Source organism: Mesocricetus auratus, unplaced genomic scaffold (assembly GCF_017639785.1).
Source record: "Mesocricetus auratus isolate SY011 unplaced genomic scaffold, BCM_Maur_2.0 Super-Scaffold_100027, whole genome shotgun sequence".
Taxonomy (NCBI): domain Eukaryota; kingdom Metazoa; phylum Chordata; class Mammalia; order Rodentia; family Cricetidae; genus Mesocricetus; species Mesocricetus auratus.
This window is the reverse complement of record NW_024429208.1, coordinates 17,547,542-17,691,720: the sequence shown is the minus strand read 5'-3', so window position 1 is coordinate 17,691,720 and position 144,179 is coordinate 17,547,542. Positions and strand designations below refer to the sequence as shown.

The following is a 144,179-nucleotide window of genomic DNA, read 5'->3' as shown; positions in this document are numbered from 1 at the left end:
AGGAAAAGCATAAGCTGCTTTCATCACTGTGATGTCGCAGACATTACCACAAAGAATGGCATAAAAAAGGTATAGATCAAATGAAAGCAGCAAAAATACCCATTCGGGTGGCTGAGAACTTGGCTAGAATGAAAAGCACAAAGGTGACAGCTAAGTTCCAATTCGGGGAAACATAACTTTGCATACCTATTATCAAGACCAAGGTCTTGTGTATCTACCACATGTTAAATACCTAGCCTAGCACCAAGGATACAGATTGAGCGTGTATGGCTTTCTCTAAGACAGTGGTTCTCAACCTATGGGTCATGACCCCTTTGGGGGTTGAACGACACTCTCACAGGGGTTGCCTAAGCCCATCAGAAGTATCAGATATTTATACTACAATTCATAGCAGTAGAAAAATTACAGTTATGAAGTAGCCACAAAAAGTAATTTTATGGTTGGGGTCATCATAACATGAGGAGTTGTATTAAAGGGTCACACCATTAGGAAGGTTGAGCCACTGCTCTAAGAGCACCTGAGGGAAAAAGACAATGAACTGGTGGAAAGTATCAGTGGGAAACAGGTATGTTCAGAGCAGCTGGATGAGCTCAGCCAGAGCAGTACGAATGACACCTCTCGCCAAGTACCCCAGCAGCACTGTGCAGATGTCTTCCTGCTTATGGAAGTGTCCATGTAAGATGAAACTGAGTCCCTGTCTCCTTCCTCCCTCCCTCCCTCCTTCCCTGCCTTGATTCCTCCTTTCCTACCTCCCAACCTCCCTCCCTCCCTCCCTCCCTCCCTCCCTGCCTCCCTCCCTCCCTCCATCCTTCCTTCTGTCCCTTCCTTCCTGCCTTACTCTCTCATCCCATGTTTTACAAATTACCTGCCCACAGTACGAGACTCCTAGGCTATCCAGGTGCATGCCACAGGGCACTGGAGAGATGAGGAATGTGTTATTGCCCAGGACAACAGCCTTAACTGGTAAATCAAGTCTGTTCTTCTCACCCTGATGATTTCCTCTTTAAAATTCATCTTGGAGGAAGTTGTGCAACATTTGTTTTCCATTCTGGCTAGGGTTACTCTGGCTCACTCAGCTCTGAGTAACAAGTGGTCCTCTTGAGGACAGGGAGGCCTTCTGACCGTGGGGGAGGGGCTAGGCAAGAGTGCAGCCTGATGGCTCAGCAGCAGCAGCCAATGAAGTGGCCTTGAAAGGGTGATAGCCATCCCCAGAGGCCCGGGAGTTGTACTGTTATCAGCCTCTCTGAAGAGGGGTGGGCATCTGCTATGGAAGCTGTCACCGTTTAAAGGGCTCCAGGGATAAAGCAGAGACGCAAATGTCTCTTCCCCTGAAACCACGGATAGGAGCGCACTTGCTCTAGTCCAGCGAACAGAAGACAAGCACACAGAGGCATAGGAAAAGGACATTTCTGACTTAGGGCACACATGGGGAGAAGTAAGGGTGGAGTCTCCCAGTCTGGAGCCCCATCTGATGAATGGTTCAGTCAGCACAGGAGACTGGAGGTCCTCTGTGGAGTTTCAGTAGTCTTGTGTGGGAGGTGGGGCACAGTTAGACTGGAAAAGCCTAATAGAGTGGGGAGGCCTGGATGCGGAGAGGAGAGACCACATGCTTCATTTCCAAGGCAAGCAGGCTTTGGGTGCATGCCGTAGACCCAGCTGTGGTGCAGGGTGCTTCAGGGAACCAGCGTGTGACAAGCCCGGAAGGAGGATTAAATGACCCAACTCGCCAGTACCAAGAAGCCATTGGCGTTCCAATGGGATTAGTGAGAGTGATCTCTTCTATTTTCTTTGGGGGACATTGCTGGGGCAGGTGTTCAGTGCATGAGTTGGAGGAGGAAGAAACTGGAGATAGAAAACTAGTTGGGCAACTATTGCAATAGCTGGGTGAGAGCTAATGAAGACCGGATCAGGGCTGTGGCCATGGGTACAGAGAGAGAGAGAGAGAGAGAGAGAGAGAGAGAGAGAGAGAGAGAGAGAGAGAGAGAGAGAGAGAGAGAGAGAGAGAGAGATGATGGGAGAAACACAGGAACACAGGGGTAGGGGGGAGGAACACTGCCAGGGCCTGACAACTATGATGGTATAGAAGGTCAGAGAGAGAATTACAAGACGAAACTCATCTTGTAATGATGAATTCTGTGACGGTTAGAGGGTGAGTGTGCCATAACCAATGTTGAACCACTGGCTTAGGGGAGGAGTTGGGGGAAATTAAGAAAGACTGGATATATATTTGTTTTTATGGACTCTCCATCCTTCAATGTATCTTGAGGAACAAGAGTGTTGTGGTAACGGCATACATGACAGATAGTGACATTCTGGTTTTGAAAGGAAGCCAACAGACCTTGGGAAGGAGGGCTGTGGAGAGTGCTTTAGACACACCGTCATTGTGGAGGCTTGAGAAAAGAGTGTTCCTAGCACTTTCAGTGCTTGCCAAGTCTGTGATCAGAATTCTCTGATTTCACATTAACTCCCAAGCATCCTCACTAAGACCAGAGCCAAAACTTATCAAACCTCTTGTCTCAGGTCCCTGATCTCTGGGAGATGGTAGGTAGCTGGCTATCCATCCTTCCATTAATGTATCCATCCCATCCATCTAAGCCTATCCCATCTATCCATTCAAGCATCCTCCATCCCCTGTCCTTCCCTTAAAGAAGACTTCCAGCATCTCTACCATGGCTATGCACCATGCTAAGCATACTTTAATGCTGACATTATAGCAGGAAGTAAGAAATACAGAAGCTCCACCACCTTGAGACCAACACACCACAGGCAGAAGAAGAACCCGAGTAAAAGAGATGAGCAAAAGTTATGGTGGATAGCAGCATTACAGAGAAAATGGAGGCAAAACGGAGGCAAAGGCTGTCAGGTGTGGACGTTGCTGTTGAAACCCAGTGGGAAGAGTTGCTTCTCTGAGCAAAAGACATCTGAGAAAGAAGAAAGTCATGGGCAAATCCAAGGAAGAATATTCCAGTGTGGGGAAGGGGGATGCTAAGTTGAATCCATGCCAGGAATGTTTGAACAGCAGTAACTCGGCCAGTGGAGATGCAGCAGAAGGAGAGACGTCACAGGGACAGGAAAGCATTGGATGGATAGGTCCTTCCTAGGCGGTGCCTTCTCAACTATCTTCTGGAGACAGTTTCCGAATCCTATAGAGTGGTCCAAAAATGGAAATGTAGATGATGATGGGTTAGCTGATTTACATTTTGGGTGGAGCTTGCTTTGCCAAGAACAGAGTGAATGTCTGGGCCCAGAAAGGGTTTCCTGCTGAGAAGCCCAGAGCACTTTTCCCTTTAGTGGAATCAGTCCCATGGTGGAGCCTCCCCTCCCACCTGTGCGATGGAGGCTGGCAGAAGGCCTGGGTCTTCCTAGCAGCCTTCTCCAGGCTGATTCATAGCAGAATTACTCAACATGTATAGATTCTAAAATAAAAGTAAGTTCTCCTAAATGACTCTAAAAATGCACCGTGTTCTTTGAATGCTTGCATCACTGATCGCATTTGGTTTCTAGCTTCCTTGCTTGCTTTCTTACACCAAACTGCGAGGTGGGACTGGGAGGAGGAGACTCACCCAGGCTGAGGCCCTTCCAGTTCTATACTTAAATTCCATCTCCATGGCAGCCCGACAGCCCCCTGACCATGTGGAATGTGGAAGCGGCACACGTCTTGAAGAACAAACAGCTTCAGATCTTCGGCTCCTGCTTAATTAAGAGTTACTTTCATTTGTGGAGAGTGTATTCTGCCTCCCTCACAGTAATTTACCATCCAGGTGGGGAGGGCTGTATTTCCTTGTCATTTCTTTGAATTGGACAACAGCCTTGCTCTCTCGGCTGGGCTTCTGAGCCTTTGCAATGGCGGACAGATGCAGGGTGGGGAATGGATAGCAAGGAGAGCAGGACTTGCCCCTGGTGGAGTCTACAAAGTTGTAGATCAAATCCTCATTTTAAGAACCCGGTGGTGATGGCCCAAGAAAGAACACAACCACTATTGTCATTAAAAGATAAAAAGCTTTCTGGTAGATCTCCACCCCTCACCCCAAATAACTTGGAGTCCCTTGTACAAGGAAGGTGGAGGCTTTGACTCTGTTTAGACTTATTAATTGCTGACTTACTGAGCGGCAGGCCCATAAAATAGCTCAGACAAGACGAAGTTGACAAAGGGTGTGCTAGCAGCCTACTTTTAGAGAATGACCCAAAACCGTCGTTCTGTTTGTCTTCTATCACTGACTTGTTGGTGAGCAGGCCTTGCCCTGTCCCTTAATACAAATCTGAGAACGTAAGTTCTGAGACAGACTTCTGTCTCCCAAAATCCATAAAACGTCTTGACTACTTGTTTTCCTATTTCCACAAGGTATCAACAGGCACTTACGTTAGGGGAAAGGGCAAGGAGAAAGTCCTTAGTCAAAAGGACTTTGAGAAATTCTATATTTAAACACTATGGAAAAGTGCTTTCCATTCTCTAAGATTCCCCAGGACTTTCAACATTCCTAAATGGTGAAAAGATAACACACTCATGACCCAAAAACTTGGGTCATCCAATCCCTCTTCATCCAGGGAGATCACATGACTTGTCCTGTGTCAGAGCTAGTAGTGAAAAGACTTGTCCTCAAGCTCTTTCCATTTGCCCAGGGAAACACAGAGCAGAAACAAAGTTGAAGGCAGAGTGGTCATGAATCATTACTTCGAAGGAAAAGTAAATGTCAGATTCAAAATGTCAGGAGGTCAGTCTTGAGTCATCCAGGAAGCCTCGGTGGAAGAGGCCCCCGCAGACTGCATAGGGAAAGACCAAGAGCCACAGATTAAGAGGTGGTCGAAACAGTGAAATTATAAGAAGCTAAGCTATGAGTGGCGAGTCTGCTGAGTCGCTACTTTGTTGGACAAATCCTTACCCAGTGTCTGTGAAATACTAGACACCATTGGAAATGGAGAGGAAAACAAAGGTACACAGATGAAAATCTGGTCCTTGGTCTGGTAATTTGGAATTCTATCTTCTAAGTGCTTGGGACATTCCTTTGTCTCCTAGGTAACCCCCACCCCCATGAGGGTTAGATTCTGCAAAGCATAAGTGTGTACCAGCTTGTGAACTCTGACTTGCAAACTCTGATGTGTCCCCTTGTCCTGGCTCAAAAGAAAAGCAATGGTTTGAGTCTTTAAATTTTGCTGTGTGTGGGAAGAATGGGAAAGGAGTTGATGGGGCTTTGGGGTTCAACCTTTTTGGGTTCAGGAGCAGAAGAAGCTGTGTGTGAAATTTTCTAATTTTTAATTGTTGGTGACCATATTTGAACTTAACAATACATGGGACAACATGAGTTAAGTAAGTTTATGACTTTGTGTTGGGCTGTATTTAGAGCTAGCCTGGGCTACACGTGGCCCTCAAACTGCACTCTCATGAATGGGTGTTGAAGACTCAGAATTTTTTTTTTTTTTTGGTTTTACGAGACAGGGTTTCTCTGTTTTGGAGGCTGTCGGTCCAGCCTGGCCTCGAACTCACAGAGATCCGCCTGCCTCTGCCTCCCGAGTGCTGGGATTAAAGGCGTGCGCCACCAACGCCCGGCGAAGACTCAGAATTTGGGGAAGCTTTTGACCCTACTTTCTGGAGTCTCTTTTCCTAGAACTACCCAGGTTTTGTCTTAGACCTACTCTGTTTTGTTTTGTTGGCTTTTTGAGACAGGCTTTCGCTTTGGAGGCTGTTCTGGAACTCACTCTGTAGGCCAGGCTGGTCTTGAGCTCATTAAGTTCCACGTGCCCCTGCTTACCAAGTGCTGGGATTAAAGGTGTGTTCTACCACCACCGGGTTTAGGTCTACTCTGAACCCAAACTAGAAACCAAAAATTTATTTGTACTCAAACTATTTAAAACTACAGACATACACATATCTACTTATATATATTCTGTATATAAAAGGATAAAATGAATCGAGAAAAATTTGATTAAAAAAAAAACAAAACAGACAGAACAGTCATGGTAGTTCATGCCTCTAATCCCAGGACTTGGAAGGTAGAGACAGGAGGATCAGGAGTTCTAGGTCATCTTCAGCTACCTAGTGGGTTCAAATCCAGGGATAGATGAGACCCAGTCTCAAAACAACAAGTACAATACAATTTGGTAAAAAAGAAAGAATCTGGGATAAAAATTGGTAAAGCCACACATGGAAGGAATCCTAATCTAAAATATGGATCTTACAAAGCTGCCTCAGCATTGGCTTATCCACTGACCACCTCATGCTCTCAGCAGAATTATGAAGAGGGAGCAGAGCCCAAGCAAACTCTTGATGTTAACCTGATGAGTGTTCCTTAAGGCCCAACTTGTTCTAAAATTAATTAATAACTGCCATGTAACTAAAAACCTCCGAAGACTTTTATCTGTCTCAAGAGTCATTTATGCATGCCTATTTCATGTGATGTCTGCCTTCTCGGTTTTATCATTTGTTAATAGCTATTCTGACAGTAACTAGCTTTCCCTGCTTTTTCTGGGAAAAAAAAAACAATGAAACCCTCAGTCGGTTCAACAATCGTTTCTAAAATATCCATTATCGAGACTCGGAGTACTTAATTTGAGTACCTACAGAGAGTTTAAAGGGTGCCACAGTAAGTGAACCAGAGGTATTGCAGGGTATCTGGAATTGCGCCTGCTGACGTTTGCCTGTCTGTTATGGGGAGCTCATAGCAGTTAAAGGAAGACTGTGAATCCCGACATACAAAGGGCAAAACCACTTCAGTGTGTGCTCAGTTTTCTTCGGTTTTAATTTGGAAACCCATTCTCCATGCCCACTAGGCTAGTAAGTTCCACTTTAACTAGGGTTTAAAGACATGGTGTTTACTTTAAAAACATCATTGCACAAAAATGGAAGAACAGCAGCTTTGAGAAAGGTTAGCTGCTCTTTGTGTGTGTGTCTGTGTAGGTTTGCAAATTTATGTGAAAGCATAAATTTAGAAGTCAGAGGGCAAGAACAGGCATCGTCCGAAATCGTTTTCCATCTTATTTAATTAAAACTTCTTGTTACATTTATTTATTTGTTTATATGTATGTGTGTGGAGGGTGCAAAAGTGTTACATGGTGGTCAGAGGACAATGTGGGGGGATTACATCCTCCATCTCTTGTGCGCATCTTGGGGATGGAAATCGGGTCCTCAGGCTTGACAAGCTCCTTTACGGAGACCAGCCATCTTGCCAGGCCCACCTTATGTTTTGAGACAAGGTCCCTCACTAAATCAGGAGCTTCCCATGTTGACTATACTGGATGGACCAAGACCTAGGTCCTTAGCCTATTCTCTGCCTCCCCGATACATTACAGCTGTACGCGACTGTAACGCCAAAGTTCACATTTTCAAAAGCATTTCCTCTATGTGTGTGAGTGCTTTACCTACATTTATATATGGGTACTGCATGTGATCCTGGTTACTGCAGGGGTCAGGAGACAATAGCAGAGCCCCTGAAACCGGAGTTCAGATGGTTGGGAGCTGCCATGTGGGTGCTGGGAATGGAATCCAAGTCCTCTACAAGAGCAGCCAGGGCTCTAAGCTGCTTAGGCATCTCTCCAGCACCAGAGCCCAACTTTTTTGTTTGTTGTTGTTTTAGTTTGCTTGAGATAGGGTCCCTCTTTGTAGTTCTGGCTGTCTTGGAACTCACTGTGTAGACCAGGCTGTCCTGGGACTCACTATGTAGACCAGGCAGACCTCCAACTCATGATTTATGTCACCCTCTGCCTTCTGAGTATTGGGGTTGGTCATGCACCACCATACCTGGCCCCATCTTTTCTAAACATAGGTGCTGGCTTTGGAACTCAGGTGAGCACACTTGTTCAGCAGGCACTTCGCTGGCCATAACATCTCTCTAGCCCCTGCTTTATTTTATTCATAACTGTTCATCTGAATCCAGTATCAGTGATGGGTCCAATTTTGACTCACCTAAAAAAACATAACCATGCTGATAAAGATCTTGATAAGAGTGGATACGGCTGTGACATTCTTTCAGTTTTCATGGTTTGAAATGAAAGTGAAAATTGTTTCTAACTTCTGCACACAGTTAGAAAAACACCCTCCACACTCACCCCCCCCCCACACAGCTTCAGTTAGTAAGGGCATCATGTAAAACTGTGGAAGCAGTTTAAGACTAGAAATAACTCAAATTAGAGGCTTCCACTTTTTTTTTTTTTAAGTTCATGAGGTATTTGAAACACGTCCTAGCTGATTTCATAAGCAGATGTGAGTATCACTGCCTCGGTTCTCGTGTGATGCTGTTGACTCGCTCACCCAACTATTGTGGAAGCCTTCTCACGCCAGCTACATAGAAAGGCCGCTGTCAGAAGAGCAGCAGCTTTCAAATAGTGGAAAGTTTCCAGATGTGTCACTCACAGCGCGGATATGAACAAACTGTTGGGATTGCTCCTCTTCGATACTGTGATGGAATTAGTCATCAATTTCTTAAAAGGAAAAAAAAAGAGCTTAAAACCAGCAAAAAAGACAGAGAAAAAATTACAAACCTCTTTATTATTGTCTGTTGAGATATTAATTGTTTGCCATCCTCGGAGCAGAGAAAGGACAGTCATCGAATTGGTCACTTGTCACGCCTGGCAGGATGTCAAGTTCAAGAGCTTTTCCTGTTGGCTCAGGGGTTCTGCTAAAATAGCTTACTAATATAGAGGGAGGGCTTTGAAGAGTGTGGTTAGTGGAAGCTTTCCTATCGGTGAGATAGATATACAGGTTTTGGTCAATTTTTACTAAATTTTCTCTTGTGGTGCTATGGTAGCTTTCAGGGAAAAAATCTTGCTCTCATTTCATTGTTTCTCTGCCTCATGCTAATGGAAATTAAGTTCAAGTGCACAGAACCCAGCTCCTGCAAAGATCTGAAGCCAGGACTGGGTTCTGTGGTGTCACATGGAATGACGGCCTCTCGTCTGAACTGTTTCATCATTGAATCATGGAAACTCCAGCTCTGAACAACAGTAGCTGTTCCCTTAAGTTGAAACTGAAAAAAAAAAAAAGAGCAGACTTGGCCTCTCTTATCTAATGCAGCATCGGAATGAGAAACAAACTTCAACTTTTGGACTGACACTTAATTTGAATAATTTTCTTGCAAACCTCATTAAGGATTTTTGATCTTTCTGGCCAGCTTGGTGATCATTTTGAATGGAGAAAAAAAAGGTTTAAAACCTGTGAAGCACTCTACAGTCAAGAGTGGAAGGAGACACTGTCACTGTCATCCCGTGTGAGGGATCACCCTACACAGATTAAGTAATTTGTTAGCAATAGAGACACCTTCTGAGAAAGGCCTCCTCAGTGAACTTGCTACTTCTTGAATACCATGAGATATGCTTCATAGACTAAGACAGCCAACCATGAACTAAAAGTATTTATTTATTTATTTTTGTTAATTTTGGTTTTTTGAGACAGGGTTTCTCTGTGTATCATTGGCTGTCCTGGAACCCACTCTGCAGACCAGGCTGGCCTCGAACTCATAGAAATCCTTCTGCCTCTGCCTCCCAAGTGCGAGATTAAAGGTGTGCACTGCCACTGCCTGGCTTTGAAAAATCTTTGTGGAGTGCTCCAGGCTTAGACTGTACAAATGCCCACTCCATGTTCACAGGCCCCTGCCTCTTCCCTTTATCTCTATCCATCTCCTAACATTGTCTTCCTCCATGCTCTGCCCATTCCATACTTCTTGGTGCTCATGAACCCAACAACTCAAATTTAGCTTACAACATTTTCTACGCTTTGCTTCATAGACTTTTCACCCCCCCTTTGAGACAGGGTTTCATGTATTCCAGAATGGCTTCACACACTGTTTATCCCCAAATGACCTTAAAATTTTAGTTTTTTTGTCTCCATCTATTGAGTTCTGGGATTACAGGCAAACATCAACTTCAACCTGCCTAGTTTACGTGGTGATGCGGATGGAACCCAGGGTTTTGCTGGTACGTTAGGCAAATGCTACCAAGTAAGCCTCATATTTCACCTCTTTTTCTTAGATTTCCTTTTATTGTTATTATTCTGTTTTTGAGACAGGATCCTTGGCTGGCCTAGAACTCCCTATGCAAACCAGGTTGGCTTTGAACTCACAGAGATCTTCCCACCTCTGCCTCCAGAGTATAGACATCAAAGGTGTGCAATGACACACTTGGTCTTCCTAGATTTCTTAATCCTTTATAATGAGCATTACTGATTTGGTCTTTCTTGTCATCTAAGTTATTGGGGACTTGGAGACATTTCTGTATTTATGCAAAAAGAAAATATTTAGAATTAAAGTATCCTACCAAAACCAAATGTCTTTCAGGGTTGGGGAGATGGCTCAGTAGTTAGGAGTAGAAGACCTGGGTCCAGTTCCCAGCATCCATGTGGTGGTTCACAATCGACTAACTCTTGGTTCGGGGACTCCAATGACCTCTTCTAAACCCCAAGAGCTCCAAGCACATACATACATATGGGCAGAATACTCATACACATAAAACAAATAAAGACAAAAAAGCTTTTAAAAATTCAGCCTTTTCAGCCATGTGTATTGGAAAGCTGGGGACTATGAGCTCAAGGTCTGGCTGGGTTACACAGTGAGACCCTGTTTAAAAAGGAAAAAAAAATAGACCCACCTTGAACTCTTCATTGCAATAGCTTTCTTTAGCTCTTCATTGAGCTTAGGATTATTATCATGCAAATAGTTCTTATGTATTTTATATTTTGTCTGAACAATTGCCCTTTGAAAATGGATTGGTTCCAGGGTCCCTAGAAGATACAAAAAGATCCTTAAGCACTCATATTCATCTCCATACAAGTTGCTTACATGCCCTATATTTAAACCATTCTTAGATCACTGATGACTCGTTAACACTATGTAAATAGTTGTTACACTGTAATGTTCTAGAAAATGATGGTAAGGAGACAAAAAATGACAGGTTCCGAATAGAAGCAATGCTAATTCTGAGCATTCTGTGTCCAAAATGTTTTTAATCAGTGGATGTGGAGCTCATGAATATGGAGGAAAAACTATAAATGTGTGGGGGTCATCATTCCTCTACTTTAAACAAGGGACTTGTCTTTCGTCTGTTACCCTGTGTCCAGAACATTCTCTGTCTAGATTGACTAATAGATGTTAACTTTTGTTGGTCAACTTTTTTTGTTACTATAACAAATGCCTAAGACAATCAGCTTGCAAGGAAAAAAGGTTTATTTAGGTCTTTGATTTTGGAGGTTTCAATACAAGATCAGTTGTCCCTGTTGCTTTGGGCAACAGTTGTCTAGGCAATCCATGTGACAGAGGAACCTGGCCGCCTCATGCCGGCTGGGCAGTAAAAACAGGGAGTGAGCTGGGAGAAGGCTCAGTTAGTAAAGTGTTGTCCCCACCAGCATGGGAACTTGAGTTTCATCTCCAGAAGCCACGCAGAAAACTGGGCACAGTGGCACACACTCTCAACCCCAGTGCTGGGGGAGACAAAGGCAGGAGAATTCCTGGAACTCACTGGCCAGGCAGCCTTGCCTACTCAGAGAGCTCCAAGCAAACTGAGAGACGGAGTAGACAGCAAGCACTGAGGCGCGACACTTAAGTTTGTCCTTTGGCCTTCAAGCACACACATGCATAAGCACCTGAACACACACGTACACCACACACACACACACACACACACACACACACAGAGAGACAGAGAGAGACAGAGAGAGACAGAGAGAGACAGAGAGAGAACAAGGAGAGGACAGAGTTCCACAACCTGCTGTGACATGAGATTTGACGGCCAGACTCCTCACTTCCTCCCAGTAGGCTCCCCTTCCTTAAGGTTCACCCAGCACTCAATGGCAAAACAGAACGGGGACAAAGCCTTTCACTCGTACATCTGGGGAGACACATATGTAAACTACAAGAACATCTAATGCTTCTGAGAGCCCATCATCATCTCCAGAACCTGGCCTCCATGAAGGATCGCTGCTGGGAGACCACAAGGTTTCTTAGGACATCTCTTGAGAGTCCCATCACCTCCATTCTTTGTCAATCCCGAAAGTGTTGCTGACTGACTCTCGTGGTGCCACAGGATGTGATTCTGGGTAAATCATGTCTATTTTTTTTCACATTACACATCATTCAAAGTCCCACTGAGGTCAGAGCGACTGACGTTAGAGACAAAAGAACCAGAAGGGCTCTCGCAGTAAAAGAGAATGGAATAGATTTTCAGGACACACTTCAGGGTGTGGTATAAACATGGCTCCAGAAGAAATAATGAATAATCAAAAACACGTAAACCTGTTTTCCTTAGACATGCGTTAAGAGCTAAGTGACGGTTCAAAAGCATGGATTTTTAATTCCACATATTCTGATTCAAGATAAAGTGCCATGATCCGAAGCAGCCAGAGTCTGCTTTCTTGAGAGTATCTGCTCCTAGAAGTCTAAAGGTTCAGCATGCAAATGGGATCTAGAGTCTGAAAGTGTTAGACAGGAAGGCAGCCTGGGGACCATGTAGTGCTCAGCCCACTCATTTTTACTAATAGAGACTGGAGGATCAGAGCCAAGATGCTTGTGGGTAGTTACTGAGCCAGATCCTGTGGAATAATTTTGGTCTGCCACTCAAGAGTCATCCTTTTCTATCCTGCACCATGAACTTCACACGTCAGCTTCTCTCCCCTCTGGGTGAGAGGCAAAGTCAATGAGTTGGAGGGTGAGAGGAAGGAAGGCTGGGGTGTTTATTCCCAACAACCTCTCTACCTACTGGGCTTCCAGGTGGCAGACTTGCATTTTCTACGTGTGTGTGTGAGTGAGAGAGAGTTTGAATGCACACGTGTGTGTATAGGTATGAGTGTGTGTATAAATGCACATGTGTGTGCAGTTATGAATGCATGTGTGTGTGTGTGTGTGTGTGTGTGTGTGTGTGTGTGTGTGTGTGTGTGTGGTATACAGGCTAAAGGACAATGTTGGGTGCCATTCACATTATTGTGAGCAGGGTCTCTCTTCGGCCCTGAACCTACCAAGCAAGCCTGAGCAGTGAGCTCTGGGGATCAGCCTGTCTCTACTCCTAGCACTGGGGATACAAACAGGGGTCAACTTGTGGAATTATTTTTTTACATGGGTCCTGGGAATCAAACTCAAATCCTCGTGCTTGCGACACAAGCATCTTACTACCTGAGCTGTCTCTCCAGCCCAGGGCTGCATCTTCCACCCAAAGCCTCAGCTCTTGCCAGGTGTCCTTTCAAGTCCTAGCGATCACGTCTCCTTCATTTCTCTTTAGACCTGGACATGGCGAGCCTTCAAGTTATTGCTGGCTCCAGGATCCTTCACGAGATGTTGCTGGCTGTGCTCAACCTGGCCCATGCCCTGGTTTCAAAAACCCTTTGATGATAACCTCTTTAGAATATACCATTTGTTTTCTTTACCTGGACCATGACTACCACCAAGTTTCAATCAAGTCCTCTGGCTCCGGTCCAACCCTCTTTCATTTATATTCCCCAATTCATAAACACGGTTAGAAATTCAAATGGCTCTGGATAAGTTGAGGACATCCAGTGTTTGGCATGGTGATAATAACAATATTGCATTACATACCTGAAATTCGCCAAGAGAGCCAGCCTGAAGCATTCTTATCGTGTATGTACAGGGTAGCTGCGTAAGGTGTCAGATATGATAAGTGTTTGATTGCAGTAGTCATTTCATAATGGATACAAAAACACCAGGACTGTATGTCTTGAATTTCCCCCCAACTGTTTTGTCAGCGATACCACAACAGAGCTGGAAAGACACGAAGAACTGTACTTGATCGAGAGGAAAGAAAGGCCTATGACTATAAATGCTCAGTTTATGTGGAAATGTTTTAAAGTGTTGGAGGAAGAACGATTGAACCGAAGACTGAGTAACGAGCCGCAGGAGGGGAAAGGCTGACTCTCGGGAGGCTCTGCAGGAAATCTTGCAGAGGTGAAGTTTGATGGGGGTGAAAGTGCAGCTGTCTGGGGCCTGGGAGAGTGATGCGGTTCCGGTGCGGTTACAGGAAGTGGGGTTGCAGCCGCGGGAGCTAGCCCACCCTAGGGTGATTAGAAGTTTTCCAAACAGTAAAGCCCCCAAACAGAAGCCAACAGTGCACCGGAGCTCCACAGGAGCAGCGGGCCCCTTAGCTAGAGCTACAGGGGGCACTCGTGCTGTATTCAGCATTGGCCTTTGGTCTCCGGGAAGCAGTCTGGTTTAGTTCTGAGGATACTTCTGGCCCGGCAGAGTTTTCACCTGACATCCTGACCCTGCTGACGGTCACCTTTACCTACCAGCATTTCAATTTTGTTTCGCTCCCGCCTGCTTTTTTCTCTGAGAGAAAATGGAGAAGTGATAAAACAGGAAGTAGGGGAGTTAGCTGAGGCAAGGGACTATGTGCCAGAACTAAATGAAACTGTATTCCAGTCTCAGCTCTGTCACTTTGTGAGACCTCATTCAGGTCTCTGGAACTCCGCTTTCTCAGGGTAAAATGAATGCCTTGGTGAGAATGACCCGGGACATCACTTCCGTTTCTCAGACTCTTAAGATTCCCTGAAGAACTGGACTCACGAGAGTCGTCCATCTTGAACTGCTCCTGGGTAGCGAAGAGCATCACTCAGACCCTTTCCTCCTGGCTTTTGGCATCTGTCAAACAGGAAAAGCAGTGAGGTCCTAATCTCTCTGGCCCCCAGAAACCTCCCACAAACTCTGCAAATAGTGTCAGCTTCAAAGACTCCAAGGTCCTGGAGTCTACAGTCTTATGCTGTAGCATCGTCTCCCGGGAGATCGGAGAATATAAACCAGGGGGAGGAGCAGCCGGCTGTTTGACTACATAGTCAGGAGGACCGGGAGAGTCATTCTGAATGTGGCTGGCGTCGCCGGATCACTTTCCCATTCTGCTTGGCTCCACTTGTTCACATATGTGAAAGAAATCAGTGCAATGCTTTTCCTTTTTGGTTTTTCCAAAGTCATCTAATCCTTTTGGCTGACTTTGCCCCTCATTAACTGGTTATTTGGATGCTGCATTGACTCTTCCATACGGAAAACTCCCTCACGGTATTCTCACGCTGCATGGGTCGGTTTAATCAAGGAGCTTTGATTGTGTGTATGAGTGTGAGTGTGTGTGTGTGTGTGTGAACACACATGTGCCTCAGCGTGTGTGTTGAAGTCAGATGACCTTGGGTGTTGGTCCTTGCAAGCCACCTTGTTTGAGACAGGGTCATACTGTCGTTTTCAACTGTGTACACTAGGCTAGCTGGCCCATGAGTTCCCAGAGATTGTCCTGCCTCCACTTCCCATTTTACCATAAGAACCATGGGATCACAGACATGCACTACTACGGTACTTGGCTCTCTGTGACTTCTGGGGACTCAGACTCAGGACTTTGCAAGGAAAATGCTTTACCCACTGACTCTTAGTTTTCTCCACCCCCAAGAGGGTTTGACTTCTTTTTACCTTGGCAAACTTTGCCTTTAATTTTCAAGGGAATTCACAAGGAACTCCTCCAGGCAATATTTCATATGCCCCTTCCTTGAGTAGAATTCTTGTCCTCTTCCAGGCGTTTCAGACGCTGTGCATCTTTCTCTTGGTGACATTTGTCACTCATGCAGAGTCATCCCTATCTACCCATGGGGGAGCCCCCGGAAGACAAAGACCTAGTTTTTGCACATCTCTGACTAGAATATAGACTCCTACAGGAGGACAGAGACTAGAGACTGGAGAGGGGAGAGAGACATGCCATAGCCTTGCAGATTGCATAGGCACACGGTGAAGATGAGTGACAGATGACATGGAGAATGTGTGAACATCTCTGACCACAAGCAAGAATAAACTATCTGTGGCAAAGCACTGATAAGTGGACCTGTTTTCTGGTGACCCTGCCCCCTTTCCTGGTTCCTCCATAGCTTCAATTTGGGTGTCTGGAGTTGTTCACTGCGAGGTACTGAGATTCTGCGTGAGGGGTGGAGAGGAATTACTGACACCTACAAGAGATGGGTTATATTATTTTGAGAGGATGTTCTCTACACTTCCCCAGAGGTAAAGGCCCAGCAGAATGGCTGCATCCTCAATAGAGTCTTCATTCATGAGTAGGAAGAACAGTCTAGGGACTCTTCCTTGGCTTGGAGATGATGATCTGGTCTGAGAGAAACAAGATGAATTTGGCAGTGGAACATCTAGGACAAACAGAACACTTTTCAATAGCCAGAATACTGTCCCCAACTAGCTGATGGTCAGCAATGCCCTGTGTTAGGTTCATGCTGTCTCCCTAGATCTCAAAATTCTCTCTGTAAGCTCTGCCTTTCTTCTTGGCGGCTAAAGCCACCCTACACACCCACACTTCTAACTTATTTTTTGCAGAATGTAGTGAACTCATTCATATGCTTCTTTAAATGGTGGCATAGCTGGCTAAAGTTTTCCCTGCTGTGACTAAGCTGGTTGGTGGTTTTGGATGATTTGTGGCCTGGGTGGGGGTGGAGTGGGGTGGGGCGGGGTTTATAGCAAATAACAAATATGCATTTGCACTCTTTGTCCACTAGGGGCTTTAAAAAAGTGATCTGGGTGAATCTTGGTGAGGCCATCTTCAAGCTGACAGACCTAAAAGTTAACCATCTTATCTACATTTCAACACAAGATCAAAAATTAAACCCCTGAGAACATTTCCAGGGCTGCCAGACAACTTGACCTAGGTTATATTAACCTAATCGTAGAAAAATATAAAAACAGTTCATAACCTAATCATAGAAAACATAAAAACACAAACACAGTTCATACAAGACACAGTTCAGTAAAAAGTATTTATTAGTACCTATTCTGTGATAAGCATTATTATCCATACTTGGCGGGCACATCAATGAAGAAAATAAATAATTTTGGTTTTCTGGAGGTGGGAGATGCAATAAACAATTTGTACAAGAAATGGTATCTAAAATGATAAAGAATGGTAAGTACTGTGGAGCGAAAACCCAACAAGCATGGTGAGCAGGGTTGTGTCCCACAGCGATGAGAGTTAGGAAGTGTACGGTTTTGATATCAAGTGTCTCACAAAAGGCTTTCGTGTTGTAGGCTTGGCCCAGATGGTGGTACTGTTGAATGATGTGGCTGCTGACTTCATTAAGAGATTCATGCACAAGAGAATTCACAGCTGAATGGATTATTAAGATGTTAGAGGACCTACCTGAGCAACAGGAAGATGGTGTGCCTTTGGGGTGTGCCTTTCCCTGAACACCCCCTTCTCCCACTTCGTGAGGTGAGGTGATCAGCTCTACCACAGCCTTCTGCCGTGATACTCTGACCAATACTGAAACCGAACACTCCAAAGTGATAAGCTAATATAAGCTTGCCTTTCTTTTAAGTTGACTAACACAGGGCGATGGCCACGGGCATTCAGGATGGGTCAAGCTGAGATGGTGGCATCTCGGCAAAGACATGAAGGAGGTTGTGGAAGTTAGCCACGTAGATTCTGGGAGAAGAACATTTTAGAGACAGGAAACAGCAAATTTGAAGCTCCTTGGGTCTTGCTTGGGGACTAAGAAGGGTATGAGTAGAGTTGGAGCTGTGTGAGCATGAAGGTGCCGGAGAAGTCAGTGAGAAGACCACAAGGGTGGGGTTAGCCTGTACTCTGAAGGGTTTGAGCTGTTGCAGAGTTTTGCATTAAGATGTGAAAGTTTTGCATGGTGTTTTTGTGTGTAGAATATGTGCATGTTTGTTTCATGTTATGTGTGTGTGTGTGTATACATGTGAACATGTGTGTATGGAGGCAAGATGTTGGCGCTAATGTTTTCCACTCTTATTTTCCACCATATTTATTGAGGCAGGGTCTCTCACAATTTGGGTAGTTATTGAAAAGCAAGCCCTGGGAACCCAACTGTCTTCAGCCTCCCTGAGCAAGGGTTACAAACCCACATGCCCACTCCAAGATTTTATGTGGGTGCCGGGCCTCTGAACTCAGTTCCTCACACTCGAGCAACAAGAGTTCTTTACCCAAATCAAGCCATCTCTCCAGCACCCAGATATAAGGCTCTTACTCCACTGTCTCTTAACCCAATGGGTAAAGTTAACTCAGAGCATCCAGTGGAGTTTAGTCATACTGCAGACCTAGTCAGAGACCCCCAGAAACTACTCATTTCTGAGGTTGGTAAGATGCATTTTAATAAGAAAGAAAAGCAATCACAACAAAATGGCATGACTGGGGCAGTTTACACAAAGGAAACGGATTTTCTCCTAATTCTGGAGACCATAAGAACTAAGATCAAGGTGTTGGCTGTGTTGATCTCCCCTGAGCCTTTCTCCTGGGCTTACAGATGGCCACTTCCTGAGTGTGTCCCCACAGAGTCTTTCCTCTGTGTGCATGTCTTCCTAGAGGCAGGGTGACAAAATTTCTCCTTCTAAGAAGGACATTAATTACACAGGGTCAGGGTCCCACTTGTGGTTTCATTTCATGTAGTCACTTCTAGTTCCAAACCCATCTACATTCGGAGCAACCACAACTGAAGACCTGGACATGTGAATTCAGCCCCGGACAGCTAGAGTAGCCCTATCCTGCTACATCAGAAGTGACACCTTGGGAGGACTGAGGCCTCTTCACAAGGTAAAGTCATTTGCTATAGAGCTGACTTTCACTGAAAAACAAACAACTGTAGACTTGTTCTAGGCAGGACATGGGTCTGAGTCAGATGTCCAAGAGAACATTACTGTGTGCTGTTTTCATGGAAGCCTCTTAGGAGCAAGTTGAGGCTTTGGAGTGCATTTGCATGGCTCCTCACGCCAGCCTTGGCCTTGATGTGAGGCAAGACCCCATGTTACTCTATAAACAAAGCCAAGTAGGAATAACGTGGCTGAAGGACTGACGGGTCTTTAATGAATCAGCATTAATCTCTCATTTTCTTTCTTTCTTTCTTTTTTTTTTTTTTTTGGTTTTCAAGACAAGGTTTCTCTGTGGCTTTGGAGGCTGTCCTGGAACTAGCTCTTGTAGACCAGGCTAGTCTCGAACTCACAGAGATCCGCCTGCTTCTGCCTCCCAAGTTCTGGGATTAAAGGTGTGTGTCACCGCTGCCCGGCTTATCTCTCATTTTCTATCTACCACTTTCTACCTTTGATGTAAGTAGAAAGTATCTCTTAAGTCACTGAGCCTCCTGTGTGAAGCTACTTAGGACTCTTTTTAGAGACTGGAAGTAATGAAGGTATGTGCTGTCATACTGCACAGAGAAAATGAGTAATTTATCTGGAGCAATACAGATGATCTGGAGAGCTCTCTCCTTATGAACATTGTCTTGGTAGGCCTGCAAGGGCTCACAATTTGGTCCTTAGGCTGTTAGTTGTTGGGACCCTTAATCTATAAAAGCCGAATTTATGAGACCTAGGTAGAGTGAAGAATGTCCCATCATGAGGACTAGGCACTTCTGCCTTCCGGAAAGTCCATTTGGTTTCTGCAACATCCATGGGAAACTATGTTCTAATCAGAAGGTTGCCTGGTGAGTCAGACATCTAAACAAAAGGAGTTACTTATGTGATTCAAGCGTTAGAGGCAGGGATGAAAGACAGGTTTCATTCCATGAGCTCTCTTATTGATTGTTAAGGGCTGTCCAGCATGTTGAGAAATAGGTCATGGTTCGTTTTTGTGGGAAATCAACAGTTGATTAGTGATGTCTGCTGGAGCACAGAATGGACAAAGGGGCAGGAGTGCTATGTTTGAGCCATCCCTAGTGTAAGACTGACCAATAAGCCTGATGAATTCAGGCCCACATAATCATGAGATGGTGAGAGCTGGAGCAGAGGTGTCTGGAACATGCTCGATGGGCATTCTTTTTTAGTACTTCCATGTGAGAAAGAGCATTTGTCTGATGAATTCGTCTTTTTCCCATTCATTTATGCATGTGTGCATGCATGCATATGTGTGTGTATGAGATTATGGATGGATGTTGAGGGACAGCTTGCAGGAGTTGCTTTTCTCTTTCTATCATATTGCTTTCAGGTATTGAATTCAGGCCATCAGGTGTGGTGACTGGTGCCCTTAACTGCTGACTTATCTCTCCAGTCCTGGATCCATCTAGTTTGGTAGACCTGTTTGGTCCAGGCAGGTTAAGTGCTAGAGGGTTGGCTTGCCTGTAAGCTCCAGTTTAGGCTGCCTTTCACTCTGAAGATAATCTTACTTACCAGATTGCCTGGTACTATTACTGAGACCTGGTACTATTGAGACAAGATTATCTTATCTTGGTGTTGCTGACCTTGTTTTATAAATGAAAGCTTACCTGGAACTTCACTGTGTTAAATAAGTGACAAGCAGATTTTTCTGTAAGTTTCAACCATCATTACGTCACAGCTGTTATTTTTTTTCTATGTGAAAATGTCTTAAAACATACTCTAGTGAACTCTAGAAAGCCATGGGATATTATTATCTGAAACCCATTTAGATACTGGGTTTAGAGCTGGATTTCACGGAAAAACTAACAACCATAGGGTTCAAGTCCTTCATTCCAGATGTGAGAGTATCTGGAATTGGTCAACAGGCAGTTTTCTTTGGGTCACACAGGACATTTGAGTCTGTGTTGGGAGAGGCATCCCCAACTCTTCACTCCTTAAGTGGCATTCTCCTCATGAGACCAACACTGTGGATTTGATGATCATCTATCAACTCCCCATAGCCCACCCTCATCTAAACTGTGCGCCCACCAAAGACAACAGGCCGAGGACCCCGCCGAGGAACATGCCTGACTCATCTTCCCCCCATTTCACAAGTGAAACCCATGATTAGAAAAATAATAAAAGGCCATCTCACCTGTGTTCCTTATTTATTACACATTATACAGGTATCTGCTTGCAAAACCTGAACTCCTACTCCTGTCTCTTGGTGAGCATTTGAGGCAGAACACACTGACCTGCCTCATCCGATAACATCACATAGGCATTCAAAGAGCAACTGCTCCCTTCCAAGTGACTTCCACCCTTCCTCCCCATCCCCCTTGGCTACACTCCCAGAGATAGTTCAATATGGGGGGGCACTCTGCTTAGACTGTTTCTAATCCCACCAGGGGAAATACTCAAGGAAATTAAAACAGCACCCCTTTAAAGGGGGGGTGCAAATCTATATCCTTAACAGGGGAGGGGGTCCTGAGAGCGGAGGAATGTGACTAGTTAAGTCAGAGGGGATTCTCTGTGTCTGGTCCCCTTTGTCCCCCCTTTCAGCTAACCTTAAGGACACCTAGGTTATGTGGGGAAACTGCTTTTCCTTATGGGTGGAGGGACAAAGGTGGGGAGATGGGGAGCCAGACAGAAGGAGAGGAGAAGAGGAAAATGCTCAGGATGTAAGGATGTAAGGAGAGGGATACAAAAGGGTATAAAGTAATAACCAGATTTAGCAGTCCCAGGCTGCTCAGCCAAGTGGATGCTTATAGGTGGGAAAACTGGGTCTCAGCCACACCTCCACCATGGATGCTACTTCTCCTTGAATGGGGCCTTTCTCCTCTCTCAACCTCTGTTCCTTCAATATGCCTGGAGAAGAGTATGTGAGAGTCCAGGAACTGTTCTATCCCCACCAACCTACCCTATCTACCCCAGTCTTTGCCCTGGGGCAGCCCTGAGTCTGTGCTGAGGAGACAGGGAAAGGAGAACAGAGCCCTTTGTGGCAGGCTGGGGACAGGCAACTTGAAAGCAATGGGGGTAGAAGAATTGAAGCTTTTTGTTGTTGTTGTTGTGGAGGAAAGCGTAGGCTGCAGGCAGGGAGCCAGAAGCCGCTGACATCACCATAGTACTTGGATCAGGCCTCTGAGAAGTGGGCGGGAGCCTCAGGGGAGTGGGCACAGTTACCTGGTAAAGGGACCAGAGGGCTTGCATCTAATCCAGCAGTGACAGAGACACTCACAGAGCTCACCGGCAGTCGGGGATCGAAGATATGAGGAAAGCCCGTGGAGACTTTAGGAAGCCATTTCTCCACTCAGTTCCTTGATTCGGGTCTCAGGGGAGAGATGGGAGTCAGATGTGTGCCTTTTAGAGGCAAAGTCCCAGTTACCACCGTCTCGGGGCCTGAAGTCAAACACTGGGTGCAGCAGAAGTTGCAACTTCTCCTGCTGCTTTCACAGCCTGCCAGGCAGAGAAAGGAAAAGAGGCAGCCCTCAGAGAGGGACACATCAGCTTCCTTATTCTCAGATGTGGCTGCCATTAAAATGCCAAGGGGCTTATACTGCCACTGTTGATGAGCCCCTTTCAGGGTTAATCACGACCCTTTTCTCACAGACTTCTTTTTGCAAACAATAATTTTTCATCTCTCCCCCGGGATTTGAAAGTACTAACAAGCATCCTGGTACGACTTACCAACTTCTACACTTCCCATGAGCTCAGAGCAGACAGGGCTAATCAATTTTCTGCTCTTTCCTGTTGAGCCTAGATACAATATCTGAACCGCTCTCAATTCAGGACCCTGCCCAGACCTTACCAACTGATTTCGATCAGCTCTGGAGATTGACTCATTCACCCTTAGCTTGGGGTATATGTCACTAGACATTTGCTTTCTGGACAGGAAAGAGGGGGCGGGGTGGGGGCAGCAAGGCTGGGAGAGGCAGAGGCGGTGCTTATTTTTAGTGGCATTTGTTTTTCTTTGTGTTTATGACTTCCAGCTTTCTTCCAGAGCTTTCTTCATCCCCGGATCCTGCCATCCTTTCCCAAGAGTTGTTAGAATGAGTAGGTCAGTCATGAAACACCAACACGGTTAGCAAAGTGGCCAGCTTGTCTCCGGTTGGAATCTCTCTGCTTTGACAAGTTCATCAACCAGCAGTAGTTCAAAATCCTCTTTCCCCACATAGGTCTCCCAAGGAGCTTGAGGATGGCTACTACCAGGGAGGGAAGCTCCCTAAAATCTGTCACCTGTAGGTGAGAGAGCGTACTTTCCCCCACTTCATGGAACAAGGCACTGAGCTTCCTTGTCCTGAGTGACACCCCAGCCCCCCACCACCCAGGGTGTTGGCAACCTCCTACCGACTACTGTTCTCCATGGTGATGTGTGTTTCCTGAACTGAACTGATCACTTGGTCTTGTAATCTAGCAAAGAGCTCTGCTTACTTCTAAGATGCCACCTTGAGCTAAGCATGTGGTTGGCTGTGGCCTTTTGATTTATTTCATAGAATCTACCACCCATCCTGTATCCACGCCACAGGAATTTAACAGCTAATTACTGCTGTTGCTAAACAGGAATGTATGTTGACTGTCCTTCTGTATGGGGTATGTGTTGGCACTGACCACAGTAGTTAAGCCCTTGGAATTAAAATTTGAATCTTATTTTCTCAATATACCCTTACTGTTAGGTCTAATAGTTTACATCTCAGATCACTTGCCTAATGAACATAAAGTCCCGTACGAGCATATTCACTGTGGTATTAATTCAAATTTTAAGAATTTTAATTCTAAAATAAGTGAACTTTGAAGATCTAGAGACCTCCAATAAGCACATGGGGTGCATCACTCATCACCAGGCAAATAAAATTCAGAACCAAAAGAACACACTACTCACACCCATTAGGATGGTTATTTTCAGAAAAATCAAAAATAGCAAATGTTAGTGTGATATGAATTGGAGCATTCATGTAACTCTTGGCATGGAAAACAGCACAGTAGTTCCTAAAAAACTTAAACACACATTTCTAAGCCTAGCTTCTGGGAATATAATTCAAAGTAGGGACTCGAAGAAATATTTAGATGCAGGTTCATAGCAACCATATTCTCCACAGGCAAAAGGTATGAGCAATTGTATGGCCATCAACAGGTGAACGAGTAAACAAAGCTTCCCTATATACACACAACACAGTGGTGTTCAGTCTTACAGCTGAAGGAAATTGGAATCCACGTGACAAGAATGTCCGTGTTTCTGTGGCTAAAATACTTGACCAGAACAACCCAAGGAAGGAAATTTCATGTGGGTCCCTGATTTCAGAGAGTGTAGTACGTGACAGCTTGCACTGCTGAGTTTGAGGAGAACATGAGGATAGTGGGAGTGTGTGCAGAAAGATGGTCATTCACAACCGACAGGAAGTCAAAGGTGAGATGCAGGAAGTGATCAGGGATAATATACCTCCCACAATGTGAGTTCTTAACAAGCACTCATGTGCACTTAAAAACAGTCAAGATTTTATGAGCATTTCCCCCACGTTGACAAAGAACCAAGCAAACAGATACAACATTTGATGCCTGGAGTCAAAAATATCTCCACTGGTTATTTTACTTTTTTTTCCTACAAATTACTATCATTGTACACGTAGTGTGGAGATTTGAAAAACATGCTATCAAACATTACCCACTGTGGGAAATAGTCAGGTATAGCAGCACACACCTAATGGGGTTGAGAGGCAGGAGGATTATGACTTTAAGGTCAGCTGTGGCTACATAGACACCTGTATTCAAAAATAAGTAAGTAAGTAAGCAAATAAGTCTAGTACCATTTAGCTTATTTCTGGTCTGGAGAAAACCAAACCAGTTGTCCCACATGGATTTTGGTGGCCTGCCCTGCCCCCAAACATCCCATCATGAGCTCTCACACCACTCCTCTATCTGTCTTGCTCACACATGGAATACCAGGAGTCTCAGCAATCACTGCATACGACAGAGACTTCTGGCAGGTTCTGTCCCAGTCGAGAAGACCGGCGGCAAATTATGACACCAGCAGATTTGAGACAGCTAGAGACTGCCTCTCGCAAGACGTGTTGAACGATCGGATCGTGGATCATCTAAATTGTGCTCTCTGCAGACTAACACACGCATAATAGGATTTAGAAAGGATTTGCCACGCCAGGAATTAATTAGACTACTGGTTCCCATGGCGCCGTGGAACGTCTCCTGACTTCGTGCTCATTAACTTTAGCTATAATGGGTGGTTGGATGCCTTTGCTTCCCACTAGGATATAACGTGGAAAGTCATCTCAACTGCTGTGTCCCCATTGCTACAACATACCTGGGTCATATAATATTGAGTGCTCAAAAATACTTTTTGGATAAATAAATAGATGCTCATATTTCACACTCAATTCTGCAGTCAGGTAAGGGAAGGCTATATAGAGCAGTATTTATAAGCATCCCTGCTGAGTCAGGCTATTCAGCTTTGTAATGTTGAACAAATTAGCTTCCAGAAGTATTTTCTTCCTCTCCCATCTTTAAAGCATAGATAAAAAGAGTGCTTATCTCAAAGTTAGGGTGATGATCGAGATAATTTTTTAAAAATCAGTATCAACCCCCCCCCAAGAGTATTTAACTCAGTGGAATTGCTTCTCATGTTTAGATATTTGATATAAAGTGAGATGTTTCTTTAAAGTGCATTCAACGTGTTATGAAGATCCTAGATTCCCTCCATTTGAAACCAGCATTGTGTAAGAAGTCATGATAGAGTACTACTTATAAACTCAGGTTTTGATAGACTGCCTAGAGTCAAATCCCAAATTCCTTACTACAGGCTGTGTGACCTTGGGCACCCTGAGTTCCTGTTGGTGGAGATGACAAGAGAAGTACATTGGACTGTAGAAGAGTTGATAGGTGTGTGAGCTGAGATGCTGGGCCAAGTGGATTGAATAAACATTTTTTGTTCCTATTGTTTATCTTTTGCCTTGTTAGTTTTAAGGCAACTGAAGACTTCAATTAATTTGTAAGGCAAAATGATAAATATTATAGTTTTTCTAGGAATATCTAATGTAAGCAGTTTGAAATTGGAAAAACCTGGATGTCATTCATTATTACAACTCATTAATCATGGCCATTCAATAGGGAAATGCATTCAAATCATCATTTAGAAGTATATAGATGTCAACATCCATAATTGTTTATGATCTGAAGAGGGGATAAATGTTAACTCCTTAATATAAAGGCCCTGTCACTTAACAATTACCTTGTGTTAATATGAAGACTATTTAAAGCAGGTATCCATGTAGATATCAAAGATAAAAATGCTAACCTAAATCTATTTTATACCATGACTCTCTTTTACAAATAAGCAATATATTTATTTTGGTGGCAGCCTTACAAATATTTAAGTGTTAGGAGTTCTTAATTAAAGAGATTGAAGGCCATTGATCTGCAGGATGAGCTCAGATCCTTAAAGACAGACTTAGAAACCCAAACTTTTTCTTCAGTTCATCATTGGGCTCCATCTTCAAGCTCCTGCCCTGAACTCTGTCCACTAGCCACATCAAAAACTTTGTATGTCCTTGGTCAGGCTGGAAGGTCTCAGAATGTCATGCCCAGTCTTCCGAATGTAATCTTTTCTGCTAAACTACCAATTACATGCCATGTATTGACAATAGCACCCTTCCTGTGAATGTCCTGAGAGGAACTGGTATTAATCAGAGTGTAGCTATTCATTAGATGCCCGTAACAGTTACAGTGTCTTGCTCTTTTCTTGTTGCTGTCACAAAAGCAACTTAAGGGAGATAGGGTTTATTCTGACTCACAGGTAAAGGTATAGTCTACCTCAGCTGGAAACAGAAAGTGGTAGTAGCTTATAGCAGCTGGTCACATTGTATCTACTACAAAGAGCAACAGATGCTGTCTAATGCTCAGCTGTCTCCATTTCAGTTTAGGACACCCTGCCCAGGGAATACAGGGAATAGTTCTGCTCAGAGTCCACGAGTCTTTCCATACCAGGTACTCAAATACTGATAACCCTTTACATGCATCCCCAGAGGCCTGTCTCTCAGATGATTCTAGATCCTGTCAAGGTGGCACAAACCATCACAAACTGAAATAACAGAAAACCTTGCTACAGTCTCGTTAGAGCCAATTACTATCTGAGTCTTGATTACACATATCCCTGCTGAGGAGGCAACTATTGTGTGACAAAACTTTTCCCTGGTGAGATGCAACATGCACATCTATTCACCCCAAACAGGCGACCCACTACAGACCAAAGTACAGATACCACTGAAGTCCATCTTGGTGAACCAATGAGGTTTTACTGGGGTTACTCCCAGGAGTATGGGAGAGGGGTTACTCCTAGGAGCATGGGAGAGGGGTTACTTACAAGAGCAGAAATTACTCCAAGACAGCTGCAACACCAAAGCCCCGCCCCAGCATGGGGAACAGCTCTTAAAACTGGAATCTGGAGCACATAGCACAGCCTGCAGGCAGCTCAACAGGTTGGGGAGTGTCCTTTCCAGGTGCCTCAGTTGGTCTAAGCCTCTTCCAGGCACCTGAGATGGTTCTGCTCCTCCCACTTTTTTTTTTCGGCTCAGCCTCCCCAGACATCTTTGTAGCTCTGTTATCCCAGTCTCTGAGGAGCTCTCTACTTTTATTGTTGACTCTGGCAAGGAGGGGGGCCTACTGAATCTGGTCCGTTTCAGGGACTTCCTGAAGCTCATTTGAGTTGTTTACCTTCCTGTTTAAGGACCTTCCTGGCAGGATGGAGGAAACTGTTACACAACAGTACCATTGCTATCTGCATTACAAAAATGAGGAATCCAAGCTCGGTGAGCAATATACCAAGTGGCAAAGTCATTGTATATCACGGATACCACAGATGAGTTTAGGCTGTCCTTGACATTTACAGGAACTGAACTCTGGTATGCTTATATGTGTCTTTCTTCTTTGTACTTTGTACTTCATACTATGCCTAAGAAATTTAGCTACCCTTTTCCAGAAACATTTTTGGTTTTACTATGGTGTCCATTATTGCATGCCTTATAATGTATTTACTCTTTGGATGGATTTGAACTGAATGGAGTTGTTTTGGCTATTTTGTTTTCCTTCACAAAAAAAATGTGGCAGCATCTGTTAGTTTAATACCCAAGAATTAACTGCCTGGTCTTATGGTGGGCAAAACTTCAGCTTTGGAAGAAATGACCAAATAGTTTTCTAAAGTGGTTTGGCAAATTCAACCACAAACCTTGGGTAAATGACTGACAGTTGCTGCAGATTTTTACCAATACTTGGTATCTGCGGTTCTTAATCTTACATCTATTCTGGGGAATATAGAGTGGCATTTCACCATGGTTTTAATTACCATTTCTATGATGACTAATGATACTGAAATGTTTCTATGAGTATTTGTAGCACAAATAATAAAAACCCAGAGACAGATATTAGGGAGAAAGCTGAAAGATCAGAGAAGCAAAAGTGGCCCACCGCTAGAATTCTTCCTCTATGAAGGCTCAGACCAACAAGGGACAATCCTGTCTTCAGCGTGACTGCAGACTGAATACACTGTACTCCTGTCTCCACCCACCTTATGTTCCTCTCTAGTACTGGTATTAAAAGTATGCACCACCACCACCATCCAGTTTCTATGGCTGTTGGGATTAAAGGTGTGTGCCATCACTGCCTGGCATGTATGACTGACTAGTGTGGCTAGCTTTGTGCTCTGATCTTCAGGCAAGCTTTATTTGTTAGATCATAAATAAAATACTACCACATGTATTGGCCATAAACATCATTATTTTGTGAAGTATTTGTGAAAGTGTTTTGCCAGGTGAAAGTCAGTCTATTAGGATGGGAAGGATCTCAGCCCATTTGTTGCCTACCACACAACAGTTAGGACCTGAATGTGGGTCCCCAGAACCCACATGAAAACCTGGAGAGACTGCCACATCATGCCTGTAACTCCAGCACTGTGGGGGAAGAGGAGGAGTAGGCATATATAGGTGGATTCCAGAAGCTCATTGTTCAGCCAGTCTAGATGAGTCAAGGAGCCTCATGTTTATTCAGAAAACCTATTTCAAAAATTTTAGCTGGAGAGCAGTCAAGGAATGACACCAGTATCAACTGTGGGCTTTCACATATCCATATACACAGACACATGTACACACATCACACATACATACACTAGGACACAGAGGAAAAAGAAAATCAGTTTATCTGCTAAACATTGATCCATAGAGGGTTATTCGTGCCTCACTATTCAGCCCAGGCTGGTCTTGAACTCACCATCTTCCTGCCTCTGCCTGAGTGCTGAGTTGGCAGGTGTGAGGGGCTCTATTAGGCCTAAACATGGCAAACATGGCTCTGGCAGACCTTTCTCTGAAAATTCTACATCTTGATCTTAAGGCAACAGGAAGTGAACTGAGACACTGGGTGTATCTTGATCATAGAAGACCTCAAAGCCCACCCCCACAGTAACACTTCCTCCAACAAGACCACACCTACTTCAATAAAGTCACACCTCCGAACAGTGCCATTTCCTATGAGCTTTTGGGGGCCAATTACATTTGAGCTACCACACATTCCTAAAGCTAGCCACTAAGGTCTATTCCCTTATTTGGCCACTTCCTCCTCCTAAGGCAGTGGCCCAGCTATCAAGGTCAAAGTAGTGAAGCCCAGCAATCAAAAAACCCCTTTTGGTTACCCTTATTAACATGTCCAATCAAAGCAAACTAACTCATCTTAACACAGGGGACAGGGTCGGTTTTCCCTTTATAAACTGCCATTTGCCTATGTCTGTCTCCTCTCTTACCCAGAGGCAGTCCTTTGTCCCTCCAGGGCAAATATCCCCTCCCCCTCCCCCATGTGCCTTTTCACTTCTCCCTCAGTCCTCTGTGTCCTGTGTCTTTTCTTCTTATTCTGTCCCTTCGGGGCAAATGCATCTCCTTTGTGTTGAGAACTTGGTTTTGGGGTGTCCTGTGCCAATTCTGGTCCTTTCAGTTGCATGCCACTCTGCCCATCTGGTAGTTTTTACAATCATATTTTGTACACAAGCTTTTCATGAGATACCTATGTGACAAACTCCATGGCCTGAGTTTTCATCTTCTTGGTGTGTCTTTTGGTTTACATAAGTTTTACATTTTAATGGAGCCTGACTAATCGATGCTTTCCTCCACATTTAATGTTTTTATGGGCCATGTAGATTTATGGCCACCTCAAGATCACAAAAAGGTTTGCTTATGTTATCTTTATTGGTCTGATGTTCACTGCTATTTCTGTTGATTTTGAATGGACTTTTGTAAATGGGTGCCAGGTAAGATTAAAAGGTTGGATGTTTTTGTTTTGTTTTATTTTGTTGACATATGGCTGGCTAATTATCTAGCAAATACTGATTAAGAGCCATCATTTTCCTGTAATATTTTAGAGGCACCTTTAACACAATTCAAGATGCTGTTCTGTTCCTCTGGTCTGTTTTACTATCTGTGAACCAGTTCTACTTTGATTTTATTTATGTGTCTGTGTGTGTCTGTATAAGTGTCTACCATTTGTGTAGGTGCACTTGGAGATCAGTAGAAGGTTTGAGAGCCCCTGAAGCTAAAAACGGGTGCTGGGAATGGAACATGGGTCCTCTGGAAGAGCAGCAAGTGCTCCTAACCTCTGTACCATCTCTCCAACCCCACCCCACACCCAGAAGACAGCACAGGTTCTCAGTGGGTCCAAACCTCCAACTAGTAGGTCCAACTAATTCTGCAAAGTTACCTTTTAGATTTTTCTTTTAGTCATGTTGACAGTAAACAGTAAATTGAAAACAACTTAATTTTGACTCATTTTCCCAGTTCTACTTCTTCCTTTCATTTGTACGCACAATTTCTAAGTTGAGATTTATGTTATCAGGGCCTTAGGATTTTCCTCTACAGCTGTCTGCCTTCTCTCATCGCAACTGACATGAATTCAAGTCACAATTATAGACATTTGGTAGGTTTACTTTGTTCTAGTTATTCTTGATGTTCAACAGTTTTATTGCATTGACTCTGCTTACCCCAGCTGGTCACATACAGTGTACTCTTTTTTGAGAGACTGTCTCCCATAGCCCAGCTTATTAGAAAATGACTCTTTTTTATCTGTTTGAAAGAAAGTCATTGTGTAAGCACTGTTTGCCATTCACAATGTCTATAACAATGATGTGGGACTCTTCCCCACGGGAGCCATGTCCATTTGTCATATTTGTTTGTGTAGTCAATAGTTTAGGCAACCATACATCAGTGCAATCGATATTAATACAGACTTACAGATGGCTTTTTGCTTTGGCTCATGATCCAATGCTATTTTGTTGTTGTTCAAGTGTCCCATCTTTGGTCTTGGAAGCATCAGCTAATTCTTGTATCCTTTTGATGTATTTCCACTGTTGTTATTTTAGAAGCTATACTCTTGTTTTCTGGCCCTACAACATACTCCAGGCTCATCTTGGGTATCTCCTCCCCCATTTTTGGAAGGACCCCTGCTTGCTTTTGCTATAAGAAACCAAGGGCTGAGTGCCAGCTGTGCTTGGCTCCCTGGTTTTGGCATTAAGGTATCTTGCTAAAAAGCCCCGAGTTTCGCCTCCTTCTACAATTTTGTTTTTTGGTTTTTATGAGACAGGGTTTCTCTGTATTGTTTTGGAGGCTGTCGGTCCAGCCCAGCCTCAAACTGACAGCGATCTGCCTGTCTCTGCCTCCCGAGTGCTGGGATTAAAGGCATGTGCCACCACCGGCTTCCTTCTACAATGTTTCTACATCACCCTGCCCATTCTTTTCTGGACCACATGATAAGTTAGTTGAGGAGAGCCTCAAGCTGCCCATCATGTCTCCTAACTCCCCCAATGGGTTTAGTGTTCCCTTCTCTCCCACTTCCTCCTCGTCTCTTTCCTCTTGCTAGTTTCTTTAGCACCGTGTTCCCATCCAATAATCTCCTGTCTCTAATCCAGTTTTCATTTGATCATACGTTATACTGTTTTCACTAGTATATCTTTTCAAGATTTCTAAGCAAGTTTTTTTTTTTAAATCTTGCTATTGTGAGCTCACTCACAAATTGGCCCACCCCATCAGCTGGTGGCCCCCAAGCCTTGAAGCTGGGGGGGTTATCTTCCTTTAAGCCAGAGCCTCAGACCACTAGTCAGCAATTGTTCTGCTGTTTTTGTTTCCTCCATATTATTTCTATATAAGCTGGCAGTAAAGAACCTGCTTTGGCCCCAGGTAAGGAGAGAGTTGGTCCCCAGACAGACTCCCGTAGCAGACAATTCCCTGTGTTGGCTGAAAACTCCAAAACAGTGTCTATTTGTATGGTTTCACTTTTTCTATTCAAATGACACAGGTTTCAGTTTTTCAGTAACAATATAGTTTTCTTTTAAAATATTTATATATTTATTTTCTCTTTCATATGCGTGTGTGTGTGTGTGTGTGTGTGTGTGTGTGTGTGTGTGTGTGAATGTGTGTGGAGGTTGGAGGTCTATGTCAGAGTTAGCTTCTTCCAACCCTATTCTTTGAGACAGGGTCTTTCACTGAATCTGAATCTCACCAAGTGACTAGAATGAGCAGCTAACATGCCCCCAGGAATCTGCCTGCCTCTGCCACACCAGTGCTGGGCTACAGGTGCTCGTTCCGCTTTACACATGGGTGCCCGCACTTTACCCGCTGAGCTCCTTCCTCAGCCCCTTTATTTATTAAGACAAACAAAGAAGAGTACAATAGAAATGGGAATGGAAGATAAAATAATGGCTCAACCTGGAAAGGCCAATCTCTGAACAAAGCGGAACACTGTCGCGGTTGAAGTGTCCCAAAGTTCAGCTTATACTGTGAACCCATTTTTATCTGTCACTGTGTAGCAACAGATTGTATTGTGAGCTCATTAATGTCTGTCACTGTGTAGCAATAGAGCCTAAGTTTGGGACATCACGTGCTTAGTGATACTGAGGCAAGGGGATATGATAACTGGATACATTTTTTTGAGACCTATTTTGTGAGACTGCTGCAGCTCCCACTGATTGGCCCAGGACAGCCATCCTATGTGGTGAGAGGGTCATGACACAGATGCTGCGTCCTAGAGTGGGGGACCCTGAACCCCTTCCTGGCATAGGTCTGGGGATAAATGACTACTCCAGACATGACTCACTGCCGTTTGGAAATTCTCAGCTACAGCCTGCACTTTAAGAAAAATTATTATTATCACCTCTGACTAATAACTTGCAAACCCAAAGTGAAAAAATAACTTTGTGGGAGATGAAGAGAAAGTTCTTGAAAAAAAAAAAACAACAAAGCTTCATAACGTGCCCAAAGCACAAGAACACAGAAGCAGAGAAATGCAAACGACAAATCTTAAAATATTAACTGGGTAATTATGCCAATTAACATTTAGTTGTATCTATGTCCATCACATTTTGTCTCTAATAGCATGATAGGTGGCAGTTATGGCTGGAGATTTTTGAAAGTTAATTAAGATCACTGAGACAGAACCAATAAAATGTCCATTTAAAAAATTCATTAAGGGCTGAATAATCTATCCTTTATTCTGAAATCTACAGACATGTTTTTCCTTCATATAAAGTCTCTGTCATTTCGTTGTATTTCTCACCTGGGCTTCAGGTTGAGCCATGGTCTATACAGAAAGTGGGGTAGGATATGATGTTAGAGAGGTCCATTTATCCCAATATCCTGATTTCTCTGATGTCTATTCCTAAGTCAAAGAGTTGTGAAACAGGTTTCCTCTGGCTCCCAAAATTCAGCCATTGCAGACCAAGGTTGCACTCCATGTATGAGCTCTGTGGAAGTATAAACTGAGGCAGCAACTGGCTCATTGATGACAGCAACCCTGAGAGGACCTGATTGCATAGTAGGAGCAGACCACAGATAGCTATCTGATGGGAGTAACAACTGTGGAGGGACCAGTGACCAAATCTCTAGTTGGCTAAGGAAATAAGGAAACCATGTCTTAGGGAACCTGCAATGTCTTGGGATGTGGAAACTATGTTTCTTTCTCTTTCTTTCTTTCTTTCTTTCTTTCTTTCTTTCTTTCTTTCTTTCTTTCTTTCTTTCTTTCTTTCTTCCTTTCTTTCTTTCTTTGTTTCTTTTTTCCTTCCTTCCTTCCTTCCTTCTTTCTTTCCCTCCCTCCCTCTTTCCTTCTTTGTTTATTTATGTGTATGGGTGTTTTGTCTGTATGGATGTCTGTATACCAAATACAGACCTGGTTCCTGCAGAGGCCAGAAGAGAACATCAAATCCTCTGGCAGTGGAGTTACAGTCCATGGTAAGTGGTCACATGGGTGCTGGAAATTGAATCAGGGTTCTCTGAACGATCATCCTGCATTCTTAACTGCTGAGGAATCTCTCCAACCTCTTTACATCCAGTCCAGCGTACTTAACAGGCCGAACTCTTATTCCTAGCCATTGACTAGATAAACCAGACAGGTATGATTGTAGACACAATTCTTCCCCTTGTGGGGGTCACACAGCCACCTGCTTATTCTCAGAATATTCTCCAGGGACAAGAAAGCTTAGCTGATGCTAAATAGGGTCGTCTTCGCTTGTGTGTGTGTGTGTGTGTGTGTGTGTGTGTGTTATATGCAAATCTCGTTTTTCTGCTCCTGTGGCTGAGTCCCACAGTTTTTTTCCCAGAAAACTCTAGCTGACAAATACATGAAGAACTCACGTTACTGGATCTATGTCTACAAGAGCTAGAGTCCATCAGTTTTCAAGTAAATCCCCAGAGTCCATCAGTTTCCAAGTAAATCCCCAGAGTCAAATAATGTTACCAAAATACTTGGGATGTGTCCTCTGTTAGTAAATATCTATCAACCAGATGATGTATCATCCACCATTGACCGATGTTTATGACCATCTCTCACTGGCGTCCCAGTATGGTTAATCTAGACAGGTGCATTATTCCTGAAGTCAATGACCCTCTGGTGATTTGCTCCACACCTCTGACTGTCCCCAGCCCTAGTGGAGTTTCGAACATGTCTGATGATACCTACCCTACCTTTGAGTATTCTCCTTATTTGTACACTTGCCTGCCTCTATGCTCGAATACTAGTTTCAAGAGTCAAGGGTTCTAGTTCACCCTTTATTCCTTATAAGCTCTTACACCAGCCTCCACACCCTACAGGTCTCAAACATCGGATGATTTTGCCAGGGTCCTCCCCTCCCCCTAGGCTTAACAGATGATATTAGTGTAGCTGCCAGTGACAAGTGACTCCTGACATTTTAGATACTTTTGGACATTATTGATAAGATATTTTTACTTTACTTCTTTGCAAGCCCGTTTTCCTTTTACATGGTGCATTGAGTTGTATGTGTGCATGCATTTTAAATAACTAGGCTGTAATTAAGCCAACCTATTCTTGATTTCCTAAAAATTATATAAATTATGGTTTCCTTTTCTATAGTCCAAATTAAAATACATCACCGAAATTAAAGTGAGCCTACAGGAATGCTAGTAGCATATTCAAAGCCAAATGTTGATAATAATGGTGTTTACTTACCGAAATTTAGCAGTATTCATTCAAAAACAACATGTAGCCCTCACTGCCATGGATGAAAAAATGCACGTTGCTTTACGGTTCTGAACTCTAATTAGTTGGGAACAAATTACTCCTTTGCCTCTTATTAACTATTTCCTTTCTGTCATTTTCTACATTGCCTTAAGCAGAGCACCTCTTTGGAGGGTTACTGAACTCCTGGGGACTGGAGTTTGACAAACGATAAGCCACCTTTCTCTATCAAGGTAAAAAGAGGTCCAGGTGGCTACAGTTAGTTCTTGCTTCCTTATTAGCATTGCCCTTATTTCTGTCTATCTGGGTGTGGGTTTGCCTCCTTTGTGTATAAATGCCTTGGCATGAGCAAGACAACAAATAGGAGTTAATTCAAAATGATTTCAAGGAAAAAATTTCCTCCAGGGATCACCCAACCTCTTCCTAAGAGAAAGCATGGCCTGGGTCCTTAGTTGGAGAGAGACCTTTTCTATGGGCCCTTTTCTCCTGTTGTGATACATCTGTTAGATCACCTAGTATGGGTGGGTGATGGTTGAGACCACAGCCCTTGCACTCCCCACAAATCCTCAGAGCCAGATAACAACAGGCAATGTTATGTAGGGCCTAGGATATCATGTAGGCGGGTGCCCTGGTACGTAGAAGAGGATCCTGGGACAAGAGAACCAAAAGTACCAAAATGAGGCTGAAGATCCAAACCTGGGTGATGGGTGACTCAGTGATGGTCAGGACAAGGGAGGTCTTCGCCCTCATGAGGCTGAGATTCACTAAGCATGAACCCTTGGTGAGAAAATAAAGACTGACCAGTGGGCATGGTGACTGGGATTATGGGGGGAGGGGGATGAGAAGAGAAGGCTCACCTACCTGAAGAAGACCTGAACACAGGGTGATCAAAAGATAAGGCCTAGAGCAGAGGTTCTCAACCTTCATAATTCTGCAACCCTTTAATACAGTCCCTTGTGCTGACTCCTAACCGCAAAATTATTTCTGTCACTACTTCATAACTGTAATTTTGCTACTGTTATGAATTGTAATGTAACTATCTTTTTTTCTGATGGTCTCTGGTGACGCCTGTGAAAGGGTCATTTGACCCCAAAAGGGGGCGTGAGTCACAGATTGAGAATCGCTGCTCAGCACATGGATTCTAAAATAGGATGGGGCCTGGGATATTTAAGGGTTGGGCAGGATAATGATCCTCAGGGAGATCAGTCTTCTGGGTACGCACAGGGAATGGGCAAGTTATGCAGTAGACAAGTTAGAATGGGGCCAAATTTTAGCCAGAAATGCAAATGATACTGCGACCTTCTCTGAGCACAGGTTAAGTGACTGTGGAAAAAGTAAAACCATTAAGGCTGTCTGTTAGAAAGCTGCTTGGCTTGTTCCCTCCCCCTGGTCAGGCTGGTCACCCCAGTTGAGACCCAGTCACACTTAAGCCACCCCACACAGATGACAATCTCTGATTGCACCACAGGAAGATAACTAAGAGGGTGGCAATCACAGAGTCAGTGCCAGCCTCATAAAAGTGGGACAAATGAAGACTCCAATGAATGGAACTGGGAAGTAGGGGGACCCAGAATTGCCTCCAATGGCCTACGAGGCTAAGCTCTGGCTGGCTGGTGACTGTTTTTCATGTTACAGTACTAGTTCTCCTTACTGTACATAATAGGACACCCGGGTATGAACAGGGTCAGTCACAGCTGTGGAGAAGCAAACACATGACCTAAATGATAACTGGCCATTCGCCATCCAGTGTCTCAGCCATTGCACAAGCATTCACATGCCCGGACCATCCCAACCAGTCCTCGGACTCCCATTCCACAGACTGAAACTCAAGTTCGGCACCCAGAGCCATGGTGGAGAATGCTGCCTCTGCTCCCTCTCTGACTGTGTGACCCTGGGTAAGTCACCCGACCTCTTTGGGGTTCACTTGGTTTCTCTGGGCAGAGGGAAGGTGAACATGGCTTGTTAACACCGAGAGGTTGTGCTGAGCATCTGAAAAGCAGCGGTGTGAAAGAGAGGGGCTTGGAACGGATCAAGTACCATCTAAAACAATATACTATTAGACTTCCCAACAGTGGGAAACCTGGGCAGTCAGGAAATTCATTAAGATGTTGCTTTAGATAGGAAATGGACCAAAAGCCCCGAATCCCAAGACTGACTCTGAGAACTGAGATTTTTGTCCATAGGGAACAGAAAAAGCCATCGGCGATAGTCCAGTCTATGACTGGTTCTTACAACATTGTGAGTAAGTCCTTTCAAGTTTCCCAAGGAGAAAACAAAATAGAATTCATGATGAAAAGGGGGTGTAGTCTATCTCTGAGGAATGCCTTGTGAGAGTAGACACCGGAATGAGTTATCAAAGCAAGTCTGGTATTCTTCCTCAATGGCCTTAGGAGAGATACCTACCCAAGTGTGGGTGGTTTAAATGGGATTCTGGTTGAAGCCAAGGGGACGACACTACAAACCGAGCCTTCCCTTTTTTGGTTCCTAGAACAAACCCACAAGAACTTCCAGAGAGTTTTGTTCACTGATACTTTCCAAGCACTTATCATGTTACTTGCACACAGAAGGTGACTGATAAATACCCATTGAAGAGATTAAGGGACACAGTAAGTTTGTCTGGATGTTTGGAAGTGTGACAAGCCTGTGTCCCTGCACTCACTTGCTCTGGCTCACCAAACTACTTAGCCACAGCCCTTTACAGGAACCTTGGAGACAGTCAGTCAAGTGTACTGAGGCTTAAATATTGCTGAGCATACATGAACACACACACACTCACACATACATGCATACATATACACTTATACACACACTCACACACATACACATATGTACACATATACACACACGCTCACACACACACACACTTCCTATGGACAGGTAAACTTGTCATTATTTGCACACACACGGTGGTGATGAAACGCCTGTGTAATAGGACACAGTACCCTGTAAAGGCCTTGTTAATCCCTAGTGCTTCTGTGCTAACAGATGTGGGGCCAAATCAACCACTTGGGCATGTCTTCCGTGTTCTTTCATGAGATGCAATCAGAGAAAAAACGATATAAGTGCTCCAGTTCCCCACCCCCACCTTTGAAGCTTCCATGGGATGTTGCCTGAAAAATCCTGTTTATAAAATGCAAACTCTGGGCCAGACATGACCAGGTCCCAGGGGTAGACACTACCGTGTGCTTGTAAGACTATAGATGAAGATTGCCCTGTGAGTAGGGGATTACCCCCAAGGAAACCACAACTGTCTATTGGGTACAGCATCCCCAGAGCAGAAACACAGTTTTGTCAATTTCTGGCAGTGTGACTGTGTGCCTAGCCTGTTTTTAGCATCAAGAGAAGCAAGAGAGACAGGAACTAATCCCGAAGGCTGCCATTGTCTAGGAATCCTCTCTTCTGCAGTATGAAAAGGATCTGGACCACCCCCCAGTGTGAGGGGGGGAGAGGGTCACTTGGAAGGAGCCTTGGGGTTTGTCAATTCAAAGTTTCTGTCCTAGAACTAACTGGGCTTCCTTCCCTACCTTCACCTATATTCTCCCCTGCAACCCAGCAACCATCCTGGCTGCCAGCAACTAGGGATCTCCCACAATGCCCTAGCCATAAGCAGTAGAGTCAGACACACCAGTCCCCATCTTAAAAAGATGGGAGAACAGAGGCTCTGAGAACGGAGCCTGTGTATCCAGTCACACAGGCTAGGTAGGGTAAGTATTGGTACCTCTGGCGTTAGATTGTTTGGGTTCACAGCTCTACTACTTCCATTGAATTAGAAGAGGGAGTTGGGCTTTGGTGACTTGGTTTCCTGTGCCTTTAATGTAAAAAGAATAAGATATCTGTTTTATAAAATGGTGGGCAGAACAAGAGGAATCAGGCAAAATCAGTTTAGTGGAATGCTTAGTACTCTCCAGTGTTGAATATATACAAATCGTTGTTGTTATTGTTTATGTTGCAAGCATCCTTGCTATGGACAGGTAGCCAATAGTGCGATTTCTAACCTACTGCTTTCCCCTTTAGCCAGTTTTGCACTGAGCGCAGGTTCTCCAACCTTCTTCTCCCTTCTCCCTAGGCCCTCCACACTGTTCTCACTCACGATAGTGAAGGTTCAGATTCTCTCTCTGAAGTCCACAGCCATCTGGGCTGTTACTTAGTGTTACAGGAGGCATGAGGAAATGTCATGCCTCCTTAAGTCCGTGGCTTATGATTAAGAAGTATCAAGAAACACGGGAATGAGAAGCCTGTCTCCCATGGAAGTCTGGAGTGATGGCAGAAAACACAACTGGTTTCAACCATCAACTCCAAATAATGCCATTGACCAAGTGACAGAGGAGGACCTGGAAAGAGGTTGCTGGGCTCCTTGCTCTGTGTCCTTTGCATTCATCAGGTTCCCTGCCCACGGCAGGTGGTGAGAAGAATCAGGAAGAAAGAAATGGCTTCTGTAGGCTTGGTTAGGGTTTCAAGGCAGATCCGGTCTCTGCTGGTGGCCACTGCATTCACTGTGGTCTCTAGCCTGACTGGTGAGGGTGGCATCTCAGAGATTTTTACTCTTCAAAGGCAGCTCCTGGGGGGGTCCCTGGCTTGCTCCAATGTACGGTATCTTGAAGGGAAACTGCCATAGCAGTCAGGAAGAGCAGCAGAACTAATTAGGAGTTATCTATGAAGTCTCTCTCACTGCCCGGAAGACACTGTGTTCCCATCCAGAACTCGGCTGACTGGAACACAGCAATCATACTTCTGAACGTGGCTTTCATAGTTTAAGAAAATGGTAGTATAGAAAACACATGGGAAGAGCATACAGGACCAGTTCACAAGGCATACTTAGACAAAGAATGCCCCTTACCGGGGGACTTAAAGTCACTATACATCGCGGGCTAGCATGAAACTTGACATCGTCCCGCCTCAGCTTCCTGAGTGCTCAGATTGTAGGCATGTACCGCTTTCAGTCACTTTGCTATCCCCATTTTTCCTTGAAGAACAATGTAGTTGTTATGTATTTTGATCCCTCTGAAGGAAATGTGTATGTTAATTAGGTTATTTTAAATGTGTAACTGGCCTTTTTGAACTTAGATGTTTTCAAAGGGTATGGCCCTTTAAAAAGACATATTGCAAAGACTTCTACCTCTCGGGTTCCCTTTCCTCCTCAAAACCCAAGCATGAGCCTTCTCAGTAATGGTGTCTTCATTATTCTTGGAAGCAGAAACTCAGAATTTGGGAGAAAGACTGTGAATCCTTTCTTCCTCAATGTTTGAAGAAAAGTTGTTCTGCTTTTATTTGATGAGAGTTGGGTATGACACGAACTCAGAGCACAGCTTTGGGACCAACACAGCAGAGTCCAAATTCTTGTTCTGCATTTGCTGGGATGACTTGAGCAAGTAATGTGCCCCCTCTAAGCCCTCATGCCCCATCTAAGAAGCAAGAAAGAGAATAGCTGTGTCTTTCAAGTTGGTTCTGAGGAACACAGTGATGAATTTAGAATGATAAAATTGTGCCTGGTGCATAGCCTTCAGTGATGGGAAATAATTTAACAACTAACAAATAGTGAATATTTACTGTTCGCCAATAGTGTGATGCCGGCTTTATATCACTATATTTAATTGTTGCAATAACTGAAGGGTCATTTCATTCACGTTCTTGACAAAGAAACAAGGACAGAGCAGCTATGAAATGCATTAAAGTGCACACAGGGAGAGGGAATGGAAGACCAGAACTCATCATCTTAACCATAATAAATGGTGACATTCTTGGTGAGGTTATTCAGTTGGAATACAAGAATATTTATATTTAAACGATATGAAAGAATTGCTTAGGCATAGACACTCTGCCTTGGCCTGATCCTTTTCTAAACATAAAACCAAAAATTTCATGAGTCAGGCATTAGTTGCAAAAGAAAAAGAATTACTTCCCAGAAACTGGCAATACAAACAGGCTAGTAACATAAAACATGGATGGGTTACCTAGTTGTAATGGCTTTCATTTTTCATTCGCTCATAGGCAATACTGACTACATAAGCTGAAAGATTAAAACGCACAAAAGCACCCGATGAGATGATCTGGAGGGAGGGTTTGGTTTTGAGCTCTGATGACCAGACTGACAAACTGTCATTTGTTAAGTTGGGCCCTGGGTTGAAGCGTACCTATCGTAATCACACACATGAATACATACATTTACCTGTTAGGGTTGTTGTTGTTTTTAAATCAGGGATGGTAAAGTGACCTGTAGATTTGACAAGTCGTTTCTCTGCTGCGCCTACACACACTTTCATTTTATATGGGACAAAACTCACACTGTTTGTCATTTTCCTTATTGACAACAGAGGAAAGCATTTCATTACAAATGTCACAGAGACACAACGTTGATGTTACTAAGTGTCTCTGTATGTTCTCCTGGATGAAACCTCATTGGCAAGCTCTTATTCATCTACAGAAGCTGAGTGGCAAGGGAAAAAAAACCTCAAGTGCAAGAAAAAAAATTGTAGTGCACTGTCACCTTCCAGAAAAAAAAAATAGAGATAACACAAAAGGAACACGGTAGAGGTTAAAGCCTTCTAGAGTACTCACAAGACAACTGCTTAAATTGGCTACAGTCAGCCTCAATGCTAGGCACATAAGATGACCTAGAATGTCTACCCACACTGGACTTTCTCTACATAAATGTACGTGCTTTCTCCCACCTTGAAGCCATCTTTCACCTGCTGTCTCCCTGAAACACCCTTTCCACAGATCTTGCCCTCAATCCTCAAATGTCGTTCAGATCTGGGATTTCTGAAGTCCTCAGCTGTGAGAGCAAACACCACAGTCACTGTGATGATGGGTTCTCATGATGGAGGCAAACCCCATGGGGTTGGGAACTGGACCCGGCTGTGGGCACCACTGTATCCCCAGAGTTTAGTACAGTGCTGGAAACAGGGTAGATCTTCAAGAAATATTTTTTTAAGTTAGAAATAAGCTTGCTTCCCATGTCAATCCCAGCTCCCTCTCCCTTCCCTCTTCCCCTGCCCCCCACCACTCAATAAATACTTTTAAAGACTTCCATTTCTTGAACCACCACTGGCACGTCTACAAAATACAGTCCTAAGGGTCTTCGGTCCATGTTATTTATGCCAATGACAGTTCTTAGCTTGGGCTTTACAGCTGCGTTGGTCATGGCCCGAGGTAGGTTTATAATCCATAGGGTCCCAGGTTTGTAGTGGGATATTGAGTGTAGGGAACTGTTGATCGGTTGTTCCTCCCCACGCCCCTGCATGTAAGGGGGTGTTTATGATGATGGTTGCAGTTAGCATCCATCTGCGTGTCATCTGAATTGGAGACCCTCTCTTGCTTGTGTCTATAGATTCTAGAGATTCTAACGTGACTGTGTCTCCCCCTCCGCCAGCAGTTAGAGGCGGGGTGAAAATGATATCACAGAAGGGAGAGGATGTGAAGATATTCAAACGCATTTCTTTGCACATCAAAATGCATGCGGTAAATTATTTGACATGTCTCCTGAGTATAGTCATCCTGTCACCACACTGTGCATGGCAGCCACAACGCTGGAAGGGAAGTCCAAAGCCACTCTGGCAGGGCATTCCCTAGGACCTGCCAGCTGTCTCCTTCCCCCAGTGGCCCATAGGCCACCTCACCTCCACCCCAGGAACAAGCCTGAAGCCCAGAAGACCCCCTGCTTCTCTGCTTTTCCTCCTCTAGACAAAGCAAATTAGAGCCTGGTGGCAAATTGCTCCTCTTGACTCGATATGTTTTGGAATGTCTCGTTTACATGGGCAATTTGTCTACTCTTGTCGTATTTATTTTTTATCTAAACACCAAAAGTCCAAATGCTTCAAAGTAGGGACTCTGGTTTCTACCTTTGTATTCTGCTCCTACATCTCCTTGGGTGTCTTCTTGCTTCAGCCCAGAATCACACCCCTGCCTCCCTCTTAACCTTCCTTGCCTCCAGGAAGGATACTGTGGGGTTGGGTTCTCTTAATATGCTGGGTTTGTGCCAGCCTGGTCATTCCTTCCATCATACATGTCTTCGGAGTCCCTGCATTTAAACTCCCCCTCTATCTATAGGGGTCCATCTGTAACAGCCCCCCCCCCGACTTCTGCTTTACTATCCTCTGAAATGCCAAAGAAAGGTGAAATTGATGAAGACGACGAGTTCTTCCCTAATGGGGTGAGGCAGGTTTTCAACACTCAACTGCAGACCTTCTGACAGAGTTCTGAGCACCCCACACAGTGACCAGTGCAAGGGACACGGATTCTGAAGGTCGGGAGGTAGTGGGTTTGAACTGCCCTGATCACCAGCTGTGTGACTTTAGGCAAGTGTTTTAGGTTTTCCTAACTCATGTGTCTGTGCGGTGGCTGGTTTGAAATATGTGTTCTTGATTTTGTTCCATTATCTAAGCTGCCCATATTTAAGGGTTTGTACTTAAAGAGACTGTCTTAAAAAAAAAAAAAGAAAGGGAGGGAAGGAGGGAGGAAGAGAGGAAGAGGGGAAAAAGAAGAAAGTAAAGGTAAGGCTAGTAGAAGCCACCACAGGCGCATTCCCCTTGGATGTTTTGGAAGGACTGAGAGGGGGACTGACTCCGGGCACCCTCCAGAACCTGACCTGCCAGGTCTTGAGCAGCTAGCCTCTGCTGGTACTTGCTCCCTCCTCCACGCTGTTGCTCTCCAACAACTGGATCCAGCGAAGCTCTTACGTGAGGGTAAGAGTTCTTGGAAGGCTCCTCGGCTTCCATAGGGTGCCCGCTCCCATGCTTCCTTCCCCTTTCTAGACTCTTCGGTGGTGCGAACCCCCTGTTTTACCACCACTGACCTCCTGCACGAAGGCTGGTAGCGGCAATCAGGCAGCTTCCCGCGCTCCAGCTCTACCCTCGTCGGGCGTCCTGCCCTGGGCTGGCTCCCTTCTCCCCGCTCTCTCGGCTGCCCGGGAGCTCCCCCTCCGGGCGGCGCGCGGCGGCAGCCTGCGGGGTTGGCGACAGCGCCCTGTAAGAGGGGCGGCTGCTGCAATCCTCCCGCCCACGTGCACCGACGGCAGCGAAGCGCCAGCAGTCGCCAAGCCCGCGCCGGCCGCGGGTGGGTGCTTCACCTCTAGGGCTGGTGGGGGGCTGTAACCCGAGCCCCACCGCCGGGACCTCTATTTGCATAACCCGACTCCCCCCTTCTTCCCGACCCAGGCTGGAGATGAGAGTCGGGCTCCCCTCCGAGGTGTCGTCTTGCCTGTGGTCAGCGCGGGGGCCGCGGGACCGGCCAGAGCGCAGGCGGAGCGGGCTAGCGCACGTGGTAAGAACGCGGCTTTCTATTTCTTCTTTTCTTCCCCCCACCCCGCTTCGAAACATGGCTTTGCGGGTTTTTTTTGTAAAGGGTGGGACACCTATAGAGGTTACACCCTGGCTGAGATTTCTCTCCTGTCCCCTTTGAATTTGATCCCCAGTTGGAAAGGAGAGCGCGCACAGCGCGATCGAGAAACTTTCCCAGATTTGCTTTGGGGCGTTTGAAGTCAAGGCGACGGTCATTCCCGGGAGAACAACTTTCGCGGCTGGCATGGGGAGGAAAGGGCTGGTGGGAGAGCGGCACCGAGCTGGCTCCTGGTGGCCCTGAGGCTTCCCTGACCACGGTAGTCAAGGCCGGGCAGCAGCGGGCTCGCTGCGGCCGCGGGTACCGCAGGTGATCGGCAGGAGAGCGCCTGCAGCGCCGCTCTCCATCCACGGCGTGGCGCCGTGGCTCCTGCCCGCCCGGGTATCCTCGCTGCTCCGGGGAGGGGGGCAAGAAAGAGAACCGCGGGGCTCGCGCCGAATCACTCCTCTGCCTGGCTTTGGAACTGAGAAGGGCAGGGCAATTTCTCAGCCCGCGTCAAAGATCTCAGGCTAGGCAGGTCGGGAAGCCCTGGGTTTCGGGAACCCAACCCGCGCAGTGCGTGCGCTCCTGGTGAGGGCTGAGCGCTTTGGGAGGTGGGAGCCGAGTACCGAGGAAGTCAGCTGTCGCCACTGTTCAGGTCTCTCAAAAGTTTTTGGGAATTTAACACTAAGGTTTCTACTGGAAGGGTTTGTTTGGTTGTTTATTATTGCCAAGGGGAACGTGTGGGTCCACCGCGATTCGAACCTGCGCCATTTGTTGTCACTCAGCACCGAGCAGGTTCTAAGCAAGGAGAGGAAGACTATTCCTGGGGTAGACCTTGGGCGCGGGTGGTAGGATGCACCCCCCCCCCGAAAGTGTACAGAGTCATCAGGGGGGACTTGGTGGCTGCCGCCTGGGAGAGGTTGTGAAGGTGAGGTCTTAGCAGGATGTCCTGTCTGGCGCCTGGGGACCCTCTCGGCTAGGCAGACACACACGCGCGCTGTTAAGAGGGAGGCGTGTGGTGCGTAGCGTAAGGTGTGTGAGTGGGTGTGTAAGAGGGCAGCGGAGGAGGCAGAGTGTAGCGGAAGTGGAGTGTGTGTGTGTGTGTGTGCGCTCGCGCCCGCGCGCCCGCGCGTCGGGCAGGGTGAGTGTCCAAGCCTCCATCTGGTCGCCCCCACGCAGCGGACCGCCCAGACACGCCGGGAAGGGCGCCCGCACTGTGTAGCAGCTGGAGGGGGGCGCGGGCAGAGAAAGGGGGCGCCTCAGGCGGAGGATCTCTTGAAGCTCCCGCAGCTCTTCAGCCCTGTACCCTACTCTAACCCCTAACCTTAAGGTGCCTAAAATACTTAAACAAACAAACAACCCCAGACCTGTTCCGTTTTCGCTCCTGTATAAATAGCACAGACTTTCCAAAAAAGCAAGACCGCATTCACTCTTATCACCAGACACTACTTTCCACCGTGTAATTCAGAAAAAGGCAGTCAGCTTCCGTGAATGCGGGTAGCTTTTTTTCTTTCTTTTTTTTTTTTTTTTCTCTGTCTCTTTTTTGCTTGCGGTTTTGAGCTGCCAAGAAAGTGAAGGAGGGGTTTGACTGTAGTGTCTCGGCTCCGCTCGGTTTCTTTCCGAAGTTTAATTTTCCGGAATGGCTCCCAAACAAGGGCCGGGGAGGCGGAGCTGCCACTACCGGATCTTCTCCTTTTTTGGAAAGTCTCGGAGAACCGGAATTCCTCCCCGCCCCAAGAGACAGAGCTGCCATCGCGGCCCGCGCGTTCACCAGCGGCGACCGCGCGGGGGGTCGCCGACCGCGCCCTCCCGCAGCTGGACGCTGCAGCCCGGCTGTAGTAGGGGTCCAGAGCTCCAGACCCCGGAGGGTGTCCACCGGCGGCGGCGAGGGGAGCTCGGGCTGAGCCCGCGCTGCCAAGCCCGTATGCAAATTGGCCATGTGACGGCAAAAGCTGCCTGGCCCAGCCCTGTTCCTCAGTCCATATATGGGCAGCGACGTCACGGATTTTGAAGACCTGCCCATAAATACTCGGAGCCTAACACTTTCCGTCTGAGAGAGCAGCGATTGATTAATAGCTGGGCGAGGGGACACACAGACTGTTATAATAACACTACACCAGCAACTCCTGGCTCCCCAACAGCCGGATCACAGGCAGGAGAGAGTCAGTGGCCCATAGCCATTTTTCTTCCTTTAAGAAGCTAACAACTCGCTTGCTAGTTTAATTTGTTAGGGTTTTTTTTGTTGTTGTTGTTGTTGGTGTGTGTGGTGGTGGTGGTGGTCTTTTCTAAGTGTGGAGGGCAAAAGGAGATACCAACCCAGGTTCAGCCCAAACCCTCTCCAAAAACGGCTTCTCTGGCACTCCAGGTAGCGAGGGAGTTGGGTCTCCAGGTTGTGCGAGGAGCAAATGATGACCGCCAAGGCAGTAGACAAAATCCCAGTAACTCTCAGTGGTTTTATGCACCAGCTGCCTGACAGCCTCTACCCGGTGGAAGACCTCGCCGCCCCGTCGGTGACCATCTTCCCCAATGCTGAACTGGGAGTCCCCTTTGACCAGATGAACGGAGTGGCCGGAGGTAAGCCTCGTGTCCTCTTCGGAGCTAGTGGGTGGGGAGCAGTGGGTGTGCGGGACTTGGAGGGGAGAATAGGGGCTTTGGGTGATAGAAAGCGCTGACCACGCTGCTTCTGAAGACTGAAAGTGAGTGCAGGAGGAGCAAGAAAGAGCAGGGACCAGGGCGCCCGGGCGGTGCGCGCCAGAGATGCACCTGGTCACCAAAAGCAACTGGCATGCTTGCGGTCCTCGGCGCGCCCAACTTCGGGCGGTCGCAGGGCTCGAGGGTCACCCTTACTGGCCTGCCAGGCTGGAAGCAGATCCACTGGCGAGACTCTGCGCCTCTGGGGTAGGGCTAAAGTGACGGGAAAGTTAGGGAGTCCGGGCAAGAGCTGCGCGTCTGGAGAGCCAAGTGGCAGGGGAGCGCTTAGGAAGCGCGCACTTAGCGCTCTCTGGGCAGAGCCCCCTTCGGGACGGTCTCGGAGCTCGCTGAGCTTCTGGAGCGGTTGGGAGGCACCTACCCCACTTGCGCCAAAGTGAAGGGGGTTACAAGACAGGGTGGCCGAGCAGGGCAAACAGCGGGAAGCGCTCCTGAGACTGCTAAAGGAGGCCAGCGCAGGCACCAGTGTGCACCCGGCTCCGCGGCCGGCGATGCTGTGTAAAGTCGTCCCCGCAGAGCCCAACCTCTGGTCTTGGGCTGGGGCGGAGACGCGCGGGTGTCGGGCAAGGCTGAGGATGTTGGGAGGGAAGGGAAACCTAGACTCCTGCCTCCGCAGCCTGGGCTCCCACTGGCAGGCATCAGCTGAAGCGCAGCGGGAGAGGGAGGGGGAGATGGCACTAGGAATTAGCAGTGGGAACATCACCCACCCACTTACCCGTTCTGGGGTTCCCCTCTCCTGCGGCTGGCACTTTCTCAGCCTCGCCTGGGATTGGTCGGATCTTTAGTGGTGTCTGTACCGTTGCCTCAGCGGTGGGACCACGAGGCAAAGGAGTGGGAGAGAAGTCCGAGGCAGATGGGAAATTGTTTGATATTGTTGCTATTATTGGGTGTTTTTATTGGGGACTAGAGTCACAGATGGCTAGGGGATAGAGGGGGAGGGGCACGCCCTGTCTTCTTGAGATAGTTCTTGAGTCTTAGACTCTAGCTAATATCTTCTTACTGTCTTCGGGCCTCAGTTTCCCCACCTGTTGGATTTTGCTTCGGCCCGACAGTGTTGGAATCCTGAAATGGGGGATGACCGTAGTGTGTGTGTGTGTGTGTGTGTGTGTGTGTGTGTGTGTACACACGCACGCGCGTGTTAATTGGTTCTCGGCTCCATTCTCATTGTTCCTCCTCTTTCCTGCCCCCCCCCAGATGGCATGATCAACATTGACATGACTGGAGAGAAGAGGCCCTTGGATCTCCCGTATCCCAGTAGCTTTGCTCCCATCTCCGCGCCTAGAAACCAGACCTTCACTTACATGGGCAAATTCTCCATTGACCCCCAGTACCCTGGTGCCAGCTGCTATCCAGAAGGCATCATCAATATTGTGAGTGCGGGCATCCTGCAAGGGGTCACCCCTCCAGCTTCAACCACAGCCTCATCCAGCGTCACCTCTGCCTCCCCCAACCCACTGGCCACAGGACCCCTGGGTGTGTGTACCATGTCCCAGACCCAGCCTGAACTGGACCACCTGTACTCTCCACCACCACCACCTCCTCCTTATTCGGGCTGTACAGGAGATCTCTACCAGGACCCTTCAGCATTCCTGTCGCCGCCTACCACTTCCACCTCCTCCCTGGCCTACCAGCCACCTCCTTCCTACCCATCCCCCAAGCCAGCCATGGACCCAGGCCTCATTCCTATGATCCCAGACTATCCTGGATTTTTTCCACCTCCGTGCCAGAGAGATCCACACGGTGCTGCTGGCCCTGATCGAAAGCCGTTTCCCTGCCCTCTGGACTCCCTGCGGGTCCCCCCTCCGCTCACTCCCCTTTCTACCATCCGAAATTTTACTCTGGGGGGCCCCAGTGCGGGAGTCACGGGACCAGGGGCAAGTGGAGGCAGCGAGGGACCCCGACTGCCCGGCAGTGGCTCTGCAGCAGTGACTCCTACCCCCTATAACCCGCATCACCTGCCTTTGCGGCCCATCCTGCGGCCTCGAAAGTACCCGAACAGGCCCAGCAAGACGCCAGTTCATGAAAGGCCCTACCCCTGTCCGGCAGAAGGCTGTGACAGGCGGTTCTCACGCTCTGATGAGCTGACCCGGCACATCAGAATCCACACGGGCCACAAGCCCTTTCAGTGTCGGATCTGCATGCGAAACTTCAGCAGGAGTGACCACCTCACCACTCACATCCGCACCCACACCGGGGAGAAGCCCTTCGCTTGTGACTATTGTGGCCGCAAGTTTGCCAGGAGCGACGAAAGGAAGCGCCACACCAAGATCCACCTTCGACAGAAGGAGCGGAAGAGCAGTGCCCCCTCATCCTCTGCGCCTGCCCAGCCTTCAGCCTCAGGTCCTGGGGGCTCGCAGGCAGGAGGCAGCCTGTGCACTACCACCACCATTGGAGGACCACTGACCTGCACCTCTAGGACCAGGACACCGTGAGATGAAGCTCCGGCTGACACACCAGTTTCTCCATGCCCCAGAGGCCCTCCGTCCACTTGTCCACTTGAGCTGCGCAACACTACCACCCCTCCCCGTTTCTCCCAGTAATCCTGGGCAAAGGACCTTGATGGAGCCTGGCCCTGCTCCACCTTCCTAACATGTAGGCCGTTTCTCTCTTCGGGGAGCTGACTGCCATGCCAAGCAATGGGGAGCCAGAAGAGGCATGGGTGAGGGTCCCTGGACTAGAGGGCTGCGGTCTGATCCTGACTGAGAGAACTCTCGCTAGGTTTTGCTAGTCCTTCCCTTTGTTTTGACCCTGGATGCCAGAGTTGTTTTGAGACTTTTTCTACAATAGGTTGGGAGATGCTGATTCCTCTGAGTGAGGACAGCAAAAAAGACTAAGAAAAACTGACATTGCACTTTATGGCTTGGGATTGATGTAGGGGAAAGTTGTACAGTGAGAGGAGCCTGGGCTGGGCTGCCACATTCTGTGGCCCCAGAACAGTGAAATTGATGTGTATCTAGCCGTCTCAACCCTTAAGCAATATGTACTAAAAACTCAGAGAACGGAAGTGCAATGATGGGAGGGACAAAGCAATATTGGCTCCTTTTTGTTGAGAAACAAAGATTATTTTTTCAGTGTATATCCATTCAGATTTTGTGTATTTTTGATGTGCACTGTTCTCCGAGTTCTGAACCTTCGGGAAAAAAATGTAAAGCATTTATGATCTCTTGAAATGAGTCAGTGGTTAACTTATTTAAAGGGGGATGTACATATTATGCATGCAGTTGTGTTGGAAGTGTCCTCTGTGCCTTGTGTGATGTGGGCAGTGTTACAGGGTCTGCATGTATACAAGATGCCTTACTATGGAAAAAAATCATTCCCTGGGTTTAAGTATGGCTGTATATTTCTGCCTATTAATATTTGGAATTTTTTTAGAAAGTATATTTTTGTATGCTCTGTTTTGTGACTTAAAAGTGTTACCTTTGTAGTCAAATTTCAGATGAGAATGTGCATAGTGTCACTGCAGCCGATCTGTTCATTAGCTCTTAATAGTTGTGGAAAAGTAAACAATCTATTCTAACATGAAACCACTAACTGGAGTTCAGATAATGGATGGTTTATGACTATGGTGTAAATAAATACTTTTCAACAATATTTTTGCTATACAAGTCATTTACGAAGTACTTACTGGGTGGAACTAAAACTATTCCCATCTGTGAACAAAAGACCACTCCTGCTAGGGGGGCTAGCACAGGACCTCCACGTCGCCTCCGCTGGCCTGTGGACACCAAGTCTCACTCTAGTCTCCATTCATAAGCCATAGCTAGTCTTCAGGGATTTCCCCCTTGAATTAGTGTAAACGTCGTCGGGAGGCCTTCTGACTCATTGTTCCATCCCCTCTAACAGCCTATAGCTTCTTTCTGCTCCTGAGGGCTCCGGAAAACAAATACTTACAAACAAGTGCCTACTTGGAGATGACAACCTCAGAGCTGCTTTCAGAACCCTGACCATGGCCTGGGGCTCAGTCGAGTTGTGGCTTTGTGGAAAGTGTGGCAGCATGGTCAAATTGGAAATGTCTTTTGGGTTCCAGGATTAATCTTACGACCACAGAAAACTTTTTCAAAGGGCTATCATCCTTTCACATCAAAATTGCTCAGACATTGCTGATGACAACATTAATGGGTGGTTGCAGGAATTACCCCAGGACTCATTTCTCTCCAGTCCTGGCTTCTCAGATGATTGCCCATATTTGGAAGGATTATTTGTCACAAGTTCGGTGGATCTAGAAGAGTTTCTCAAAATAGCTTGTTAGGTAAGATAGGTGAACACCAACCTGTAAAACTCCAAAGGAATTTAAATTTAATAGGTAAGTACCCTCCCCACAAGATACCAGATAATGGTTTGCAAAATACAGTGTAAGGTTTCTTATATTTTTGGTTGTGAGCCTAGCCTTTAAAGGCTGAGCCATCTCTCCAGCCCAGTGTAAGGTTTCTCTTACTGGGAACCTCTGTCATTTTCTTTTAAACCCAAAACAATAATCTGACCTCACCCTACAAAGCAAGCCGATCATGTCTTTGTTAGCATCTTTACTCTGAGAATCTAGGCCTATATACTTAAAGTCCAGTGCCTCTAATAAGCAGTAGTCTGCCCAGTCTCATCGGAAGTCCTTCCTTTGCTTCTGGTCCCTTTACAGTCTCTCTGGCTGATGGCTGCTAGTCAGGGGTCTGTGTTTTATAGTAGGGGGTCACATCTCTGGTCCCAACAGCACTAGGATTTGAGATTCAATTTACAGTGGCTACTGATACTTTTTTTTTTCTTTTCTGCATCACCTTCCTTCATCCTCATTTCAACAATGTAGAATTTTTTTTTTTTCAGAACTCTGAATAGGGATTTCAAAACCTGAGTGTTTTCCTTGTAATTTCCCACTGGATTCCGGCTTGCCAACTGTATTACCGTTGTTTATCCAGCATTGACAACTATAAGGCAATGCCACATCACAGTAACTTTTAAACAAATACTTCTCTTCCCAGAAGCTTTCATTAAAGATCTAATACACCTAAATTTTGAAGTTTTTAATCATCTTCCCAAACTTTAATTGTAGAGCATCTTCAATCAAGACCACGTAAGACATGATTTTAAAAGCAAGAAAGACTACATGCCATTTAAAGAAAAGAACTCTCCATGCTAAACACACCAGTTGATTGTGTGATCAGTTTCACCTTGGTGTGGTGGCAAGCCTCACCAACAAGCCCTAAAACATTAGCTCAACTGTTTGCTCTGGGCCATCCGTGTGGCTTTTGCCCCCAGATTGTTATATATCAGGTCAGTATCTTTAGCCAGGTTTTTCCCAGCTTAAAGCATTCAGGCCAATTTCCAAGACATTTTTAAGTTTGCCCAATAAATCAGCACAGAAAGGTACGTTTGGTTCCTGTAATCTCTTCCTCTGCACTTTAAGGGATACTATAAATGTTTTGTATTCTTGCAGAGCGTGATTCCTTAAAGGTTCCTGCCTTTGAGATGGTTGGATTTGTATCATACACTGTTGATTAAACCTAAATAATGTTCTCAAGCCAGGTTATTTCATTTCTACATCCTAACTGCTAATGTGATCAAGGTAAATTATTTTATAAAAGCTCAACTGTTGTTAATACTTCAGTGTAATGTAGAAGCAGGTAGGTACAGACACCCAAATGCTGCCAAATCACACTACCATCAAGTTCTTAAGAAAAGACCAAGAGATGAAAATTCTTAAAGTCTTGAATCATTTTTCCATCTAGGATAAAAGTTCAGTGTTTTCTTGTTATTTTCTTTAGGTTAAATACAAAAGTGGCCTTTTTTGTTGCAGCAAAATAGTGTAATTAGACATTAAATACTCTCAGATGTGTTTTCAGTCATCTTGTTTCAAAGACCACTCTCAGGAAAACAAAGTCATTTTAAGTTTATACCACCTCTTGGTCTTTGGAAATCTGTAGGTCATTGGCTTTTGGTACAATACAGTCGGATGGAATAAACTGTGAGCCTTTAACAATAATTAAAATAGAGTTATTGTAGGTAATGTTTCCCTTTTCCACTTTGTAATAACCAACATTATTTCCACATAATTTTAAACATGCCTTTATTTCCCATAAGTATACACATTTTACTCAGAAATGTAACCACCCCTGCATTTAAAGCTTGGGTATCATTAACAAATTATCTTTGACAGCAGAAACCTCAATGCATTGGACCAATGAGCATTTGGAACATCTGGATTCTGTGTAACCTTAAGCTCTTAATTCAGAACTGCAGGTCTAGGAGTAAATGCTGTCAGTTTAGTTAAATAGCAATGGCAGAGGTCTGAAGTGGGGATGCATTACTTCAGCTAAAGCAGAGGACTCATTTGCAATAGAAGTGGGCAAAGTCCTCCCAAGAGGTCAAGATCAAGGAACCTACAAGACAATGCAATGGGGGATGAATGGTGTATATCTTGACAGTGAGACTCTAGCCATGTTGAAAAGTTGGAGTTCACTCTTATTGATACAACATGTTACTTAAAAGGCAGGCTTTTTCATTTAATCAGCAGCATTTGGTATTAAAACCATCAAAACTCAAAGGAGTAGGATGGTACGAAAAATCTTCTATCATTGATAAAACTACAGAATTTAAAAGCTTCAGAGTATTTAGACAGACAGACAGTTTCTCATCCATGAGCTGCAGTTATTGCATTTATTATTCATCAGCAAAGTTAAGTGACTAATACCATTGTGCTCATTGGTCTTCCCGAAGGAAAGGAGAAGGTAACATTTGCTCCAGCTTCTAGGCCAACTGATAGTGTAGACCTATAGGAAAACACAACGGCAGCAGTTACAGCTAATAGTTTATGCATAGAAGTGCCAGGATTACTCTGCATTTTGTCTTAGTAATGAGCATATCCCTTCCATAGTGGCTAATTAAAACATGTTACACTGTTTTCACCATAAAGTTACTCAATTTTTTAGTGAAACGACAGTTCCACTGTTCTTATTGAACAGATGAAGAACAGAGTATTGCTGTTTTAGCCCAGAACAATTTCAGTTATTCTTCTGAAAAGCACCTTAGGTTTTTTCCTTCTAAATTGCTTATGACATCTTTAACATTCACCCTCCTTTTTTGCAATAAAGGCCTTTATAATAATTATTACTAGCCTAGTTCCAGGCAGGCTTAAAGAACTTCAAAGTATGCTGAAACATACACATGACTGTGAACAATTTTTGTGAAAGAATCAGCCACTGTTATAATCCAAAAACTGTATGTGGCTGAAAGCTAAGCTCGTTGCTACCCTATGAAAAAAAATATTATCAAGTTTAAAACCATCCTTTGCTATCTAGATTTTCTAGTGAATGGCTCAGAGAGCTGCTTCACAGGAATCCAGAGACATCTCAAACACCAAGATGGGAAGCAACTCGAAATTTAGCAGCCCTGGAAGTGCTTGGTGGTATACCTGTGTCAGATTTCCAAAAGGTTTTCACTAGCCTGTTTTTTTTAAATTAAAACAAAACAAAAAAGCCCCACAAGCCACAGTATCAGTAATTACTTTTTCAGACTACTTTAATGACTGGGGACACACACCCCGTCAGCCTGGTCTATATAACCTGGATATGTGGAGTCAAATGCAGTTTGTCTACCAGGTCAACAAACAGTAGCCACCCACCCATTTGTTACAGGTATTAGAATTCTATTGCCACATGAGTAATCAAGAGGCTGAGAAGACAGCTGGACACAGTTTATTCCTACACTTTGTCTTTATGAAAAGGTCTGTGATAAAAAGGAACCCTATACATAGTAAAAAGGGAGAGCCAAATGCTCCATGGCCAGAAGCTATGGTGCCAACACATCTGTAAACAAGGTAAAGGTACTTAGCCCGTGATAATGCTGCAGACAGCTGCTAGTGTTTGTTACAAGAGTTGGCACAAGGGTTTAATCTCCAACCTTGGCGCCCTAAAGTGGCTAAATTGTTATTTATCCATGTATCTATTATGTGTGTATACACACACAAATATATACACACAGATTTATGTTAGTGTCTCACGTATCCAAGGCTCCTCTCAAATTCCCTAGGAAGCCAAGTCTGACCTTTAACTTCTAATCCTTCTGCCTCAATGCTGGAGTTATAGGTGTGCACCACACTTGGTTTACTTTACGCAGTGCTGAGGATCCAGCTCAGGGCTTCTTGCCTGCTCTGAAGGCAGCCTGCACCCAGAGCACCCCACCCTGTAGGAAGAGGTAGAAAGCCTTTCTACCTCTTCCTACAGGAAGGGACAGCAGCAGCCAATAGTGGCTCTTGTTTACAGGAGGGTTGGAATACTCCCCCCACCCCCAGCAGCACAGCTGGAATCACAGCTCTCTGCAGGGTTCCTGGGAGAATGCAAAAGGTGGTTGGAGTGTCCACCTCTACTCTTACAGGAAGATGCTGGAAGTAAGCAGTACCAAATTCAACAGGTGACCAGGGGCTTTACATTCAGTTATCTGGAAGCAGAACAGATTCAGCTCCTCTGAATCTACCGGATCATCTTTGAAGTACACCAAGAATAAAAGCCACTTGAGGATAACATAGTCTTTGCTGAGTCCCCAACAGAAACAAAACTATCTTAATGACAGAGCAGGAGACTCGAGGGCAAGGTGAGCTCTAAGGGGCTGATCTCTGGGGAATCCACATCCATGAACTTCTTACTAAGGGCTACCTGAGACCAGCGAATGTGGCAGCTAGGCCAGGAGGACTGAAATCGCCCTCCACGACTGGAGTGAACCCCGGTGCTGGGTATGTCTTCTCAGATCTACACACTTTAGGAACTCAGCTTCGTTTCTTAAAACCAACCCAAATTCAAGGTCATGTACAATCAGCAATAAATTATTAAGGAGCAAAAGGTCCTATGGGCAGGAGAGAAAACAAATCTTAGTCACCGAAAGGAGGAGGGGTTCAAAATCCTTTAGTGTATTTTTGTAGAGAATGAGAAACATTATGGCTTTAGGATGGAAGCGCTTTTCGGATCCCCTGTCCCACTCCCTTAAATCAAAGCCTTGGTGACAGTGACAGTACCAGGAAGCAACCTAGCTTCTCGCCCTCTCACCCACCCGCCCGCATAACCGTGCCCGGTGGCTGTACTCCTGTGGGCCGTGCTCCCAAAGGTTGTCCAAGACGAGGTGCGGGTCACTACAGTAGATCCATCGCTCAGGAGAGGGGACAGAGAGAGGAGCCCTTATGTTAGTTCGCGGGCAGCCAGGCCTTTTTCGAGCAAGGCAGGGCATAACTTTGGCCCACAGTTCCGGGGCAGCGGGCTCTTCAAGGTAGAACCTTGGGGCCTGGATAGGGCTCTCCCTCGCACCAGAAGTCATCGGCTTGTGGGGTTTCCAGGAGCCACACTTCTCGGGGCAGGTCGCACGCAGAGCTGGAGGCCTCCTTGGGTCTGATGGGCTCCAGCACACGGTAATAGTGGCAGTCCCGTCCATCGTCCGGGTCGTAGGGTGGGGCCAGGATGTCCAGGAAGGCGGCTGGCCCGTCCACCGCATCAATCTGGTGCAGGTTGTCCCGGTGTGGCGTGAGCACGCAGGGCCCGCTGGCTTCGGTGTACTCGGCCCGGGAGCGCAGCACGCCCCGCCGCACGGCTTCCCGTTCCCGGGGCTGCAGCGGCGGCTCGAACTGCTGCTCAGGAGGCGGCGCCCGCGGTCCCGCACCCGTGTCCAGCTTGTCCATGCAGCTGATGCGTACCGTGCCGTAGAGCACCTTGAGCATGCCGTGCATGCCCGGGTGGTCGTGCAACGGGATGCACGTGCCGCTCTTGAGCAGGAACACGCCCAGGCTGAAGCCCTCGGTCTCGTAGATGTGCATGTATGTGACCGGCGGCAGGTTGCGCGGCAGTGGCTGCGGCAGCGCCTTCCGCGGCGCGATGTTGAGGTCCTCGGCGCGCACCTGGGTCAGCAGGCTCTTCAGCTGGCTCAGGTTCTCGGGGAAGCCCGGTGCCGGCGCATCGGAGCCCGTGGCGCCGCCGCGGAAGGTGAGGCACGCCTGGCGAGCGATGCGCTGGATCAGGGAGGCCATGTTGTCACGGGGCATGCTCGGCGCTTCCTGCGCGGCCCGCGGCCGGCCCGCTCCGCCTCGGCGCCGCCCCTTGCGGTCCCCGGCGGCCGCCACGGCTGCCCGCAGCCCCGCGCCAGGCGGGAGACACCTCCCCTACTCCCCCCCCCCCCGCAACCACCGGCCGGCGGGGCGCGCGGGGCGGCCCTGCACCGTCGCCCGAGCTAGCGCGCCAACGGCCGGGCGCCTGCCCGCGCGCGCACGCGCGCGCGCAGGAAGCGAGTGCGCACGCGCCCGGCCGCGCTCCGCACTCACGCTCGGGGCACAGGTAGGCGCCGCGCAGGCCGTGCCAGGCGCTGCCCTCACGCGCGGAGCTCCATTCACGCGGGCCCGCACCGACGACGACAGCTGGGCGCGGCGGGCGCGCCGCAAGGCACGCTGGGATTTGTAGTCCGCGGCTGCGCCTGCGCGCTGCGCGGACGCCCTCCGTCCGAGTTGGGGCGGGGGGGAGGAGGCTGGGGGAGGGGGAACCGGGACTCTTGAAGACTTGGCAGAAAAGCAGGCAGCTCGCTCTCCAGAGCCCTAGGGTGTTTTCTTGTTTGCTAAAACTTAACAATTATGCAAGAGATACAGCCTTCTAACTACAACTCCCGGCATCCCCGCAGGCAGGGTGACGCACTTCCGGCAGCTGTCCGGGGAGGGAGGGGGGCTTGGTGGAGGCTCTTCGCCGCTCGGAGGATGGGAGCGAAAGGGTTGTTAGCCTCCTGGTGCCGCTAGGGCCTGCTGGGTCTTGCAGGGTCACCTTTGACCCTTGCCCCGTGAGAACGAGGCTGCGGGGTCAGCCCCAGCTGCTCGTAGTCCGCGCCGTGTGCACCGCGGAGGCCGGGGGATGGCGCTTCTGTGCTCTGCGTCTTAGGAGGTGCACGGGGTCACTCAGCACAGCTGGGCCCAGCTGTTGTTTGCCGCGGGGCCTGGTGACTCACTGACAGCGGGGGGTGGACTCTGAGAGGACATTTGCTGTGACCAGGGTTCCCTTTACCAGCGTCCGAGAAGCACCCGCCGCTCTGCTCTCTGTGGGTAGATTATCGCTGTCATCGAGGGGAAGTCTCTGGCCCAGCTTATGAAGTTAGTCCACCGCCAAGCGATTAGTTATTCTCCGGACTCTTGACAAGACGTAGGTGGTGGCTGGAGAAACAGAAGACTCTGGATGCCGTGGAATTAAACCTTTATCCTGAGTTTAGGGTCTTCTTAGACTTCCAAAGCTGACCATGGGTTTCTCGTACTTTTTGTAACTGCAGCAGCTTAGAAAACCCTCCCCCAGTTAAAGAGGCATAGGGTATGTGACCCAGTCAGTAGGTTCAGTCTAACAGGTAGCCTTGCTAAGTGCATTCAGTAATGAACGTTATCTTAGTTAACCCTCACAGAAACTCTTCAGTAGGCACCAACTAATCGCTTGGCGGTGGACTAACGCCAGGGCTTCTGACTCAGGAGAATTGGAGGGAAGGATAGAATTCTGGTTGGGGGCGGGTGCTCTCTGAAGTAGTTCTAGATTCAGCACCATGTTGGGGGGGGTCACTGTGAGATCTTTAAATGGTAAGCCAACTCAATAGTAGGAGGGTGTGAGTAAGATCAACTATTTTTATGTAAAAGGATCCTTATGGCTGCTTGGCCTTTAGGAACTGGGCGGCAGGGGGGGGGGGTGCCATTCTCAAACGCACCATCGAAGTTCCCTGGGCAAAGAAGTCCCATGCAGTTCATTTGTAGAGTAAGGGACATTTAAGAGAACGTCCTTTCTGATTGTTTACAAACACAGATTTTTTTACTGACTGGTTTTCCTCGTATTAAAGTGTCATTAGGGAGAGGTTTAGACTTCACGGTACGCAGACTTGAACAGCCTACAGAGTGCTTGCTTTACATGTGTCCCTTTTTAATAATTGTCTGTATTTACATAAACGAAGCTAAGCATTTAACATGTAAATTGGCAAGATAGGACACATGTGTACATCACCACTGACACCTTTGGGAACATTGTAACGATTACAGGACAGTGGGTATTATTAAGAGTTTTCAGTGGCTCAAAGTGACCCTTTCAAGACCAATAGGTTTAACCATTCAGTGAGTACCACGATGGAATGTGGCTTGTCTTTAGCAGATGCAGAGCAGAGCTTCTAAAGGTGATTTTGTTGGTCTGAGCTGGTGATACCTCCACTCAAGCCCTTAATATTTATGCATTCCTTAGCTGCAGAGTCCACAGTTTCTAGATTACCTGCATAAGAAACTCTGGGGGCGTTTGCCCAAAGTGCAGTTCCCAAATTACATTAAAATCTGCATCTTGCATCTTGCAGTGTTAGAGATCCAGTGAGTATCTGCAGAGCATCTGGTGCTTTATAGGTCATAGGCAGGCCGCCTTATAATTCCTTTTGATGCTCCTTCAGAGCTGCACTAGGGAAGGGTACCGAGCCTAAGGGGGTTTGCCCTTAGAAGCGCCTTGCTTGGCTTTCTGCCCCACAGCCAGTAGCACAAACTGAGTGGGACTTTATTAATAGCCTTTGAAATATTCTTTATTTTTCATTTCTCCATCTTGTTGTAAGCAGAGTGAAGACCAAAAAAATAATAACAAAGTCCAGGAGAATACATGGCAGAAACATGTTTGGAGAAGTTTGGGATACATGGAATATATTATCAATAAATAGTATCTAGTTGGTACAAAGTATTGCTCTAGGCTTTGCAGGTTCAACAAGGAACAAGGAGGGACAAGGTTTTATTCCCAAGGAGCATACTAGTAAACGTGTCTCCCTCAAAGAGCATATATTGAGGACACACTACCCAAATCCATAGGTTCATGATCGATGGAGATGGGTCCTTTGGGAGGTAGATATATTAAGCGATGAGTGTGTAGCCCCATGATGGCATTGGTGGCCTTATGAGAAAATGACGAGCTTTCATGCTACCTCTTTCTCACCATGTGATACGTATCCTCTGTCATGTCAAGAAGTAGCAGGAAGGGCCTTGCTGGATGGCACCATGCTCTCAGACTTTCCAGCCTCCAGACCACAGGAATAACTTTATTTATGAATTCCTCAGTCTGACACTGTTATAGCAGCAGATAGACAAGGCAGGATGTTCCAGAGTACATAGACATGAATGTGAAATTTCTTACTGATGTAAACACATGGAGACAATTGAACGGGTTAATAGGATGATAAGGTATTTGTGTGTGGTATCTTACTTCACATTCAGTTATCAGGAGTGATCAAGGGTAAGAATTGGGTTTGCCCCAAGTGTCAGAAAAATAGTTATGGAAAAATATCAGCGCATGGCAGTTAAGAATCTCAGCAGTTAAGCTTGCTGGCTGCTCCTGCAGAGGACCTGGGTTCAATTCTAGCACCCACGTGGTGGTTCACAAACATCTATAAGTAGTCCCAGAGGATGTGAGTTTCCTTTGGCTTTGCAGGCACTGTGCTGCATACATGCATTGCACGGTGTATATGCAGGCAGAACACCCATACATGTAAACATTTCTTAAAAAATAAAATGGTATCTGCGGTGCTTTTCAAATCAGGACAGTTCTGTGCAGTGTCACTCCCCCAGGGTCACTGGCAGTGTGCACCCGAAGACCTCTCATCTCATCCCGTATCTGTGGTGCTTGAGAAAGTCATGTGCTACAACAGCAAGGATCTCTAGCCCTGCGAGACCACTGAGAAGTTGCTTAACACTGTTCATGCCACTCAGGAGCTATGGAACCTGTGTTAGGACACAGCTGTGGCCTGACACATTGATTGGCGGAGTCAGAAAGAACTTGACTCCTAGCAAATAGGAAGGAAAGAGAAAGGTTTCAGGGACATTGAGAGTTGGGGTCCTGGTGGGGATGAAGTTGGAGAAGTGGGCAAGACCTAGCTTCTGTGTGGGGCTGTGTTGTGTTATAAGTACGGCGGGAAATGGCTACACAGCTCTGGGCTGGACAGGGGACTTGACCGGCTGGCTTCACTTGCTCATTTCCTTTTTAAAGAGGAGAGATCGTTGGTGGGTCAAGTGTAGAGAACCCCAGCTGGACACAGTGATTCAGGGGAGACGTGAGAGATGATGTGAAGATAGAGCTTGGAAGAAGGTACAGCCAGCAGGGCTGTCTGGTGAGCTGTGGCTTTGGTGGTCTGTTTGAAAGTGAGCTCCCCACAGTCTCCCTTTCACAAGCCGACAAAGACAGCTCTGTGGTGACAGGTAAGAAAGCTCTCATCCCACCTTCATTTTTTCTTCAAGTTGCTTCATTCACGGGGAAGCCACTGGAGGAGTCCCAGCTCTGTCTGTTTAGCTCCCTCTCCCTGCTAGGGTTATGTTTAGTCTTTGGGAATAGGCTGTCCTTTTGTTTTTCATCTTCTCCCCTTCAGTTCACAAAGACTAATTTTCCTTTATTCACAAGCTTACCTCCCAACTTTTACACAGACCTTTCCCTACTATCCATTCTGCCCATCTGTTGGGCACACTGTGACTCATGGAAGGGTACCATATTATTAGCACTCTGGACTACTGGAAGATGGTAAATAAACTGCTAAAATTCCCTCAGTTTTAGACATGCTTATATAGCTAGACTACTTGTATTTAGTTATATTTAAATATTTGGGGTTTGTATTGTGGCTTCCTTTTCAGATTTTAAAGTATATTAGCTTTCTTGTTCTATATTATGAATGAGTAGCAAGTTGTAAGAAAAATAAATAATTGCCAAACCAGAAGAACTAGTTGCATGGCCTTGTGAGTGTCTGGGTGTCCCCTGACTTCCCTGGATGCTCCCCTTCTCGGGGTGTGTTTTGGGAGATGATGCTCACATTTCTTTCTAGCTTCTCCTTTAGCCCAACACAGAGGAAAGAGGCCATTATGAGAACTATGTAGGCAAAACCAAGCACAGACATTTTCTCCCTTTGGGTCTCTTAAATGACACCCTCTCAACTCAGGCCATATCCACTAAAATCTCACACAGGAACTCCTTTACTCTAGCTTGGTTTGGTTATCTGGACTCTCACTGCTCTGGTGTCGAAGCTGTTCGCTTACATATGCTAAACTCAGAGACAGTTAGTGTTGAGTTAGACTTTAGGTGGCCATTACACCAACAACACTGCAGATTTCCATGGTGTCACATAAGCTGTAGACACCATTTTCTGACTAATGCTCTAGACCAGGACTTTTTGCTCTTTTCCCACTTGTGACCCCTTATTGACAGAGACATTTTTACCCCACCCCTGGTTATAAAGGTACATAAACTTTGTCTTAAAGATGCACAAGCCAAGTATTTACTGACACTACTTCATAAAGACATTTATTTTGGAACAATTCTTGAACCAGTTGTGGTGGTTCACTCTTGTAATCCCATCTCTTGGGAGACTGAGGCAAGAGGATCACCAAGGGGTGGAGGCTAGCCTGGATTACAAATTGAGACCTGGTCTTAAAGAGCTCACAGAAGTAAAAACAAAAACAAACCTTTGGAATCCATGTGATTTTTTAAAAACATTCATTAAAGTGGAAAGAGAATTTGCATGCTACTGAGATGGATGTGTTTGCATAAAGGACTAAGCCTTGGCTGAATGTTTCATCTGAAGGACATAGAGCTTCTCCCAGCAGTTTTCAGAGTTGGTGGATATTTTTGTTTTCCAATTGTGAGTGCTGAGAATGCCACTCTGTGTAACAGTGCAGCACAAAGCAGCCACATCAGAGATCACTGGGCACTCTGTCCTAATTCTAACCCTAAATTTACTTCACAGTCTTTCCTTTTAGCGGATCCCAAGTCAGCAACCACACTAGCAAGTTTTAAAATCCAGCAGTACAATCTAAAGGTAGGCTAATCTCAGATGTGCTAAGATACAGTGTTTGGAAGCATGAAGAGACTGTCTTCCCTGTAACAGCAGAAAATGTTCTATGTACAGTGAAAGCACTGCAGTTATAACACACAGTAGGTGCGACTTTGGTGTTGAGGCAATTCTCATTGGTGATGTGTGGTGTGACAGCATGCAGAATGCTCATTGGTGATCAGGACCTAGGCTGCAATGGCATCATCCAGTGTACCATAGGCAAGCGCTGTTGGAAACGCCTTGACCTGATTAGGCATTTGATCTTGAAGTAGTTTCGATCATTGTGCATTCAGAAACTACCATTGACATGCTTTTATGCCCGTCTCTTGCATTCACTTATGCAACCCTCCCTGGGGTCACATTCCCAGTTTAAGAAGCTGGACTATGGACCTGTGGATGTATTTAGGATAGGGAAGGACTTAAGCTGATTCCTTCGGCTTCCTTACCAGCTTATTTCAGGCAATGGGAGATAAGGGAGAATGGAATGAAAAGCGAATTTGCAGACAGAAGTGGGGTAAGGGGTGGCTCACGAGTTGTTACAGAAAAAAACCTTTCTGCACAGCCTGGCATGCTGCCAAAGTCCAGTGTTCCAACTAGTTTCTTGTTAACTTGACACAAGCTAGAGTCATCAGAGGTGGGAGCCTCAGTTGAGAAAATGTTTCCATAAGATTGGGCTGTAGACAAGCCTGTAGGGCATTTTCTTAATTAGTGATTGATGGGGAAGGACCCAGCCCATTGAGAGTGGGTCCATCACTGGGCTGGTGGTCCTGGATTCTGAAAGAAACCAGGTTGAGCAAGCCATGAGGAACAAGCCAGTAAGCAGCACCGAGGCCTCCGCATTAGTCCTGTCTCTAGGTTCCTGCCCTGTTTGGGTTCCTGTCCTGACTTCCTTTGGTGGTGGACTATGATGTGGAGGTGTGCAACAAATAAACCCTTTCTTCCCCAACTTGTTTTTGGTCACGGTATTTCATCACAACAGTAGTAAATCTTAACTAAGATAGGCAGGTACGCCCCTTGGAGAGTAGATTTAACGCTTTCAATAGCCCCCTTACCAGCTTGATACTTAAGAGGCTGTCCTCTTGTGCTCTATGAGACCCAAAATAGTCACAAACTGTAAATGAAATTCAAATGTGTCTTACCTCTCCTAAGTACTCACCCTCCCTCTATGCTTTTTGTTTTTCTTCCCCCAAGAAGATAACAGCTATCTCCACCTCCTCCGCCTTTCCATCTGTCCTTTTTCTCCTGGCTGAAGCTGAGACTTTTTTTTTTAACTTTCTATTTATTTTAATTAATGGATTTTAAACACAAGTGGTGAAACAATTGATGTTCAGCTTTAAGCGACAGTGAAAGGGAAAACTGGCTTCCCTCACTGTCAGGAAATATCTGTGTGGTTTTTGCTGGCACCTGCCTGGACAGTGCGTGACTGGAAAGAGGCAGGCTAGTGAGTTCTGTGAGCTTGCAGATGAACTGAGGCCTGACTGGAAGTTCTCTTTGGAACGTCATTCTTTCTTGGAAGGTGCCCTTCCTTCCAAGGCTGTTCTGTATGGTCATGGACTGTGCATTTAGAATCAGATTCCCTAGGGATAAGATAGCAAGGCACAACCTAATTCTCTAAGCATTCTGATTTGTGAAATTCATGGCTCCTCTTTAGACAGGTTTTTAGGCAGGATGTCTCTACCCTTCACTCTCTCTCTGTGTGTGTGTATGTGTGTGTGTGTGTTTGTGTAGTGTAATCTGCACCCTTGGTAATTGTTAAAATACATTCAGTGCATTTGGAAGACTTATAATAAATAGTTATGCTATTGCATACATTTCTTTTGAGGTAACCTTGTGAGTATTTTGAGAGAACTACCCTTTCTCAGTGTTTGGTGAGCTTAACTCTGAAAGCTAGGGTGCCAGGCAATCATTGGTTTCCAAAGCCATCCTGAGCCGGTAGCTTCCAAGTTCATTGACTCACTCCCAAGCAAACTAAAATTTAGAAAAGGAACAAGCAGAGTAAATATAGATTTATTAAGGAAAAATGAGGAAGAGGTCCTGAGAGTTGGAGGGCTTTCAAGAGAGGAATACTGTTATGTTGCCTGCCCCATGTCTTTTATGGCCAGAACTGGCAGGAATTTGGTGGACGCTCAGGTACTTTTTATCGAGCTTAGTCTTTTTTTTTTTTTTCTCATCATGGGTCCAGCCAGTAGGGCATCCACATGTCCTGTTCCTGATCCCACCCAGTCAGAGGAGTGGCCTGTGTGCTCCCGATCCACTATGGGCTTTGCAGGTGAAGTGCACTGTGCCTTCTTTTGGAAACGCAACATTGTCAATAGTGGTCCCACTCTAGCATCCTAGAGCCACGTGCCAGGGATCACAGTACAGTCTAGAAGTGGAGTAGCTGCAAGACTGTGAACAAGAATCCCATCTGACTTCTGTACACTCTCCCTCCAGGGTAAGAAAAAGTGATTAAATGACGTTAAGGAATGCATTTTCTTACTGCAAATTGCTGTGGGGTGTTACAAAAGATCCCTTTAAATGTGTTTTTAAAAATAACATGCAGGGGACACTCAACAGCATTCATACAGTGATGATCTAGTTTCTCTTTTGTGTCTGTTGTAATTTTTTTAGTTGCTGTGGATTGTCACTTTTCCTGACTATAGATAATGGAACAGAATGAACAGGAATTCCTGTTGAAAGCATTTGTCATTATTCTGAGTTTCCACAGCCTATTTTTCAAAAGAAAACTTCTTTTTTCCTTCTAAGTACAAATTATCATGCAATCAGAGTGCCATGTATTGCTGTTGAGAAAAGCAAAACATGCCTTGAGTTAACTACACATTTCAAGAAGACGTGCTGAGGTAATTGACAGCCAGCATCAGAGCTCCTTGGATGCCTCTAAGCCAGCAGCCTTCAGTTTAATTAGATAATTAGCCCTGGTCAGCCTGTGATGAATGCACAGGCAATTAGCAATGAATTTGGGCTGCTAAAGCCTATTTTTCCTCTTTTGTGTTCCTTTGCTGTCATTAACAGTTTTAACTACTGAACAATTTATATCTTCACACTAACAATCAACTTTATTATCATCAAATTCTTTGCAAGTGAGAAAGCAATGAGACCTGATGTTGGTTGCACAACATTAAGTGATTATGTTAAGTAATGCCATTTATTTGCCTGGCCATCCCGCTGCTGTATTATGTCAAACAAATAAGGCTTTTAGAAGTAGTGCACGCTCCGTGATTTCGATGATTGCTTTATTTGTCAAACTCAAGCAACTAGCAAGAGCCGTACCTCAATTTGTAGTTGTTTCTGAGTAGCTTTCAGGAGACTCGAATAAAAGAGAAGTTCCATAGTTTCTTCCAAAGGCCAGGCCCTCAGATCAGAGCCTTTCTTCCTGGCTTAGTGGTTCTTGGAGCTGGAACAATTGACAGGAGCACTGGAAAGAGGGAGAAAGTTCCATGGACTCATGGGTGAGCAAAGAAACCACTGTGGCCTTCTTTCAGATATTTCCACAGTGTAACAGCACACATTACGGCACACGGGACTGGGATGAAGTAAGTTAATTTAATTGAAGAAAAAAAATCACTTACATGAGAAACCGATATCCCAAGGTCAGCGCTTCGAGAATGCAGTATCAGCTCTCTCTCCGAGGCCCTACCAGAACCCCAAAGAGAAAGCAGCTTGCCTCTCTTCAGGCCTATATCCCACCATATACGCACCTGTGACCACGCCCGAAAGGGCGTGGCCAGCACCACAGGTACCACTGCATGTCTTTTCTGCAATTCTTGGCCTTGCTTCGGGAACCACAGAAGAGGAATGGAAGGGGAAGAGGGTGATGCAGGTGGAGGTGCCTTCAGCAGTAGGGGCGCAGAAGGGGTCACCAGCAAAGGACAGCTGAATCCCAACACTTGTCTTGAAGGCATTCAGGTGGCTCTGGTTCTGGATGTGTGAATCACAACTCTGAAATACATCTCAGTCAGAACTGAATTTTGAGAAGTGAACATTTTACGTTTCTTCGGGCTATTTTAAGTTTTGGACATCCACAGGAGGATCACGTGTAGTAGCCAAAACCAATTCATGTCGTGTGTGTGTGTGTGTGTGTGTGTGTGTGTGTGTGTGTTCCCATAACAGTTTATGACGTCCTTAATGCACAGACCTTTTCAAAAAACTCTGCTTTACTTATTTACAATCTAATAGGATTTGGGAGATTAGGCTCAGCGTTAAAAAATTAGTCAGCCAATTAATAGCCATTTAGGAATCAATTAAAGAAATGTATGGCTTACTACTTAAGTAGAATTAAAAACGGATAAACAGAATTTTTCTTCTGGTTGGAATATGAATGCTGGCTTATAATTCTTATCTTGAGACTTCCAATCTGGCTGGTCTTGGAAATATTTTCTTCCTACAGCAAGGCAGTAGCTAGCAATTAGAGTTTTGAAATGCCAGTTTTAATCATGACTTCCATTTCCCAAATAGAAACACACACATGAACTATACAAAGCTCTTCCTTTTATTCAATTAACTGTTTTGGAAAGTAAATGGAATAATTCAGAATCAAGCTTAAGGTAACTAACCCAGAAATGTCTAGGAACACAGTGCAAAGTCTTCTGAGCCCCAGCCCCTTTTGCTCTCATTGGTGGCTTCTCATTCAGAGAGCAACAGAACAGCAGCTATCACATAGAGACCTTACTATACAGCAGTTAGCACACAACAGGCTTTCTCCATTCTGACACTTGACACTTGGCATATCTCTTGTTGGTGATGTTCTCTGTGTGTAGGATGTCTAGCAAGACTCCCAGCCTCTTTGTTCTGTAACAGTAGCACCAGCTTCTCCACCTACTCAGTCGCCAGGACCATAAATATCTCCATCTGTTGCTGATGGAGCTAATACCCCCAGCTAAGAACCAGTGGTACCAAATAAGACTTTGACAAGTTTTTCCTTTGAAGGTATACCTATTTGTATATGCTTACATAAAAAATAACACACATATTTTACATGTATATACATACAATGCATATATGTATAGTTTGCACAGATGTATATGTGCGTACATATAATACACATGTATGTGCACACATATATCCATTTATATAAAATGAAGTGTGTCAACTTTGGATGTCTAGATCGCCTTTAGTAAGTCTTTTTTGTTTGTTTTGTTTTGAGACAGACTTTCTCCATGTACTCTTGGCTATCCTGGAACTTGCCCTGTAGACCAGGCTGACCTCAAACTCAAGGGATATCTGCCTGCCTCTGCCTCCTGAGTGCTGGATTAAAGGTATGCACCATCATCACCCGGCCCAGTTTGTCTTAATAAAGATAAATCAGTCAGAACATTGATTATTTGGGGGCTCCATGGTGAAATGTTTCTGCACCCAGATTGTAGCTGGCCTTCCTAGTGGCCTCTGCATCTGTGCAAACCTGGTCCTGCTCTTAGAATGCTGGTGTCCCCAGGAGCATCTTTTATAGCAGAGTTGAAATTTCAGTTTAAAGCTAAGATACTGGTTTTTTGTTTTTTTTGTTTTTTGTTTTTTTTTTTTTGGTTTTTCGAGACAGGGTTTCTCTGTATTGCTTTGGAGGCTATCGGTCCAGCCCAGCCTCGAACTCACAGAGATCCGCCTGCCTCTGCCTCCTGAGTGCTGGGATTAAGGGCGTGTGCTACCACTGCCCGGCTAAAGCTAAGATACTGTTAGTGCCTCTCTAGCTGCTGACTGCTATAGTCTTCCAGGCACAGGACCTAGGAGAAGTGTACCACAGGCCCAGGAGCTTCTGGGTGAATGGCAAATGTCTTGGCAGAGAGAGCAATGGAACAGGGATGCCTCCAAGAGGCTTCTGTTAATGAGTTAGTCCAGTTGCTCTCACCACATTAAAGCATTGGTTTGCTTTTCTCTACTGCTTTTATCTTTGTTTTTCAAAAGTTGTGAATAACCAGACTTGGCTCTCTTTAGTAGATGAGTGAACAAACAAACCATGGCCTACCCAGGTGATGGGACTTCAGCCCTAGAAAATAAGCTATAAATGCAGGAACAGATAGGCAGGGAAGTCACTGCATGGTCTAAGAGAAAGAAGCCTCTCTGGAAAGACTAAATAGTCTGTGAGTCCAACCATATGAGATTTGGGGGGAACATGGCTATGGTAAAAGTTAGAAGTTGATGGCTGCCAAGGGTTAGAGGAGAGGAAGTGGTGACTAGTCAGAGGACAGAGGACTCCTAGATACCAGAACTACTCTTTAGTCAGAGGACAGAGGACTCCTAGATACCAGAACTACTCTTTACAGTGCAGTAGTAGAGGAACATGCCATGTAAATTTGCCCAAATCCATAAATTCTACATAGAGTGTGACTCCTAATGCAAACCAGGGTTCTGAGGCATGATGATGTAACAAGTGCCCCACTCTGGGCAGGGCCAGGACTGACTATGAGGATTGCATGTGTGGGAGCAGATGTTACTGGAATCTGCACCTTCCACTGATTCTATGGGAACCTGTTTTGGGATATCCAGCTGAACATCACTTGATGTATTCATTTTCTTAAACAGAATCTAAGACAGTGCTGTGAGTGAACACACAGTAATGAACTTGGCGTGTATACCTTTTGTCTTTTTCCCAAGTGCATTCTGGACTCCACTCTTAGAAGAGATGGTGGAATGATCGGGGGAATGTTTTGAATATGAGGCGGAGATGTTTTATTTGTTCTTTCCTCAAGTGATGAGAAGAATGATTCGGAATTCCTTTCCTTGCTCATAAAGGGTAGAAGAACTGCGGGAGTCACTCAGACAGGATCCTTGGTCTAACATCAGTACAGCCCTGGTTGGATACCCAGCATCACATTCATACCAAAAGGTGGCAGGGGAAGATAAACTTCAGTTTCTGAGCTTCAGTCATGAAGAGTTAGGGAGAACTGTCAAATAATCCAATCCACAGTGTGTATGGTTTGCTTGCACGTGACTACGTGCATGTGAGGGTGAGAGGACAGACTCAGACACATTCTTCAGGTGCAATCCACGTTTTTATTCTTTGATAAAGGGTCATTCATTCAGCTACCCCAAGGACCAACCTCCCAGTGCTGGTATTACAGACCAGCCTGGCTGGGATTATAGCATATATACATACATATGTATATATGTACGTGTGTATACATATATATGTATGTATATATTTTTCATGTAGATTCTGGGACTGGATCAGAACCTCATGCTCTCAAGGCAAGGACTCCACAGGCTGCTCTCTCTGCTCTACCCACCAGTAATACTTTTTTATTACTAATAGTATTGCCCTTTGTTTTCCAACACCAATAGAGGGAACACCTTGGAAACACTGCTGTCTCAAGGTGCCAATTCACCTACACAAAGAGCATACCTATTCTTGTCCCTGCTTGGTAATAAGCTAGTGAAGGTGTAGGGAAAGGGTCCTGAGGAGACTGTGCCCACTTGGCATCTGCTGGCCCTTGAGACTCCCTCTTGGCTCCTTGCCTTGTCTGGGAGGGTTGTTTCCAGAATGGCCAGCAGTAGATGGAAGGATTGAGTGCTGCTGTGACAACTTTGATTTACTGAGACTGTGGAATTAAAGACTTGATCTAATTGTTCCTTATTGCATCCTTAGAGGAGAATCAGGTGAAAAGCAAAGAATCAGTACCTTAACTACCCAAGACCTCAGAAGTGGGGTTCAGTTATGACACATCCTCAGAGCCAAAAGGTAGCTTGGGAAGACACAGGCTTCCAGCGGCATTTGAGTCACAGATGCAATTCAGGGAAAACATTTGCCCATCACTTACCCTTCATTGTCTACCATGTACACTGTGTTGTGCCACAACCTGGTCGGTCCCCTCTTACCTCTCATCTTGCCTTCATTATTATTCTACATCCTCCTTACAGACACAGAGATGCTCACTGTATGTTGCTGTATCTGCTTGACATTTGGCACAGTTCTCCTTTTCCTCGCTTGGGTTTCTGTGCCACTATTCTCTGACCTGGAATCTTCTGCTCCTTGCTAATTTCCTTCAATGTTGCAGTATGGTCTAGCAGTCTTTCCTTGCCTCCCACCCCTTAAGGGAATGGCAGCCATTGCTCTCCTCCTCTTAAATGTGCGTAATCATTGCTCTTCCTCTTAGTGCATTTCAGTGTTCCACAAACAACAATTCTGTTGCAGAGACCCCTGTTTCCAGGAACAGACCCTAGAGTTTATCATCTCCAACAGTGTGCACGAGTTACTTTTATCATTCCAAAATACCCAATGGAAACAAGGGAGGGAAGACTAATTTTGGAGCATGGGTTCAAAGGGCTCAGTCCAAGGCTGCTTGGCCCATGCATTTGGACAGAGTGACATGGCAGTGGGAGCATGTGACAGAGGAGATGCTTCACTTCATAGTGGATGAAAAGCAGAAGAGAAGAGGGCTATAGCCCTCAAAGGCACACCCCCAGTGACCTCTGCCCTGGTTCCTAAACTTACCACTACCTCCCAAAAAGGAAATTTCATGGGAAAATTTTCAGGAGTATCTTGATGACTTAAGGGATCTCACTAGTTTTGAAAGTACAGAAAGTGAGCCAATTTCCCCTTGAATTCCTTAGCGTTTTCCACTGAGGTGTTGAATGGATGAAATGTATTCGAAACTTGGCTTTCCAAGTTCTGTGACAGGCACACTACACTGCCTGTGAAAAAGAGCATGGCTCAAATGCCAGTGTATGATCTAGATGTAACTGGTGCCCCAGGTCAGCTTTTCCAACGTTGCCTCCAGAATATTGGACAGCCGAGAAAAGAGCAAGCTCATCATGCAGGTGTGCCCGTGCAAGCTGGCAAACAGAAAGGACGATGTTGTTAAAATGGTTTATCCAGACACTGTTTCACAATAGAAAATTGCCCGTGTTCCCACACTTATTAGTCAAGCCTGTCTTCTATTTAATGTATAAAATAATAGTTTAGTTTTCTGGGGCCCCTGGGATTTCCCCTGCACAAACAATATGTGGTGCCTTTTCATATCTCCAAGCTGGGGAAACCCCACTCTAGGCAAAGGGCCAGTTTCAGAGCCAGCAGCTCATTAGGGAGATTAGAGTCTGGGGAACCACAAAGAGATAATGACATGGAGGACACAAGTGAAGACAATACTCACTGCTCTGACCAAGTGTACAGCAACCTCACTGTCTTAGAAAGAGGAAGAAGGATACAAATGAGGTGGGATGCTAGGTGAAAAAGGATGTTCCCTCCCACTTGTGGCAGTGTGTTTCATGGTAAGTCTTCCAGAGACTACAAGGTCATTTTATCTTAAGTGACCCAAACAGATGCTCTATAAGCCACAAGATAAACACAATCAGTCTTGGACTGGAGAGATGGCTCTGGTTATGAACACTGGCTGCTCTTCGAGAGGACCTGAGTTCATCCCCAGCACCCACATGGAAGCTCACAACCACTGTTAAGTGCAGTTCCAGGGACCCAGTGTCTTCTAGTTTTCAAAGGCACTACATGCACACGATGCACAGACTTCAGGTCACATACACATACACACACACACACACACACACACACACACAAAGAAGAAAAAAATTAAAAATACCAATCTCAATACTGCCTAGTCACAGTCTCTCTGATGAACACAAATGTAAAATACTGGCAATCTAGGGCTGGAGAGATGGCTAGGAGGTTAAGAACACTGCTTGTTCTTCCAGAGATCCTGAGTTCAATTCCAAGCAACTGCATGGTGGCTCACAACCATCTGTAATGAGATCTGATGCCTTCTTCTGGCATGCAGATAGAATCCTGTATACATCATAAATAAATAAATCTTTAAAAATTGGCAAACCAAATTCTAGAACACATCAAAATGATCATCCTCCATGACCAAATTGGCTTCATTACAGAGATGGAGGGATGGTTCAGCATACACAAATCAATGAATGTAAAATCCTTCACATAAAGGACTTAAGGATAGAAGTCACAAGATCATCACAATAGATAAAGAAAAGACTTTTGGACAAAATCTAATGTCCCTTTAAAATATCCCTGAAAAGACTAGGAGTAGAAATAGGGTATCTCAATATAATAGAGGATATTTTTGATGAACACAGAGTAATAGGAGAAAACAAAGTGTTTCCACTCATGTCAGGAACAAGTCAAGGGTGTCCACTTTCTCCACTCTGACTTAATATAGTGCTTAATATCTTAGCTGGAGCAATAAGACAAGGACATAGAAAGGGTACAAATAAGAAAGGAAGAAGAAGAAATCAAAGTATCCTTTTCTGCAGTTGACTCCATACATAAGAGACCTTAAAGACATCAACAAACAAACAACCTTTAGACTGAGAAACACTTCCATCTAAGTAGCAAGATTCAAAATTAACCTACAAAGACTGGTAGACTTCTTAAACACCAATAACAAAAATGCAAAGAAAGAAATTATGGAAATAATTCCATCCACAATTTCTGTGAAGAAACCAATCCCCAAATTACAACTAACCAAGAAAGTGAACAGCCTTGATAAAGAAAACCCTAAAATACTAGAGAAAGGAATTTAAGAAGACACTAGAAGAAAAGACCTCCCACACTCATGAACTGGAAGAACTAATATTGTGAAAATGCCTACTACCAAAAGCAATCCACAGATTCAGTCATCCTGTCAAAATTCCAATGTCATTCTTCACAGAAGTAGAAAAGTGTCTTAACATTTGTATGGATGTACAAAAGACTCCCAAAAGCAAGGCAAACAAAAAGAATAATGCTCAAGTTATCCCGTACCTGATTTCAATTATACTACAGAGCCTTTCTCCTGCCTAATAAGAAAGTGACTTCAGACAGCCACCCCACAGCTTGTAAGTTTCTGGCTTTGAGACTAAGCACATCACACACTTCTGCTCTCCTGGTTCTGGTCACTCTACTGAGTTGACTTAGTTTGTGCTGGTCCTCCAGGAAAACCACTGCTGGGTGAAAAACACAAATGCTGTGTGTGAGATGTGTTCCCCTGAGTCCCACGTGTTGCGAGCAACCTTCAATGCAGCCGTATTAAGACATAGGACCATTAAGAGGGGATGAGCTCATGAGGCCATGGCCCTTACATGGACTAATAAGGGGTTGTTGAGGGAGTTCGTGATAAAAGGATGAGTGATCTCCCTCCCTCCCACCTGCTCTTTTTCTCTCTTTTCCATACCACCTTTCATCTTGGGTGAGTGCAGCAATAGGGTCCTGACAAAGTGCCAGAACTTTTATATTAGATTTCTCAGCCTACCAAGCTGTGAGAAATAAATTTTCCAGTCAGGGGTATCCTTTTATAACAATACGAGGTAGACAGACATTGTATAATAGTCCTCTGGATGGAGTCATTGAAGTTTGCACCCCAAATGTAGGGGGGCAGTGGATGCAGATGAACATTTGGCCTCATTGATGTGATTACTACCCTGTGGCCTATATTGACGTACTCATAGGACACTTCATTCCATTTCTATTGTTTGAAGCATACATCTACATCTCTGCGTACATGCACATGTATGTGTGTTCTTTATTGAGAGGGTGGTTAGATTTTAGGTCTGTGTTTCAATTTTCCCTTTAGTATTGCAACAGACAGATTTGATAAGCAGACCCTTGCCACCTCTACCCCAAGTCACCTGTCATGTGTTTCAATGGGAGCTTGCAGCCCACAGCAGGGAGGAGTCGTTTTAGTAGGGACTGTGTGTGTACAGTCATTCTGCGTCTTACTTGCTATCGGTAGCACTTGATGTGTTTCTTCCCCTTGTCTGTAAGGCTCTTCACATGCTTTGAGAAATGCTGGCTGGAATGACAATACACAGTATGGCCCTCCCCCTGGGTGGATTTGCTGAGCCTTTCAGGATTCTTGTGACCCTTTCTCAACCCAGCTTCTCTTGGTGAGGATGGCTTTATTTAAGCCCCTCTAAGAAACATTAGGAAATAACACAAACTATCATTTTTATTTTCCCACTGTGAACAGTTTTATGACTGTAGGCAAGGCAGTTCATCTCTTTAGGTTTCCCCTTTAAAAGAAAACCTGTGCAGTGATGGCCATTCTGTTATCTAGAGTCCTATGCTTATTCTAGACGGTTTCTAGAAACAGCAAGTACACCATTGTGCTTAGTGACAATTTTTTTTTCTGGAAAGAAAAATGTAAAAGTATGTGTTAGATGACTTTAAAAAAAGACTCATTTATTTATTTATTTATTTATTTATAATGTACATTGCTGTTTTGCCTGCATGTATGTCTGTGTGAGGGTGTCAGATCCCTGGAACTAGAGTTACAGACAGTTGTGAGCTGTGATGTGGGTGCTGGGAATTGAATCCCGGTCCTCTGGCAGATCAGCTAGTGCTGTTAACCACTGAGCTGTCTCTCTAGTCCCATCAGATGACATGTTAGATATTTAACCATATTTTAAGTCTTTTCTGTGGAAAAATAATCTGAATAAGCCACTTAATAGAACCAAATACTTCCTCCACAAATTTTAATATATTTACATCTGGTTATATTTTTGTGTGTTCAAGCATTTTCCTCTGTACAATTTTTGTACAAGAGACATATTCATAGTAACATAGAAGGATTAGATCCCCAAATTATAGCATTTAAAAAACAGATCAGCATCTTTATTCCTGTCAATTTAGTTGTTCTCTGCCTCTGAGTTTCTGGAAGGTCATATTTGTCTTCCCACAGTTCATCAGGCACCTCAGGGCAGATAGGTTGTGGGTTGAAGTGAAGTAGATGAACTTTCGTGGAACATGAGGACCTTGAAGCCTGCTGTCACCATGGCCAATGTTGAAACTTTTGACTCTGTGGACTTCAGATTTGGTCTTGCTTAGGCTGCTATGCATTGTGGGATATGACACAATAGCCTGAACACATCAAAGAACTGCCCTGTGTCACACTGATAAGCCTCAGTAAGAAAGTTTGCTTCTGCTGCTGGAGGTGAAGCAAATGTCTTAACTGACAGAACACCTGGGACTCTGGGTTCACAGTAAACCCAGTCTAAATCCACAAATAAGGAGTTTTTTTTTAATCTCACATAATATGAAGCCCAGGAGTAAGCCATTTCAAGGCTGGCTAACTCAGTGATTCCACAGATTTTAGAGCCCACTTTTAACTTTTTCAATTCCTTGATCTTTTTCTGGGTCATCCTCTTATGGTTGCTGGTGTTCTAGACATCACATTCTCACCTGTTTTCTTTGAGATGAAGAAAAATAGAGTTCTCTCTCTCTCTCTTTCTCTCTCTCTTTCTCTCTCTCTCTCTCTCTTTCCCCCCCCCCCAGAAAGTTATCAGGAGACCCCCTAAAACATGGCTAGCCGGAATGATGGTAGAAAGTATCCCTAAGCCAGTGACTGATTGGGGAGATAGAATTACTGTGGTTATATTATGTTAAGATTCAACTCCCAGCAGTTTATCAGGGCATCTCACTGAACTAATAAGTCGGAGTGTAAACAAGGTCAAAGTTCAGTTAAGCAACAATTGGAGTGAATGGTTGTGAAAGTGTACCCAATATTGGTCAGTACTAATTGCTACAAGCATTTTCTGCTTGAGTTGTGTGTCCATGTTTGTGTACGCTCATGTGCCTGTGTGAAGGTCAGAGGACAACATCTGGTGTCATTACTCAGGTGATGTCCACCTTGGTTTTTGAGACAAAACTCTCACTGACCAAGCAGGATGGGTTATTAGCTTGAACTCCTGTCTCTACCTTGCCAGTCCTGGGATTTCAAGCACAATCTACCAGTTTTGGTTGTTTTTCCGTGGACTCTGGCCTTGAATTCAGGTCCTCATGATTCTGAGCCATGCATCTAGTCCACATCTTCTGAGACATGCACAAGAAAAGATACTTTGTTTTGTACCCTACCTTCTCTGAAAAGCAGATAGGCACAGTCTGTACAAATAGTAGAAGTTATGGGTTCTTTGTAATACTGAAAAGAAACATTTTTTTCCCTTTTTGAGACAGGGTTTCTCCGTGTAACCCTGGCTGTCCTGGAACTAGCTCTATAGACTAGGCTAGCCTTGAACACAGAGATCTGCCTGTCTCTGCCTCCTGAGTGCTAGATTAAAGGTGTTTGCTGCCATGCCTTGCTTGAAAAGAAAAGCATTTTCCTTTGAGTAATATTTTTATTAATTATTTGGGAAGTTTGTACAATGCACCTCACCAATCATACTCACTTCCCTTTCCTCCCAAGTCCACCCTCCCACACTTGCACCCCTTTAAAAAAACAACAAAAACCCCACCCACCGAATTCAATTTGTGTTGTCCATATAATTCCTGGAGCATGGTCAGACTTCCAGTGGACAGCCCCTTAAAGAAAACTGAGTTGTGTGTTGACCTGTCTCCTTCCCACCAGAAGCCAACAGCTGTGAAGAGTTACATTTCAGCATCTTTATCAGTTTAAAGGACTCACTTCAGTAATTTCCTGTCTGAGCTGCTCCTTCCTTCCTTCCTTCCTTCCTTCCTTCCTTCCTTCCTTCCTTCCTTCCTTCCTCTCTCCCTTCCTTTCTTCATTGATGGGGGCGCGTTCACAGAAGCCTTCAATGTCTCTCATTCTTAGTTACGAGTCCGCAGTCACTGAAGCTATCTTGCCCAAGACAGTGGTGGCAGCATGGCTCACAGACATCAACACGCCCCAGTCTTTCAGCCAACAGAGAAAATGAATAGTAGCAAGGGCAGGCCTACCTGCTGCTGCTGAGTTCACACTTCTACCTTATGCTCTTCCTAGCTGGCACACTTGACTCTCGGGGCAGCACAGTGCTGAGGTAATGCTTTCTTATCTCAGACTATCAGGCCAGCCTCTTTCCTAGCTTCCTTACAACATTCCTTGTTGATAGTGGTGGCCACATGAAATTCTGGCCAATAAGTAAAAGTCCTCTGAATGTGGGGTTTCTGGGAACTGTTATTTTCATGACCAAGTGATAAGTGTTAGAAGATAGAAGGCTCTAAGGCACCTCCCCCTTCTTACTGTATGACAATATCAGGTGCTATAGTAGCTCTCTTGACAGCATGAGGTAATGAGCATGGGGTAAATCTTCATACTAGAGATCGGGAGAACAAAAGATTCTGAGTCATGAGACCAAGCCTAGAACTACCTACGTTCAGATTTCTGGCTGTGTGAGATCACTGAATGGCCCCATTGTTTAAGTGATTGAAGCTGGCTCTCCCATTGCATCTCAGTGTGCTGGTGGTAGAAAGGCACTGAACGCTGAACAATGTCTTGTAAGACCTTCACCTCTCTCCTCAGTAATGTGTTAGCTACGGGTTTAGGGAGACTGAGCAGGTGGACCACAGCTCTCACTTCCCAGCCCTCAGGGCCAAGTCAGATGATCCCATCCATCCTTACTTACTTTCCCCCTTTAGAATCACTTGAGTTTCTTTATTTTTTAAATCCAATTTGGTATTACTATTACTATCGCTATTATGTGTATATATGTATATATGCATGAGTATGTATCATACCATATCTGTGGAGATCAGGCGATGGTGGGAATCAATTCTCTTCTGCCATTCGAGTCCTGGGGCTTGAACTCAGGTCATCAGACTTGCTGGCAAGCACCTTTTCCTCCACTTGATTTTCTATTTCTTTTCTATATTGTTATGTTTTCTATCCTAACTAGATGTGAAAGCTTCAGGTCAGAGGCTGGACCCTTTCCCCTTCTGGCATCTATTCTTACACTGTGTGGAAAGAAGATTCTCAGTGGCTGAGACAAAATGAGTTCCAAGGCATCTTCCCTTTCCCTACAGCAACATAGAGAGAGGTAAGCATACATACTTTATCTTGGGAAGATACACATTCACTACCTTCTTGGTTTTTAATTTGAGAGCAGAAGACCTATGTGTCCTACAGAGATTTCTCCATGCTAATCACTAACACTGGGGTGGGATGTCCTTTGGATCTTGATTGCATAGTGGTATTTCCATTTCTGTACTGCTTAGATACATGGTTCTGGGGGTGTCTGTGATGGTTGGCTTGAAACTCCCTCCCACAGGTGTCAGTTTTGGGTGATTTTGTGATGATTCAGTCAAATGGCGCCTTTGATACATTTGTGTGTGCATGTGCTGGGGGAGTGGCGCTGGGGCCACCCCCACCCCAGCCCTACCTGTGTGCATCCTTATCTCCAGGACGGCATCTTGCTGGATTAATGTCATCATGGGCTTTGCCCTCATCCCAAAGCCTGCCCTGCTCATTCTTTCTCTGCAAGCACAAGAGCCTTTTGTGGGCCCCAAGATGTCATTCCAACACAGAGCTTTGTACCAGCAACTGTGGGTTCTCCTTAAGGTAACTGTGGGTGGCCCTCCATTTATTTTCCTGCTTCCTTTTTGTTTCTGTGAATTCTCCCCTCCAGCCCCTCCCTCCCCCAGCACATGCCGTCCGTGTCATCTGAATGGCCACTTAGAGGAAGGATCAGAAGTTTGTTGTTTCATTTCCAGCATAAATCAAAACTTTGTGTTCACGCTGTGATGTGACTGAGTCCAGGAATAGCTTTGGGATTGCTAAGTGTCTGGAGAGCACCGACTACAGACATGTTTTGAAGCTGGTCATAATAGTTGCTACAGCTGTTAACAGTTCCTGAAAGAATGGCAGCATTATCCACCAGGCCTGAAAATGTGCCGGGCTTGCATTGCATAGAAGTCACACTGGGATAGATGTGGATTTTTTTTCCCTTTCTGAAACCCAGCCATAAAAGTCTTCAATAACTAGAGAAATTCCTTTCACTGCTGAATCCAACATGAAGGACATTGTATTGTGACAATTCCGTATCACAGCCCATGAACGTTGTCTTTGTGTGAGTGGATGTACGGGCTGTACTGTTTTGTTTTTATTTATTCTGCATTCTTTATTCTAATGTCCTTTCCTTTTTCCTGACCAGAAAGATTGTTATTGAGCCCTTCACAAAGCTGAAATCCTTCAGTGTGTTAAAAAATGTTAACAATTCAAAGAAGTTATAAAAATTTATAAGTTGGCAGAATGCTTGGGAAATATCTGCATATTTTAATATAAATAGATAATGCAAATATTTGTTCATTGCATTGAGAGATGAGTCTCTGTTTTCCAAAAGGCCTTGCTATTTAAATTTGATTTATTTGATTACATTGAAATAAAGGGTGTCCATAGTGAATGAGGCCAAAGATGAAATGCCAGCATTGTGAACAAATGAGAGAAAGTAAGTTAACTATGTTGTTGCAGTGTGGAGCTAAACAAGTCCTTCCCAGCAGCGGGGTTGCTTTGCAGTTAGAATTCTCAGGAAGGTGACTTGCTCTTCATCATTGTTTTTGAGATTTCCAATGTGAGATGAAGGTTTGGTGTTTTAGAAGAGTGATTAGCTATCTGTCTCCCTCCCTCCTCCCCTGCCTTCCTTTTTTTTGTCACTTTTCCTGTCTCTTTAGAAAGTGAACTGACAAGGCTGGAGAGATGAGATGGCTCACTCGCAGGGTTACTCACCCGTAGTGTTACTTACCGCCAAATCTGATGACCCGAGCTTGATCCCCAGACCTACATGGTAGAAAGAGAGAACTGACCCCTGAAAGTTGTCCTCTGACCTCCATGCATACTTAGTAGTGTGCACAATTACATACACACACACACACACACACACACACACACGTGTAATTAAAATCTTTAAGTGTATTGGTGGAGTTAAGGTAAGCATGGGTTGGCTATATTGAGGGGAAAATCACATAAAGAAGAGTAGAGTAAAAATAGTTATCATATGTTTGTGGGGTGCTCTGCTTCATTTCTGTAGTCAAGATACACACATTTACAATGAGCCTGGGCCAAGGGTCTGTGTAGGAGGATTAGGATCTAGGGCTCTAGATCTTTCTCAAGTTCAAGTCAAAGTTGTCAGTGGAAACCTAGAACATGGTTGGCTCCACAGGACAACATACCAGATAGGTCTCCCCATCTGAGGGGAGACCCAGAATACTCTAGGGATCAGTCTGTAGGCCAGAGGCATCTGCAGGAAGCAGCTTCTTCCCCAGAGTTTGTGACCAATCAAGAGGGTTCCCTCAGGAGATGAATATAGACAATGGCTGATGAGGTGACTCTAGTTAAGACACAGGAGTTATAGGGCTCAGCTTTGATGCTCTCAAATTAAAAACCAAGAAAGTGTGAATGTGTGCCTTCAGAAGAACTCTGCAAAGTGCTAGTGAGTGGTCACATTCCCCAGACTGGTCACACCCCACTTCCCTCAGAGTGGTCACACCTCACATTCTCTAGAGTGGTCACACCCCACTTCCCTCAGAGTGGTCACACCTCACATTCCCCCAGGGTGGTCACACCCCACTTCCCTCAGAGTGGTTACACCCCACTTCCCCCAGAGTGGTCACACCCCACTTCCCTCAGAGTGGTCACACCTCACATTCCTCAGAGTGGTCACACCCCACTTCCCTCAGAGTGGTTACACCCCACTTCCCCCAGAGTGGTCACACCCCACTTCCCTCAGAGTGGTCACACCTCACATTCCCCCAGGGTGGTCACACCTCACTTCCCTCAGAGTGGTCACACCTCACATCCCCCAGAGTGGTCACACCCCATTTCCCTCAGAGTGGTCACACCTCACATTCTCTAGAGTGGTTCACACCTCACTTCCCTTAGAGTGGTCACACCTCATATCCCTCAGAGTGGTCACACCTCACATTCCCCCAGGGTGGTCACACCTCACATTCCCCCAGAGTGGTCACACCCCACTTCCCTCAGAGTAGTCACACCTCACATCCCCCAGAGTGGTTCACACCTCACTTCCCTTAGAGTGGTCACACCTCACATCCCCCAGAGTGGTCACACCTCACATCCCCCAGAGTGGTCACACCTCGCATTCTCCAGAGTGGTCACACCTCGCATTCTCCAGAGTGGTCACACCCCACTTCCCTTAGAGTGGTCACACCTCACATCCCCCAGAGTGGTCACACCTCACATCCCCCAGGGTGGTCACACCTCACTTCCCTCAGAGTGGTCACACCCCACTTCCCCCAGAGTGGTCACACCTCACATCCCTCAGAGTGGTCACACCTCACATTCCCCCAGAGTGGTCACACCTCACATCCCTCAGAGTGGTCACACCTCACATCCCCCAGAGTGGTCACACCCCACTTCCCCCAGAGTGGTCACACCTCACATTCCCAGAGTGGTCACACCTCACTTCCCTCAGAGTGGTCACACCTCACATCCCCAGAGTGGTTCCCACCTCACATTCCCCCAGAGTGGTCACACCTCACTTCCCTTAGAGTGGTCACACCTCGCATTCCCCCAGAGTGGTCACACCTCACATTCCCCAGAGTGGTCACACCCCACTTCCCTCAGAGTGGTCACACCTCACATCCCCCAGAGTGGTCACACCTCACATCCCCCAGAGTGGTTCACACCTCACTTCCCTCAGAGTGGTCATACCTCACATTCCCAGAGTGGTCACACCTCACTTCCCTCAGAGTGGTCACACCTCACATTCCCAGAGTGGTCACCCCTCACATCCCTCAGAGTGGTCACTCCTCACATTCCCCCAGAGTGGTCACACCCCATTTCCCTCAGAGTGGTCACACCTCACATCCCCAGAGTGGTCACACCTCACATCCCCAGAGTGGTCACACCTCGCATTCTCCAGCACTAACTTTACCTGCCAATGTCCCAGGGACAGGAGAGACCAAGAGGAGTAAGAGAAAAGGATGAAGGCTACACCCAGGACTGAGCAAGTCTATCCACACAAACATGCAAACTGTCTCACAATATCATCTGGACAGCCATTGGCTGCCATCCTACACTGTGGCCGAATCACTCTCATGCTATCCAGGGCCAGTATACAAGCTACTCATGGCCCACAGCTCTCTGAGGCTTGTGGAGGCCCAGTGCACCTGAGGAGTCTGTCCTTCCTTGGGAAAGAGGTTTAAAGGGGAATGACATTAGTAATGTCTCCCAGGGAGTACACAAAACAGACTTTTGCTGTCCTGAACTAAGAGGCCCCATTTGAAGGAGAAATAACTTCAACAGTGGAAGGCTTACAGTGTGCCAGGCATTGGAGATCTTGCTTAAAAAGTATTGGCAGAACTGAGCCTGTGGCACATGTCTGTTATGGGGAGGTTGAAGCAGGAACATTGAAAACTAGTGGCTAACCTAAATTACACAAAGAGAGCCTGTCTCAAGAAAAAACAACATGGCCCTAGAGAGATGGCTCTGTGGTTAAGAGTATTTATTGCTCTTGCAGAGGACCCAGGTTTGGTTTCTAGCACCCACATGGTGGCTCACAACCATCTGTAACTCCAGTTCCAGAAGACCTGGACTCCTTTTTATGACTTCTGAGGACACCAGGTATGCACGTAGTACAGGCAAAACCCTCATACCCATAAAATAAGCAAAATTTTTAAAAGGTGAAAAACCAGCTGCAGCATAAACAACAGAAGGAATTTTCAAATAACCCAAGGAAAGATGGAGCATAAGCAGGAGGTGGCCAGGTAGCATATATGGAAACTATTTTAGTCCTGTTATTTTCAGTTCCCTGGCTGTTGCTGATACCTTGCTCTGGACTGTTCTCGTCTCCGTAGTCTTTGTGATCTCCAATGAAAGAATTCCAAGAAGACATACTGAGTAAAGTATAGCACAAGCTCTTGGAGAGGAGCCAGATTGTAAAATTCTTCTTGTGAAAGAGAGTATCTATACAAATGTAAACAAATACTTAAGAGTATCTGAAATCATGCATCCATATGGAGTCTCAAATGCTATCAAATGCCTGTGTATGTTCATGTTTGTGTGTGTGTGTGTGTGTGTGTGTGTGTGTGTGTACAGTGGTATTGTAAAATATAGGCAAGTAGGTGTTGAAGGGCAGATGAGGGACATCTGTTGGCTAGTGGCAGTCACTCCTACTCATCTCCACTTCCCATCAGCACTTGGTTTCTTTACCAGCTCTCAACACCAAGACTTTCTGGTTGGGCAAGAATCCAGGTACTTCCAGAACTGGGGAAGTCCTGTCACTGTGTTTTCTTCTGAGGCTTACTTCAGGGTGGGGCTTGGGAGCGGAGGAAAGAATGAGGTGGGGGAGTGAGGGGATTCTCCACGTCTGCAGCATTTGGCAGAGGAGGGAAGTGGTTTATGTGAAAGAGATAAAACTCTAGGGGTTCTGAAGGAGAACCTGGTGGCCTTAGGGACCACCAGGAAAGATGGTCCATGGCAGATGACCTAGAAAGTGGGTCTGACAGGGCATGTAGGATTTCTGTGTTTTTACTTTTTGGTAGGCATGGGTGGAAGAACATTCCTTCAAAGAAAAACAGCCCAAACAGGCGCTGCCCCACAAAATGTGTGTCTGAAGTCAGGAGTGGCCTTTCTCCCTCCCCAGGCTCCTCACGGGATCCAGGGGTTAACAGTCCCACCCGAGGCTCTTCCCTTTTCTTCTTCCTTTCATTTCCGTCATCTCTGTGGTCACTTTACCCCCACACTTCATTACACTGTGTCCTTGACACTTGCTTTACTCAGTGCTGAGACCAACCTTCTCCTCCTTGGGCTGCCTTGTGACCAGGATGGAAGTGGTGTTAGGTGACTGCAAAAGCTAGGTCATGAAAAGTCAAGAAGTATCCTCCTGGGATTGTTGGGACTCTCGCCTTTGGAGGCTGAGCTGCCATGTGGGGATACAGGGCTCCAGGCTGGGCTGAAGGGCAGCAGCGCCTGGGAATGTGACTGAAGGATGCTCCTAACGCAGAGTCTCCCAAGGTTGTCAATTCTGTCTGCTGCCACTTTAGGTGTCACTGAGCAGAGCAGCTCAACCCCCCTGCATCCGTTTCAAAATTTTGGCACAAAACAGAGGAGCGTAATGAAATGGTTGTTTATGCAGCTAAACCTGGACAATTTGTGCATGCACCCACAGGCAGCCATCACAGCCAACGGTGATGCTCCCTTCTTCTGGTTCACGGCTTTCTGTTCAGCAGAGAAGGGAGGGTGGGGATTATCAACTCTTGAGAAGTCCATGTTGGCTGATTTACACCTGTTATCTCATTCCATTTTTTTAATACCCTACAGATTTAAGTGAGTGAAGGCTGGGTACCTCACTTTACCTCAGTATTTGTGAATGTGCAAACAGGACTTGGCAACAGACTGAGGAAGCCAGATAGGAAGTCTGGAATTGAGTTTGGGGATCACCAGGGCCAATTTTCTTATTTGTGTAGAAGAGTAAACTGAGGTGCAAAGAAAGGAAATCACTGCACTAAATCCTGGCTCTTTCACTTCCTGGCTCTGTCATTAGGAAAACGCACTTTTTCCCCTCTGAGATGTAGGATGACAGCTGGGGCTGAGTGAGTAAAACGGCATGGACACGGAGACTGGAGCCTGACTTGGCTACGCCGTTGCTGTTTGCTGCCTAAGTTCTGCTCAGCGGCCTTCACAGAGCTGGCAGCTAACAGAGTCAGACCCAGACCTGGCTGCCTTTCCCAAAGTGTGAGCTTCTGTGGTGCCTGGGATCGCAGCACATGGGCTCATTGGATACCTGCGTTTCCCAGTGTGGTCAAGTGCTATTTTAAGAACTTTCTCTACAGAAAGTGCCTGGGGACAACGGGCTTCGGCTGGCTGCCTCCAGCCTCACAGTCTGTTCTCAGGCGTGGGTGGCTTGTATGTCCTGTCCTGTCTGTCTGTCTTTATGTCCCCAGGTGCCAAATACAGCTGTCCCCTTCCTGCTTGTCTGCTCCATGGGGTCACAAATATGGGGCTGAGGCCTCAGAGGCTGTAACCACTTAGTAGCAACATGTTCCTCAGCAGCAAAAGCTCTCCCTGAGGTTTGGGGTGTGGGTCAGGAGGTTCCTGGCCAAGAGGTTTGAGTGAGTCTCTAAGCCCTAACCTCTTTGCTCCTCTGTCAGAACTTGACCAGGAAGACTTACCTCACAGGATGGTTAGGAGACCCAGAGAGGACGGGATGAAGCACAGGGAGTTGCCCATACCCTGTACACAGTAGTGTATTGGTAACTTTTAACCTAGCCTTGCGAATTCAGAGGAGTTGTAGGAGTATAGAGAGCAAAAAATTGCAGTTTGAAGTGCAATCTTTTAAACAGTCACAAAGACAAAAGGTCAGCGTTGAGAGTTAATAAAAAATATTATATGGTTCTATGACATTGACATTAGTTCTCGGAGAGAGAGAGAGACAGAGAGACACAGAGAGAGAGACAGAGAGAGACAGAGACAGAGAGACAGAGAGAGACAGACAGAGAGAGACAGACAGAGGAAGCAACTTCAAAGCTGTTTTTTCTCTAGATCTTTGTGTCCCTCCCAACTCCTGCCTTTCTGCTTCTGCCTGCATTTGTCACAGATAAAGTTTAAGACATTGACTTAAAAATAAATGTGCCAGGAGGGTCTGTAAGGTTAATAAGATTATATTGCAGGACTTTGAGGGGAGTTTTGATTAACGATAAATCCTATCAGTGGAGTTCACTGAAGCCTGCTGGTCACCGTACAGTAGGCAGGCAAAATACATTTTTACTGAGTTTCAAAATGGAGGGAAAAAAAAACTCCCTTTAGAGGAGTTGCTGAGTCAGTGAGGCTAATGACTGATACAAGACTCTGGCTTCTTAATCCTTCTCCCTTGGTGCATGGTTAATACATTATTCAGGATGCACCAGGTAATGCTGTGGTAACAAGCACCCCCCAAGGCTCCCAGAGACAGATACAAAATCATTTCTTCCTTAAGCGACAAATCTCTTAGCAGTTCGTCTGGGCCCGAGAAAGCCAGGCTGGAGCAACTTCTGTGGAACATGCTCCCAGTTGTCACGGTCTAGGGACACAGTGGTAGACCAGGCTATCTGGTAAATTAAAAGTTTCTACCTGGAAGCAGCATACATCACCTCAGGTCAGAGGTCACAGACTAAGCAAGGATGGGCATATCTATCTATCGTGGAGCGGAGACGCGTTCCTACTTGGGTTTGGGTGAGCAGCTCTGCTACATATACACCCACAACTCTGCAGCCACCAGCTCCTGTTGGTTATCAACTTGGTCTTTGCTGTCTTCCCGACACCAGGCTGCTGTAGAGATGGGATCAGTGTTAGGTGCTTGCCTCACTGTGGAGATGAACATGTGACTGGAACAAGGTGAGAAATGGGGCCAGAAAATTTGATCTTCTGTTTCATTTCCTCCTTTGGTGCCCCTCCTTCCTTGGCTCTTGGCTCAATGACTGGCATACTCTTGGGTCACCACTCAGCCTCTCTAAGCACCTGTCTTGCAGATGGCAGATGGGGACCTCTTAGTCCTCTATGGATAATGATGGACATGTAAAGTATGGTCAGTGAGGACTCTCAATGACCTTGCCTGGGGTTCTTGAGTGCCTATCAAGGCTGAACGCTCCATTGACCCAGATGTTCCACACTCCTACTAGGCACACAGTCTATTCTGGTATCTCCACTATTACTCCCCACCTGTTTCCTTGTTGAGATTTCATGTTCATATCTGACTTTATCACAACACTTTTGTCTATGAACTAGGATAACGTAATACTTATTAACTCATGGATGGCCGTAGGTTAGGAAAGATCCCTTTACACCCCAAGTGACCAGCTAGCCTGAAAGGAAAGCAGGCTAATAACAGTTACAGATTGATAGCATGGTGAATATTATTTCAGAATGAGTGTTATTTCAGAGATGACCTCTATGGTGGCCTTTCCCCCCAACTTTGAAAGAGCAAGACTCTTGCCTCTGAATGACTGAGGGGGTCTGCTCTGGTTGAGGTTGGATAGGTATTGCCTCCCTTTTTGGCTCCCCAAGAGGCCCTGCAGCTCATTATAGATTTTAGGCTACCTCTGTTGACTTTCTGGCCCTTGATAAAGAGAAATTGAGGCCAGAGGGAGCAAGGGATGCAGAATTCCAGACAGATTGCTTGAGGCCAGGCGTAGGAGACGAGGTTACCATCATGTTTCTTGTCTGACATACCTGCCTAGAAGAAGACAGGGAAGAAAGGGGTCATTCCTGATGATTCACAGAGCTTTTCATAAGTAAATTTATTTTTCCTTGTGAGGCTCTGGGTGACTAGACAGAGATAATAGGATTAAAAAAAAGAAACAACTTTTTTTCCTCTAAATGACTGGTTAAAATGTGGTACAGGCTGTGAGTTACTCAAGGTCATTATTGTGCGATGGGTTATCAAAGGCCTATGCGAAATGTGTGGGACTTTTATGAGCTTGTTTTTATTATAGTAGACTGTCTGAGGGCCCCTTTTGTACAAAGTGCTTTGAAAGTTCTAATGGGACCCCATAATCATCTGTGTGATTATGAAGGTCAAATTGTGCCGAACAAACCCCAGAGCTATTTTTGACCAAATTAGTAGATGAACAGAACTGAATATTAAGAAAAATAATTTTGTTGTTGTTGCCCTTTCAGCCTTGTGGGCACAATGAAATTTCTCTTGCAGCTGAGAAGGCGGCCACTGTCGTACGTCCTCCCTCTTGTTTTCTGTTACGGTGGCCGTCACAGCTGCCCTGGGCAGCTTGAATAGTACCTCCATGGCACAAAGCATTTAGGGCATTCAGGGAAGTGATTCAGTTTTTCAATCAAGAAGAAAAAGAAATGAGCTTTCAGGTGGAAGAAAGTGGGATAGGTAACAGGACAGTTGTCTGTATGCCAGTATAGTAATGCATAGATTATTTATGTATTTACCTTTGTGAAGGATGGGGCCATGGGAACAAAACAACCCAGTGTCCCCTAATGTGTAGGGTTTGCCTGAGAAGGTTTTCTTTCACTGTGTTCAAGGTGAAGGACAGGACTACACTAGGTTGGGGACAAGAACTGTTTGCCCAAGTGTGGCTATGCCTGTCCCTGGAGCACCGGTGCCTCATGCTCTTCCACAGCAAGGCCTGTGCTGTTAGCCTCCATTTTCAATGTCCCATCTTACACTAGGAAACTGAGATTAGAGAGGGAGTGGGCTGTTTCCTTTCTCCTGTGAACCAAGAGACCGAAAGAACTTTATATTCCTTACCCACAGGATGGACTTGAAGATAAAGGTTACTCAAGTTCAAACGCAACAAAACCTCAAGTACACATTGAGGCCTCCGGGGTCAAATGGCACCTGCCCTCTGCCTCCAGCTTCCTAGTATTTCAGTCACCACTGGGGTTCTGAACTTGCTGAAAAGAGCCTAGATCATGGACACTGGGAAGGGAATGAACACAAGTCAGGCCCATTTTAGCGGGGACTCTTTGCCTGTCGCTTAACTCCAGGCTACCTAGAATTGCCATAGCTCCCGGGACAGTTATGTTTCCTAGACATTCAGATTTCAGGTCACTTGCTGCTCGGCAGCTAAGATGCAGCTCCTTGCCACTCTGAATCTCCTCTAGGTAATATCCTTTTGCCGAGGGCTGTATTCTCGTGGCTAGATAGATCGTAGCCAGAAAGCCTTTCTGGTGAGTGACACAGATGTCACAGGATGCCCATGACGCCTCATCCCATTGAGAATGTGAAGGAAATCACCTCTCTCACACCAGGGCATTGTCTGTCTGACTGCACTATCTACACGATGAAGGTTTCATGACCTTCTAGCCAGACCTCCTCGGTACACTTGTAATTCACAGGATGCCGCCAAGGGTTGCAAAGCTCAAGAAATTTGATGGTGGGGACTGCAAAGAAAGGTGTGATGGGAAACCATCTGAGCAGCGCAGAGGTCCTATGAGCCACTCATTGACAACAGGTTGGACACATTAGGACTTTTAGGGGCACTGGGTAGGTTTGCCATTATTGTCCTGTTTCCCTATAAAAGTAAATACATTAATAATTGTACCTTATGGCTGTTTAACAAACAAATATCTTCATTATCTACCACAGCATTTCCTTTTGCATGAAAATGCACTGCTCACTTCTTATTTGAAAACATTTTCCTGTGTACTGAAAGTTTTGTAAGATGTTGACCACCCGTTGTACCAGATGGTTAAGTTGTCCATGCTAACAGCAAGCAAATGTCTGTATCCTCAGCACAACCTCGGGAGGCTGAATATTTATGAACAGGAGTTATTTTATTACTCTAAGTGGTAATAATACATGTTACAAATGGGTGTGGTTCATAAAGTGGGGGAGCTTAATTATATAGGCAAGCAAATGTCAGCGTCTCATGATTAGCAATAGACTTGTCTATGAAGACCTTGACATTCCAAAGTAAAACTCAAAACATTGGCTTTAGGGTCAAAGGCAGAGGTTTTATAAAATTTGAGGTGCTGTGGCCTTTGGTCAGGATCCTGCTTCAGTTAACCACAAACTTACATAAGTCTTCTTAGGCAAGTTGTCTCATTCTGTGCTGTGACTTCCTTCTCTCTAAATGGGATGGAACGACAGAAGCCCCACCGAGAGAGAGCTTGAAATGAAGTGTTTGCAAATTCCTTTGTACAATGCCTGGGATACCGTATGCTTTCAGCGTTAGTTACTATAATTGCTATTATAATTGCTATACTTATCATTACGAAGTTATCTTATTCAAAAGATAGAGAAACTCAGGATTCTCCATCATTTTTCGAGGCAGTCATTTTGCTAAGTTCAGACAGGTAGTTAAGAGAAAAGATGTCAGAGGTTAGAATTAAGCAAGGGTTTGTGAAGAGAAGAGAGAGTGGGAGGTGACACAGTAGTTTCAAAGACAGCTGGATGATAGCAGTCCTTCTTCTCCTCCTCTAGGCAGCGCTGGGTGTGAACTGTCCCTTCCAACATGTCCACACTCTACCACCTTCTTCAGTGACTTGGCTGTCTTGGGGTTTATCAGATCAACTGTCATGTGTTGCTTGGTTTTAGTTCCAGGAACCCTTTCATAGTAGGCTAATTTGTTCTCACAACGCATAACCTGCTTTATCCTCAGGTCACCTCATTATGTAAGCATTGTATCATCTCAGATCATCACAAGAAGGGTGGCTGTAGTACAGTATTGAGAGAGAGAGAGAGAGCACTCACATAATCTTTGTCATAGTACATATAGCAATTACTTTATTTTACTATTATTGCTGACATCTTACTGTGCTAATTTACAAATTCAGCTTCACCACAGGTACACAGACATAAGAAGAACCATAGTCTATAATGGGTCTAGTACCAACTGCAGCTTCAGGTACTTATGGAGTCAGGGAATATGTGTCATGGGTAGGATGGCTTATTGTACCAATCCTCATCAAACAAAGACTGCTGGAGACAAGGTACATGGAGAGATAGCAACAAGGGTGTCAGTAAACTGGGAGGGTGGAACTTAGCTGCTTAGCGGGTGGGTGTTCTTTTCTGATGTTCATAGAAGGAGAAATTGCCCAGTTAACCCAGCAGCACTGGCCATACTGTATCTAGAATGGATAAAATCTTACTGTGGAAACAACTATGTGAGCAGCATAGGTTGGTCTTGTCACCCTTCCCCAGCTGCCCAACACAAGCAGAATATAGCTGGATACATCATACCAGAAATAGGATAGAGGACAGAACCACCCAGAACGCAAAGGTAAGGGGGTCATTTTAATGGCACCAGCAATGATAATGGCATTAATATTACCATATTTGGTGTTTTTATTTAGAAAAGAAGTCCTTTTGTTTTTCAGCTGTAAGTGTATATTATACCACAGTGCAGCAACTGTCTTAATCATTGGATAAAGAAACGGAGTCTGGTTGGTTTGCCCAAATCACACAAATAAGTTTTGGGCTTTCAGCTCTTAGATCTGCGCTGTCTGTCGTATTCTTACAAAATCTTCAGATTGACCACAACAGTAATAAGTGTGGCACAGCAGGTGGGGGATACTCGCCACCCAGACTGACAGCCTGATTTCAATAACCCACGTGGTAGAGAGAGAAAGCCGACTCAACAACTTGTCCTCTGACTTCCACATGCTCTCTATGTCACATACATGGTCTCCCCAACAACAAGATGTAATGAAAACAATAATAATTGTGTTTATTGAGCTACTACTGTTTCTTCAGCCCTGTGCCAATGACTTGACTCACAGTTTCCCATGGTTCAGTCACAAGATATAGGTTCACAGCCCCTTTGGTAGTTGAAGAAGCTCAGACTCATTGAAGGCGTATGACTTATTTGTGCTTGGTACTTGGTGATTGGCACTTGAGTGGATACAATTTTAATCTTTAGTGACTATTAGCCTGTGTGATAAGTAAGTACAGATTGCTGTAAACAGAACCCATCAGGCCAGAAAGATGGGATCATTTATACATAGAATTTTCAGAAATGAGACATAGAGGAGAAACACCCTTCATTATCGACAAAGCTCACCGCTCCTCATCCATCACTGTAAGATCTCAGGTGTGGGGCAGTGAGGCCTTGAAGGTCTAGGCTAGACAGTGCCAAGCTTTCTTTTCATCTGAAGATCAGAGAAGTCTGCCGGCTGAGCCCAAGTAAAGGTGCCATTATTGCTCTAGGGGTCTCCACACTACTCTCTGCTGTCTGTCCTCTTGGGGGTTTCAATATACACAGTGTTGGATGTGTCACGCTCTGCTCCTCAGAGAAAGATCAGATTGTCAGGACTTAGAGACCAGCTGTGAATTGGTCTTTCATGCTGAGCATGGTTCACAAGGCCAGATCTCAGCCTTACCCGTTCCCAAGGACTCATTCATTACAAGGACTTGCCTAGATGTGAAAAATAGCCCTCAGTTCTTCCCTCGCTCGTTTTCCACATTGCCTTTTGTAAGCCTGAATATCTCGGGAGATTGTGGGTTTGATAAACAAACAATAAAGAATATTTTTGAGAAGCGAAAGTTTCTATGAACCTCCCAAGTCAAGTTCAAAGTTTTAAAGGACCCTGCACTGTCAGACTGCAAGCATTTGGGGTGTTCTGTCCAGAGTGCAGTCATCCATCCACTACTATTTTGTGGCAGTTAACTGGAAAACATCTATAACCGCCCCTGCAGGGTAGGGTTGATTAAACAACCCATGACACTCTTTTCCTCATAGACAACCTTAAAAATACTTCTGAGGCCTTGCCCTTTCCACGGAGTTAATCACATCTATATTCTGTAGGGTTCCTCTCTGCTACAGTCCTAAAAATGTCCTGGTGTCTTGCACCATTCACAATGGGTATACATAACCAGGGACATAGACACAATTGTTTTTGGTATGGTTTGGTTCTTTCAAAGGAATAGATAAATCATCATGCTACGTGATGAGAGAGGAAATGACAATTTTTATCTTTTATTCAGGTAGCCTAAATTTACATGAGACCACAAAAAGTTCCTGACAGGATGTTATTGATTGCATTCACCCAGCTGGGGCTTGAGATAGTTGGGTCTTCCTGCCACGTCACGGGGCACCCTCTTCCTCTCACTCCTGCCCATGAGTCAAATCTGAGGCCGTCTGAGTCTCCCACAAAAGTGGATGTTTAGGACAGCCATCTCAAGACGTTGGGTAGATTTCCCATCAGTCATTCTCCACTGGGCCCCTTCTCTCCATGCTTATCAGCGACAGCTCCCTCTGTTTTTAATGCTCCAACTGACAGATGAAGTGAAGCTTAGCTATAATAACTAGATTTACTGAGTACCAGTTTTCTCCATGAATGATTTATTTATATTAACTTGCATAATCTTTCCAAGAGAGGTGCTGTTTTTATCCTAATTTTATAGGTGAGGAAGTTAAGAGCCTGGCTTGTGGTTTAAGGCAAAGGCAAACCACCCTCCTTTGCCCACTTCCTTCCTTGCTTTCATTGAAGCCCTAAGTATTAGCCCTTACTGTGTGCCCAGTGAGCTGTGTGATGGGACTGGAGCGGGCAGTAGACAAAACCTCTGTCCCCATGAGATTAGTTAGGCCCATTTCTTCCTGGTGGGCTTTTCCCAGACACCTTTCCCTACTTGCTAACCCTTCTAAGTGATAGTCTCAGCTTTCTTTCCAGTTCCATACACCTAATCTGCCTCAAAATTCCAAGTTTTATGTTTGGTTTAATGTTCCTGTGTGAAGCCTTGCTGTGCTCGTTGGTGACATGTCTTTCCTGTGAACCCCAGGAAGGCTGCTGCAAACTGTTGCCTCCTGTGCACAGTCTCTGAAGTTAAAGTTACTGATATGTCCTAGACTGTGATACACACACACACACACACAGAGAGAGGGGGAGAGGGGGAGAGAGAGAGAGAGAGAGAGAGAGAGAGAGAGAGAGAGAGAGAGAGAGAGAGAGAGAGAGAGATCGGAGAGGGAGGGGAAGAGAGAGACATACAGAAAGAGACAGAGCAATTGGTGGTGATCAAGAGCATTGGACTCCGTTCAAGAAGAAATTTCTTTCCTGATAAAATCATTCTAAAAAGTTGATTTTTTTCAATAGAAATAATCACAAAGTCAATTCACGATTTCCCGGTGAAGTTTGCAATTTGAGAGTGGAGCATCTGGCCCTGAAAACCATAATGCCGTGACCTTAAGAGGCCAGTGCAGACTAAACAAAACATTGGTCCATAAAGAAAGCTTCTAGATGCCTTAGTTGGGAGCAGCTAAGTTCACAACTGCTTTGGCTTCCCATGGTAGCACTCCTCATATCAGGTAGTGTGGGTACGCTATGGCTGGCTGGCTTGGCCATATTGGAGAACAGCTGGGGATGTATTTAGTATAGAGATAATGAGATGTGAATTTATGGTTTTGGTCATTTCCATGTTATCTCTAGTTATGTACTTGCCATACCTTCCAGGGAAATTTCCATCGCCCAGTGTGTTGAGACCTGGAATAGTGATACAGAGATTTGGCACAGAGGGTCTGCTATTTGATGGTCTGAGCACTAAGAGTGAACCAAGGAGAAGCAAGGTTGGAGACAGCATTGAAAAATGGTGCATGTAGAACTCGTCCAAATCCTACAGCTTGGTGACAGGAACTTGACTGCCATTTGCCCCAAAGCTGTCACGAATCCTGAAAATACAGACTATATGTCATTAATAAAGACACAGGTTTCCAGAAACTGTTAGAAGAAAGGCATTCTTCCAGTTCTCTCAATTAAAACATAAAGTTATTATCACAGGAAGAGCAAAAAGTAGAATAAATATCATCTAGGTATGTCATGTGATTAATAATATTGGGCCTGGAGAGATAGTTGAGTAGTTGAGACTCCTCACTGGTCTTGTAGTGCAGTGGTTCTCAACCTTCCTAATGCTATGACCCTTTAATACAGTTCATCATGTTGTGGTGACCCCCACCCATAAAATTACTTTCATTGCTACTTTATAACTGTAATTTTGCTATGAATCTTAATGTAAATATCTGATATGTGCCCCCAAAGGGGTTATGAACCACAGGTTGAGAACCATTGTTGTAGAGGGTCAGGGTTCTATTCCTAGTGCCCACATGGTAGCTTACAACCATCTGTAACTACAGTTCCAAGGGATCCAATGCCCTCTTCTGGTCTCTGAAGCATCTGATACCCATGAGGCGTACTTACATATATGTAGGCAAAACATCTGTACACATAACTTAAAAGTAAATAAATCAAAAAAATATGTTATTATTTTGGAATTTGGTGTAGCATTTGTCAGCTTTTACAGTTTGTGGTTTGCTGTGATTCATTTTTTAATGCTCAATAAATATTTACTTCTGTACTTAATTTTATTTGCAGCTTTGTGTTCTTCAAGGAGAACTCTCAAACATGTTTCATCTTTTCGAGGACTGACCCATACCCAACTCAGTGGTAAATGAATTATGTGGTGTCTATGTGTCTTTTACTAGCCTGTGATTTTTTTCATCAATCTCTAGGCCATTAAGAGAATTTTCACTGTCAGGTGTTTGATGCAGCTGTCGCTGAGGCACTGGTATGTAGTGATTTGTTTGCTCTTTGAATAAATAGGAGAAACCACCATTGTGATATCAGTGTTCCCATGCAAAGTTCATGTTTCATTCATATCATAGGCCCATGGGCAACTCTATTACTTTCAATAGTATGTTCTTCCTGGTTCCTTTAGATGTGGACAGTCAAGGATTTCAGAGAACAGCATGGTGGACTATGAGCATAATGCCATCCCATAGATTCAAGTGTGCCAGGCATGGTTTCTGTTCACATTCCTTTGTTCACAATTAGCCATATTATTTCAAGAAAGGAGATCAAGAAGCTGTAAACACACAAATAGTAGCACTCTGCTCTAGACTTCACTAGACACGGAAAAAGAAAATGATATTTTTTTGGGGGAGATAAGAATGGTTTCACCTGCCGACCTGAGCTTGTGGGAACTCACAGATTCTGGACTGACAGCTAGGGAGCCACATGGAACTGGCATAGGCCCTCTGCTTGTGTGTGACAGTTGTGTAGCTTGGTCAGTTTGTGGGGCTCCCGGCAGTGGGATCAGGATCATGAACTGGCATTTGGGAACCTATTCCCCATGCTGGGTTGCCTTGCCCAGCCTAATGTAGGGGGAGGAGCTTGGTCCTGCCTCAACTTGATGCACCATTCTTTGTTGAGGCCCATGGGAAGCCTGTTCCTTTCTGAACAGAGGAGGGGTGTGGATGGGGAGGGGAATAGATGGTAAGCAGCTGGAGGAGGGAATGGAAGGAGAGGAAGGAGGGGAAGCTGTCATCGGTATAAAAAATAAATGAAAAAATTAATAATAGTAATAATGATAGTAATAATAAAGAATGGTCTCATAAGGGGATTGCCATAGTTGCCCAATGCATGTTTTGTAATTGGATGTGCTAGTGTGCTTAGGTGGGAAGAGAGAAAGACTTGGAATTAGAATAACTAGATTTGTGTCTGTCCCAGAATATTGCCTATTAGCTGTGTGACCTCTCATGAGACACAATCTTTCTGAGCATCAGTTTTATTAACTATATAAGAGGGCTGATAATAACATCTGCCTCACTTACTGCAGGGCTTATTTTCATGGTCAAGTGAGATCAAAGACAGAGTTTATTATACTTAGTCAGATACTATACAAATGTGAGTACCAATCCTTTTTTCCTTTGGTCCAGTCTTGTTGGATGCTCTGACTGAAAGATTAAGTGAAGATTAGTCAAGGTGACATGCTTCATTTGCCTCCCTATAAAATGGATAAAGATGATGATGTCTCTGTTACTAGGAGACCAGAAAACCTTTTCAGACAGTCTTCTTCCAGAGACTATTGAATGGGGGGGGTGGATGGGTAAACCATGATACAGGCATGGAGGAAAAGGGACAACTTGCAGGAGTTGGTTCTTTTTTATAATGTAGGTTGTGGGGTTCAAAAACTCAAACTGTCAGGCTTGGCCACCAGTTTCCCTATCTAACACGAATCTACCAAACCAGCCCTGAATAAGTGATTTTGGGGGCACACTGCTATGTCTCAGGTTTTGGAGGACCCTTTCCCAGGTTACAAGCAGTGGATAGTTTAATGCCCTTACTTATTTCAGTGGTACTCGTGATTTGTGGGAAAGCTAACATCACTGATGAAAAGCCAAACCAGTTTCTGAATTTATTTCTTAAAGTCCTTAAGGGTGACAGCACTCTTGAAAGCTGAGGTTTTCTGGAAGGGCTTGGACTCTGAGAGGTAAGAGTCTGGGGATGTCAGAGAGTTCATGCTAAGCAGTGGAGTGGGAGAGAGGCATTGGGAAGGAGAAATGGAGGTTAGAGGCTGGTGAAAGTACTTGGCACGCTGACACCTTTCCTTATCCTTGTGACCTCTGGGAATCAAAGCACAGAGTGTATTTAAGAGGTTATACATTATTTGCTGATACAGTCCAAGCAATCCTTGTACTGTAAGGTGAGCCTCATTCAACAGAAAACAAAGCAGAAATGTTTGGCCTAAGAAAGTCAGAAGCAGTATCCCATAGGCCTGAAGCCCCAGACATTCTAGAGGCCAGAGACATCTTCCTGGGATGAATGGAATGTGGCCTTTTAGGGCTTCTATTTTCTACCACATGGAGTTCCCAATGATTGCAAATCTGAATCCTTGCCTTCTGTCTTTGATCTCTGAAATGTAGAAGTCAAACAGTCCCAAAGACTATGGACTCATCTGTGTGATCTTGAAACCATCTATCATAAAACCATGACAACAGATAACTGAAGTCAGTATGGCAAAGAGCTAATGGGCAGGGATGCTCTCAGTGAGTACTTGTCAGTAAGTCCACAAATCACCATCTATTCTGTTGGTTGATGTCAATGTTCTCCTACTCATTGAACTGACCATCTAGGACTGGTAGCTGTTTCCCATTGCTCAATACCAGAAAGTCTCATAGACCTCTTCTCCCGACTTAGCTCACCATAGAGAGGTAGGTGGTGGAAACTTCAGGAGGTAAGGCACTGTGGAAGAAAAATAATATATATTATTATATATAAAATGTAAACTACTACCCTGTCTATATAGACCATTTTGTTCAAACATAAAAATCATAGATTTGTGTAGTCTAATCATTTGTCAATAAAATCTAGGATGTCAAGAAGTGATAGTTTCATATTTGCTTATTATTTAGTCTTGCTTGTGAAAATTCTTTGTCATCTCCGGGACCCAAAGCTGTCTATCCAAGTTCAAGAGCTACTTCCCTTCCTAGACATAAATAGGGCATGTATCACACACCCTTCCTCCGAAGTCTCAGGGAACATTGCAGAAGAAGAGGTGGAAATAATGTAAGAGCCAGAGGGAAAAGTGGTGTGGAAAGTTGATTTCTGGGCATTACATGACTGCTGCTTTCTCAGATCCAAGCAGTTATGATTACCTGCAGAAGACTGGGTCTGTCAACAACTTATCATGGAAGGAGGAGGGGCCCATGAGTCCCTATCCTCTAGAAGGATGTATGTGTAGATAATGATTGATTCAGGAACAAGAGACATTTTCTCAGTGGTGGTAAAGTATACACACTCCTGTGATCAAATTCCCACCCATGGTCCTTTCACACAGCAACATGAATGAAAGTCGAAGGTGTAGTTGGGAAGAGGAAGGGTGTTACTTCAAGTGAGAGGAAAACAAGATAGGACAATGGGTGAATATGATCAAACTACATTAACACACATGAAAATGTTACAATGAAATCCATCATTAATGTAAGGAAAACACTCAAGAAGAATAACTTCCGTGTTCCTCATTGTCAACTGTGCTATTCCTGAGTAACGTCTACCACAAAGAAGAGGTGAAAGTGTGTTATTACTACTTTGCAGCTCTTGGTGCTGTGTGTGTTGAATCACAGATTTCTCTTCAGATCCCTGACAACTCCCTGTTTAGTCTGGTCATATCACATAACCCTCCAGTGTACTGGCCTGGAACAGTAGCTCCCGAGTACTTTATTACTGATTGCCACTTTGCTGCTCTGGTGATGATCACAAATGCACCTGTACAGAAAAGTGAAAAAGAAAATTAATTTTCTGCTCTTGTTAAGCTTACTGTGAACACTATGAACTATGAACTGTAAATGTAGGGTAATACATGTTTTCAACTATATCTTCTCTGGGATGCTTTGGATTATATTGCTGTATTTATTTCTCTTTTGTTTTGGTTTGTTTTGCTTTTGGAGACAGGGTTTCTCTGTGAAACAGTACTGGCTGTCCTGGAACTCGCTCTGTATACAAGGCTGGCCTTGAACTCATAGAGATTCACCTGCCTCTGCCTCCCCAGTACTGGGATTAAAAATGTGAGCCACCACTGCCTGACATATTACTGTATTTCCGGTGATCTCTTTCATTGTTGACTGTAGGAGAGGATCCTCAAAGCACATTAAGAAAAGTTTTCCCATTATTGTGAAAAGACTAGCCTGGGAAAATGAAGAGGAGGCATCCATTGTAAAGATTCATGGCCATATGCATTGTGTAGCAAGTCTTCAAACACCTTAGAGTTGGAGGCCATTCCTGATCACCATATGTGACAAGGAGCCTATCATAGGTGGGGATGGGGGAAGAATAGATTAGATTAAGAACAGCAATGTAAGAGAGAGAGAGAGAGAGAGAGAGAGAGAGAGAGAGAGAGAGAGAGAGAGAGAACTGATGATACTCAACTACTCTAGGGGTCTATAGATGGGAGACAGTACGGTTCTGGGAACACTGAGAGATATGATGGCAGGTTCAAGCTCAGGTAGATAGTGTGTTCAGAGCCAGACTGTCAGCACCACTCTGGAAGCCAAATCTTTGAGTCCAGTGGGCTGATCTGTTTACAAACACCTGCTTGCAGCAAGGCCTGGCTACTGGCCTAAGCAATCACAGAGGTATGGAGGCCAGGCTTATTTAAGGCATCTGGTCAACCTCACAATGGGATAGACAGTTGGAAAGTGCTCTGAAGAGAATCAGTAGAAGATGGGAAGGGGCAGAGCCATCTACAGTATAATAAATAGCATATCGATACTAGGAGATCTGAAGCAACAGAAAATATACATAGATCTGTGGGGTGCTGTTTAGGGTGTGACAAGTGGATTTGGAAGCATTGGCGGAGCTAGGCATGGATTACCAAGCCTGACTTGGAGCTGGGGATACTTTATTTCTTCATTCAGCAACGAGTCTGCCTAGAAGAGTGGCATGCTTTTTCAAATGAACACCAGCTACTAGGAAGTATATGCTTGCTTTCATTCCCTTCATTCACCTGTGTGTATATACACAGGCACTTATACAGAAATGTATATAAGTGCATATAGTTCATGTAAAATAAGATATAATTCATATTTTACATTTTATAAATGTACACATTAGTATAGATACTTACACCCTTGACATCTTTGCTTCTCCCATTTTGAAGATTATGTGGTCTTATTCATTTGTCTACTTAATTATTTTTCATTTATGAAACAGTTTCATGTTTCTCATCTAAATAAACACTTTGTTTTGTGAAATGACCCTCAGGTAACATAAATATTCATTTCTTCACTTCACAGGAGAATGGGACAGGTGTGTGCTGAGTACTCGGTTCTCTTTCTAGTCATAACTTCTCTCCAGCGGATACTTTTGTGTAATTTGCAAATGTTCTTCGTTCAGCCCTGTTCATCCAACTTGAATTTTTCCTTCAGTTTGCAGGGCTTCTTGTCATATTTTCAAGAGAAAACTTCATAAAGGGAAAACTTGAGCAAATAAAGGAAATGAAAACCCCAATGGACATTGTGTAAGAATAGAATTGTATCATTACTCATGAAATATTCTTTCCTATAAACAAAATGAGGAACCAGACTGAGAAGTGTTGAGTACGTTTAAATATGCTGAAGTGTTGGAAACTTGAGCTGTAAGAGCGCTGCTTATGTTTAGAAGGTTATCTCTTTCTCATTCTTCACATTCACTAGGCTTTTGAGAACTGACACAAAGGTAGGCTCTGAGCTTTGTGGTTCCAAACTCAATGTCAATAGCAAGAGGTATCTGGAAATATCTTGTATGAGTGACAGTCATATCACAGGTTGAATGAGGGAAAGTAGAGGGACAAGGTTGACCTCGTGGTAAGGCCTATAAGCCTTGAGTGCCGAGCCATGGAGTAGTGGACCTGGTGGAGTGCCTCCACCCTAACTGATACTTCAGTGGGAGACACACAGTCCTTAGCCATAGGAGGGTTCAGTGGGTAGATCTCAGCCAAGTCACTTTCTAGGTATTGTGTATAGTCTCTTGGCACAGTCTGCAACCACCCTGAATGGGATGGCACCCCCAGAACTCTATGTTGCATCAGCTGTGGGTGCGTCATGGTAAAACATCTCTTGTTGCCGAGTCATACTTACCTTTCTCCTGGATAGGGGACTCCGGAGCACACATTCCAATAAACCTCCTGCACACAGATCTTAGCACTTCCATTTTCAGGACACCTACCCAACTCAAGTTACTGTCCAGCTCTATAGCCAGAGAAACAATTTTCATAGCTGTCTAGTTAGCCTGGAATAGTAGATTGAATGCAGGGTAAGATGAGGAAGAGGTGTGGAAAGGACTCACCGTGTTGGGTGAAAGGCAAAGTTGGAGGACCAAAGTGGGCAGGGTGAAGAGGGGACTAATAAGCACAGAGGCAGACACGGCTCATTTATGTAAACTTATCATAATATCCCTCTGGTGTCTTGGAAACACCATTACAAGTAACAGAAAGAAGCGTGTTTATTGTGAACCATCTCTTCAGATGCAAACACCACCACAGTGGGCCATATCATTAAATGTTTTACCCAAGAATCTGGAAGCTGAACAGATTGTCCACCTAAGCAAACCTCATTTTCAAAAGAGCTGCTAAGGTTGGGCTACTGGCTCTTCCTTGGCAGCACGTGCTCCTCTTAGTGGGAAATCTACTGTGCATTACGAGTAGGTGTGTTACCTCAGACCTCACGGCTCAGCCAGATTGGGGGGGCGTCAAGAAACCAAGGATGGACAGGACAAGGGACTTGCCTAAGGAGGAAAGGGAGGGTAGAGATGCTATTTAGTCCCACATTTCTCTAACTTGGAAGGCCCAGCCATGCAGGTCAGATGAGCTGGTCCCATGGAGCCCATGATCTAGGCCTCGTGCTCTGGGGCCCTGACTCACACCAATGTGGTGACCAAAACATGTGCTTATTAGCCCTCTTAAGTCATCTGTTCAAACTGAAGCAGTCATTCGGCAGCTCAACATTTGACCCGGGCTATTTCCTCTTTAATAACAATGGTAATCACAAAGGCGCTTCTATTTTTAGAATCCATGGGGCCCTTTCTTGTGTCATGTGTGTGGCTTACAGTGAACAGCACGGGGCACTGCCCCCATTCTAGAGATGCAAAATCTGTGACACTAGTGTCCATGCCCATCCACCTCAAGAGGGGCAGGGTGGTAATGCTCACTCTTTCTGTTGAAACTGGTTTCTCTTAAGTCACTTGCTTAAGCAAATGAGAGAGACTAAGCTTTTTTGGAGATATCCCCGCCCCCCGTGTGTGCGCGTGTGCCCACACACGCACATGCTCACACTTGTACATGTGGACGCATGAGCATATGGGCATGTGTGTTTGCATGTGCACAAGCGTGTGCATGCGTGAGCATATGCATGTGTGCAGAGTCCAGACATCATCCTTTGCTTTCATTCATCAGGAGGCATTCACCTTGTTTTCTATGCAGTAAGGTAGTGCTATCATATTTATCTTCATTTTCCTGTCTCATCCCCTTCCATTTTCTTCCCTAATCCTCCTCCTACCGTCATATCTTTTTGTGTGTGCAAGTCTTGTGCAGGCCAGCCCCACTGCTATAAAAAACGAGTGACTATTAAGTGCTCAGCCCACAACAGAACATCTATACCGCCCTTTCCAGGGCCCAGAGAACATTGCAGAAGAGAGATTAAGAGTCCAAGGATGGAGAAGAGTGCTGTGACACACCGTCTTCTAGATATGACGTGGCTGTTGCAAACAGTCAAACCTTGTGTTGACGCACAGTCTTTCCACATGGATCCAACGCTCACAGATTAGACAGGGATGGCTGGCCAGCAAGCTCCAGGGATCCCCACATTGCACCTTCTCCCGCTCTGGGATTACAAGTCTACCTAGTTTTATATTAGGGTGCTGGGGATGCAAGGTCCTCATCCTTGTTCAGCAAGCACTGTACCAACTGAGTTATCACCGCAGCCCCTCTTTCTTTGTCCTTGGTTGAACCGAAAGGTTCTGGAAATATACCCAGATTGAAAGATTCATCAGGTGAGAAATAAAAATGGCACATTGAGAGTGATTAAAACCAAGGTCGACCCTATGTAACTTGCTTGGTAGACATCAGTACTTGGCAGAGTGTAACTGGCTATAATTATCTCTCATTATCATTCTGCTCTGCTATTTGCTTCTCCTGATATCAAAGCTTGATCTTTTCCCCTCATGTCATCTAGAGGGTCCTTTCTCTAAGCTCCCTAGGACTGTCATTTCAAACTGATTATCATGTCCCATCAGCAAAGGAACCCAGGTGACTAAAGTGAGCACCACCCTTCAGTGCTTGGGTTTTCTCTGTGTACCTGGGATCTTGGGTCACTTACCTGTGTCTCTTGGCATTCCTTATCTTCCTGACACAGTAACAAATTTCTACGCACTGTATATTTTGGTTGGTTCCTGATTTTGCAATATACATCATTAGTATGGCCATCCTGCTGGTTAATGAAGATAGGACTGCCCTGTCCCTGGGACACTGAGTAGTCAGAGATTGGATAGGGAGAGGAGGGACAGACAGAGCAACGGACAGGAGTGGACCCGAGGGAATGTTTCTCTTGGGGCTTAGCTGGGCACCACACTTCTCTGTTGAAACTTCCTCTTTTTTTTTTCCTCCATGTAAGTGAACTGTGTGAAGGAAAAATGACCTCACACATTATTCTGCTTTCCACGAAGTAAAAGATTGCGGTGGAAAATTTACAAGGAAATCCATTCGATTTCTCTACTTCTCTTGCCGTATGATTTTCAGTATGACTCAGCCCCAAGGCTGTCACTGTTAAGTAGGTCCTTATTTTCCTCATTTGTTTTTCCAGACACTTTATTTAGCAGCTTGCTAAATATAATGCCCCCTCATCGTGTGTTTTTAAAAAACAGATTAAGGAAGAGACCGGAAGTAGTGACTGAGATCCCTGAATTCACACAGTAAGCTGTCAGCAGTGACACGGGGCAGGATATGACAGAGCTAGGCAGCTCCTTCATAACCCTGGTCATAGAGAATAGACCTTACCCACCTCAGCACATGGCAACCCTCACCTTTAGAGCAGTGGTCAACTGACTGTAGCTCAAATGATTGTTTTTTAACGGCCTGTGAACTAAAAATGTGGGGGTTTTTGTATTTATCAGAAAAAAAGTCAAAACACATGTCATATTTCTCAACAGATTGCAAATTCTGTAAAAGTCTGATTCGAGTGCTGGTGAATACAACGAGTTGTACTGGAATGTAGCTACTCCCATTTATTTCTCTATTATCATTTATGATTGTGCTCACTATACTGTAGTGCAAGAGGCAGGTGGTTGCAGCAGAGACTCACACAGTCTACAACAGTTTGTGATATACGAACCACATGACCTGGAGCCTAGAATATTTGCAATGTGGCGTAAACGGAGTTTACCTTTGAGGCAGGAGATTTCAGTGGTGGGGATGGTGGAGGTGGGGACAGTTAGGTAAGCTACAAACATCAGATGGCCTGAAGCCAGCCAGTGACACTGGGAAAAAAGAGGGCCAGGTGTGGAACAATGCTACAGGGAGTCTCCTTCTTGTCCCACTGCAGGTCCTCTCTGAGTCTTTCAATGCAAAGCATCCTTCAGAGACATTTCTTCAGTGGTGTAGCTGCTGACCCGTTACCTATGCTTCTGTGAGCAACTGTGTTTAAACTCACCAGGGCGCCAAGCAAACAAACAAACAAACAGATATGAAAATAGCAGGGGAACTATCTGAGAAGTAGAAAAGAGGAAAGGGATTAGTGGGGATGCAAGGGGAGAAGAGAAGGTACCGAAGATAAATGCGAGATATATACACACACACACACACACACACACACACACACACACACACACACTATAGGTCCACCCACTGGGCACCCTGTGGTCGGATAGACCCCACTAAGATAAACAGGTATGTGGTGGAAAAATGGGAGAGAAGGAGAAGCGGAGTGGTTTGTGCTCTGTGGAGAGAAAAGGAACTGAAGACAGGATAGTGGTGAGGTGTTCCTGATACGGGTGGCCTGTGCCGGGGCCTGTACTGCACTGAGGGTCATGTCTAGATCCATGGCCCTACACAGCCGGGGTCTGTGTTATGTCCATGGTTCTTGTTACTACTGAAAGCTATGCGGATACCCAGGGTCTGGGCCGACATCTGAGGCCACATCAGTGTCTGAGGGCCACGCTGCCACCCCATCTAAGACCTGTGGGACATCATGAAAGGACTGGTCCTGTGGAAACATAGCCACAGCATCTCCATTACTCAGGTCAACAGCTGGATATCCAAGAGGAGTTTCAGTGAGGGTCCAGTATTAACGATGTACCAGAAGTCAGAGATCAACAACTCATTGCAATGAACATTTGTCAATAAAGCTGTTTGGGGAAAGGTGTATACTGCATGACACACCATAGGTCCCAAGGCCACCATGACAAAATAATTTATGATGGAGAGGTGGCAAAGACATGTTTTTCCTTTTTTATTTTTTAATTTTCTTTTAGTGGGGGAAGCTACAATGGGTGCAAGGCAGATGCGGAGAGATGAGTGGGGTTGGCACACGTGATGTGAAATTCCCAAACAATCAATACACACGAAGTATGTTAACATGCTATATATACATATGAAGAAATGTACCTTCACTTTTGTCATAAGAAAGGGCAGTGAGAAGCCGGGCAGTGGTGGTGCATGCCTTTAATCCCAGCACTCAGGAGGCAGAGGCAGGCGGATCTCTGTGAGTTCGAGGCCAAGCTGGACCGACAGCCTCGAAAACAATACAGAGAAACCCTGTCTCGTAAAAAAAAAAAAAAAAAAAAAAATAAGGGCAGTGGGGCTTAGAGAGAGTCCTGATTTTCTGGAAAGTCACAATCTGAGAAGTGCTTTGCATAGGACTGACACCGAACTCTCCTCCAATCCGCTCTTTTTCTAATAAAGTGCTCACCTATGGAGAGCAGCCATGTTTCCTGGTTAGAACCCTGGTTGGAGAGAGACTGGGAGAGACTGGGAGAGAATAGGAAGATGCCCAGGGCTGTGCACAGTCCCCTTAATACTTCCTGTCTGTCACTCCGGGGGCCACAGCACACTTGTCTTCTAATGTCAGAGGCCCATGAAGTCATGACTGATTCCAGCAACTAGGGCATTATTGCATCTACCAGATGTGACAAATTAAAACTACAGGACAGCAATTAAATCTGTATCTCAGAAAATTCTTAGTATCTGTGTGTCCTACGTAAGATTTCTATTTATCTTCATAAAGCACACCTGAAAAAATGCAATTATTTCCTATTGGGGCCAGAGAGATGGCTTTGGGGCAAAGGGTGAGTATTGTTGTTATAGAGGAGACTCACAAACTCCTGCTGCAGGGGTTTTGACTCCTTCCTCAGGCTCGTGCACTGAATTACACAACATACACACACACACACACACACACACTATAGAAAGAAATCTTAAAAAAATGTGGATACTGAGCCGGGCGTTGGTGGCGCACGCCTTTAATCCCAGCACTCGGGAGGCAGAGGCAGGCAGACCTCTGTGAGTTCGAGGCCAGGCTAGACCGACAGCCTCCAAAACACAGAAACCCTGTCTCATAAAACCAAAAAAAATGTGGATATTAAAAAAAATTTTAAGTCAGTACAGTCCTAATGCTTACAACAAATGAGAGGAAAGCACAGATAGGGTCCCTCTTCAAACCTATATAACCCCTGTATAACTCATACCCCCCTAACTGGATGTACACAGACTTATTATCAGTACCCCCCCCACCAGAGTGATCCATTTGCTGTATTCTAAGTCTACATTGATACATCACAGTCACCCAAAGATCATGGCTTACTATAGGGCCCACCATTGGTGATGTAAATTCCGTGGGTTAAGGCAAATATATAACAACAGATAGCTGCCAGTTTGGTGAATACAGTATATTCACCATCCTAAAACTCCTCTGAGTTCCACCAATTCATCATCTGCCCCAAATCCATGGAACCCACTGTTCGTTAATCACCTTATAGTCTTACCTTTCCCCAAATATCATTTAGTGCGAATTACGTAGCACACGACTTTTAAAATGGCTCCTTTTCTTGGTGACATGCATTTCAGTTTCTTTCTTGTCTTCCTACGGCTCTCCTTCTTTTTAGTGTTGAATAATAGCCTCTTTGTTTGGATATACCACAGTTTGTCTGTTCCAATGTCCCCATTACTATAAAGTGCGACCTGAAGGATCTTTCATTACATGAAAGAATCCCCCGTCTACATTTTTCTTTCTTTTAAAAACCTCCTTTCTTAGTTTTTCAGTTAAAAATTTCACAAACTTTCTCTGATTAGTATTTTTGATAATATTTGACTATGTATACTTGAAAACGCTATTCCGAGAAGAGGCCCTCAGGTTCACCACACAGCCATAGGGGGTCCCCCAATGGTTAAGATTCCTTGAACTGAGAAGCAATTTAGGATGCTGCGAAGGGGATTGTCCTACAAAGTAAATAAAACATTACCTCATTTCTACGGATCTCAGGATTACAGTATCAACTCCTATCTAAAATATGATGCTAGGGAGAAATATTTAGGAGACAAAGGGTGGGTCCTAAAATGTGTAACAGCCACAAGTCTCTGTGTATACATGGTGCCCCGCAGTACCAGCATGTAATAAAACAGAGCAACGGGCTACCTGTTGCTTTTTATGCACATTTTGATAACAATTTAGTGCTCTGATAATTTCATGTGTGTACATGATGCATTCTGATTACTCCCTCCCCACACCTCCATTTTCTCCCTCTATCTCTATCGATCCCTCTCTTTGCTTCCAGTACCTTCTCAACACTCATGACTTCTGGGTTGGTTTTATGACTCACGTAGTTTAACTAGGGCCATGTGTGTGGCTGTTGGATTGGGATTATCCACTAGTCCCTTCTGAATTCAGTTATTTTATTATATTGTGATATCCATTGTTACAGCAGTGTTGAGCCCAAAGATTAAGGAGTACCAAGAAGGCAGGGCTCTTTACTCTGTGGCAGAAATTACAAAGGCTTCTGAGAATATGTGGTACTCAAGCTGGGTTTGACAATGAGTGTAAGAATTTCACAGACCGTGCTAGCAAGGGTAAGTCAGAAAGAGGTTGTCACCACAGAAATGGGAACACTACATTTTGGAATGATGAGATGGCCAGGATACCGGCACACAAGTGTCTGGGGGATGATAGGCAGTTGAGGAAGACAGGGTCTAAAAAGTTAGACTTAGAAATTAAGCTTGGTGTTTATGTAGATGTGGCCTTGGAACTAAGGATGCCGTAACTTCTGTTCTCAAGGCAGGGACACTGGTGGACAACTCTAGGGTCACCAACCTGGCAGCCTTTGCATGAGAGCTAAAGCACACATTCTTGTTTTGTGTCTCTTGCTTTCAGGTTGACCTCATGCTAAGCCCTTGACTATGGTGTGAAAGAAGTCTTATAAGGGTTGACACTCAATATCTGATTATTTTATTTAACATGGTGAGGGTAGGAAACCCACAGACAGCATAGACCTGGGGTTCGAAATTTCTTCAGCCTAGAGGTTTTAACTAGCTTTAGGCGACTTTCTGGTGGAGAGAAGTCCGGTGCTGGTCAAGCTTATCCCATTCACTTCAACATTATTTATACGTGACACCTGCCGTAAGCAACAGCAATAGATCACAGCCATAACATCTTTTATTTGTCCTCTCAGATCCCTTCTCCACACTTGCTACACTTCTGGGTTCCTATCCTAGTTAGCTTTAACATTAGCTGTCACCTTGACACAGCCTTGAGTCATCTGAGAAAGGCATCTGATTGGCCTGTGGACATATCTGTGAGGATTATCTTGATCGTTAATTAATTGCTGGAGGGAGGCCCAGCCCACTGTGGGGAGCATCATCCCCTAAGCACAGTGGTCCCAGACTTTATAAGAAAGCTATCCAAGCAGGAAACGTTGAGTAAGTCAGCAAGCATCATTCCTACATGGTTTATGTTTCAAGTTACTGCCCTGAATTCCTTCGGAGATGGACTCTAACCTATAAACAAAATAAATCCTTTTCTCCCCTAATTTTCTTTTGGTCAGAGTGTTTTATTACAGCAACAGGGAAAAAATAAGAACAATTCTTGAGAAGGTGTCAGTTTATGGGTAATTTCAATGACAACCTTGGCTTCACGTTGAGGGATAGAGCTGCTGTGTCCCTGTTGGGTCACCACAAGTTGGCGAGGCTGCTTTGTTCTGCAAAAACTTAGCTTCTGTGGAACCCTTTCTCCAGCACCAGATGTGTCCTCTAGATCTAGGGAATCTCCGCTACCCAGACTTTAGACTAATGAACCCCAAGTCTTGCTTAGAGCATGCAATCTTTGCTAACCGTTATTCACACCCCCGCAAACAGTTACCTCTTTAAACTCTTTTCAACTCCCCTAATTTGAGTGCAACCTTGTTTCTCAGTGGGGTTCTGACTGACACATGGAGAGCAAGTGTTATAGCAATAATTCATTTGCTTATTAATGCAGACCACAGAAAAGGTTAAGAGAAGGATAGCTCATATGTTTCTGAGTCGTGTATTCATCATACAACTATCTATTATGCAAGGGAACATACTGGGTTTGGTCATTTCAACTTAGTATCTTTATAGAGTATCATGTGTTCAGCTCATCAGAATTGTTGTTTCTTTTGTAGGTTCAAAAATAATGGTCAAGAACACTCTAAGAGAGATGATTCAGTGGTTAAGATCACTCTTCCAAAGGACCCCCGTTCAGTTCTTAACACCCATATGGCAGCTCACAAATTGTCTGTGACTCCTGCTCTGGGAGAACCAACACTCTCACACAGACATGCATTCAGGCAAAACACCAATGCACATAAAATACAAATAAATAAATTATTTTAAAAAGCACTTTGATGTGAGAAAGATCTAGTTTGGATTCTGAGTTCTTTTAACTATTACTTTGTGGTTATGGAATTATGATAATGTTACCTCAGTAGGCCTTATCTCTAATATGAAGATGGTAATTATTTCCCCACAGATTAAATGAGGGATTATTAACCACTTAATTGCTGCCTCACATATAACAGGAGTATTACCTAAGTGATGCTTTGCAGGTTGTGTGTTAGGAGCCAACTGTGGAGGCTACAGCAGCACCTTCTATCAGAACTGTCTGCAGTCTGTGTCTGTGTCTGTGCTGTCCTCTGTGTGGCCATTGAAAACTCGAACTGTTTGATATGTGTGACTAAATAGCTGAATTTTTATTTTACACTTTCCTTTGCTTGTGTCTGTATGGAGGTTCACATGTATGTGTGGTTGCACTCACACGGGAGGCCAGAGATTGACTTCAGGTGTCTTCCCCTGTCATTCTCCTGTTTATTTTTTTTTTTTTTCAGACAAGGTCTCTCATGGAACCGAGCGCTTGCTGATTCAACTTGTCTGGCTGGTGGGCAACCCTCCAGCGATCCACCTGCCTGTGTCTGCTTCCCAATGCAGGAATTACAGATGTGTACCACATGCCCAACTTCATGCAGGTGCTGGGGATCTGCTTCTGTAGTGAGTGCTTTATCCGCTAAACCATCTCCCATCCCATTTTATGTAATTCTAATGGACTTTAAATAGTTTCACACTGCCCATGGCTGTCATATTTGAAAGTGCAGATTTCATGAGTAACCATAAGAACCAAGTCATTTTACAAGATTACCAGGACCATTTGGACTTAGGCACTGGAAAAGTCAGAGCAATCTGTCAGTCAGTCAGATGCTGACATGATACTAAAGTGTTTGCAATAATCACTGAAACAATGGGTATTATCCCTGAGAAATCTGAGAGAGGTTTATATCAATGGATATACATATTCATACCTAAAGGAAATGTCCTAGAAAAAAATTGATTTTAGCTGGAAGCTATATTGTTCACCTTGCATTCATTCTCTTGTGAATCAGATGTTAACTGCCAGACATTTGTCAACACAGCACTTGTTCCTGCTGAGCCCCTGGGCTTACCATGCCCTGAGGTACCACACTGGACTCAAGTATAACTGTGGATGAGAACGAGCGTGTGAGATTATAAAATAGAGTTTATGCTAGATTTAGACACAGGCTCTTAAGAGAACACTTGGGTAGTCTAAGGAAACATAAAACAGCCTATAAAATGGTAGATATATTTAGAGGGGATTTTTTTAGGGAGAAACTGTTTAGAGAGAGAGAGAGATCCTGTTTTTTTAAATGTAATTAAAATATCACAGTTTTCTGCTGTGACCCCTCCAGATGCCACAGCCACCTTCTTCAACCTGCTCTCTATCCTAGAAGGCTGTTGACTGCATTACTGGGCTTCCTCGGATCTTCATTTCTCTAGCCGAGTTGGAAGCATCTATAACAGATCTGGGAAGCATATTCGAGTGAAATTGGGGCCTTTGTCCCCCTAGCTTCCCTCTCATGGGGCAACTCGACTGCTCAGGTATCGGTGCTGAGTCAGTGCCTGTCTTTTCCCAGCTGTCTCTCTCTTCTTGGATGTTGATCCCTCCCCTCGAATCTTTGTCCTACTAAGGCTGAGAGGCACGCGGCTGCTGCTTGTTCCGAAGGCTGCATGATTTTCTTGTGGTTTTTCCCCACCCTGACCACTTCTCTGAAAAGAGCCCTTTATTATAAACTCCACTTGAATTTCACAACTGGAGTTTGCCATTGGTTCCTGCTGGGGCTCTCTCTGCTCTATCTATGAAATCGTATCTGGATGCTTCTCACCAAGCTGTTTCTTCCTTGAGACAGTTGCTATAGAGATAATTTAGGACGGGGTGTTTTAAAGCAGTTGTTTAATCTAACTGCCTTACCAGACACCAGATCAGACCCCTCCAGCATGACTCATCCTATTTGTGTGGGTGGGGTTAGTAAACTCCCTGAAGTGTAAGAAAGATTGTCTTGATAGTGGTGACAGAGAATTTTCTCAAAAGTCCAACTGTATAGCACCAAATAAAATAAACAAAAACAATTCTATGCATTTGGAATCCTTCAGCAGTGACCCACAGCTCAGCCCATCCTTCACTGGGCAGGATGTGGTCAAAGTATCACACACTCGGTTAAGAAATTTCCCTTCTGAACATCTTTGTCCTGCAGCTTGGTGTGGATAAAAGTCTATTTCAGCACACTTTTTTTTTATTTTTTGAGACAGGGTTTCTCTGTGTAGCCTTAGCTGTCCTGGTACTTATACTGTAGATCAGACGGGCCTCAAACTTACAGAGATCTGCCTGCCTCTGCCCCCAGAGAGCTGGGATCAATGGTGTACACCACCGCCGCCACCACCTGGCCAAAAGTCTATTCCAAATGACATTCAAAGTTGAGCTACCGTACACATAGAAACAGTAGAAAGGTTTGAGAAGAATCGAGGTAACAGCAGTTTTCTTCTGCCTCAAAAAAAATGATTAAAAATGGCTCTTGGTGGGGCTCACTTCCTTTATTTGGGGCACAAACAGAAGAGGCTTGGTTTTCTATGGCATGCCAGAGACAGATGACAGCCTTCCTGGGTGGCTGCCTATCTGGTAGAATGCTTGACAGAGTGCTAAAAGCCCCTCCTCTCAGGCCTGTGAAATTCCCTTCTTTTCAGAGCCTCTGTTACAATTCCTGAAAGTCCCATGCTTTGCATAGACCCCTCTTGGTGTGCTGGACATCGCTGGCATACTCTCTCCTAGTAGTTCTTGCAGAATGGGGAAGTTGGTGTCCTGATTGGGAAGGCTGCAAGTACAAATGTGACCTACGGACTCATTCAGGAATGGCAGAACTGTTGGAGACAGCACAGAGGAGTGGGCAGGTGTCCATAGAAGATACTGGATCCTCTCTTGTGTTGCTGCGTGGATAATACAATCATCAAACAAAACATCATTGAAATGTGGTCCTGCAGCTTTTGTAAAATATCTCTGTACATGTTCAGTAGTATAGATATATTTCCTTTCCTGGATCATCCATAAGGGAGATGGAAGATGTCTACCACAGGAGACTGACAAACGGTGTCTAAGGGTGTAGTAGGATAAATCAGAAGCCTGAATGCCAAGCACCTCTCAGGATTGCCAATCCAGTCTTAATGACATTGCTGGCTGGCAATGAGCTTGGGACTTGGGTTTGTAAGGTGGGGAAAAGGATACACATGGCCCATGTCTACTAGGTATTCCAAAAGGCTCTTTCTGGCTTCAGTCCATTATTAAATGTAAAGGGTATTTAGTGGTCCCAGGTAGACTTCAGGAGTCTAGCTCTATCTTCCTTAAAGTTCACTGCTGTGAGTCAGTTCCCAAGGTGTGAATACATGGACCTGTATTCCTTCCCATGCTCTATCTTGGGCATGGTGGAGGCTTATTCTCTGTAGAACATGTCTTCAGAAACTATCTTCTCTGGGAAAAAACCCCAGGAAGCATCCTTAATTTGCCTCTTTCCACCACATCCCTCTCTAATTTAGTAGTAAATTCCTGGAATAATATGCTCCGAGCAGGATCACCTCTCCCACTGCTCTCCACCGTGGTCCAACCAGGCACCATCTCTCATCCCATTTTCCTAGACTTCTGTTCTGGCCCTGTTTTCACTTCAGATCCCTGCAATCTTCAACACAAGTCAAAAACACAAGTCAGGTCATACCATCCCTCTACCTGATGCCCTCCATAGGTCTTCCAACACATTTGGGGAGAAGTCAGAAGGTCTCGGTGTAGCCTCAGATGTTCACATGATCGGACCCTCACTCATTGCCAGCCACGCTTCCCTTTATCTCTCACTCAGGTGCCCCAGCCTGCATTTCCTCACTTACTTCACCGCCTCCATTTCCCAGGATGTTTTCTTCTTAGATCTTCACATAACTTCCTCCCTCGCTCACCAATTCTCCTCCAAGTTCTGCCTCCTTCTTTGATTCCTCTGTCAGAAGTGATGCCCTCTCTTCTCCATGTTACTCCCAGCGCTTACTTTACCTTGTCTTATCTTCATATGGCAGGCCACCATTTCCATGTGGTATTCTAATAGCTCCTTATCTATGTATGGATTCCCCACTCTCATTTCCAGGATGCTAGTCTTTAACAGCAGGGACTTCACTTATTGGTCATTTTATCCTGTTGTCTAAATGAGTATATGGAATGTAATCATTGTCAGGAATTGATAGTTGAGCTCATGAATGGTTTGTGGAAAGAGGCCATAGGGTGACAGGTCAAATCACGTGAGGTAATGCTTGTGGAGACAATGAGAAAGGCATAACAAGGCGTTGGGAGGCATAACAAGGCGTGGGGTGAGGGCTGGTGGCAAGAGTGGTTCTGGAAGCCACAGCAACAGGTATGGGACACTGCAGAGCTTCTAAGAAGGTGTAGCCATGTCAGAATTCAGGTCAGTGACCAGAGCAATGACCATTGCTGAAGCCAAGGTCAAGGCCATGACAGCCAACGTGAGTTTCCAGCAGAAAGAATGTAAGGCACCTTGAGGTCATTTCTTAGATGGAAACGTTTTGTCTTATTGATGGAACAAAGCCACCATGGGGCCTGGGTAGCTCTGGAGCTGACCTTGGTTCAGAGATGGTAAACTGTTTAATCCCAGGAGGCTGTATATTTAGGTCAGTCTGCAATAAGGCCATTGTTGTTCAGTCCATTTAAAACTGTGGAATCAAAGAGACACATGTTTTCCCCAACCAGTTCACAACACACTATAACCTCCCCCTTGAATATCACCACACCTACTCCCCCAAATAGCCCAACGATTCTTCAGGCAAGATGTCGCAACGCAGACAGCCCCCCAGAGACCAATGAGTTCCATGGCCCACTCACTTCTCATGTTGGGGAACTCCGCTCAGCAGCAAGGGGCTCTGGGCTGTCTGGGAATCCCCACGGCAGCAGCAATCTCTGTGGAGCTGAGCAACAAAACAGTTTTCAGATTTAACACCACAGCCTCACGAGGAGGGCAGGCCGGCTGCTGCTGCTGCTGACTCTTTGAAAAAGCCAAGTCGGGTTACTGAGATTATCTGGGATGTGGGATGTCAGTTCTACAGACTGCAGACAAAGGCCCAGGCTGGAAGTGTTGCACATGCTCAGCTCTGTGTGCCCCAGCCTTGCCAACCTCAACTCTCCAGGCATGCTCCCAGGACCTGCACAGCAAGAAGTCCATGACTGTGTGTGCATAACCCAGTCAATCACTCGAGGCTAAGAAGAAAAGAGGCTTGACTTGACTTGCAGAGGAAGTGAGGTGAGAATTCTCCACTAAGCAACTAAATAAACCACTCCGACCTTTCATGACTCATAAACCACAGACCCCACAGCCGGCATGCGCCTCTTCATCCTTGTCTACAGATATTGATAGAGAGCCTATTGTGTGACTGACACTGCTGGCTAGGGTTGAAAATGTAGTGGTTAAAGCGAGATTCACTCTCTCCGATCAAATGTGGATAGTCCCACTCCAGTGTGGTATATTCTATAACATGGAAGGGAGTGAGTACAAATTACAAGTAACAAGTACTTTTGCCAGTTACTTAGCTATGACCTTGGGCAAATCACTTCACTTCCCTGGCTTCGTTTTCACCCCATATTTTAAGGAAATAGCATAGGTTATATAGCCTAATGAGACACAATTTGTTAGCAAGTACTTACCACATATGCCAATAAAGGTTAGTTCTATTTCTGGTTATGATTTAAGATAATGGTTAGTAGAGAATTGCTACGAGGACACACTTTTTATTGAAATAGTCGGGTCTTAAACTAATGTACATACTTGTAGAGCCAAGACTAGAAAAAAATTGAGTAATTGGAAGTAGCATTTTTGCTTCCCGTTTGACAGTCTTTCTGTCTACATCTATCTCCCTCTCACTGTTCTAGAAGTCCCTGTGTTTTAGATCTTCTGATTGACAGGCCAGGAGTCCAAGTGCTACAGGTAGACCACACAGTCATGGGGTTCAGAGTGGGGCTCGCCTTAGAGGGCTTCACCTTTACCCAAAAGATGATGCCATTCTAGGCATCATTGGGAACTCTCCTGAGAGTTATTGAAGATTTGGTCATTGGTGCTGAGAGAGACACACGGAGATGGAAAAGCTACAGCAATTGACCCGTGACTACACGGAAACTTGGCCCTTGGCAGATCTTTGGAGAAAGGGAGCACAGCTTGCTCTCAGTATCAAGAGAAATTAAAATTAAAATCATAGCATGATGTGATTTTGTATTCTGTGGACTGGCAAAATGATATATCTGATAAAACCAAGTTTTGGAATGGATAAAAGAGAAAAGCATCCCATATACTGCTGGTGGGTGTGTAACTTGGCAAATCACTCTGCCTGGGCAATAATTTTCACAACTGATATCTGTATCCTAGGATTCAGTGACTCACCTCCTTCCTTGGTGTGCAACCCAGATACTCCCTTGCACATGTATGCTCAGTGTCAGGCACATAGTGTCTATTGGCTATTGTTTATGAAGGAATCGGTTATACAATGCAGCTTGATTCAATAGCTAAAACAAATGAGATGGAGCTTCATCTACTAATAAGGACTAATCCTGAAAAATAGCATTGGGACAGGAATAGTAAACTTCAATAGCATCTGAATTAGGGGACTACTTTAGATAAAAATATTAAAATAGAGAAGCTTTACTTGAGAGGAGCCTTCCCGCCCGCCTGGTTCCAGATCCGCATCAGTCCCAAATAAACATACAGGAGGCTATATTCATTATGAAGCTGTTGGCCTTGCTTGTCTCTTACTGGCTAGCTCTGCTTTAAGTAATTACCCCATAATTGTTAATCTAAGTATGTTTCTTACCGGAGAATAGTTCCCAGCGTCCTACCCCCATGGCGTCACATGTTGACTCTCCTGTGTTTCTCCTACCCAGAATCCTCCTGGATTCCTAGCCCCACCTATCTAGATTCCTATTGGCCAGACAGTGCTTTATTAGCATAAGACTTCCCCAACATCTCCTCTTTTCTGTTTAAACAAAAAGAAAGGTCTTAACTTTAACATAGTCAAATTGTATATGACAGAACAGTTATCAAGTAAGAACACAGTTACAACATTTTGTCTATTAACATTTAGCAAGATCTAAAGAAAATATCATCCATCCCATCCTTGTGAGTCTAAAGTTCTATATGTAGCTTATCTCTTATCATAACTAAGGAAAACTATAATTATAGCTATCTGTCTTCAACTCTATCAAAGACCACAGAAGGATAATATATAAACACTAGGATTGACAGAGATATCTTACTGCCTGGACAGTCACCCGAAGTTCCTCTGTAACGTTGGGGCATCCACCTTCAGCCCATAGGCCACAATGTATCTGGAACACTTCTCAGCAAAGCAGGAAATTTCAAACTGTCCATCTGCGTTGGCAGTCTGTCAGTCATTTTTCTTTGTCCTGCAGAAAGTCTCGTAGACTCTTCATCAAGCAGGAACCCTGTAAGACTGAGTTCAGTAGTCACTTTCCTGTGGGTCCTGCATGTCCAGATGATACAACAACAGTCAAACAATCTAGGCAAGAGCAGTTTCTTGCCCAAATGGCTAATCTTGCCATGTTGAAAGCAAACTCCATAACAAGTTTCTTCGATGCCCATCTTCCTCTCAGACGTAATTGGTGCTGCCAGAAGCAGACATTTCTCATTGTCAAGAAAAACCCTAAACCATTTTAAATGCCATGTTCTGAAGGTCTTTGAGAGGTTTGAAGACTGTCTATCTATCTCAAATATATTTCTGTATATCTAGAACACCTAACTTACCTAACTATAAATTCTATTATAAGTAACTATCTATAGTCTGTATTCAATTATGCATTACATTTTAAAAGATCAGTATAAGCACAATACTTAATCAAGAGGAGAAATATACACATCACAAAATTGACCTTGATTTTGTCTCAATAAATGAAAAACAATACCCATACCATAATTCCCCTTTTTACCATTAAAAAAGATTGGCTGTGATCACTAGCCAATTATAAACAATCCCATTTAAATGAAAACAAAGATTTATAAACAAGATGGGAATTGGAACGTCGCTCATTCCAAACTGCTTCCTGCTGGAAGGGGGCGCCGTTATTACCATAGGGATCATGACAAAACTCAGAAACCTGTATAAGTCCGTATTTTCGGGGTCTGTAAAGCTGCATCATCTTAGCTGTCTCAATAGTTGGAACACCTGGTCCACTGCTTCCGGGGGTCTTGGTTCGTCAAACCACAGAAGTCTGGAAGAAATCCTCAGCTTTTTATGTTCTGTGGAAACATAAATTAAAACTCCTTTTCCGAGTAACATATCCTTTAATTTTGAGGTCAAGGCATTTTCAAAAGATAGAAGTTGGATTAATTCAGCAGCATTTATAATCAAGTGTACTTTAGCATTTGTTCCTTCCTTAGCAATCAAAAAACTGAAAAACACAATAGCGTACAGTATCCAGACTCTCTGTGTATTTTCCATCTTTACGTGGCTTATTTATTTATCTAATATTACTTTATTTCTTTCACTTTTATTTATTTTTCTCTGAGACAGGGTTTCTCTGTGGAAACCTGCCTGCCTCTGCCTCTGGAGCAATCCTACCGGCGTGTGCCACCACACCCGGCTTTTGTATTTATTTACCACTTTGCCGTTTCATTTTCTCTCTCAATCTCACGTATATTTTTAAACACACTGTAAACCTTTAGAGGTTTTGTTCATCCAAGTCTGACTTTACTGTAAATCTTTACGTTTTTCTGGCCACGTGTCTTATCTGTAAAACCGTGGCTGTTTTAAACTGCCGTTTTTTTTTTTTCAAGATGGCGGGCGTAAGCTTGATTCCAGCTTACCGCCTCAGTCCATGCTGACATCCAGCAAAAGCTGCCACTTCCAGCTGTACGTACACTCTTTTCAATAGTTAGTAGAGTCTCTTAAAACAACCTTGCTGTTTTTTTTTTTTAATGCTGAGTCAGGAAGACTCCGGTAAACGAGCCACGTGAATCTCGGCTTGTCGCTAGCAAAACAGAGCACACCTAAGAAAAATGCTGCTACCAAAATCTGTGCTTCTCTCCGTTCTTCTGTTTCTAAAATTTCTTTAAAGCTTTTGTTATTCTTCGTGGAAATTCAATCCCACTCCTGATCACCATTATGTTAAGAGAAGCTTTTTCTTTTGCTAGCCGCCTTGGTTTATCCCCCGCCAGTCGCCTGGGCTCTGCCGCGCCAGCCTGGTTCTAGATCCGCATGAGTCTCAAATAAACACACAGGAGGCTATATTCATTATGAAGCTGTTGGCCTTGCTTGTCTCTTACTGGCTAGCTCTGCTTTAAGTAATTACCCCATAATTGTTAATCTAAGTATGTTTCTTACCGGAGAATAGTTCCCAGCGTCCTACCCCCATGGCGTCACATGTTGACTCTCCTGTGTTTCTCCTACCCAGAATCCTCCTGGATTCCTAGCCCCACCTATCTAGATTCCTATTGGCCAGACAGTGCTTTATTAGCATAAGACTTCCCCAACAGCATACTGGTAACATTATTTTATTATCCATCTACTCATGCACTTTGCTTCTGGTTTATGTTATATGCCTGCATCTGAATAGTGTATACTTTTAAAGCAACTAGGTGTTCACATAAAGTACATACTGAGAATTTTCAAAACCAAGAATGGACTAGTCATTACCCACTGAGTACAGGTTGTAGTTAGAGGAAAGAGGAGTAACAACAGAGGTTGGAATAGAGGGGGCTTCAAATATAATAAAAACTTAGTATTAGATCTAGGAAATTGATGTCCACACATTGTTTAAGGGTTTTTATTGCTATGAAGAGACACCGTGACCACGGCAACTCTTATAAAGGAAAACATTTAAGTTGGGCTGATCACAATGTCAGAGGTTTAATTCATTGTCATCATTATGGAACATGGTGGCATGCGGGCAGACATGGTACTGGAGAAGAAGCTGAGAGTTCTACATCTTGGTCCACAGGCAGCAGAAGAAGACTGTGTGGCACATTGGGCATAACTTGTGTTGTCATTTAAAAAACTGCTGTGAAGAGAGGTCACACCATACAGCAGGACTCACATAGGAGGTTTATTGGAGGAGGAGTGAGAAGGGACAGAAAAAGGAGCAGAGAAGTGGGCAGAGACCAGTCCCTGAATGTTATTATTCAGGCATGAATAATACTGTACTGGCCTGCCCTTGGGGTTCTGACAGTATACGCCCTCAGCTGCAGCCACTAAGAGCACCACCTGTGCACATTCAATATGTTCCCTTTTAAAAGGGCCCTGCCCACCTCCCATCTTTCTCTCCTTCTCTCTTTCTCTTTCCCCTCCACCACTGTTGTCCCCAGCCATTGGCTGACAGAAGTTCTTCAGCTCCCTCTTCTTCAATGGTCCCTGAGCTTCCATGTGGTATAGATGTCCTGTCTGTGCTGTTGGCCCACTTTCTTGTTTATGGTTTTCAAACTAGATCTTCAGTTGAATGATGGACTCTTGACTGTGCCTCCTGGATCAGCAGCACGCAGTTTGAATCCATGCTATAATCCCCTTGCTCAGGTAGAGCAAGGAAGCCATGCATGAGTGTGTGGTTCCTTCACATCACAAAGTTGCTGGCTCAGGGGATGAAGATCTGAAATACAGTCAATCCTCTGCTCTCTCAGTTGTCCCTGTGGGCACAGGCCAGCATCTTGCATGCCCACATCAAACAGAGTTGTCATTTTTTTTGGCTAGTTCAGGCACCTAGAAAGTGCTTCTCCTATGCTGACCTATGGCTAGAATGCCTTTTCAGTTTGTACGAGGCATAGGTTAGAGTGAAAGCAGGAGCAGAAATTGGCCAAATTCTTACTAATAAGGTTGGCACACACTCCACTGAGGACACAGAGGGAGTCTAGCTTGGATTGGCTCTCCAATTTCTCCTTCAGCCTTCTTTTCTAATATCCTCCAGGTCTTCAGTGTATGAGAGTAAATCAGGTGCCACATTCCTGGTCCCTCTAGCCAAGAAGCACCCATATTGAGACTACTGGTGAGCTTTTATCTTTTTTTCTGAGACTGTGGGCATTTTCTGATGGATTTGAATGGAAATGCACGAAAGGTTGAGTTATGGCATATTAGTACATAGCTAGGAAATCAAACTAAGGCAGTCTGAGGTAAAAATATATTTTAGTGGCATTTTCCCCATATCTACTTGGGGCCATAACAGAGCTCTGTGTATATTCTAGGCTTAGGAGAATGAGAGTGGTATCTTCACTCCTCTTTATGAAACTCTGGATCAGCAGGAGATATCAACGAACAATGAGGTGTCTAGTGCAAAGTAAACAAGTATTTCTATTTGTGCCTAAAACCATAATCAATATATTGAGAGACTTGTGTTGATGATGATAATGATGATTGGATTGGCACATTATAATGGATTCCTCCTGTTATAAAATATCATTGTTATAAATTAAAGCCAATGCATTTTATGTCATGTGAAACAACAGGCTAACTCACCTGTCTAATTTTCCTTAACCAGTAACCTAAGAAACACCTGGCGAGTGCCTACTATGTGCTGGGTGCCAGGGATTGAAGAGGAGGCCACAATTCTTGAAGAAAAATTCCCAAGTCCTTCAGAAGTTCTACTACAAAAGAGAAAGGGAGGAAGTGCGAGGAGGAGGGATGGGGTGAGGAAATAAAGCCAGGCAGGAAGAAAGGGAAGTGGGGATGGACAGGAAGTCCCTCCTTAGGGATGCTGGTTTGCAAGGAGGAGTGGTAGGTGCCAATGACATCATTTAAGCCTCTGCTCTTGCCTGGCCTTTGTTATCCGAAGTGTGAAGGACACAAGAAAGTATGTGGCTGCTTCACACAGAACCCCGGGGAATCTGCTAGAGACCACTCCTCATCTAGATACAGCTTACCTGGTTGGTGCTCAGGGAACATGCGGGTGACCAAGTAATGCAGGCTTAGCGTCTAAGCGTTAGCCTACAAGCCTGAGGTCTATTAGGGAAGTGCAGACAATTAAAAACTCTGGATTTTTCATTGTTGTAATTACAGCAACAGCTCTGGTACAAATTATGATTCATCTACTCTTCAAGCAATTAACATCTGGGCCGCCACCAAGGAAACTTTTTTTTGGTGCAAGATGGCATTACATGATGCTCAAAGAACTGTGGAGATTCAGCTCCAGAAGGAGGAGGAGGCTTTCTTTACTCCTCCATCGTAGGAGTGGAACTCTTGCACCCCCGGGATGAGCATGATTCACAAGATCAATGTGACTGTCATTATTGTTCATACTGTTGCAATGAGAATACACCTGCAAAATGACCATGACAGTTTAACCAGCAATGAATTTAAAAAAATTATTCATAAGGCATTATGTCTTATGTATTCAAGTGAAATCATTTTAATTTCTTTTCAATTTGTCTCTTGAATTTAGCCAATGGGATTTCTGTGTAATGGATGCTGTGACCCAGATGTTTGATCTGTAATGGATGCTGTCGTCCATATGTTTGATCAGTAATGTGTTTGAGACTCTTAAAATTTTATGTTAAGATTTTACCCCCAAGAGGATGTTATTAGGACTATTAGGAGGTGACTGGATCATGAAAGGGATCCCTCATATTGGGATCAGTGCCCTTTATTTAAGAGATCCCAGAGAACTGACTCTCTCCTATGTCACAAAACACAGGAAGAGGTGTTGCCTATGTCACAGACAGCAGGCCTTCAAAAGATACCAAATCTGCTGGAACTTTGATGCCAGATTCCTTAGTTCCCAGAACTATGAGAAATACATTTTTGTTGTTAATAAGCTACTGGGTTTGTAGTACTTTGTTAATGGTGTCCAGAATACACAGAAGTAACAGATACAAACAATCCAATGTCCAAAAAAGAGTACATCATAAGGTCTGTAGCAACTTTGGGACAATCAGGAGTTATCTCAAATGCTGCTGTTGGCTTCAGAGCTCTGAAAAAGTTACCTCTGTTACAACTCATGCTACTGCAAATGACAGAAGCCGAGGCTTGAACCAACTTAAAGACAGTTGGCAATCTCATCTCTAGGGAGTCCTTGAGACTTATTTGACTTAGGCTTCACTTGGAGTTATACCTTCTCTGCCCTACATTTTGCTGACTCTTGTGTTGGGTATTTTTAGGCTTTGGGTAGGATACCCAGAAGTTCAAAGTTACCATTTCACATGCCAAGATCCATCCAAGTTCAGCAATTATTTGACCCAGAACTTCGCTCTAAATCCCTCAGATTCATTAGGATTGTGCCAGTGTAGGTGTGAATGAGCCACCATAGCTAAGGGACACAAGACTAGAATTAGATTCTTACACTCTGTGGGGCTGAGATTCAGGGAAGATGGAGCACCACCGAGAAACCAACAAGCACACAGTCCTGAGAATCAATGCTGCTGTGAGAAGAAAGGGATGGAGGGGCCTTAGAACAGTGGCTCTCAAACTGTGGGTCACGACCCCTCCGGGGAAGTTGAACCATCCTTCCAAAGGGGTGGCCTAAGACCATGAGAAAACACAAGTATTTATGCTATGATTCGTAACAGTAGAAAATTACAGTTATGAAGCAGCAAGGAAAATAACTTTATAGTTGGGGGTCACCACAACATTAGGGACTGTATTAAAGAGTCACAACATTAAGAAGGTTGAGAACCACTGCCTTAGAGAACATCTCAATCACCCATCCCAACACTTTGAAGAATATGGCCCCTCTAGGTATGGTGTGGAGCGGGGAGAATGAACAGCTGCCCTGAGAGGTTGCTTTCCTTTCCGACTGTTAGCCTCCAAGAGTCCTAAACTTGGCTTCCAAACCCTGGCATCCTTGGAAGGTGCTAAAGCCATAAGCCTATGGTGAGAACTCAAGGAGTAAACTAACATGTAATCAGCAGGGTTGTCTGAAAGAGGTGATCTGACAATTACTCAGATCTCCCCAGAGTACACCAATCAGAGTTGAAGCAGTTATTTTCTCCATAGGAATTCTGGCAGGCAGCTAAATGGTGACTTTGTAAATAGGTCTCTGAAAACAACTACCGAGAGCTCTTGTTGCCCAGTAGACCTGCTCTGTATACTTGGTATTGGGTGCTTTGTTGATTAATGCATTTATGCCTCACGGAGGTCTACTAGAGAAGATAGAGTCATGTGCATCACACAGGTAAGGAGTCTGCAGGCCAGCGTATGCAGAGAGATCTCTTGATCCATAACAAGCAACTGTGCAGACAGGATTCAAGCCCTGCACTGTCAACTCCAGAGCTGGGGTTTACCAGCTTGCTTTAGCCTCCCTCCCTTCTTCTGAAATCCTACACAAGTCATTGCATCCATCTTTCCTGCTCACCCATCAGATTCAAGTCTTTTCTATGATGTCGGGATGCCTTTCTCAGTAGGAATCCAGTTCCAAGCTTCTCTGGGACTCCAGCAGAGTTAGACAACTGAGTGTAGAGGGAAGGACCATGATAGTACATTTGAAGATGAGTCTTCAGCAGAGGAGAATGCACTCCTTGGACCTCTTTAGATCCAGTTTTTGCACCAGTCATAAGTCTGGTGGTTGACTGGGGAGACACCACCCAGCTCCCCACTTGGCTGGTAGCAGCTCCCTCGCACTAGTGAAATGATGCGCCGAAAAGCTGTCCTGACTCATTCGTGGAGTCTGTCCATGCCGGCTTCTGCCACCCCCGCCACACAGACACCACACATCTCTGAAGATCCTCACTCCTAAGCCCACATGGAAATTCTTCTTCATGCCTCTCTCTCGTCTCTGTCTCCATGGTGTTTGGATCACTCCATGATGCCTCACATTCTCTCTAGTAAGCATTAGCTGGGCTGCCTTCCCTAGGACACTATTCCATGCCATGCTTGGTGGTCTTCATCTAGGACTAATAATCATGTTAGTCACAGATCAGCACCCTGTAAATTCGATCCCATCAGTTTGGACATATGGTTTAGATGTAGCTTGTGTCCTAAGAGATCATGTGTAGGATGCTTGGTCCATGCAGGATGGAGGTGATAGAAGCTTTGGAGATGAGGTTTAGAAGAAGGTAACAGCTACTTCTTGGGGGTGTGTCCAGTCTCTGAGGACAACTGTCCCAGCACATGGCTCTCAGCCTGGAGGATGCATGATGCTGTCCTCTCATGAGACATGTTGGGTAGCCATTGGTATCCCTAGCCTCTGTACTGTAGATGTGGGATTACAGATGAGCCCATGCACCTTTGTGGCATTTATGTGGATGCTGGGTGTCAGAGGACCAGTCCTCAGGTTTGCGTGGCAAGCACTTTACCCATCAGCCACCTCACCACAGCAGCCGTTGTTCTTAATGAGTGTTCTCCAGTCTGAGAGTGTCGTGTTGTCCATCCTGTCACTCAGTCCTGGAAAGCAGTCTCTGGGAGTCCCTGTGTACCCCTGTGGCGCCACGCTGGTCTGGCTGCTGCTGCCCTGTCTCTGGCATCTTAGTCTAGAGTTCCTCCTGCCTCTTCCCCAGCTTGCTTTTGTATCACAAGAGAACGACTCCTCCAGGCTGTTTTGTTTAGTCTCCAAGACCAGCTGAATTTGGAAAAGATCCAGCAACTGGGAGAGGTTGTAGCAAATTTCAGGGGGCAGATGGTATTGGTGGCAGAAATGAGGTATCTTTTGTAGTTCTAGTCCTTATCAGACAAACCCTTGCACCCCTCACCAACTCTGTTCCTTGTCTTCCAACCTAGTGGCGTTGAATCCAAGCTTACTTGCCTAATGTCTGTGACGTGTCACTGCCTCCTGCTTGACCCTTGACCCTATCAACATCTGGATAAACAGTTTCAATGGTTTAATTCCCTTTTAAATAAATACTCACGTGGATTACACCTTCCTGGGTCCATAGGCTCCGTCTGGCATATATCAATGGGTACCTTCAGAATCCCCTCCACATCCACCTTGTCTATAAAACCATGCAAAGTTGTCTTTGCTAGCTTCTCTCTAGGTCAGGCCAGCAAATTCTACCACCCAGCAAATTTCAGCTGACTAACTGGCCTTAGATCTTCCAGTTAGAAAACTACTCAGATCCAGGTGAGAAACCCCCAAGTGATGCTTCTTCCAACAATAAGCTGCGCTGAAGGAGGGAAGAAGTACAATAAGGGGCACAGAAAGTCAAGAAACACCATGGGCCCTCACTCATACAGGGTGAAAAGAAGTTGAACCCTCATCGTCAAACAGTGGGTACTGGAGGCTGGGGAGGAGAAATGATTGCAACAGGTGCAGGAGGACAGTTGAGCTGGAGGATTAATTTCTAATGTCCCGTGGAAGTAGGGTCACAGCGGTAGACAAAAGGGATTCTGAATGCTCCTGGCATAAAGAAATGATGGATACCCAAGGACAACATGTCAATTACCCTGATCTTATCATTACATAACCCGGTAGAACTTTCTTCCTTCTTTTCAGTGACCAGTACCCATCTCAGGCCTCTTTAGCATCAATCACTATGGAGACTCATTTCTTGATACCTCATCACATGATCAATGACCAATCAAGCACAAACAACCCAAAAGACATATTGGAAAAGGCTGGTGCCTTCAAGTAGAAGTAATTCAGCATAAAACAAGATCAAGCTCCCATCAAACAGATGACAATGAAAACATTAGCTCTGATTTCATATGTTACATTCAACACAATGGGTTAATGTTGATACTGACACCCCACATGCAGACTTTGCAACTCTCCTTTAGTGTTTATTTTTATAATTTGAAATGTTCCCTTGATTCATTCCCATGATCATTCATCTTCAGGGTTAGATAGAGATCAACAGTCGTAGTTTGAAATTTGTATCTTTGGAAAAGAAATATGTGATATATCTCTATGTAAACTGGATAGCATCCCAATTATGAAAAGAGTTCATTCTTTCATGAGTATGCCAGTCTGCAGTTCCCTAAACATTATCTGATGCTGTTGCTAAGATTCTGATAGTCTCACGCATAATCTTATCTTTCACTTAGTTTTTGTTCTTGTCTCTTTGGTCTTACTCTCTGGAATGGAACTTTGTTTAAGAGGCCGTGATATAAGAAATAATGGTTATGGTTACTTTTCCGAGGAAACTAAGAAAAGTGATCGGATGGTCAAACACTCAAGTTAAGAAGTCTGCCCACTATTGAACCTTCTAGGATGAAGTTTCCATGGCAATTCATTTCATTTGGGGAGTGATATGCCGTGAGAAAGTGTGTGTGTGTGTGTGTGTGTGTGTGTGTGTGTACGTGTGTGTGTGTGTATGTGTATATACATGTTATTAAGAATCAAATCCAGAGCCTCTTACACACTAGACAAGCACTCGACAATTGAGCTACACCCAGAGTCTAAGCATGGGTATTTTGATCTTGCAAAATTCTGTGCAAGGTTGGGGTTGATTGTAGTTGCTAGCTGACTTGAGAAAAGGCAGTCCTCACAGTCATTCACCTGGCAGTGAGGGCTTCACTGTCTGCCCTTTCAAAAATATTTGCTGAGGGTCAATAGCATGCAGGCACTGTATGTAGTAAATACCATAAAGGCATTAATAATCCAAAAAATTGATTAAAAATTCTGTCTGCATAAAAATTATGGGTGTATATATGTAGACAAAAAAATTAGCCATGACATTCTGTCTCATGTATGCATGTGTACATACATGTATATGTAGTTTTTAGAGTGATAAATGTCTCCTATAGAAGGCATTTGAACACCCAGTTCCTGGCAAGTTTAGGAGGTAATGTCTTACAGGAGGAAGTATGTCACTGGAGGTGTGCTTGGAGGATACATGGCCTTATCTTACCTCCATTTTGTGCTCTCTCTGCTCTGTGTCTGAGGCCACACATATGATCTCTCAGCTTCCTGCTCCTGTTGCCATTATGGGCTCTTAGCTCTGGATCCAAAACTCCAAATAAACTCTCTTATAAGCTGCCTTGGTCATGGTTACAGAAAAGTAACTAATACAGTATGTATGATGTATATATTATCTGTTATATATGTATGTATGGGTGCTTGTATGTAATGTCTATTATATACATACATACAGATGTGTGTATGTATTATCTATTATATATGAATATGCAGGTGTGTCCTGGTTAGTTTTTATTGTTAACAATTTTGAATCATTTGGGGCTGGGGATCCTCAGCTGAAGAATTACATCTATCAGATTGGCCTGTAGCTGTGTTTGAGAGGCTATCTTGACTGATGATTGGTGTGCAAGAGAGAGAAGGCCTAGCCCATTGTAGGTGTTATCAACTCTAGGCAGGTAGACCTTCTCTGGATAAGAAAGCTAGCTCAATGGTTGAAGGTTGGGCTCACAACCAAAACTGCAAGAATCCTAGCTCATTTAGTATGCACCAGATAGCTACCAAGCCAACAAGCACAGTTCCTCCATGGGTTCTGCTTGAGTTCCTGTCTTAACTTCCCTCTGTGAAGGACTATGACCTGGGTGTGTAAGTTGAAATCTTTCTTCCCTAAGTTGCTTTTGGTCATAGAGTTTGTTGCTGCTGTTTTAATTTATCGCAGAAACAGTGAAATTAGAGCAGTATACGTACATCCACTTATCCATCTATCTCTTTATTTATCTATCTCCTTCTATCCTCAGATGGTCATAAAGGTTATGAAGAAAACCAAAGCAGCAAGGAAGGTCTCACTGGAGAAGCAAATTTGACATTTGGTCAGAGAACTAAAGGGGGTTCAGAGATAATCCTGCAGAGATTTGGGGGAATGGTAACTGTAAAACTGAAGTATGAGAAACAGACTATCAAAGACAGACTAGGTGGAGATACAGCCTGATGGTAGAGGGCATCCCACTGAGGTCTGTACTCCAAAGGAAAAAGGAGCAAAGCCTCTCGGTTTGTCGTTTGTCGGGGATTGCTATTTACTGTGGACCCTATATACCCATAGGTCACGTTTGCATTTCTTTTATCTTTGTTTGCTGCATTTTAATATAACTTATTTTCAATTATATCTAGTTTGTTTTATGCATCTAAAATTGTTGTTTGTCTGGGGATGGAGCTCAGTTGGGTAGAGTATTTGCTTAAATGCATGAGACCCTAGATTCCCAGCCCTACAGAAACGGGGTGTGGTAACACTGGCCCATCATCCCTGGAGGACAAAAAGTTCAAGGCCATCATCTGCTACATAAAGAGAAAGATCAGCCTAGGCTACATGATATCCTGTCTGAAAAAGACTATTATTCTGATAAAGAGTATACTGAGTCACAGAGATCTCCTAAGAGATCCACATCATGAAGCAGATGAGGAATTACAGAGCTGCTGTGCCAGGATGAAACGTTTTATTCTGAGTGAGCTAACAGAGTAACACACAGGCTCATGCAGCCATCCTGACTCCCATACTGAGTGTCTGAAAGAGAGAAATGCGGGACAAAAAGGGGTCAGCTGGAGGCTCTGCCATCAATTCAGGTGGGAGACAACAGTGGCTTGAGTCCAAGGAGTAGCCATGGAAGAAACATGACGACCATGAGGCTTTGATGGCCAGGGTTGTTGCTTTCTTCTGAGATAGGACGCAGACAGGGGGAGCAAGAGACACAGCCAAGACCTGATTTAGTTTGGGCATGTCTTGTGTATGAAATGACTTACCCGCAGCCGGAGACATAAGCCCGGAAGTGTGTGGAGCAGTCAAGGCTATCACTATTAGAAAAACTGGGTTAGGTTTGGTGCTGTTGCTACCATCTTCAGAGAGTAGTTTGTGTGAGGAGAGGTGGGTTTTGATAGCTTTGTCCCAGAGCAAGTAAACTTCTGTGTTCATGAGGAAGAGAGCATTCCACAAGTCCCGAGGAAATCCAGCATGGGTTGAAGTCCCTAAAAGCTAGGGATGAATGCGTTTCAGCTAGGAGTGGCCGCTGCACATAGCAACAGGTCAAATAGGCCTGAGACTTGGCTATGGACTTAGCAACTTGGAAACCATTCATGACCTGGACAAATGTTCTGGACAAATGTTGGAGATAAAAGTCTTCCTGAAATAGGCTCCAGAAAGAGAAAGTACTGATTGGAGAAAACGGAACAGAACAAATCTTTTGAGAAATGTTCCTCAGAAACAAAGCAAGCCTTTGGTGAAAGATTTTTAAGACTCAGTGATGCTTAAGATGGGAGAGATTGTGGCACAGGACTCAGATGACTCAGGGGAGCCAAAGGCTTTAGGTAGGTGAGAGGTGGGTGGCATCTAGTGGAAGGGTGAAGGCGTTGACCTCAAACAGGGCCCAAAGAGTTTGCAACACAGTGAGAGACCGGAAGGCGGAGAGTACTGGGGGGGCTGTGAGGGGGGGTGGCAGTAAAGCTACGAATCCTCTCCCGATGCCTTGTTGAGAGCAACCAGAAGCATAGCCATCAACAAAAGGGGAGGGGAGGAGGTGGAAGGACAAGAGACAGGACTGTCACTGGTCATGCAAGGTGTGTGAAAGAATGAACGGACAGCAAAACACCGGAGCATTCAGGCCCGTGTTACATTTCAAATGAATCTCTTGGCTGGGAGGATGGCTCAGTCAGTAAAGAATGTGCTGTGTAAGCAGGCCGACTTGGGTTCAGGTGCCTCAGCACGCTTGTTAAAAAATCTGGGATTGGCGAGTTCCAGGACAGGCCCCAAAGCAATACAGAGAAACCCTGTCTCGGGGAAAAAAAAAACCAAAAAACCAAAAAAAAAAATCTGGGATTGGCAGCACAAGCCTGTTATCCCAGTGCTGGGAAAACAGAAACAGGAGGATCTCTGGGCCTTATTAACACAGTCAGTAAAGCTGAATCGGTGAGATCCAGTACAATAAAAGAGCCTGACTCCACAGAGAGAGAGAAAAGATCCAGTGCCAGCCTCTGATCTCTACATGTTACACACACACACACACACACACACACACACACACACACACACACACACTAATAATTGTAATAATAATAAACAAAATAATGAGTGCCTCAAGAAAGTCATAATTTATTCTAGCCTTTGGGTAAATGGCTGAGGTAGATGGAGAATTAGGCGGCATCAGGACTGAGTTCTGTCATGTGAGCACGGAGAAGGAAAGAAAGAACAAGGAATTCGGTAAAAGGGGTGAAGAAGAGAAGCCATGAAGGTGGTGCAGACAGCAGAGGAGGTAGAGTCAGTGGAAGCATGTTCAGATCAGGGAACTAGAAGAGAGGAAGGTGGGGAACAGTGGCTAAGGAAAAAACACAATGGTTAGTGCTGGGACATTGGAAGGGGCAGGCTATTTGTCAAGACTAGATCTAAGGAATGCATACAGGGAAGAGATCCTGAGGGCAGGCAGACATCATGGCTGCTCAAATACCCAAGGACCCTCAGAGGAGCATCTACTCTGGTGACACTCTGGGTCAGGAGTGATGCTAAAATAATGACAGTTACTATTAATTAAGCCTGGAAACAAACCTTCTAGAGAGGGGAGTGGTGGTGACCAGGGCCCCTTTGATGACTGAACAAGCAGACTGTGAGGGACAGCTCAAGGGCCTGGGATTCAACACTGGCAGGTGGGGATGGGACAGTGATCTTCTTTCTAACATGGTTAAGGTGATGATAGCCATTTCCTTAATACATACTCCCCTGATTTCTGTTTCTAGAGCCTTTGCCATCAAGTGGGTACAGCAAAGAAGAGCATAACATAATAACCATCCTTGCCCTTTTTAGGCAGAATTTATATCTCTGGTATTAAATTTTATAGGTCAGTTTTTTATTGTACTCTAGGGTGACAGGGCTGTTTTTTCTTCTTTGAAATAGGGTCTCATATATTCCAGGCTGCTCTGAATTCATTATGCAATCCAAGACAGCCTTGAACTCCTGACCTTGAACTCCTGAGCCTCCTGCCTCCATTTCCCAAGTGCGGAGGTTGCAGGCATGTGCCACTCTGCCTGGGTGAGTGACAGACACTCTTGAGAATGTTGGTGAAGGCTGACCCAACTCCCATCCACAAACCCCTTTACCCAGACACCTCCTGGCTGGTGGTGTCTCTCTGGCACTATTCTGTCCAATGGAGTACAAGCAGAAGTAATCTGAGCCAGGCTTCTGAGAAAGTTTTTCCTTTCCAAGGAAAAGAAAAAGAAGCAGACTCAGTAGTCACTTCCGTTTCACCCCTTGCCCCTCTTCTCCTTTCTCTTTTCTTCCTTTTCTGTAGAGAAGATGGGCAACCTAGAGGTGCAGAGATCAATTCGGGACCATGAGGGCCAGCATGAAGCTGTACCCACATCCAGGCTGACAGAACAGAAGCACAGACTGTCTGTGCTGCCGGTTTTATGCCAACTGACACGAGCTAAAGTCTTCTGAGAGGAGGGAACCTCCGTTGAGAAAATGCCCCCACGAGATCGGACTATAGAGCATTTTCTTTACTAGTGACTGATGGGGGAAAGCCCAGCCCATTGTGGGTGGTTCTATCCCGGGGTTGGTGGTCCTGGACTCTGTAAGAAACCAGGCTGAGCAAGCCATGAGGAGCAAGGGAGTAAGCAGCACCCATCCGTGGCCTCTGCATCAGCTCCTGTCTCCAGGTCCCTGCCCTGTTTGAGTTCATACCTGACTCCCCTCAGTGATGGACTGTTACATGGAAGTGTAAGCTGAAATCAACCCTTTCCTCCCCACGTTGCTTCGGTCGGCCATGGTGTTTTCATCGCAGTAACAGAAATCCAAACTTGTACAGTGTCTGAGTTCCTGGTATGGAGGCTGAGCCCCACCCAACTCAGCTTCTACCTCTGGAATTCCTGTCGTGTGAGGCAAATCAATACCTCTCTTGAAGCCCACACATCAGTTTGCCTTTTTACTTCTCATTCTATTGCATCCTAAGGCACAGAGCTTCGTTCCAGTGAACACAGAAATACTAAGTCACTGGGTCAGAAGGGATTTCACAGACTTATTTTGATACAGCTACTGGATGAAGGTGCTTGCTTTAGTCTATGTTCTTTTGAGTCATAGCCTTATTCTCAACCTTTGTTTTATGGATAGGTGTGTGGGGGGGGCATGTCATGTCAGATGTATGGAGGTCAGAGGACAATCATCTTGAGTGCCAGTCCTTTCCTTCTGCCTTGTTTGAGAAAAGGTGGGTGGTTTGTCTCTGATCAGCAGCTAACAGGATAGGCCCGCCCATGAGCTTACCAGGACTCTCCTTCATTACTCCCATTGCTCCACAGGAAGGCCATAAGTACAAATGTTTGTACTAGGAGTTTGGCCTTTATGGGATCCTGAGTCATCAACATCAAACTCAGGTCCTTATGTTTGCACACAAGTGCTTTATTCACAGAGCTAGCCAGCAGATCTCTCTCTCTCTCTCTCTCTCTCTCTCTCTCTCTCTCTCTCTCTCTCTCTCTCTCTCTGTCTCTGTCTCTCTCTCTCTCTCAAAAATAACTGTTGTGGAAAAAATAGCTCAGTAATAGAGTGCATGAGGTGAGGTTCCAAGTTTAATCTACAGTACTGCAAAACAAGTAACAGACAGACAGACAATAATTATTGAGGTAGAATTGATATGGAAAAAGTAGAGCTTTTTTCAAGAGTACACTATGATGAGTTAGAACACATGAAAACACACACACACACACACACACACACACACACACACGCACCATCACTACAGTCAAGAGAACAGAAATGATTAGCATCTCTCAAAAACTTCTTCATATACCTTTGCTCTCTGTTCCTATGTCAAAGGCATACTGAGCTAGTTAATTTTTTTCTTTCTTGTCAACTTGACACAGGTAGAATAATCTGAGATGGGAGATTTTCGATTGAGAAAATATCTACAACCGACTTGGCCTATAGTCAAGTCTGTGAGGGCATTTTCTAGATTAACGATGGATGTGGCAGGGCCCAGACTACCTGGAACACTGCCACTCCTGGGCAGGTGGTTCCGAATTACACAAGAAAGTGGGCTGATCCAGCAAGGGGAGCAAGTCAGGAAGCAGCATCCCTCAATGGCCTCTGCTTAGGTCCTGTCTCCAGGTTCCTGCCTTGACTTCCCTCAATGGTGGACTATGATAGGGATGTATAAGTCAAATAAACCCTTTCTTCTCTAAGTTGCTTTTGGTTGTAGTCTTTTATAACAGCAATAGGAAGCAAACTAGGGCACAATATCCAACTTAACAAATTTTGAAGTACAAGCACAACAGTGCTTATATGAATGAAAATTTAGATCTCCCAAGTAGCAGTTGACACCACCCCAGCCAATCCCCTGGAAATTAATATTGTATTTTCTTCTATCACTTTGAGTACAGTGGAAAGTCCATGCAGATGGGATTACTCAGCATTGCTCTTCCTATAACTGGCTCATTTCACTTAGCACAATATCCTTCAAGTTTGCCCATGATGCCATACATGAGAGCCCTTATTTTTAAAGGATTGTATGTATAGACCACGTTTTCTTAAACCATTCATTTGTCAGTAGATACTAGGTTTCTCTCCGTATCTTAACTAGCTAGTTAGTTGAGACCCTTTCTAGCTTTTAACCACACAATTAAAATAAAATAATTAATTATTATTACATGTGTATGTTCATAGTGTGTGTGGGGGGGGGTCATTCTTGTTTAAACCAACACTTTCCACTCTCAAGTCCCTGTAAGTCTGTACTCTTATCAATATATTTTGTCCAAGTTCAAAAGTCCCTATAGTCTTTCACAGTCTCAACATAGTTTAAAACTCCAAAGTCTCATCTGAGGCAGTCTTTTAATTGTAATGCCCCCCACAGTAAAATTAAAAAGCAAAGTATAGACTCCTGATATACCGTGATACAGAATTCACATTACCATTCCAAAAGGAGGATTGGTGGCACAGCGAGGAAATACTGGGCAAAAGTAAGTTTGAAACCCAGCAGGATAAACTCCAAGTCCTGTAACTCCAAGTCTCATGTCAAAGGGTTTAGATGGTTCCACCCTTCCGGCTTTGCTAACTGTATCACACCCCCACAGCTCTGTATCACACCCCCACAGCTCTGTATCACACTCCCACAGCTCTGTATCACACCCCCACAGCTCGGCTGACATCACTAGCGTCTTGGGGTCCTCAACACAACCCAAACCTCACAGCTTCACACAATGGCCTCCACTCAGGGACTCCCTTGCAGCATGCCTGACCTCAGCAGCTTCCGTTAGCCTTGGATGAAGAGTTCGCAATCCCCTTATCCCCGTATCCTCCCCAACTATAAAGTCAGAACCACTGTGGCTGGAGCGTCTAAGTTTGTCTGCCTGCTCGGGATGGAGCCTGAAACCACTTCTTGGATTGCGTTGGCATAGACTTGGGTTTGTTGTTTCTTCTTGGGACCAGAAAATTCCTTAGGCTTTTCCTTTCACAAATTGCAGGGTTAGCTAGGTGCGGTCTTGCCCTGAGTGCACCAGTTCCTTGATTGCCTTCCACATCAGGCCTCTCTTCCTCTCTTGCATCACAAGCCTTGGCTCCAGCATTAAATTTCCTGGTCCTCTTTTTATCTTCAAACGGTATGTTTTGTATTTCGTTTCACCTCCTTCCTTATTTTCAGTTTGCATCTGCGTAAGAGTGATTGCTAATAGCCACTCGACAGAGTCAACATCAGGTTGTCTTGAAATCTCTTCTGCTGATGAAATTAGTTCAAAATTCAATTTACCCTCAGACATATTCTTAGGACAAGGGCCCAAAGCAGCCGCGTACTTAGCCAAAATATCGCAGGTATGGTCTCTAGTCCAGTTGCTAATATTGTCCTCCTTTGAAGTCTCTTGATCTGAGTCTCCATCGTCTACTCGGCCTTCAACACTCTTGTCCTCCAAGCTCCAACTAGGACGCCTTATTAAGCCCTGGTTACAGAATTCTACCACTTCCCTAGTCCAAAGTCCATTTCTCCACAAAACAGCATGGTCAGGCCATTCACAGCCAAAATCCATCGTGGGCTTCAGTTTTAGTTACCTTTCTATTGCCATGACAAAATACCATGACGAAGGCAACTTACAAAAGCAAGCATTTAATTTGGGTTAGAGTCCCTGACCCTAGGGGGCGTGGCAGCCAGCAGGCAAGCATGGCTCTGGTGGAGTAGTTGAGAGCTTACATTTGATCCGCAAATACAGGGTAGAGAGTGCTAACTGGGAATGGTATGCGTTGTTATTTTAAGATTAGAAATTAGAAATTGGAAAGGGCGCGAAAGGTGAAACGCGAGCACGAGCACGGAACCGGGACGGGCACGGAACCAGGACGGGCGAGATGGACAGAGCACAGGCCATGGAGAGCACATTAGTCATAGTTTATTACAGCGGTAGGGGAGACTGATGAGAGAAGAAGAGTGAGAGGTAAGAGGGTGTAAGTGAGCAGGGGTCTGTCTTTTATAGGGGTCCTTTGCACCTGCGTGCAGACTGGTTCTCATGGAACTCTGGGTTGGCCAGAGAACTGCCTGAGTGCATTCTGCCAGGTAACAGGGCAGGCCAGCGTAATGCCTGAGCCTTTCAGTATGTGCTTTTGAAATCTCAAAGTTGACCCTTAGTGACACAACTCTTTCAAGAAGGACACAGCTCTTGATAGGTCTTAAACAGTTTCATCAACTAGGGACCTTTTGGAAGTGTTGTCTGTTTCATACTTATTAGCTTTATATTGTTCAAAATGTACATATTGGTGTGTGTGTGTGTGTGTGAGTGTGTACACTGTTGCTTCTTCCCATGAACTCTGCCTCTGAATGCCTATATCAGATACCATCTTGAAGTTTCTGACGTCTTATAAAACTGTCACATTTTCTTCGACTTTCAAGAGTATTTTGCTAATGGCAATTATCACATATCAGTGATATAGATATTTCTCTCTTTCTCTTTTTTTTTTGTTTTGTTTTTACGAGACAGGGTTTCTCTGTATTGTTTCAGAGGCTATTGGTCCAGCCCGGCCTCGAACTCACAGAGATCCACCTGCCTCTGCCTCCCGAGTGCTGGGATTAAAGGCGTGCGCCACCACTGCCCGGCCCCTCTCTCTTTTTTGCATGGGTATGTGTATAGGTGGTATAGATAGGGTAGGGTTCATTGTATCTTTGGGGGTCTTACCAGCTTATCACTGTCTCTATTTGTAACAACCTCATTGTTTGGGAAGTTAGGGAGGTTTGTCACAATTAGTTTTGCTGACTTGAATGGGAAGCAGGAGCTACTGTTATCGATGACCCATGATAAGCTATTATGAAGTGAGGGAAAGACAACTTTGTTGCATTTGATGAACTAGTTCCCGGAAATATTTCTCTGTACCCACTGGCTAACAATTTGGTAGCCATGTTTTTGTGTCTGTTTCTTACTCACTCAAGTAAGTCAAAGTCTATGTGAGACAAGGGATCATGCCATTATTCAGTGCTGGTTCAAGGTGATGGCATCAGAGCATGGGCATGGCCCTCTCAATCTGTCTACAATGTAGACATTATATCACGGGAACACTACCCATTCTTTGCGATACCTGAGAGCAGCTTGCCTCTGCTTCTTTTGCTACCTGGTTTGTGGAGTTCACTTAATTTTTTTTTCAAATATATTGTTCAAAATGTGCATGTAGGTGGGAAGTCGTGGGACGATGGCTCTAATTAGGATTCAGGCACTAGACTCCAGAGGTCATGATACAGAGAAACGGAACCAGCTGACAAGCTTTTGTCAAGGTGGGCCAGCCAGCCAGCTCTTAAAAGCATGCCAAAGCCTTTCAACAAGCTCTTCCCTACCCTGCATGACCAGGTTCTAGGATCTACTGTTCTTGTAAAGGATGAGTTCAGTTCCTAACACACACATCAGGGAGTTGACAAATTCCAGTAACTCCCGCTCCAGGGGATCTGAAGTCCTATCTTGGCCTCCACAGGTACCTGCACACATATGCTAGGCATGCATGAGTGTGCTTGTGCAAATTTGCATTCGTGTGTGCCCACACACACATACACTGACATGCACACAAACACATAAATAATTAAAACAATCTCAAATGAAAAGAAAGTAAAAAATTCTAGTAGAGACACAGTCTAGTAACTATCAGTCACACTAGTTACTACACAGTTGCAGGGACAGAGGACCTGGAGAGTGAGTGTGTCCTTGTAGGAGAGTCATCCTGACTGCCTCTCACTGCTCCCGACTCTGGCATAGCCGTGCCCATCAGTGCTGGAGCAGACTCAGTGCATCTGTGATGTCAGTAGATATGGAAGGGAAATACACATAAAACCACCTGCTAGTGGTGCATCGGAACACAGGTGAAGCAAGACAGCACATTTGGCTTCTTTGTGCTTTAAAAATCTGACTTTCGTGTGATTACACTAGCTTGGATCCCGAAAGGATTAAACGGCTCTCGAGTGACTGTAGCTAAGAAAAGACAAGGGTTTAGCAAATAGATTTTCTTCACCAGCACCAGTCTGCGGGCATCCATGTCTTTGGGTGTTTGGTTTTTTTTTTCCTAATCGTTGTTATTACCACTAGAGTATGAGTGGGCAGCATAGCGTGGAAATAGTCTCACACTTGTTTTAGATCATTTGCATAGCATTCTTAGAACAGGGTCTTTCTGTGACCTCAATGAATTGAGCAACTGGACCAACAAGGGAAAAAGAGAAAGAAGACATTTTCGTGAGGCCCTTTCAGAGGTTGCTAACATTACACACTGAGCCCATTTGGGGTCTATACACACACACATATATATATATATATATATATATATATATATATATATATATTTACAACCTAAATGGCTGTTCTCTGCTTAATAACTTTTTGGATAAAACTCAATTGTTATAGAAGACGCTTTTGGGACAGTTCCTCTTGACTGTCAAGCTGATGGGACTTACAATCGCCCAGCACCCAAACTTCTGGGCAAGTCTAGGAGAGAGATTCTGCATTAGATCAGTTGATAGAGGAAAGCTCATCCTAGATGGGCTGCGTATCACAGACTGAATCAAGAGGCAAAGCTAGCCGAGCAGCAGCGTTCATCTCTGTCTGCTTCTTGACTATGGATGCTTCATGTCCTGCCTCCCTCCATACCTTCTGTACCCCTATAGACTGTACCCTCAAACCGTGAGCCGAGATGAATCCCTTTCCCTGTAAATTGCTTTTGTCAGGTCTCTCATTGTGGCTTCGAGTGCTTGCAAGGTCATGGCAGCTGTTTGTAAGTTGGGTGGATCACAAGAGGACGACTATTTCACTACTGCATGGGACCATACATCCTAGTAAGTGGGAGGAGAAAGCTGGATGCTTGTAGACCCCCTGTGTTCAAGTTAAGTAGAAGAGCTGCAGAGGTGTCAGATGGGCTGGCTGCATGTTTTGAAGGACTCTGCTCTTTGAGTGTGTGTGTTTAAGTGAAGTGTAATCTCAATGTTGTCTCCTATAAGCTGCCCATAAGTCTATGTGCCACCTCTACACAGAAGCAAGCCCACCATCTCCCCTTTAAGTAGCATTCAGTGTTGCAAACTGAACAAGTCCCCTTCACTGCGTTCTTCCTGTCAGTTTAGAACTAAACTTAGTTAAATGCCTGGCTTAAAAAATATTTGGAACACCTTATGTTTCTTGTTTCTACAGTGTTAACCCTCCTCAGCCACCTGTCACACAATATGCATGCTTGCAAAAATTTTCCCAAGTGTAGAACACTCTAAACACATTAAGGCTGCCTAAGAAAACCCACAGTCCCCAAGTGATTTTTGGATCAAGGACACAGATAGTTGTGAGTCAATGTGAACAGTCAGGGAGCTCCACTGTGGAATATCCTACAGAGGGGGTTGGCTCTTCCCAGACCACCTATCTGAACATACAGGTAAACTTTTGTCCAACTCAGAGTTCTTGGTGCCAATCAGAACCAGAATTTTTATTATTATTATTATTAAATTTTATTAAAGTTTTCTCAAAGCTGTTCTTGGACTGGGAATTGCCTGCTGAGTTTTTGCCCAAGGCAGATTTTAATGGCCACAGGCATTAAAGGAGAGAGCTCACAAGGAGGCTCTTCCCAAAGGGTGACAGCCAGCCAGCTCTCCTCCAGAAAATCTCCACAGAACTATCACAAGTGAGGAGAGACTGCAGCACCCCTGACAGGTACCTGGAGCTAATCACTTCACTCGCTCTCTCCATGGCACCTCAGCACCAACATTTCGTGCCCTTCCAAGTTCATAGACCGATGGAAACAACAGGAGGGTAGAGTTAATTTCCCCACACCTGCCCTGTTCCTTCATCCCCAAGTTGTGCCTTCATGTATTAATTGACTTCTTTTAAACTTGAACTTGCCTTTGACGGTTCTCTCGTCATCATTAATTTCTCCCATTCTCCTCCTTGAATGACACATCTGAAGGCAGAAGAAAAGGAGATTGAGACGTCTGAGTTGTCTCGATGAATTCCAAATGATTGTGAGAACATTTGGGTTTTTCCTGAAAGTTTTTCCTGAGCAAATAATGCCCAGACAAGCCACTGCCCATGTTTTCCTCTCTCTACTGTCATTATCTTGCCGTGGGCATGATTTTAATTAGAAGACAGAGGCAAGGGTGTGGCCTTGATCAATATCTGAGTGGTGGATGCTACAGAATGCAACTGAACCAGTTATGTTCAAGTATAGGGTGGTCCAAATGTAGGTAATTCCAAGAAGGAAGGGAATTGGCTGAAATCACACATTGTCTGTGTTCAAGGAAGTCTTCAAGGCCTGCCTGCACCCCCACCCAAGACCTTCTGAACTGGGGAAACACTTCCCAGAAGATTTCAACTCAAGGACACTGGTCTCTTGTTAATCACAACCGATTTTCAGCCCCCACCTCCATTAGAAAACACAGATTCTTATTCAGTCCTGATTGAGTCTACTTTCTTTTCACTTCATAGCCAGGTCTCCAGGTCTGTATTTCTCTTACACTCTTATATTCTTAGGCCCCGTCAAAATTAAACTCTGGGTATTCAATGGCTTTTCCAGACCTATATTCTAAAGTTCATCTACAGCCCTTCCCAAAACAACTTGGTCAAGGCTGTCACAGCAAAAGTTCACTCCCGTGTACCAATTAACACTATTGGTTAATATTATAACAATGTTAAGAGCATAGGAAAACTGCTTCTGCCTTGGGACTGCTCATCACAACAGTTAAAGTATGTAGGGTGCTATTTTTATGACTGAGAACTGAATATACACTGCATGCCACTATCCAGCCCCTAGGGGTCTCAGCCCTGAATCCCACACATCCTGTGTACCGTATTCACATGAGTCTTGTGCCAGCAAACTCATCCTCACCGCATGACAATAAGGAAAGCACAATTCTTTCACAGGCCCTGTCCAAGCCAGCTGGCTAGGAAGTAGTGGAGTCGGCACTGTTCAGAACAAATGCTCTGAACCCCTGGGCAGGACTGCTGTGGTGGTCAGATTTGTGAATTCGCGCCTACTTTGTGCCTTACACCAGAAAACACTCCGGTCTCCCCCGCCCCGCAAAAGAGCCAGAGCTAGCGATGTGCAGTGTTCACAGCCCACATACTAGGCTTTCTTTGAGCAGATAAGGAACTTTCAGGATCTTCTGTGTTTTCAGGATCTTCTGGTTTGTCCAGGGTGCAGTGTAATGGAGCTTGCCAGCTTCAGCCCCGTAGGATTCTCTGGAGGTTTTCGTTCTCATTGTGTCCTTTCCCCGTACCGAGTATGTATGTCCTCCCCACCAGCGAGCACCTCTCTGCCAATGAAGCATCAACCTCCCTTCGGCTTCAGTTACGACAGCCTGTCTAGTTATTCAGCAGGCTGACCACGATGTGCCTATGTGTGAGTTTCTCTGCTTTTAGAGCAGTGGTTCTCAACCTTCCTAATGCTGCGACCCTTTAGTAGAGTTCCTCGGGGGTGTGGTGACCCCTCGGCCATAAAATTGTTTTCATTGCTACTTCATAACTGTCACTTTGCTACTGTAATGAATCATAATGTAAATTTCTGTGTTTTCTGACTGTCTTAGACGACTCCAGTGAAAGGGTCATTCAACACCCCCTCTCCCCCCCTCCCCGACCCACACGGGGAGAAACATTGTTTTAAATGCTTCGGAGGTTGCTAAACTTGCAGCGGTGGGTTGGTATCTTTCCATGACTACTGTCATTTCAAATGTTTCTTCTGCTTCGTTCTTTTTTTTCCCCCTCCTGGGATTCAGTTTTCTGTGTGCTGCCTGTATTGTGTGTAGGGGTGGTTTCCCTCCACAACGAGGCGTTTGTTATTTGCTGTTCTTTGTTTTCTGTGCACATTTAAATGTGTCATACAGACACCACTGAAGAAGACTGCAACTCAACACTGATCTTGTTTACAGTTTAGATTTGTTTGTGTCCAACTTGCAAAAACTGTTAGTAACATATGCATGTCACTGCCAGCTTAAAAATAATTAAATAGCTGAGCTATTAACCTATTATACAGTGAAGGTAGTTTTACAACTGGGTTTGTGTGTGTGTGTGTGTGTGTGTTTGCTTTTTTTTCATTTTAAGTATCAATGTTGAAAATGTTCACTTATACATTGGCATCTAGTGAGATTTTGTTTAAAATACCTTATTTTGAAAAGGTTGATAAAAAGCCATTGATCTAGATGATACATTGGGAGTTGGAATTTTTTGAATTTCAAATTACATCTATTTGTGTATGCAGTTGCACACATGTCTACTTCTCTCCTTCCACTGTGTGGGTCCTGGGTATTGAATTCAGGCCACCATGCTTGGTGTCAAGCTCTTTACTCACCAAGCTATCTAGTTGGCCCAGGATTTGGAGTTTAACTTGTGGTGTCTATATGAAATTCTACCTTCACTATTGTTTTTATTTTAATTGGAGGACACACTTCTGCTGCTACTCCTGCTTGGCAAGAACCTTGTTCAGTACCCCAGTGTCTCTGTGGGACAGAATTGCAGGAACCTAGTTCGGTACGCCAGTGTCTCTGTGGGACAGAATTGCAGGAACCTAGTTCAGTACCCCAGTGTCTCTGTGGGACAGAATTGCAGGAACCTAGTTCGGTACCCCAGTGTCTCTGTGGGACAGAATTGCAGGAACCTAGTTCGGTACCCCAGTGTCTCTGTGGGACAGAATTGCAGGAACCTAGTTCGGTACCCCAGTGTCTCTGTGGGACAGAATTGCAGGAACCTAGTTCGGTACCCCAGTGTCTCTGTGGGACAGAACTGCTTTAACTCTGGGGCTGCTGCTTTGGCCTAGGAAGCCCCTGTGGACTCCCTGGGATGGTTGTCTTTGCCTGCCTCACTGTCTTCAGTGGAGAACACTGAGAAAGTCAGAGAACACATGAGACTGACTACATTTTAAAAATGACGGAATTTTTTAAAAATTCAAACATACCCGAAAAGAGCTGTATCCTGAATAAAGCAAGGACCAGCCCATGTTTTTATCAACCAGTGAATGAACTTTACTAAATGCACTTGCCATCCATAGAAAATGCTCCTTCCACCTGGTTTGGAAGAATATTGTATCTATGTCAGACATTTGGTCTCGAATCACAGGCTACATGTGTCTGTGGAATGCACTAGGCTCTGGATTTACAAATTTAATGCCCTTAGGTCAGAGCCAGATTTATTGTGGCACTCAAGAAGCTCAAGCTTGCACTGCTCCCCCCTGGAAAAGCTGAACATTACTGGGAGCAATGTACACACACACACACACACACACACACACACACACACACACACCATGCCCCAGTGATCCCATCTACACTTCATTCTTCCCGGTGTTTTACATGGGTTGTGGGGATTTGAACTCGGGTCCTCAAGCTTGCTCAGTATGAGCTATCTCCCCAGCTCCCAAAGCATGGTTTTCATGAAGGGGATGTTGGCAACACTTATTGCAGCTTTACCTTTAGCTTCCGGCAATCCTTTATCTTCTATATCTTGCTGATTCTGATCTCAATTCCTGCACCCTGGAGTGAGATGGATACACGTGTCTGACAGCATATAAGTAATTCGGATCAAAGTATTGATCAGGAGTGGATATATCATCTTCCAGTGGGAGGATAAGGTGGGAGAAGGCAATCTATTATTGTCTCTCTCAGCAGTCTCACTGACAAGCAGTTGGGCTAATGATACCAACTTGTAATTGTCGATTTATTTTAGCTAGAAAGTAAACAACAGCTCACGGTACTTTCGTGGCATCTGTTGCGAGGATACGGTTGAGGATGGCGGCTTCCAAGTGTGATGCTCTTCTCCTTTCATGTACTTTCTTTTAAAAGAGAGGCAAGAGTTACTTGTTTTTCTCATTTTTAAAAAATCATTCCTTCACACTTTTATATAGATAATGTGCTTTAATCATATTCTTCTTCCCCTTTCACCCC

At 44.9% G+C, this 144,179-nt stretch overlaps 2 protein-coding genes and 3 long non-coding RNA genes across 9 annotated transcripts in view; 3 read left to right on the top strand and 2 right to left on the bottom strand.

Moving 5' to 3' along the window:
* The window catches only part of LOC110341011, an 11,989-nt gene extending 7,030 nt beyond the window's left edge, over nucleotides 1–4,959 (bottom strand). The window contains exons 1-2 of one of the 3 annotated variants that reach the window (XR_005871452.1): nucleotides 4,881–4,959; nucleotides 3,564–4,761 (exon numbers count right to left, since the gene is read on the bottom strand). This is a non-coding gene — a long non-coding RNA (uncharacterized LOC110341011). Of the gene's footprint in view, nucleotides 1–865; nucleotides 1,130–3,563; nucleotides 4,762–4,880 lie in introns of those variants that run through there. The other 2 variants (XR_002382890.2, XR_005871451.1) reach the window with 2 other exon arrangements.
* Nucleotides 4,960–46,149: 41,190 nt separating this feature from the next.
* Egr2 (early growth response 2) lies at nucleotides 46,150–50,654 on the top strand. 3 transcript variants are annotated; one of them, XM_021227600.2, is made up of 3 exons: nucleotides 46,150–46,719; nucleotides 46,820–46,928; nucleotides 48,258–50,654. In XM_021227600.2, the coding sequence occupies exons 2-3, from the start codon at nucleotides 46,910–46,912 to the stop codon at nucleotides 49,493–49,495; spliced, it is 1,257 nt and encodes a 418-aa protein (XP_021083259.1). In that variant the 5' UTR covers nucleotides 46,150–46,719; nucleotides 46,820–46,909; the 3' UTR covers nucleotides 49,496–50,654. The 3 variants fall into 3 exon arrangements, with proteins under 3 accessions (XP_021083259.1, XP_021083260.1, XP_040588026.1); XM_021227601.2 differs by having other exon boundaries at nucleotides 46,151–46,516; XM_040732092.1 differs by having other exon boundaries at nucleotides 46,151–46,928.
* A 2,444-nt stretch (nucleotides 50,655–53,098) lies between these two features.
* Ado (2-aminoethanethiol dioxygenase) lies at nucleotides 53,099–57,189 on the bottom strand. Its single transcript, XM_005070805.4, has one exon. It carries the CDS (start codon nucleotides 57,067–57,069, stop codon nucleotides 56,299–56,301), a length of 771 nt encoding a protein of 256 aa, XP_005070862.4. The 5' UTR covers nucleotides 57,070–57,189; the 3' UTR covers nucleotides 53,099–56,298.
* A 21,158-nt stretch (nucleotides 57,190–78,347) lies between these two features.
* On the top strand, nucleotides 78,348–112,101 carry LOC121134351. The gene is made up of 3 exons (XR_005871442.1): nucleotides 78,348–78,548; nucleotides 95,273–95,344; nucleotides 110,537–112,101. It is a non-coding gene; the product is annotated as an uncharacterized LOC121134351 (long non-coding RNA).
* An 8,889-nt stretch (nucleotides 112,102–120,990) lies between these two features.
* Nucleotides 120,991–122,832, top strand: LOC121134335. The gene is made up of 2 exons (XR_005871420.1): nucleotides 120,991–121,071; nucleotides 122,079–122,832. It is a non-coding gene; the product is annotated as an uncharacterized LOC121134335 (long non-coding RNA).
* Nucleotides 122,833–144,179: the final 21,347 nt, after the last annotated feature.

What these genes read in the sequence shown, in the direction of transcription:
- Ado (XM_005070805.4), bottom strand. Translation starts at nt 57,069, where the DNA reads ATGCCCCGTGACAACATGGCCTCCCTGATCCAGCGCATCGCTCGCCAG.
- Egr2 (XM_040732092.1), top strand. Translation starts at nt 46,760, where the DNA reads ATGATGACCGCCAAGGCAGTAGACAAAATCCCAGTAACTCTCAGTGGT. An exon ending in GATGAACGGAGTGGCCGGAG is followed by an intron (nt 46,929 to 48,257) that starts GTAAGCCTCGTG and finishes GCCCCCCCCCAG; the next exon opens with ATGGCATGATCAACATTGAC.